Source organism: Haemorhous mexicanus, chromosome 15 (assembly GCF_027477595.1).
Source record: "Haemorhous mexicanus isolate bHaeMex1 chromosome 15, bHaeMex1.pri, whole genome shotgun sequence".
Classification (NCBI taxonomy): domain Eukaryota; kingdom Metazoa; phylum Chordata; class Aves; order Passeriformes; family Fringillidae; genus Haemorhous; species Haemorhous mexicanus.
The window spans coordinates 11,804,186-11,948,364 of NC_082355.1; the positions used below are offsets into that span (position 1 = coordinate 11,804,186).

The window sequence follows — 144,179 nt, forward strand, 5'->3', positions numbered from 1 at the left end:
AATCATGTCACACTGTCATTCTAGAGGTGGGTTGAAACATCTGTGCTTGTAAATAAGAACCTCCATAAACCTGGCATAAATCTGGCTAGAAAATCAAATAGCAAAAAGTTCTGGGAAGTGTGAAAAAAAATTTGAGGAAATGAGTGGCAGCAGATCAAAGATCAAGGAAAGACAATGAAAAATAGCAATATGCATTTTTAGTATCTGGAAAACCAGGAACAAATGAAAATTTTCTCTAATATTCCTTTACTAAAGGGATGCTTACTCATGCTGACTATAAGACAAGTCGCATCTTACCGAGTGACTTAATTTTTCCACACTCTCTGATTATTACTGAATGACACTGATTCCAAGCCAAATCACCCAATTCCTGCAAAAATCTAATTAAGGCATTCACTTGACCTTCTTTTGTGACATTAAACATTTCATGCTGTTCTTTTACAGTAAGCAGTGATGTAAAATGCATCATCAGTCCCTGTGTGAACATTCACAACATCATTTATTCTTGTAGATGTGAGTAAAAGCTACTTAGCACCTATATGAGATAAGCAGACATGCACATGAGAAATACACAGAAACCTTCAAACTAATTATTTCAAACCATTTCACTAATCCTAAACATCTACAAGAAATAATTGTCTGATTATTCTACAAAGTGTTTGTCTTAAAGTAGAAGTGAAGGGACATGGCCAAAGGGACATAGATTGCAAATTAAATGGGAATGGCAGTGGCAGGCCAGGCTTTCTAAAAAACCTCCAAACCTGTTCAGCCAAAGGGATATTCACAGAGGGTATTAACATATATTCATATTTAGTGATTTCACATTCCCTAAAAAAAAAAAAATCCCATATGACCTCAGCATTCAGTAGAATGGTTTCATTAGTCAAATTAGATGAGAACTCAAAAACCAGTTTTCATGAAAGTCTACCAGAACAATTAATCCCTTGAAAAATATTTTTACACCCTAAGAGTTTTTTTTCTTCCTTTAAAAACTATGTTGACAAATTCAATTGCCAAGTTAAGCTAAAATAAAAAAGAAACCATTAATACTTCAATAAATTCTTATGAACAATTGAATGCCATTATTAAAAAAAATGAAAAGACAAATAAACAGTATTTAAACCACACAAAAACTTGAACTTTCCCAGCAATCCCTTTTGTTACAACCTTGGACCAAGCCTACTTGAATAGGGTTGCAAAATGCTGATCTCACTCTTAAACATGAATACAGACTTCTTCAGACACTGAGACAGTTTTGCCAAAGGAATGTTAGGTGCTCTAATGGCAAAACATAATTCTTTATAAATCCAAAAGAGATGAATGGGATCAGATCCAGCTGAGTTGCACCTGCCTCAGCCACTACTATCCTTAGACAGCAGTGATGGATCAGTAGGAATTTGCTGACCCTGTATTATTTTGGATTTTCCTCATCCTAAACTTAACTCTGGCAGCAACACAAAGCTTTAGAAAGTGTAATTCCATGACACTGTGCAACTTGGAGACACAAATCTTACTGCAGAGTCCAGAAAGGACCATATGGATCCAGAGAAAGAAATTAAGAGTGATAGGAAAACCATGGGTAGAAAGCAGCCAAAAAGGAAAACAGGGGGAGTTCTACACATTTTGAAGACAGCCTTGATTAGCATTATATGGGAACCAAGTTTTCAATAACTATGGTCTCCAAATCTACATAATTTACAAAATTCAAAAATTACTTACTCATCAGAAGAGATATTTTCTAAGTTTGCCTTTTTGTCAGATTTTCTTTAAAAATATGGTTTGTGCTGTACAGAAAATTGTTTGAGTTTTCCAAGTATTTAAGTTAGGATAGAGAAAAAGCTCATACACGTCCTTCAAGCACCCAACTTCAGAGCTTGTGGCAGGGAAAAGGCTGGACTCTAAGCATGTCACACTCAAATAAGAGAGACTTAAAAGGGAGTGCAATTATAGGAACAGGAGCAGGAAGGGTGTTGGTTTAAAAGGAAATCTCGCCCATGGTGTTTACATTAAGAGTGACAGTAAAATTACAGATTGACTTCAACATTCATAAGTTTGGGTGGCTTCAGGGTAGTCAGCATAACAGACACAGCCCCAGTGCTAGACTGTTTACAGACATTAGAGTTCAAGGATTTCTTAAATCTACAGCAAACTTGGGGTTTTTTCTGTAATTTTTTTTAAGTAGAAGAAAAAGGATTTACAATATAATACATTTCACCAAACCTGCAAAGGTTGATAAGACTAGAAATCACTATTCTTACAGCCAGAACAAAAGCTATTTCAAACCAAGCATGGAAAATGAATCACCTGTAAAAGTCAGAAGTAAAATTTTGCTTACTGTGTTGAATTGCATCGTAGTTGAGATGGCCACACTCCTTAGAGTATCACCATACAACTTCAGAAGGCTTCAAGCATCTTCCACACAGAGGAACATCAGTTCAGTTCAGAAGACTGCAAATGTTTGTCCTTTCTTGTTCTTCAGCCCAACCTTTTATCCCATCCTGCTGATGCACTGCACCTGTGTGCCCTTTGTTTCCTTTGGTGGGTGCTCAGTGCCCCTGGGCACTCCCTGGCTCATTGCTGTCAGTGCTGCTCACAGCTGTAGCCCATTAGGGATGGGGCTGGGCCAGCCCCACTCCCAGTCACCACAAACTGTGCCGTTAAATCCCTGAAGAAACATCATAAGTCTAATTTACATTGGTTTCTATGATATTTTTCTGTTCCCCTTCTCTTTAGCAAAAATGTTTGGCAATTCTGTTTTCAACCATGGGATAAGGAATTCTCCAATGTGATTTTCCTTTCAAAGCATTCTTTGATTCACTATCTTGATGCTAAAGTTTTGCTGATTTGGTCTTAAGCTTTTTAGTCTCAAGTTTAAAGAGAAAAGAATTTAAAATAATTTCAGAGGAAGTTGTTATCCATTATTACCCAACTGGACATTTCTTCCTGAGCAAAGACTTGCTATAAAAGAGCATCCTGACCTGAACAGCCTCCATCTCCCAAGGGTGAGGGACACTGGGCATTTGGATATACTCTGAATGCCTCCATATCAAGTTAGAAGAGCAAAAGAAGTCACAGTAGATTACAAAAAGAAGAGAAAACAGAATTAAGAGATATTTGATAGAGTATTTGAAATATTTTTTCACATATCTTCAAACCTTTTGCTGCGGTGTCTATTTTATAGACTCTGGTGGTTCACCAAAGTGCCCACACCTGAGCCCACTTTCACTGAGGGCACAATCAACCATCTGCAGATGTGACCTCCTGAAAATACAAACTACTCCTGAGGAGAGAGTCTTTGCCTTTCCCACAAGTATTGCCATAAACCAAACCTCTACAAGTGTTAGTTTTGTTGCAAAGGAGCAGAGGCTGGATTTCAAAGGTGTTTAGGAGTCTGAGCACAAATATACACTTAGTGCACTTTCCAAGGCACTTCCCCTCACACGGTGCACGATCTCCTGAGTCACCAGCAAAGTCAAGGACTGATGTGCAGCTAGCTGCAGACAAGTCATGCTAGTGAAAGGTGCTTTTCAGGAGCTTAGAAGCAAAACCAGCTCATATTTATTTTATATTGACCTTGTAATTCAATGAGAAGGAGGGGGGTGATGCATATGTGGTATTGTTATTGCAGGCCTTTCAATGGACTCAGATGCACAAGAGTCCACTCAAAGAAGAAAGTTATGCCCAATGTATTTGTGTCCAGAATAAGATTTCTCTGTTCCATGTGACTGTCACTGCAATCATAACTAAACTTAACTGGTCCCATAGTATTCATGACTGGAACTGACCCTGTATTGAAATTGTAGAACAATGAAGTATAAATTTTCAAGACAAATTATTTTCTTCTTATAATACTTAATCATTTACCCCTCCTTAAAGTTCTGTATTATTAAAACAAATCCATATCCATAAAAGTATATTTCTTGTTTCTCAGTCTTGTTGAACTTTTGCCTACCTTTGGATAGTTTCTATGCTGTGGCAGGTAAAAATATTTTTCCCCCAAGTCTTTTCATTAAGTTCAATGAATAATTACAGCCAAATTATCCTAGAGGAGCACTTATGCAACTTGTCTTATAAATATGTAGTAGTTAATTAATAATTTTAAGTTTATGGTTATGTATTATGAAAATGATCCAGAAAATACAAGAAAAATTCCAAAGCATAAGCCAGTCACTGAAAAAACCCCAATTCATCAGCAAGTGACCTTTAATATCTAGTGATGATGGCCCCCAAAGGAAGCTAAACTTCACTTTAAAAGTTAAAAAAAATGAATTAAAATGTAAAGAATTGTCTCATTGCATGCATGGCTTTATTCTACCAAGAACAACTTTTGCCAAAGGAATGAATGAATCAGGCAGACACAGGATACAAAATAATCTTTTGGATGTCTATTATTTAATAGCATGGAATGTTCCCTCATCAAGGTCACCTCACTGTTGTGTATCGTTGCTGAAGGGGAACATTAATCAAAATCACTGATGATGAATACTGCATCTTTAGATATTAATAAATGAAGCTAAATGATTGTTAGATTTTCCAGAATTCAATCACAGCTTTAAATTAAATATTGCACTAAATACCCCAAACTGGCAGAGTGCTTTTCTAAGACCAGTACTAGAATACAAATTAAAAAGAATGATACATTAATATATTATTCTGGGCTGATTTTCTTAAACTTATTTTTCTTCATTCATTTGAATAACTTTATTTTAATATTTTCCCCCTTTATATGATAGATCAGCATTATCAGTGTTTCCCACTGATCACATATCTAAAGAAGGGTATGTGCCTGTTAACCTTGGGCACAATACTGTCACAAAGGATGTGATATTGCTATGGAACACCCTACAATTTCCATTTATTCCCCCTGCCCTTAGAAAAATAATTTTAGACCCAGCTCATTTTTCCCTCTTATCTTTTTCTATTAAAGTCAAGGTTGCAGGGTTCTTCTTCTTGTATTGTATTTGTATTTTTCTACCAAGATATCAAATATTCACTGGAGCTCATCAAATTCAACCATTCCACTTTTCATTTGGTTCTCAATTGTGCTAAGTAAGGATTTAATTTTCTAGAGCATAAGCAGGTTTCTCACCCTTGCTGCCACATGTGCAAGGCCAACAAGAGTCCCAGGGACTGGCAACCCCACTGAAGCAAGTAACAGGCTCTAAAATAAATAAACCACCACGGCTGAATATTTAGAGGTTGTCTCTGTTGTCACTAACTGTGTGTAGCATCTCCTTCGTGCTGCTTCCTTCCAGTGTCACTGTTTAAATTCAGAGGAAGGGGCTGGCAGACAGGATGTCAGTTTATTCCTTGAGGAGCCTGATCTCAATTACATTCTCTGCTACGGACTTGCTGGTGACTGAAGGCAACACATAGGCACCAACACCCAGTCTGTTATCTAGGTCCTACTGATTTCAACAGATTAATAGACAACCAGATGATGGTATCTCCATTAATATGGATTTACACTTAAAAATATCCCATTTTTCCTGCGACAGAAAGTACATCCTGTCCAGACACAATTTATTAGAGTTCTGGAGCTCCAGTGAATTTTGCAGATAGTTACTCCCTCAGTTCTCTATTTTTTTCCATGTTCTGTTAGTATTTGGGACCTAGGGTCGAATCTTAATCTCAAGTCCAAAGTAGTGCATAACAAAAGACAGGTTCTGCCTTAACAGGAAGATAGCATGCTCTGAAATGCCTTTACTAGGCTTTAAGAGCTTCAAGTGCCTCAAGTTCTTGGATTTCCTAAGTAACTTCCAGCACATTGCTTTGTTCAGTGAGGGTATTATGCAATGATATAAAAGAGGGTCTATTTCTAATTTCCCTTCCTCCCCAGCTCTAAATAATGGCTCTAAATCAATCAGGTTCACCTTCCTCATTAATGTGACTTATCTCTTATCCCTTGACTATTCAGCCTTCCTTTGTATTTTGTTAGCTGCTTTTTTTTTTTTTTTTTTTAATCCTGATAATACCATTTTGGTATTTTCTTTTTTTTTTCCCCTCTTCCTCCTCTTAATGAGAAAAAGAATTATTATTTACCCAGTGGAATCCTAAAGCAGGCAGCTAATACAAACTATCTGCAATTTAAAGACCATTACCAAAATCTACGTTTGCCTTCCTGGTACATCACCTCCCAAGTTCCAGCAAGAAGATCATGTGAGTGGAGTACAGCTGGGCAAGTGATTCAGGCAACAAGGACACTGCAGAGAGAGAGAAAAACTGTGTAGTGTATGATCAAATTACACTTTCTGCAGGCTGGACTCGCCTCAGAGCATTGCAAAAATAATTCCTATTTCTGTTTCAAACCCTCCAGTTAAAGGAATACAATACCTCAGGGTATTCAGGTAGAATTCTTCACCCATTTATTACTGTAGAGTGGGATTTTTAAGAAAGACCTCGTGAGTGAACCCTGAAGCAATTAAAGTTAAGGAGTTTTGCCAATTCTGTCACAGCTGTACACAAGCTTTCAAAGCATATGCATAGTCCAGGATTTCAAATCTCAGCTATGTAAAATTTCCAAACTGCCGCCTTTTACTACACCTGTTGTGTCAGACCTCTGGCATCTGTAGAATACTGCTGGTCCATACTTAGGAATTAAAACAAACAATTTCAACAAGAGCTGTGAAATTAGGAAAAAAAGGGGGAAGCTGGCAGAAGGGAAAAAGAAGGTCAGTTTTCAGATAAAGCTTTTCTTCGTCCCCTCCAGTCTTCACATGATCACCTGGACACTGTAATTGTCCTTGCAAATAAGAATATTTTCCTTATTGAACTGCAAATGGGATGTTGTCAATACACACTGAATGAGGTGGTGTTGAATTCTGTACCAGCTGGTCCAGCTCAAGTCTCTTCCATACTCTCAGCTAGACATCTCCTAATGACTCAAAACTGAAAAGCCATTGTGCATTTAAGGAATCCTGTGGCGTCATCCAGAAGAAGCTCAAACTGCCCCCACGAATTCCTGCCTGAGGACAGGGCAAAGCAAGGACATCTCTAATTTCTTCATTTCCTCACTCGCTCCATGGGAAGAAAAAGAGTAAGACAGAAAAAACACACGCTGTTCCTAAATAAAAATTTGATAGAAATGAATGAATGTCATTGTCAATAAATTATCTGAGCCCTCAGATAAGTCACTGACCATCTGGCAGCTGGCAGTGTAATAACTCATGAAACTACTTTGGGGAAGCTGTGGATGGAAATATGACATCCTCGATTTCTTTTGCTTTTAACTGACACATAAAGCTGAACATCTCACAAATTCCGTCACAACAAATGTAACAGCTCCTATCTTCTTCACCATCTTAAATTCATTTTTTAAACAGTACTTTTCAGCAATCTACAGTGACATGGTGTAGGTGGGCTAGTGGCTCAGAATAACTTTTCCATACCTTCTGATTTCATGAAGCATTTGGAATAGAAGCCTGTAGGAGGGAAAACCCTCTGCTGATACATTATTTGCAGGTCATGATGTATATGCCCCTATATAATTGCAAGATGACAATGTTAACATTGCTAAAATTAGGTATAACATTTAGAAAAAAAAAATGTATAAGCAGTTTAGCAGTTTCAGCTTTCCAGAATATCATGTGCTTGGCAGTTGATACCAAGAATATAGCAGATAATTTTAAACATAATCTAAAATTGAAATTGAGCTACAAAAAGAACAATCAAGTAACAGACTGCTGCAGACATTTGAACAATAATACTATGTTTTCAGCCAACAGAACAGAATTTTTAATATGTATATGTTTCTCTACTTTTTAAGAGAACTGATGAAATCAGATATTGACTAGTCAGTTCTGAAGACAGACATAATAAAGCACTTAGAATTGATAGAAATTTTCTTTGATGAGTATGACAGTACTTATCATTTTAGAAATTCCTTACATAATTTTTGGACTTTTCCAAAAGCTTGTGTTGAATTACATTACTAAAAATAAAATGAAATAGACTTTAAAGCAAAAAGCAACAGAGGCTGAGTAAGCAACAGAAATATAAACGTATTCTAATTGAAATGTATAAACAGGAGTAAAAATATTCAGACTAATGCATAATTCAGGAATATGTGATGTAAAAGCAAAATCTCACTGATAAATTTAATACATCACTTGCTTTCTTAAATTCATCACATTTTATGTATTTACAGCCTGACATACAATTTTTTCACTTTATACTCAGGCTGGCTGCACTGCTGCAATTTGTGTAAGTCTTTGTCTGGGTAAAGCTGGAATTGCTCCTGGCTGTACTGGTCCAGGACTGCTCCACTCCCAGCCTGCTTGGTCCCTTTGCTCCCCAGCCTGCAGTGTGAGCCCAGCCCCACCGGGAGCACCTCACCCACCTGCCCTGGGGGATGCAGGAGCTGAGGGGTTGGGAACTCTCTGGCCCCCTGCTGCAGGTACTGGGAGTTGGGTCTGCTGTCATGATCACAGCTGCCTTTGTAAATGTTCCTGGAGGATGTGACTGGTGTGTCAGACAGGGAGAAAAGGGGCAACAAATGTCATCAAAGTCAAACTCCTGCTAGGGCAAAAAAGGCCAGAATTTTCCTCCATGTGTTCCAGTGTAAGGGTTCTTAGCAGGAATTTGAATTGGGAATTTGAAATAACTTCTTTTTATAAAACCAGAAAGTCCAGCCTTTCCAGCAAAGCACAAAATAAAACCATACAAAACACTGAATATAGTGCTCAAATAATATAAAATGGACACAGATGAAGCTGTTCTCTGTTCTCTGTTAATAAAATACATGTCTGGTTTCCTTCCTTCCATGATTAGATCTTACCTGTCAAATTAGTAAAGAGAATTTATCATTGTAGCAGCTACAGCTGTTTATTTGCAGAGAGTAAAATTCAACTCTCTTGCATCAGAAGAAAACAAATAAATTTGTGCTTGAAATGTCCTTCATAGTCTGAGTTGCTGCTATTTCTCACACATGCCTGTTAGTAAGAGACCATATATTTTGTGTTTAATTAAAATCAGTAATATAAAGATTTATTAGAGGTGGCATAATATCAATTGCCTCTTATGTTTTCTTAAGATCTTCAATCAGATTGAACAAGAGGGGTAACAAGATAGACTTTTCTTACAATGAATGGCATCGAATTTAGTGTGAGAAGCATCTGAGTCTGAGACTTGAGTGAAAAGAGTAACACTAATGTTTGCTCACATGAGGCTTTTATAATAAATTTTAAAAAATTTAAATACAACCTGATATCACAATGATGGTTGATAACCCCAAAAGGAACAAATACCACCAACTTTCTCAGCATATTCTTCTTCATTTTCTTCTGGTCTGAATTGCAAAAATAATTATTCACAGTTATTGTCAGAATTGCCTCTGTGAGCAAAATATTTCCTCTCCATAAAAATAAACCACAGAGAAATACATACTACAAGTGATGGAAACATCTTCTTAGCAGGTAAAGAAGGAAGCAAAACTCCAGACCAATTTTCTTAGACCTGGCATAGATGTGCCCAGTGCAGGATATTATGACTTGATTTGAAAGCTTCATGGAATAAAGAAAATTACCTGCTTATTGTGAAGAACAGCTCATTTAATCATCAAAATTACTTATAAGTGTCACTTAATAATGCATCCATACTGACAGAGGAAATGGTGATTTGATTATAAGTGGCAAACCTGCACACAGTGACTCCTGTCATGATGTCATGGTGTCATTAACAGGATCCAGCTTGGTTTTGAGCTGAAGGGAGAGCCAATGTGATCCTATGCACAGGAGGAAAACTCAAATGGTTAGCAAAGCTTTCTGTGGCATTTATAAGCCTAATCTGATTTAAATTCCTGCTATTTAATTTATGTCTACTGCAACAGGACTCACAACTGAGAACAGAAGTGGCACAGGTAGTTCACAAGTATATAAAGAACTGGATATTCCTTCTGAAATATTACAATATATTTTGAAAGAACAGAGAAGCACATGATCTTTAACTGTCTTTACAGAGAGGGAAATGAGAGATACAAAGTTGGTGGCAGAAGAGGTAACCCAAGTTATCTCCCTACTTGTTAACCCTCCTCTATCTTTTGATATAAAAGTACACCATCCTTATTTCCATTGATGAATATAATCAACTGGTATTTACCAGATTCTTTCATAGGAGGTGGATGAAATTATATTAATATTTCTAGCTTTATCTGGTTCAGAACGGGGATTAGAAACAAAGAGCCTGATGGAAACACTTCAGATCTGTTCTTCCTTAGTTCTTCCTTGTTTAGAAGAATATTCCACAATCAGTAACATAACACAAAGGAAATGGTGAGCATCTTTCTCTCTGTACCCCACAATGTGCTGGGCAGAAGGATTTTGGAGGTGTCATAGGTTGAGGTCCTTGAGATCCTATTTTTAAAATTTTTTAATACTTTTATTTCCACTTTTTTTGCCCCAAGAAAACAGAAGAGTCTTCCCTGTGCTTTTGGCAATTTGTGAATTGTTGCCTTGCTATTGCTTCAAGTGCTGGATAATTAAAAAAAAAAAAGCAAACATTTGGGTTGTATGAATGTTTGAACTAATTCACATTTCCTTTTCTGTTAGATAGCTGAACTGAAACCATAATTTTTTATGCAGTTTTAATAAAAAACCTGTATACAAAGGAGTTCTCCATTCACTGCTGGAAAAAAAGTGTTGTTTAAAAAAACCATAAGCAGAATGTGAAAGTAGGATGGATGAACAAGGAAATAAAGTACAGTAAATTATTTAACAGATGAATGTTTTATATCAACTCACATGTTCCCTTGTACTCATTGTGAATGTTTCATGTTAATATTGATTTAGATTTGGGTCATAAAATATTCTGATGCCTAAAATCCTAGCAGTAGGTAGGAATATTTTTTCTTGAAGCATATGACTTGTCATGAAAATTTCTGTACCAAATTTCCCTTCCCATTCACAAAAAAGTTTATTTATTGCAAGTTTATTCACATTACAAGTTTATTCACATTACTAATTTTTTTAAATTTGTGATTTAGTGTACTTTGGAATGTTTTGAAATTTTCCATTCTTACCCTCCTGCACAGAATCTGTCATTGGCATTGTAATTGCTAATGGAGTTCATGTGAGAATGGAAAGTAATCATGGGAAAAAATTGTGTTATTGCTAAGTTCCATTATAGTTGTCCAAAATGAAAAATCCTTGTAGTTAATTCACATCTCCCCTGTTTTCATTATTGAAGACAACTATTCAAAACAGTAGAAAAGAAGCTATTTTTAACAAACCTGAATTATTACCAAAAGAAATAAAAATACAAGGGTGAAAATAAAACTGAAATGCATGTAGGAATTCAAGAGCAACTAGAGAAGAAAAATGTAACCATTGTTGTCCCATTGATATCCAACAATAGGCAAAGGCTCAATTAATCAGTCTCACCTTTCTTGCTGCTGTGGCCTGATCCTCAAACTATGGATACAGAGCTGCATATTTGCTGTCACTGTTTTACAAACCCTTTAACCATGACTGAAAAGAGCTGATCTGACACAAGAGAGATTGGTAACTCCAGCAGCTGTATGATGGATTTGCACACAGCAAAAAGTTTTAAAAGTTTCTAGAATCTCAGGGACCAAATATGCACAGTACTGAAATCTTTCATGGCATGCTTTTTACCCAGCTTTATTTCACCAGTTTCTCACAATGCCTATCCAATCAAAGGGAATAAACTTAACTGAAACTAAAGAATAGAGTGTATGGTTCCTACACTAGAAGATATTTCATAATAGAACTTTGAATATTATTTTAATAATATGATATAAATGGTCTATGGCCGTGAGGCACTCTTCTCAAAAAGAAAAATACACCTACAATAACAAAAAAAAAATCAGATGGGGACTCTATGGATTAAATCTGAGCAGTTAAAGCTCTTTTTCTCCTCAGACCCACTGCTGGAGCAATAATATAATGGTAGTTTCTTCACCTTGCCTTAAGGCTTGTTTATTGTATTTTCAAAAGTGTTTTCCTCCCTCTGATAGGATTAACATACATTGCAGGCTCAGCAGAGCCTGAACAAAGCTTATGGAAACATTTAAATCAAAACCAGTTATATTTAACAGATAGTGTTATTTTGTTCAATTGCTGTGGGAAAAATATTGATTATTGACTTCAACTTTTCTCCTCTACCCCTAGCCTAATAGAAATTATTTTGCAAAAAATTAAAATTGGCCTCCCTGTAAATATGTCATTACCACTATTATGGTAGGGGAGGGGAGCACATGTTGATAAAAGAATAGTTGAAAATATATATATTTGTTTTAATTATGATATATTTCTCCTCTTTGTGTCATAAAACAATATCAACAATAAAATAAAATAAATATGGCACACAGCTAATAAATCAGGCCCCATGTGAAAATACATTTAATTCCTACAACAATTTATTTTGGTCAGATTTGTTTATTGATTTATCTAGCATTTGATTAAATTTGATCACTCTGAGACATTACTGATAAAGAAGAGATATTTAAATGCTACTGTAAAGTATTGTCTAACAAAGAGAAGCTTTCCAAAAAGCTGCAAAGAATAAAAAACCTTTGGTTGAGTTTAGGTAGTGAGTGGTGTATTTTGAAAGGTTCCTTTCCTAAGTTCTGTCTTCATATGATGCCTCTGATGCAATATAAGTGCCCTAAAAAATATTTTTCATTTTTTTTCCTTGTATAGCCAAAGCATCTAAAAGAAGAGATGGTTTCTTCAGGCAGCAAGAAATGTTAATGATGAGCCTTATTCACAGCACTCATTGAAATAATGTTATCTTAAGACATTATGTAATTTTATTACCCATTTTCTATTCGAAAATACTTCTTGGAAATATATAATAAGAGCATGATATTAAACGTAATTCAAAACCAAAATGTAAAATGACACAAATAAATAATTTATGCATTCAGTCTCATTGCACAGATGAACAGAGCTGCTCACAGAAGAACTTTGATTCCCACGACATCCTGACTATCATTGCAAATGACAAATTCTTGGAAAGGCAAAGACATCAAAAGGTAAAGGAAAATGACTTTTGATAATGTAGGAGAGCATTATTTTGTTCAAAGCCATGAGTATAATGACACTATCTGACTTTGATATGAAATAAGTACAGTCCTAAAGAGGTTTATGGCTAATTTCTGACCAGCTATTCAGGTGTTATCTAACTGGAAAGATGCAATGTGGCAAAACTAAATGGTTCAGTGAAATGTGTTTAGTACTTGTATTAAAAATTGCTTTAGACAGGAATAGAGAGACAGGATGTCTTAAATTAATAAGTAGGAAAAGTTTCTTAGCTAGTAAATTAGTGAAGAACATCTGACTTCAATACTGAGTTTGCCATCTAAAGATGTAACTTATAATGTGTTTGGGCCTTAAAGGATTTACTTAAATGCTCAACCGTTGGTAGGTATATGCTTATCATAGAATTTTTTTTTAATAATTTTACTCTGTCTTCTGTTCTTAATTATATCTTCTGTGTATTTTGCCAGACTCATAAAAGGATTCAAGAACCTTGAAGGAGCTTTGAGGCACCTGTGAGGGCCTCACAGGTGGAGGCACCAGTGTTTTTGACTCTTGACAGCAGTCATTCTGCTCCTGTGTGACTGGGATGGGGCCTAGATGCTGTCAGCAGGAGATTGCTGACGCTTCTGGTTCTGCCTTTGCTCCCTGTGCCTGTTTGGACCACGCTGACCAGGCTGCCCCTGCTCTTCCTAGCATCACCAGAAGCAGCACCTTGTGTCCTGCTCCCAGTCTCATCCTAGGTAATCACACTGCTAAGTGAGTTTGGAAAGGTGTTTTGACAAATCTCAGATATGGCTGATTTCTTCTCTAACATTAAAATACTCCAGCTTTAACAGTTCATTTCTGTTACGGGTTCAAGGCCTCTTGTACCTAAATAAATTAAAATCCACATTGCATACTTCCAAAGATCAGATCCTAATCTGTTGTCTAAATGCTGAGAACTTAAAAAAATCTTAGGGTTTTGGATTGCCATTTTCTCAGCAATGATGGGATGATTAATCACTCTCCCAGATCATTTTCAGAAACATTGCATCTCTGTGACTCTCCTTTACTTTTAGACATGACCCACATTCTTTAATCCTCTCTCTCTCTCTCTCTCTCTCTATATATATATATATATATATATATCTGTATCAGTGTTCTAATATGTCTTCTACAAATTAACAATCCCTTGAGTAGGTATCCAGGTTCCACATACTCACACACAAACAAAAAAAGCTTTTGTCTCATCACAGCCAGTATGTCAAACAATCTTCCTCTGCAAAAAAAAAAAAAATATGCAAGTGAGTCTACTCTGTTTTTCTTTTCACACAATAAAATAAGAAGTGCTGCCAGCATTCACCTGAAAGCTTCTTGGCAATGTTACAAAAGTTTGGGTGGTAACTGAGCTCCTAAATAAAGAGTCAGGCATTGGAGAAGTCACACTTGAAGCGTGGTAGACAGCCTGAAGCCAGAAACTGCAGACACTCCTTTGAAGACACATTGGGGCGGAGTGTCTCTGAAGAATATTATTGTGCACTTAATCTGCAAATCAGCTGTGCAGATCAGATCACAAAAAAAAATAAATGTTTTCTTTCAAAGAAATGCAAAAGTTTTAAAAAACTACAGAGATACTCATAATTGTTGTAGGTATCCTTACAGCTCCAATTGAACCAATTAATGTGATTAATGTTGAAACTTGTACTATTTAGCAGTGTGGTTTTCAGTTTTCATATTCATACAATACAGAGAGAGTATCAACAGAAAACTTCTACTATTAAAAAGGTTGGTATTTACCTTTTTTAGTTTCCCTCCTACCACTTTATGTAATATAATATCTAAAAATGCTAACTTAGGCCATCTGTTCTTATTCCTATTTCCAGCCCACTCCTTTTTTTTTTTTTTTTTTCTGTTTCATTCCCCTAGTTAAACTGATTTTAGCTGCACTGGAGTGCATCCTGTGACATTTTGCTACAGGGAAAATCCACGTTTATTTCCATACAATTTAATAGACCAAATCAAACAATGACGATGCAAATTCCAAAAATAGCAAGATTTTTGAAAAATAGCGGTGAAAAAAGAGGAAAATAGTGACTTATAAAAACAGAACCAAAATGTTGGCGAGCAGTTGTTATGGATGTTACAACATAGAACAAAAGGAGTATGATTAGGCTCTAGACCATACAAAGGAATATGAGTCACTGCCCAGATCAATAAAGAGAATAGAGAAAATATGATTTAGCTGCACTAAAAAAATTTTGAGAAATGCACTAGAACTCTGTGAAGTTTTACATATTAATAGTTTATTCACTGCCAAAAGGAGAACAGAAGTGACGAGATGTATTTGCATATGTGGATGGCATTGAAAGCAAGAAAGGGAGAATTCTCTCAACATTTTGCTTTCCATGTTGGTGAGAAGGACAAGAAAAAGTGGCAAAACACACGGCATCACCTTGGCTGGCATTACCTTTTGGATCCTGATACCAGGAATGCCCCAGCTGATTAAGCAAATTTCTGCCCATATTTTGAAGCAGTGCAAAAGAACCAGGGCTGGGAATATGATCTGACAGAACCCATCTGAAATTTCAGTTAAACCATCCATAAACAAAATGGAAGAAGTAACTAAGCAAATGTTGTTGTGCACAAATAACTTCGGGCAGTCATTTGCCTGTTTATAAGAGCCTAATTTATTTGTTTTCCCAGGATTTCCTTTCACAGATGCTGCAGAGATTTTTTCCCCTCTTTCTTTCTCCAGGATTGTCACTGCAATGTCCATTAGGGAGGATTATTTTGAGAAAAATTCTCCCCATCTGTCTCTCTTTTAAATTCTGTTAAGTAGTATTTTGCCTCCCTGGGAAAAAAAATGTCCACGTATCTCATTCCTGCTGTTCAGCTGCAGCAGCCTGGAATGAACACCTGGGAAGTGCAACTGAGAGAAGCAGGTTCAAAGAACAGCATTTGGGTAACAGAAGGTAAGGGTGGTCTTGCATCATAGAACATGATGCTCATAAAACCCAAAGAGTGACCTGAGCCCTGTGCCTGCAATCCTTCCACACCCCAACCATGCCCAACCCTGGGGTAGGTGCATCCTTCCCTTCCTGAGCATTTCCAAGCCAAACTCTGTGCAGTGGACTGAGCTCATCTGTTTCAAGATGGCCAGTAGGATTATCAGCTTTAAAACAAGTTCCATGATCAGTACAATAATCAGCTTTAAACCAGTAAAAGTTTCTGAATTTTTGATTTCCATATCTCCTCTGAGGAGGTCTGTGAAATTTCAGTTTTGATTCTAAAGGTGCAAGATTCACCACATCTCTCTGTATTCCCATGACCTGTAACACAGACCCTGGTGAATAACACATAAACAAAGAAATGTTTTGCTCGTGATCATGCAAACTTGTTAACTCAGAGGCATAAAAAGCTGATTCCATTTCTTGTCTCAGGATTGCTATGAAACAATACAAAACTCAGTTAAGTAGTATCTCTTAAAACCCCAAGCAATTTAATCTCCATTTGACTTCTGGCTCAAATGATGGCCTCTGCTACACTTCAGGCAGAAAAGCAGCAGGTTAATCTCTATTTCTGGATTCACCCTGACATTCACTGCTGTTGACATCATCTGACAAAGATCAAAGTGTACAGTCCATTAGTTTCTTGGCTTGTTCTTTGGGAGAAATATGAAAGATTAAATCAATATTTGCTGAATGGAAAAAGATCAAAAGTTTCAGTAAAATAAATCTCGGTTTACAGCTCCTGAGACACTATTCTAAATAAAGAGGAATGTGTAACATCTAACCAATAATTAAAAAGCACTTGAAAGCCTCCTTTGAATGGTCTCTTGCTGTACCAATTCACTTGTGGATTCACTGCTCTGTGAGAAAGGACACTTCATTTTCAAGTGGATAGATTTTTGGATTCTCCTAATTTAATTTCTACCTTGTTCAATGTATCTGACAGTGACAATAGATAGAGGAATAATCAAAATGAAGCTTTATCATAGTATTTGGTTTAATTATTTTTTTCTTAATTTGCTTTGTTATTAAAATACACATTGATATTTAGTTTAGTCCAAGCCCCTGGAATGATAGCACACACATCATTTCAAACTAAATAATGCTGCCTCATCAGGATTATCACATGATCAAGTTTAATAATAGCACAATTGTTTAATAATTCTCATTGCAATGATAATATATAACTTCCCCTGATTATGCATTACAGTGTTTTATATGTTAAAACTTCTTTGAACTTTTTTTAGTTATTTTTGCTTCAAAATGCAGTTTAATTTACTGAAGTGCTAATGGGACTGTATTGAAACATGAGCATAGCACTGTATGGTCTCATTAGCTGTAACAGCCCCTCTGATAATACAGCCTTTAGTGTAAAAGAACCAGGAAACTAAATGAGCACCCCTTGAAAACAAAGGTATTCAAGATTAATTATTTTAAATAAATTTTCCATGAGAAGATGCACAAACAGGTAGCATTCACACCAGGCACAGACAAATAAACTAAAATATACTCCTGGGAAGCTCCCAGTGATGGTACTTTACAGCAATTTTTTAATTTTGATTTTTTATTATAAAAGGAAAATTAACATCGTTTTTATCCCTCTAGTTTAGCTAGAGCCCTTAGATTTTGCATTTTGTTGTTTATAAAATTGGGCACTAAAAGGAACTGGATGCAGCCCCATCAGGTCTGTGGATGACAGCAGCTAGGGCATGGTGTCATGTGCTTGTGAGTAGGGCTGCCACCCAGAGAGGCTGCATTTGGCTGAAGGAATAAAATGAAATTCAGTAAGAATAGCTACAAAATACTGCAATGGGGTTGAATAATCCCTCCCCAAATAGTGCTGGGAAGTGACTGGCAGGGAAACAGGAGTCATGGCAGGGATGAAGGCAAACCTGAGGAGATCATCACTCACCTTTACCTGGCCTTCATCAGACCACATCTGGACCATTGTGTCCTTTTTGGGGGCTTCAAGACAAGAAATTGTATGGTTATTCAACTGATAAACACGAGTGAGCCCCCAGAGGACCATGGAAGGGGATGCACATGGAGCAGCTCCCTGGGGTCAGAAGGCAGTGCTGGAGATAAGGGTCGTTATCAAAGGGGGAGAACAAATGATTCACTGTCAGCACAATTAAAGATTAGAATGAATTGCACAGAGAGGCTGTGAAATCTCTAACCTTGATGCTTTTCTAGGCCTGAACAGCAAGGTCTGGTTTAAATTCAATCAGCACTGACAGCTCTTTTGAGTAGGAGCTGGATGAGGGATATCATGCTGGCCCTTCCTGCCTGTCTGATTCCCTCTGTACATCCCAACCCAGACCTCAGGCTTCAGCCTGGTGATGTTACATTTTTCTGTGACAGGTTTTTAGAGAGATTTTGTGTTCTCTGTCCCAGTTCTGAGAGCTTTATAGTACTGAAAAGAGTCAAATACTAAATTCCTAAAATTTCTCTACTTCCTGCCGCTGTATGGTCTCAGAGCAGTTTCTGAAGCCTTATTTAATCTGAAAAGATAAACTGTGGTAGCCAGTTAGGAGCAGAGAAGTGAGTATAACCCTTCACAGTTTCTTTCAATATGAGCATGACTTATTAAGTGGAATATATGGAACTACACCACTTCAGCACTTTTCCCTTGAATAAAAATAAATTTATATTTTGGGGCAATAGGATTCTTGAAAGCTTAAAACCATAGAGAGACATTGCAGCAGAAATCTGTTAACATAGGGAAAAGCTGGGATCTGGTCTGCAACTGAGATCATCACACAATCCACATTGCAGAGGAGAAGGGATGATTCAGGTGCATTTTTTGTTGTCATGAGTATATGGGCCACGTCATTTAGAGATGCAAAAGAATCCACTCTATATGCAAAAGGGAAAGAAGAATAGAAGACATGTCTCTTGTAGTCCCAGCAGTTTGAAGAGATTTTCAATGCAGTTACTGCTCTGGGTATGTTGTAAGTTATACAAGATCAAATAACATGAAAAGTAACAGGGTTCAGGTTCCTCTTAGGAATATTTTCCTGGAAGTCATTGCTTAGTGGTGAACTTTCATGTCACAAAACTGAACTTAAGAGTAGAGATGGAAAGTGACAATGAACTTTATTTAACATCCTTAGAAATCAGGTTTTTTTACTTCCATTTTCTTTTGATCTTGCAAACAATATACTTTTTTTCCTCATCTAAATCATGAATATTGCATACCTTTATTTTTGTGGCAACAAAAGCTGTCATTGCCCCTATTAAATGAATGAATTTCCATTAGTTCTTTCAGATAACAATATATGTATGAGATAGTCTGTCACAGTGCAGGAAGCTCGGGTCATCTCCATGTGAGAATCAGCAAGCTTCGTTTATTGATTAGAGCATCAGACATTTAAGCACAACATGTAATAAGCTCATGCATATTCTGTAAGCTAAGCAGTCTATTGGTTATTCTTACTTCTTCATTCTTTACAGCTTACATCTCCCTTTTCTCATGCTCTGCTCTCGGCTACATCATCTTGTTATCAGACTACAGCTATACCCAAGGCCACTGCGGCCTTGCAGGTGCAGGGCCCAGATTAGCTGGGCCAGTACTTTTCCAATTCTCAGCTATCCAGAGCATGTCTACGTGACCTTTGTCATGTAACCAATTCCCAACAATAGTCTAATTTTTTTTTGTTTAAAAGCTCAACTGAACAGCTCTTTGTTTAATTTCAGCCCATTATTTAGCTCATACAGAGCACTTACCTATCAGTTATAGAAAGCAACATGAAGGAACCTCATATTTGACCTCAGAAAACTGTTTCAGTGCTCTGGGATCCCACTAGTGGGCATTTTTTTTACTTATCCAAAAATAATTAATCTAAGAAGTTGTGATAAACCTCAATCACCCTACAAAGCAGAAACACCAGCTATTCATGCCTCATTACACCTGCACATATTTGAAGACTTGACATACTTCCTCTCTGACTAAACTGCATTCACCCCCTTTTCTCATGTTTCCTTTGACAACAGTTTTCAAGACTTCTGGCCATTCTTTCTGAATGTTCTGAATTATTTTCCTTTTTTTCAGATCAGCTTTTGTTTTTCAGGTCTAATCCTATTCCCACCATCCTCCTGCCTGTGCCTTGGCATCCTTACTGAATATAGTAAGCATACTATTCATACTACCATCCAGATCATTATTTAACACATTTAGTACTAAAAAGAATAATCCTACTCAGTTCCCAACTGCACTGAAAAGCAAACCTCTAAAAATTACTGAGGAGAAATTTCTAGAACTATATAAAATATCCTGTTTGCCCATGAGAATGTCATAGCATGACATCAGAAGTCCAGAGTAAAAAAATGTATTCCTGGTGGCCCACATGAACTGTTAGCAGCTGTCACTTCCAAAGTGCATTGACATCCACTGCACAGAAAGTGATCTTTCCCAATGCTGCAAGATCAAAGAGCTTACTCTGAACAGAATCATGGCCAAACTATGAGATTTCTTCTTAAGCTTTATGTAAAGCTAAAAAGATTAACCCAGAATAAACCAAACTTATAGCTCAAATGCAGGCATGAAAAATATATGTTGAATACTGTATTGAAAACTCTGCTCTTGTGTATCCTTACATTGCAGAATTAGTATAACGAGTTAGAATTCCTTTTTTATTTCTGTTTTATCTTCTTTCTCAAACAGAGACAATGGGCTGCCTCCTTCTGCATGAAGAAAACATTCTTTATGGTCTTTTGCTTCCATTACTTCCTGTTTCTTGGAGGAAGAATCGAAAGCCATTTGCAATGATTATACAGAATGGACATAACACTCCCTTGGCAGGGCTAGCTGCAAGGCTTTCACAGACCTCAGCACCCTGGATCCATTCCCAGGGAGCCTTTCCTGCTCCACTCAGCCTGTATGGAACCCTCTTTGTGTCCCAATGTGGTCCTACACGAATGGCAGGAAGATTTCCTCACACTTACTTTGGGAGCAGATACTGCTTTGCTGCTGGAAATAGACTTTGAATATTGCAATCATAGGAAATAATGACACACCAAAATAGATCTTGAGATTATGCAAACTGTCTAAAGGAAATATCAAATCTGGCCTGGAAATACAGAGCTTTTGGATCAGTGTTAGTGAACACTAAGCAAAATGCCAGACAAACAACACACATCAAATCAGATTTTCTATACAAAAGGGCTAACAGCTACAGAAAGTCAGTGATGCTGTGTCTGATAGAAGGAGTGGCATCCCTGAGTGTCTGCTACCACACAGGCTTTGGAGGCTGGTGTCTTAAAATATTCACTGCTGAGCAAATTCAGGATTTATATTGCCAAATCTCACCTTTTTTACTTTTAGATCTCACTTTCTTGGTAAGAGAGAAAAACAAAAACAGTAAAAATATCTTTACTGAAAATATAGAGATTACAATTGTGAAAAGTGACATTCTGAGGTTTAAGTTTTCTGTAAAGTAGTGTCCTTTTCCCGCAATAATGAAAAGGAAGGTTGCACCTCCTTGTGCAAAGCCCTGGGCTCAGACAGCAGTTAAATAAACTTTTTAATTGCATTAAGGTCTGTTGAGACTTCCTAAGCATGCATTTCCAACTGCTTCCTTTGGCCTCTTGTCAGGATTTCTAGAGTACTTTTCTGAAAAAAATATATCTATTTGTAGGAAAACTTATAATTCACTTCTTTTTGAAAGAAGTAATCATTCTCTTAAGGTAGCCAAACTATTTTTATCAGGCAGAAACCAAGCATCTGATTTTGATGGTCTTGTTGCATTATACATTGTGAAAAACTAATAAATGAATGAACCATGATTTTCTGGTCTATGAGAATTTTCATTCTTCATATGGGAATAAAAATAATACTGTAGATGTGCACAGTTGAAATAAACAGATTTAGCAGCCTCAAGAGCACTATTTCTTTGTAGTCATAAATAAGAAAAAATTGTATATACAATGACTTAGAACAAAAACATATCATTTACAGAACACATGAACCCTGCCAAATGTGAGTATACACTGATGAAATCACATTTGCAAGCATATTGGTCCATGAAATGTGCTGTTCATAGCTGATTTGAAGAAGACCTGTTTCATTTCATTCCAGTACACATAGAGTCAAGTACTAGAGCACAGTTATGGAAAAGCACCTTTTCAAAATTTCAAATGTGTTTTTCCCTTTGGTATTTAGTGCTGACTGTGCACAGGGTATTTCTACCTTTCTCACTGCTGAATAGACAATATGTACAATTACAAATTACAAATTACATGCAGGTAAATATCCCAAACAAGGTGCAAGTAGGTGGGGTGGTCATGGGTAATAATCGTATTTATGAACAACAGAATTCAACTTGTCCCACTGAAATTGAAAATTATGTAGAAAGGGTTCCCTTGTTCCTTCATGCAGAGATTCTGTCATCACCCCTGAAAGGAGCCCAGCATTGCCACCCTCTCTCATCCCCAGGAGTGAGAGCTGGACAACTCCAGCATTCTCTTTTCCCCTTTGGCTGGTGCTTGAGTACAGGAAGCAGAGTTTGGCTTCCTGGGATGGTTTCAAAGTGGTCTTAAACTTTGAGATTCAGCATAAGGCAAACATGGGGAGAAGCTGCAGTTTGAACACAGGGTTTAGATTTAAGCTCTTAGTGTGAAGTACTGTGCACAAGACTGACACATGTGAATACATACCAATAAATGACTCCTCAAAATCAAAACCCTTGGAAAGCAGAATCCTTCTCCTAGGCATTAACAAAACTGTTCAGAAAAAAACCCATTAATTTATTCCTCAGAAAGTACCTGAGTGTGGTGAATTCTTCCCATAAGAATTTAGTGTGAAGGAACTGGGCCCTCTAGCAAAGGTTGCAGGGTAAGGAAGCTTAATCAGGTCAGGTGCAGGGAGATGGGGAATGCAGTTTGCTCCAAGAGTTTGATGATAACAGAATCTTAGATGTTTGCAGCACAAAACAACATTTGGTAAGTCTGTTCCTGGCAGGAGCTTGTACATCTAAGCACAGTGTGAGAGCTCTTAGCCAACAACTTGTTTTCTTTACTGTTTTAGCACAAGATCAAAGCACGTAAGCAAACAGATATTTTAGGGTTGTGCTTTGGTTGTATTAGGCTACCAGAATTCTTTCTTTTAAGTCAAGTACTTGGAAAGTGATTGCTTTGAACAGAAACCTGGTGATGCAGATTGAATAACATCTATCTGTAAAAATGTTCACTTTGCATTAAATCCTGAAGTAACACTGTATGTGGTAGTATCTTAGGAAACACTTCTCAATTTTAATTGCTAAGCTTTGAAATAATTATTTAAGAATAATTTTCCAAGCAGCATAAGATTTTGGCTTTTTTAAAAAATGCAGTAGGTTGAATACTCTAAGAAGGTGGCTTCAGCTCAAAGGGTTCCTTGAAAGAATTACTATTTTTAACCCATTTAGTCTTTCTTTTCTTTTATTCTGACAGTTTAAGTGAATCATCTTCCAAATAATCCGGACTGAAACAATACTTAAACAATGCTTTTCCAGTTAAATAAGTAAATATACCTTAGAGTCCTACTTCAAAATTCTGTGGCATTCATATTCTATACAATGATGGGCAATATTTCTGACTCCATCCAGTATTTACAGGCAAAAGTAGCAGCAAGATTCAATATTAAGATAGGACTATTTTTTAATACTATAACAAATAGTTATATTTAGGTTACATTTGGAAAAATAGACAGAACTATGGCTGGATACACTGTGCACTCTACTTCTGAGTTCATCTACTTGGTACTGACATGAAATTATGTATTTGTGCAGATGCAATAATTGCATTGGACTTGGCTCCCAAAGCTCTTTGAAAGGTCCAGATTTTCTGTTGATTCAGTCAATAATCTTCTCCAAACTATGATTTTAGTCTAGCACTTATCTAGTGCAGTTTTTGTTCAGCTCACCCCCATACCCCTCCTTCACAAACTCACTGTGTTTTGAGCACATGGATTAAAAGAGAATGAGGTGTCTGGGTGTTCTAAATGAAATCCTCCCATGCACAACCATGAACACACATGTACAGTAATAAATGTATCAAACCATGACCTACCTTTCTCCTAGGAGTGTTTCAAGATTAATTTTTAGGTTTTCCACCAATACACCTATTGATGACCAGAAAATGTTTCAGAAGATGGACCATGAGAAAAAAAGAGAGATTATATAAAATCCTAGATCACTTCAAAGAAATGCCTTATATTGGGTGCTATTTTCGTTTAATACATTTACCCAGGGCTAAAATATGCTAGGAGATTCTTTGAAGAAAGCAAAATGTTATCGATGTTATAAGTACTATTATAAAATCTCTCTATATATTTAGCTATATATTTATAATATAATAAATATTTATATGTCTTTATTATAGATTTATACAAGCTACTTTTAAAAATATATGGATTCATACAGTTCAAAAGTCTTTTATTTACAACTAGGATATTTTATTTTAGAATAAGAATAATTTAAAACAGCAGTTAATGTATTTTTCTAAGCATCAAAACATTACTTGATATGTAATAAATAGTCTCATAAACTATAATAATAGATAATTTAACTACCTAGATGTTTTCCTTATTATGCCTTTAAGAAATCATCCTCAGCATGATCAATATAAACCAGTTACCTCTACCCAAATCATGTGCCATTTGAGAGAGAGTGAAATTAGCACTTTATTTTTGGTGGTTTACTTGGTTTTTGTCTAAAGCAACACAAGGAACAACAAGCTGAAACAGAAAGAATTTCCAGATAGGAACATGTGATAAAAAACAATCTGGCAGGATACTGACATTGACAGAGCCCTTTTTTTTTTACTTTATACATCTTTTGTAACACCTACTTTTGCATTTGCTTTTTTACATGTATCTTTTTCTTCTTCCTTACTGATGTGTGATCTAATATTTGATACATAGAAAATAAATAATTTTAGGGTAAGAAAAAGCCATGTTTTCCTTGGACACAGAGGGAAATGACAGGAGCTGAGAACCCCCTTGTAAACGAACAAGGTGTCTGCCAAATTCACTAAGATACCCTTGTAATATTCTAGTCTGATACAGAATGCATCTTTTTGGAACAATGACTTCTGTGTTTAATTATTCTTCATGAGACAATTTTTTTAAAAACTTGAAGTGATTTGTTGTGAAGATACCACATTTGTGCCCAGGGACAAGTTACTATGTGGGACTGGTTTATCACACTAAAGGTGGCAGGAAAACATTTCACACTAGGCAGGGTCCTCATGTAAATTTGATCCTTTGTGATAATTTATTATGATGGAATCCTAAAATACCAGTGTCTGATAGAGCTTGTGGGTACAGAAAAAAGAACACTGTGCTTCAAAGACAATGTGTGTTCAGAGAGAAAACAGCCTGGTACATTTTTGTTTTCCATGGCAGCTCTATCTGCTACAGATAAACAAAGTTTTTCCTAGCAGAGGTTATCAGCATATTAGAATAATATTGAAATTCTTTAAGCATAAAATGTGGGGTTATATTCCCTTTCTTCAGACTGAGGTTGCAAAGAACTGCAAGGACAAATTTGCATTTAAAATTACTTAGAGCAAAATTGGTATTGCTTGATTATTGGTGGATAAGTTTTATGTATTGGGGTCAAGTATTTTAGCATTGAAGTGATCTTATCTAGGAGCACTCAAAAGCCTGACTTGGCCATTGTGTGGTTCCCTGACTGTAAAAGAGGCCAAAGATCCTAATTCCCACTACCTAAGTCAATGCCTAAATGTCAATTGCAGGCAGCTGAAATAAAAATTAAAGCTGAATTGTCTGGAATGAAAAATTGATCATAATATGGTGCTGGAAGTGTTAATATGAAAAAAAATCCACACAGTCTTCAGAGTATGTTTGTCTATCAAAAGCCACTGATAACCAATTAACAATGTGAATAGAAGGTACAGTTAATAAAGTTCCCACAGGAATAATATTATCAATGCTCTTCTACAATTTTTACATCTCTGATCAATCCAGGAATAGTATTACAGTATTACAGACTTCCCACCTGTGTGATGGAAGCCTGGAAAACTTTCTCAAGCTTTGACATCTGCAGGTTTTTCTTCTATTGCAGACCCCTTGCCCATCCTAGAAAGAGCAACGAGCTGGCCCTCTGGAATGAAAGTGCATAAGAATTTTGTAAGAATCCAGGAGCTCTTTTCAGACAAGAAGACTTTGCTAATGGAACATATTTTCAGAAAAAAAAAGTGCAGAGTAAAGCTACCATGCTTGTGCAGGCCCGGTTGCAGGAGCCAAGACAATAAATAAGTGTTTGCACAGTTCAAATTCTTAGCTGTCAACAATTTTGGTTCCCTCACCAAAAAATAAACAGCATTTACATCCTTCAAAGCAATGTTGTGATAACTGATGAGAGGGATTACAGCAGTAAAATCACAGAAGTGTCATGTTTACAGGTAATGTATTGAACCATAAGCAAATGTTGATATTTGAACATGCATGCATACATACATACATACATATATGTGTATATATATATACATATATATATAAACACTGAGAGGAAGAGTGAGATGGGGAGAGCATTTAAAATATTTTATAGCTTTCTATCCCTGAAGAGGCTGTATTTCACAAATTGGTGGAATAACTTAATTAATAATAAGACCATTGACTGGAAATATTAAGTAACAGGTTTGCAACTTTTTACTTTGTTTGTAAACACTGAATAAAATACAGTGACTGGATTAGATATTGGCTCCAATAATAATCAAACTATACAGGAACAAAAATGCATTTAATTCAACTAATGATATAGATCTATTGATTATTGTCAGAGTTAAATGCATTATGTTTGGAAACAGAAAAAATTAACTCAATGGCTGAAGGCTGGATCTGTGTTTTTAGAGACTCTGAGAAAGCAACTACTGTATCTAATTCTGATGGATAAATTTCATTCTGCACTGGGACATCAGGAACTAACAGATTGTCCAGGGTATTAGAAGGTTTGAGCAAAATCCAAGTGTCAAATTTGGTTCAGACAAGAGTAAATCCAGTGGGAAATTGTGATGCTTTTATTTTATTGGGAACATTTCACTTTCCCATCATTTAAGTTTTCTTTGGGATAATTTTTTATTTATTTGTCCCTCAAGTTTTAAAAAAGTGGGATTGGGATGGAAAAAAAATGTTCCTGGTGATTAGGTTTGCCCAATCTCCCAGTTCATAAATGTCATTGGGCTTGTTATTGTCTACATTTACTTTGATCTAGACAGAAGAAATAGGGGAGCCAAAAAAATGTTACTTTAGATCATAGTCCAAGTACTTATTTTAGACTAAAGCACTTTACTTTAAGAAATAATGAGATTCCCTGAATTATATACTCCACTAGTACTTGCTAAATTGCATTTTTGGACAACAGAATTTGGGATTCTGGTTCCAAAATTTGGCAGCATTCATCTTCCATAGTCCTCTAGTGTTTCCCCTCTGGCCAGGAAGTGTTTCCTGTGTCTGTGGAGCCTCTTTTACTAGGGGGAGGGGAGATAAAAACCTTGCATATTCCCCCTGATCCTATCACACACTAAATCACCTCATTCATACTGACTCCACCAATGCTGCTCTCCCCATTTCCTGAGTTACTTAGCAACAACCATCCCTCCCTTTTCCACTCCCCCATCCAACCTCTCATTTTTTCCCCCTTTGCAATCACGATTTCCACGCTGTTTAGAAAAATGAGGATGCTCAGCAGCATTGGGCGAGCTTTTCCTTCCAACCTCCTTTTTTATGCCTGCCAAATCCTTCTCAGCTCCAAAATGAAAATCCAGGCTGCCTGCATATGTGTAATCAAAGGTTAAAAAGCACCCTGGCTGACACCACGCATGTGTTAATCTGTGCTGCAGCAGAGTGCATCATTTCCACTTTGACCTCAGAGTTAATCTGCATTCAGGCAGAAGCTCCATTGCTTTATTCTTTTTTTTTTTTTCCCCTCTCATTTACTCTTTGTTGCTTTATTGGATTTTCCTGCATGTGTGTCAGCAGCTCCATAAATGTGTACGTGCTCCTTTCCTTGATGTTTTTATTCTGTGAGTGTCTGTGATTTTCGCTTTTTGTTTGGGTTTCATTTTTTTCCTTTTCTCCCAATTATACTATTTCCCTAGATTTGGAAGCTGCTGCCTGCTGCCAGAGCTGACGTTTTCTGATTATATCTGCAAAGGGCTTGTGCAGATCTAATTTCTCTCCCCCTGCATATTAATTCCCGCAGCTGGGCGCAATGTCTCATCCCACTGACGGGACCTGGTAGGGAGGAGGGAGAACTACTACCAAAAAAAAAAAAAAAAAATTAAAGAAGGGGACGGATCCATCTGCAACCGAGAGGAAAGGGGGAAAAAAGCTGGGGGGGGGGGGTGGGGGGGCTGGAATAGAGATGATTCCTCCAAATCCAACAAGCCTGGGGAGCACTGCATTCTTGAATCCTGCATTTTCTCTCAAAATGATGGTGTGGGCACTTCTGTTCTTCTCTCTCATCCAGTGGTAAGATGTGCTTTCTGATTCTGTTTGGGAGGGTGGGGGGAGAGGGAGGGCTGGGGGGGGTGAAGAATCTGCGAATTTGCTGAGCTGTCGTGAGAATGCCAGAGGTTTGGATAGTGGCATTGCATTCATCTATCTCTAGCAGCTGAGATCTTAGAATGTTTTATTTCTCTCACAATTGTTGTCGCTCTGACACGGACAGAGGGAGGGTGAGCGGAGGGTGTGTGTGATGGTGGTACATGCCGGGGTGTTCGTAGAATTTGGTGCCATATTAATGAAGCCTTTTATCTGTGAATTAATCGCTTGCTCCGGTGCATGGAGCTGTGTTTTGCGGGCACAATGTCCGTGCATTCCTGCTTGTTTTCCCGGAGCGGGCAGCCCCATCATGGCTGTGCGGGGCTGCGCGGCGGAGCGGGCAGGGCTGGGTACCAAGGACAGGGATGCGGGTCCCGCACGGCTCCTCCCGGCTCCGCACGGCTTCCCTGGGTCCCTACAGCTTCCCCGGGTCCCTCACAGCCCCCTGGATCCCTCACAGCCCCCCGGGTCCCTCACAGCCCCCGGCCCCACGCATCCCTCCGGTGCGGCGGCCGCGGCTCCGCAGGGGATGCGATAGTTTTGGGGTTCGCACCGGCTCAGTGTTCCCAGCACACCCGACCGGTTGTGCTGGCAGACACGCTGGGCATGCTGCATGTGTGTGCATCATGCACCGAAACGGAAAGGGGTGAAAATCCCACAGCACAGGAAGCAGGAGTTCAGATGTGGATGAGCAGAAAGTGGAGGGCGGGAGAATTGCTGCAGTGCCAAGCTTTGCGCTGGAGCAGACATTCCTGCAAAAATGTGCGGACTGTGCATTTAACAGGTTAGATGAGGAAAAATCTCTGCACGGCAGAGTGTGTGGCCTTCCAAGAGGGAACAGACCCCTCCCCAGAGCTGCACGAGCCATGTTGTCACTAATGCCTTCGAGAAGTTAGTGCCCACTCTCTGCTACTACTAACGCTGCATTCACACAGGCTCCTCAGATTTACCTTCTTTCCCCTTCCTTCCTTTTACATGAACACTACCATACAAAAAAGTGGGGTCTTTCTCTTTGGTTTTTTCTTTTGGTTGGTTTATTTTTCTTTTCTTTTTTTTTTTTTTTTTAATAAAATCAGATTTAAGACCTGCAATGGTAGGGTCTTAATTCTAAGCCAAATAAAAGGCCAAAATGATTGGTTGGGGAAATGAAAAGTTGCTAGGTTTGCAAGTAACTTTTTTCCACACAAAAAGAACTCTGTAAAGAATTCCTGTTAGAAGAAACTAAAAGTGGTTGAAAATTGAGTAGAAAATGAGATAAAACTCGATGAGCTTACCATGAGGATACTTTGGTGTTGGGAGTAAGACAGGTGTGAGATATTTTTGACCCTTATAGAACCAGTTATGGTTACTACCTGAATACAGAAATGGAAAATTCAATTTTTAAAGTATTTTATGATGGGCTTTCATATTATTTTGACATAAAACTTCCACTAAAATAATCCCAGATACTTATTTTAGCACACTTCCTTCTTTTCAACTCATCTTTCAGAAAAGCATTGCCTGAGAGGAATTTTGCCAAAATTATTTCATAAGCTTTAAAAGAAACCCTTCATAATGCAAGTTATAGTTTTAGCTCAACAAAAAGTTCTATATTCATTTCACATCTCTCTGATAGCCAAGATGGTTTCTTTTGACAGCCTTCTGACCTCATAATTTTGAAGAATAAATCATAGACCGAGAAATAATAGCTAGAAGTAAAGGGAAAATTATTCTCAGGGCTTTACAGAAACATTTTGAATGAGTCAATATGCATATATGATTTTAATTCTAACAATCAGGACATTTTCCTCCTCCCATTGTGGAAGAAGCCTTGTTATTAGTTTTGGAAACTCAAGGACCAACGCAGAGTTATAAAAGTTGAACTTAGATACCATTTATTTATAGCCAAGATGAAAGGTTTTCTTTGTTAAAAAGTCATCAAGCACTTCAGAAAGAGGGGATTATTATTGTATTGTGTGTCACTTTTCTTGGGCACTGAAATTTAGAAAGGCCAAGTGAGCACTAACAAAGATGCTCCACATTAAACATCTCAATAAATGTGTTGACATCAATCAGAACACACACAGAAGTTTAAATATTTGCAGAATTTGATCAAGGTAATGATTACCATTACTGTGCACAAATTTGAACCCTGTTAATACAAAAAATTACTATATAGGGAAATTTATTGCTGCAAAAATCATTAGTATTTACAAGGTTGAAGAAAGAAGAGGAAAGTTAAGACACCACTCAGGTATTAATGCAAGCAGCTGAAATTCTAGCATTGGCTCCAGTAAATAATGAATTAAGTCAGAAAAAATGTCATTTTACAACACTGTGGTATTTTATCTTTAGAGAATTTGTATCACTTTTATGAAATGCACAAAGTACATCCTTACAACTGGGCACGCTGAAGTTTTAGGTAGTGCTTTTTCCAGTTGGTTTCTCAACATTCCTAACTGGACTGCAAACTTGCACAAAGTTCCCTCCTCCTCTTACCCCTCAGATCACTGTCACAGCAGTGTGCAGTCCATCACATGGGCTTGGAGCTGTGTTCAGTGAAAATTAGTCAGATCAAGCTCCCAAGCTCTGAAAATTGTATGTAAAAATCCTCGGATCAAGAGACAATTTAAAATTACTTAAGAAAATATATTTGTACACCTGATGGGGTTTAATCAGAACTAATTATTTGATGGTCCTTATCAAACACACAACATGTATTTTGAACATTTCATGTAATAGAAATCACCAGCAATTTTTCAAAATGTTTTAAAACTGTACTCTGCACATTACTTATAGATGAGGTTTATCAGGTTTTTTTTGCAGAACTTTAACAAATTGCCACCAAAAGCTACTTAATACAGTGGAAAATAATGTTCAGATGGGAAATATCAGACTATTTTTCACTTGTTTGTGCCCAAGTAGTTTCATGGCAATATTTTTATGCTGCAACTACATGCCCAAAATTGAAGAGTGTCAAGACTGATCAAAAAAACCCATAAACAAAGCAATCATTTTAGCATCAAAATAGTCTGGTGCCTAAATGAATACATGTAGTTTTATTAGTAAATTAATGAACATGGGTGTAAATAAAATTATTTTGCTCCTGTTAAGTGATGTGATATAATAACAAGAACATCCTTCAGACGGACAGTCACTTGGAATTACTGTAAAACTTGCCAATATCAGTTTGGTGTTAATCCTGCAGCCATAGTTACTCATACATTTCCAATAATTTCTCACAGTGTCTAACACTAACACTAAGCCAGAGGTCCCATTACTGGAATAAGGAGTTGCTCAGCAAGAGGCAATTTCTCACCTCACAAGGATTAGTCCCCTTTAAAGAACTGCCATGATAGAAGATGTGGATCTAAGTCCTGTTTAAATATGACTTTATCCTTATCTATGATACCATGAAAATGAATATTTTATACATCCCAGTGTTTGTATCAGCAGAGCTAAATCTGTGTGGACACAGGACCTGCACTTCTTGAGCATGTCAGGGGGAGCAAGGCCTGCCTGTGAGTTTTTCATGGCCATGCTGCATTCCTGCCTGCTGGGAGCTGCAATGCTGGGACACAAACTTAGAGCAGCTATTATTGTCATAAAAACAGCACCAAAACTACTGACCTAAAGCAGATTTGAAAATTAGGTTAAATTTTTTTATTAACAACTTGATGGGGCAAAAAAAAGACTACAGTCACTGTTTCCCTACTTGAAAAGATATGATTTAGAAACATGGATGGAACCCTTTGACTAACTTCTACTGTAGTGACTAAACCACTTGAACCTGCATGCCAAAACTCATGTATTCCAAAATACTCTAGTGAGTATGGAAAGCAATGTTAGATGTCTTTCAGAAAGTTTGAATCTTTGAAAATCTAAAAAGTTAAAGCCTGTAATAAAAAATGATAGAAAATAATGACAATAAAATATCTTAGGAAATTATTAAGCTCTTTTAATGTAGTATTTCCCATATTATTCATATTATATGTCTTCTTCATGGCCATGCTTTAGGGTTTAAAACATTAATGATTAATGGCAATCTGGAAGATGTATCTTGTTGATTTGGATTGTGTTTGCACTGGTTTCATTTATGCTACATTCAGTCTATTGACATATATCACTAAATTCTGTAACAGCTGCACAAAAATTTAAAAGGGGAAGAGTGAATGGCTGAAGGGAAAAAAAGCAAATGTCTGGTCAAGGAGAACTCTTTCCAAGTCTCAGTCCCAGTACAATTAAACTCCTATACACTTAAGTAATAACCACCACTTTCTTCAAAAGAGAGCTGAAGTGTTAACTGAATGATGAATTATTAAATTATTAGATAAAGCATTAGAAACAGGTGACCAGTAACAGATGCACATACTTATAGGATGGTTGAAGTTTTACAGTACCTCGCAGGCATACATTCCAGTAAGCTCCAAGAGGCAGTTTTAAGGTCACTAGCTGTGCCTGGCACTGTCCTGCAGAGAGAGATGCACTGGCTCATTTGGAGCTGGCTCTGTCCCTTCAGCCTTCCCCTTGTCACAGTGAGTGTCAGCCACTCCAGCTGTAAAATATATTTATTATTATTATTATAATATATATATTCCTACAGAGATAGTCCTACATTCTATTAGGGTGATCATTTGATTACTTATTTTTCTAGCATTCATGGAGATAATTGGAGTGTTCTGGAGTTCTCTCTTGATGCAGTCTGAACTGCAGCTTTGCAGACCATGGCACCTGCAGCCCCACACAGAGAAACCTTTAATGCGGAGGGAGAGGTGGCTTGTGTGAGAGTGGCAGTGAGTTGTGTAAGATTGCAAGTGAAGAACTCAGTGGAAGCTGGAGGGTGGATTAATGTGAATTCAGGCTCAGAAAATCACAGAATCACTGCATCATTAGTTGGAAAGAACCTCTGGAGATCATCCAGTCTAAACCCCCTGCCAAGGCAGGGTCACCTGGAGCAGGTGACACAGGAACGTGTCCAGGTGGGTTTGGGATGTCTTCAGAGAGGGAAACTCCAGGAACTTCCCTGGGCAGCTGTTCCAGGGCTCTGCCACCCTCAACATAAAGAAATTCTTCCTCATGTTGAGGTGGAATTTCTTGTGTTTCTGTTTATGGCCATGGCTCCTTGTCCTATTGCTGGGCACCACTGAAAAGAGTTTGGACACATACATATAAACACAGAGATTAAGGAAAAATTCCAAACACCTGATACAGGATGTCAGAGCTGAAGAGTTTTTCTTTTTCGTGGTTATGCTCCATAGCCTATTTAGTGTTGTACTTTTAAAAGCAGATTTCTATTGCAATGCAAATTTCTTTTAACATGAATGATAAAATATAATTGTCCATTTTCCCAGTTTTGCCTACTAAGAAACCAACATCATATCCAACACCTAATGCTGAAAATCTCAGCAGTTCTGGGAATCTTCTCACATGACAGGCCTCATTTTATCCTCTCAGTAATCCCTGTCCCACTGAAGTCAGTCCATTGCTGAGAAAAGCCAGGGCATATCCGGTATAGATTCTTACAGGTAGTTTTGTGCTTATCTAAGAACTGGGAAATCACCCAAAGTTAAATTATAACTCAGCAAGGATCTTCAAAAAGTGTTTCTTACACTGCATAATGCTTTTGCAGGAAGCTCTCAACCTACATTCCAGCTGATTTACAACACCTCTAAATATTTTTCCCTTCATTTCTTCTTTTTTATTCTATACAGATGATCAGCTAAAACTTCACACTCCACTTCAGACCACAGACTGTAATGTAAATTGATCTTAAATGGCACATAAGTCTTTCCTTGAGCTTCTGGATAAAAAGGAATTTCTCCATTCTAGAAAATGAGCTATTTTCTCTGAATGGAACTTCTGAACAGGCACAAGGGGGCTTTTTGAGAATACAGGAGAAAGAGATGTATTCATTTTCTTTTTAGAAAAGATATGACAGCTGATGATAGAAATGGACATCCAGATAACTTCACTGGAAGGAGATGTAACTTTCTGGGCTCAAAGCAGGAAGCTGTTTACTTAGAACAAGAGAAGTTTCTTATACAATGAATAAAGAGACCTCAGAAAGTACCAGGAAAGAACCATAAATTCCAGAAAAAAAGCCCACCACCATAGTCAGGTATCTATAGTTATTATTGGGTAAGGAAGATCCTTTCTCATGGAACGAGACTAAACTCATTGAGCACCAATGAAATTAGGGACTACAGCTGCCCCTAGAGAAAACACCCAACACACAAAAACCAAGGTGAAGACATATTTTATGTGATGGAAAGATGAGAAAGGAACAGTATAAAGTGTCCACTGTAGATGTACTGATCTTTTTAGACTCAATTTGGTGAGTGACTTTTGATGACTAAACTTAGCATTCACTGCATGTTTCCTTGTGACAATGGATTATGGCCTAAGTTGTCATGGTGCTGTAAGGAGCAGAGTGTGAGTCTGAATTCACCTAGAGTGTATTCTTGTGGAGGTGTAATGTCTTTAAGGGCATTTTATTTAGGTGAGCACCTACCTCAGAAGAGCTCGGGTGCAGTAAGCAGGAGCTTTGCAGTTGAATTGGGTCAGGTTTCCTATTTTAATGTCCAGAAGTAACCTGCTTATTTGATTCTTCTAATTAAGAAATTTAGCTTTGCATTAAGCCAAGAAGTAAAGGAAACAGCAAAACAGAAAATAATATTAATTGCTTTAAAATTTTTCATAAGAAGTGGTTAGAACATAATTTATAACAGAATGTGTAACCATCTCCTTCAATGTGAGAAATTTACAAAAGGACTATACATTTTTCTTTTCATCCATATGAAAAAAGAGTGGTGGAGGGAAATACATATTTTCACAAGTTCTAACACCTGCCAGCTGGCTCAGACAACCTGAGGTAAAAGAGGGGTGATGGTGGTAGGTGGAAGAAAACTCTTGAGAGAATAGTGAGGATATAACTAGTGGGATTCTGGGGTATTTGTACAGTTGCAACAAAAAATTAATATGCTAGTCTTGTCAGACTGAATATTGGGTATTCAGTCTGACACACGGTGATATCCTCTTATTTATATAACAGCAATATTTTTAACACAACTGCTGTCAAAAAAGGAGGCCTTAATGCTGATGCAAACCACCAGTGACTGCATAAGCAGAAGAGGAATGTAACAAATAACTTCTCATGTAAATGACTACCTCAGCTGCATAATGTTTTTTCATGTGATGTCCCAAGCAACACAGAAAAAGTTGACTCCAGCAGCTTTACTTGTTCTCTCTTACATAAAAGACATAGAGGATGCAATGATATCATCCCTGGCTGAAAACTTATAAAAATGTTTTTCTTTTTAATAAGTGGGGTGACACAGAGCCTAAATATTTATATAGATTCAAAGACAAGAAAAATATTTTTTAATCTATTAAACTCAGTGATAGCACTTCATTATAGGAAATAGTGAAGCTGCATGTTTCTGGAAGAGGAGAGATTTTACCAGGGATATTTCTGCCTGATTTCTGATTTTCTTTTGCTCTTATCCTCTGCTATTGACAGCTGCCAGATGCAAAATACATGGCACAAAATACCACTGATCTGACCCAGAGTAATGACTGCATTATGGTTACAGCAAAGTGATAGCAGGCAAGAGAAATTCAGTAAAACATACAAGAATCTTAGTGTAACAGTTTATCACCTCTAAAAAAGAAAATCACTATTGTTTAAAACATTTTCATATCTTGAGGATCAGTTCTATTTTTTCAGATCTAGTGGAAGGACATTTTCACACATATTCAGTAAAGAACAACACAATGTGTAGGCCTAGCTGTGAAATCTGGCCATTGTGTATGAAACTAAATATTAGTCTTAAAGATAGAACTTTCATCTGTTTGCAGACAGCCAGCAAAACATTAAAGAAATATCCTTTTTACCATATCTAAACTAACATACACAGATTATTACCAGAAATAAAAGATCAATATATGTAAAAAAGCTATTTAAAATAAATGAAGGATAATAATGATCTTTTGGAAGGAATGGAATAAGAAGTTATTTACTTTTTATGCTTGCATAAGCTCTTTCTAGATGATGCAGGTAGTCGTGTATGAAATTGTATTTTTTACTGAATGTCATCTTGGACTTTGATGTGAACCCTTGAGATAAAAGGCCACCTTTCTTTCTGAACTATTTATCTTCTTCAACTTTTTCAATGCTTCATATTTTGCTAAAAAATACTTCTGGTTCTATACATTGATGAGAAATACACCTTAAAGGGGATCTCATACATACCTCTAATAATCTTCTGCCAGAATTCCTGCCCCCCAAAAAAGTGGATGATATGAGAAAATGAGTGTTTTCCTTCACTAGTGGCTCAATGTTATATTGTGTAACACAAATAGCATGTTCTGGTCATATGAAGCTTTTGTTAATCCACAACAAGATATCTTCAGATTCAAACAGAACTCTGCCTGCTGCAACAGATTGAGGATTATCCACTAAATTCCACTTTCATTTAATTCCCTTAGATTATTTTCCAAGAGAGAGAAAAAGAGATAGCTTGAGGAAGAATGAGAAAAAAACATTCAGAGAAAATGATCAGATAATGCTAGAAAGCCTTACTAAACTAATCAATGCATTAGTCAATGTGTTATTAAGTGATGCACTTCTGGGACCTACTGAACCACACATATGTTTGCCAGAGGTGGAGAAGGGTGTCACCAAAGCAGAATGAGATGTGCCCATGATAACCAGGCACCAAGATCAGTTATCTCTTGGAAATTTCGTGTAAATCCCACTGAAGGTGGCAGAGTTTGTACTCTGCTTTTCCTCTCCAAAAACTGCTGAAGACACAAGAGACTTCACACTACAAATTAACACTAAAAGGGCTTCAATCAGGTGGACAGTAGTTCCTGAAACAGGCAAGGGAAAACAGTTTATCAAGAAGTCTACAATGATTTCTTCCCTCTGCTACCCTGATCAATTCCCAATGTTTCTACTTTTATAGCCCTAAGAGCCATCCTTCCAAAATTTAAGCTTTTGAACTGACCCTCTGTGCAGAAAAACAATCACCTGATCCCCCAAAAATTAAGAACATAATTCTATATGTAAATCATCAGTTCATTCTTATTTTTGTGAATGGACAATATTTTCAAGACAACTGTGATACCATGGCCCACACAGATAAAACAGGAAAGGCAAACAGGCACACAAATGTCAGTGAATGAAGAACGCCAACAAATAATTGATATATTATTCAAATTACAGTCAGCTTGACCTTCTTAGATGAATTATGATGGCCCTTAGACTTACTTAATTCAAGGAGTAAGGACTTCAGCTTTGAGTCCAGGAAGGCTGTATACTTGCTGTGTATGAATAAGAGGCAGAACTGAACCTGGTTTGGAAGTGAATTATGAAGACCAGAATTATACAACATTTATAATATAATGACAAGAAGCCTGCTATGCTTCAAACAGAAAACAAGTGCAGGGATTGGGAAGATGAGTTATTGTGTTCAAATTAACAAAGATGAGAAATGCACAGGAACAAAGATGAGAAGTACAAACAGCCTGGGTATATGTTTTGGGAGTCAGAGACCAGAGCCATTCCACACTTGAAGAAGAACACAAGAGAGAAAGCTGGTAGTGGTTTCAGAAAGAAGATGGGGTGTGTGACCCATGTAATTATATTTAAACTGCCAGGAACTGTCTTAGTAGCTGAACTTGAGTACTGAAAAGACACCTTTTGGCTTCTCTATATGTAACTTAAATGATACATTCTGCTCCTTGAGCCAGTGAGGGATCAAACATGTTTGAGTATTAAAATTATTTTTGTAATGGAGTAAATATGTCACTATTTTCTGACAAGGTGAGGATTTGGAAGAGGGGAAGGTTACCAGCAGTAAAATACTTGGAGCTCCTTAGAATACAATTACAAATATTACTGCTCTTTTAATGAAGCCAAATAATTAACCACTATCACAGACCATGTTGCATTGAATAAACATATTGGGTATTTGTAACCTCTTTTGGGCAAGAACAATCAACAATATACTAATAATGCCTTTTCTCATTTTATTTCCTAGTTTCTAAAGGAAATGCTAAAAACCCTCACTAAGCTGCTTTAAGGACTTATAGCATGCACTTAAAATTACTTAAAACCTTAATAAGGCTCTAATGTAGCACATGAGATTAAAGTCACGGCAAATCTTTTGGGCCAAATTCCTAAATTCCATGTCCAGCACAGCTAACAAGGCTTTGAAGGCCATATTTAAGTGGTGAAAAACATGAAAATATTCTTCTCTGCACTGGTTATTGTGATCCAGATCCACAGCTCTGCCTCCTTTATGTCAAAAGGTTGTAAATCTAAGGTATTGCTATTTTGTCCAGGTGAGGACAGTTATGTTTCCTCTTACCACATGCCAACAGCACCTCCAGGGACAGTTCATTTCTCTGAAATTAAAATAAGCAATTCCAAGTTACCTGCTATTAATATCTGACCACTTTCAATGACTGTTTTATCCATTTAATGCATTTTAACCACTTAATGGCTAACCACTTTAACTCTGGTATACCTCTTAATAAGGATTATTTCTATAATGAGTTCCAAAATTTACTATTCCGTCATCTAGGCATTATATGTGTGAAAACAACCCATATATAGATTTGATATTAAAAGGAAATGGGAATAATTTTAGCCTTACTGATTTCAAAAAGTAGATTTTATTTTAGGCTTTGAAATAAAATTAATCTTTGGCCTGAAACCAAGAAATTCAGCTCTTACGGTAACTTTGAAAAAGTTTGAGCATGTGAAGGCTTACGGTGAATACTAGAAGGGAAAATTGTGAGCAGCTTTAATTATACAATTTATAAAGGAAGGGAAAAAAAAAAGAGGAAAGGTACTATATCTGTAAAATAAATTCTTTTGTTACCATCCCCAAGGCTCTATCTCTCTTAATCTCTCTATAGTAGATAAGCACAAACATGATTAAATTCAATGCAACGTATATTCAGACTAAATAATGAGAAACATTTGTTATCTGCAATCCTTACCTGCATTTGAAATGTTCTGAGCTCCTCAATCACATAGAAATGAAAGGATTTAATGAAATGCCCAGAAGTTTAATAGTCAAATTACCTCCAATCATAAATAGTGCATATTTTAAATAGGACCTCTCATTTTAGTTAACAAGCAGCAATTCCAAGTGGCAGGTAAACTATGTATTTCTTTAACAAAGATGTCATGTCTGCAATGGCACCTTGGAAACAGGCTGAGGCAGCAAAGCTGGGCTTCAGTTTTGCAAGGTTTTAAGCATTCAAGCCTTTATCGAGGAAAACACTTCCATTTGTGTTTAAATGTTTACCAACATGGTTTTTGCACTAGAATTGGAATACTGAGCAGCTGTCAGTATGGAAAGCATAATCCTGGAAAATCTGACAGATAGAAGCTAAAAATGCAACATTTGCCAGCAAATGTATTCCATTTATGTCCTCCTTCTAAATTATTTATTTGGTAATCTGTCCTGGAAAACTGTAGAGCTTAGAATAGCATCTGTTTTTTATTAAACAAATTATCCTGAGGTGTGTTTGCAAAATTCCCCAGGATCTCACGAGGATAAATTGCATGCAGAGTTTTATTTTAGTGGCTTCCAGTGGAATTTCTTTTTATCAATACTCTGTCAGGTTTTCTGCATAAATCTGTAGCTCATAAAAAGCTGCTGGATCTGTAGCAAGGGAAAAGTGAAGATGGATTTATCCATATGGGAGATATGCGACGATTAGTAAAACATCTTCATCCTTAGCTTCTGCTCATCTCCCATTAATTTTAGGGGTTTACAGGTGCCCATCCTCACCTGATGGTCCCATCAGCATCTGCTCAAGTCATGGTAAGGCTCTTGTTTTTAAGAGTTCCTGATTATGCAGTTTAAGATCCGTGAATGACCAACAAAATTTCTGAAGCCTCATGGTGCCTCCTCTGATCATAGAAAATGGGGTCTGAAACCCTCTGCATTTTGCCAATGAGCCTTTTCTGAATTGCCATGATGCTTTGTGCAGCTACCCTAAATTCCCTTGTGGACCTTGCTTCAATGCTCACAACACGTACAATCTCCATAAATGATCCCACTGGTGCTTACATCTCTTCTGAGGAGACCCCACAGCTGGCCATGGGCTAATCCAAGAGGACCTGGTAATGCCACATGGTAACATCTCCCTATCCCCACTTGGTATTTTAAACTCCTTGCTTGTGTGCCATAGTTGATGCTCTACAGAGCTCGGATGGAGCCAAGGAAACCTGATGAGGAACTGGACATTGTGGCCTGAATACAGGGACACTTAGGTTTTCAACTGAAACAGTCTTGCAGCACATTTAGTGGATCCTTCGACTTAGCCACAGTACAGAGCTGCAGGAGATGAGGAGACAAAGAGAAAAGAAAATCCTCTTATATAATCTCTCAAATTGAAGGAAATATTTTCATCACTATATGTCTTTCTGGACTTTGTAGCATCTTTGAAGATGCTCTGTAGCATCTTCGGCACCCTGTATTATTCCATTGCTAAACTCATTTTGAAACTCTAGCTACATGAGTCTACATCTCTTAGACCTTAACATGGTTTCTTCTCTCCTGAAATTGCAGAAATAAATTGGTAATTGTGCTGGATAAACTTGGCTCCCAATGCAGTGTTTCAAAAGAATGCTTTTGGATTATGTCTATGGTTACGGCCATACTACTACTGACCCTTCTAGCCAGTTATACACATTAATCAAACCCACTCATAGCTTCTACTTGGTTATGGTTCTGGCTCTCTTTTCCAGTTATGAGGCATCCATCTTTGTCTAGCCCTGAATAACATCTACTTATAAAAGAACTTTCTAGTATCTTCCTCTGTAAAATTTTCATTCCTTTTTACAAGGAAAAACTTCTCCGACCATAATCAGAGCAACGACAATTTATAAAGTAAAATTCTATAATGCTGACAAGAGTAAAAAAGGTATGCCAAAATATTTGTGGAGGAAAAAAAGAATTCTGGGAGATACATGTTTTTATGTGTATGGAATAGAAATTGCTCCTACCTTCCTGGTGTTTTGACGAGCCTTAATAGTCACATTCAAATGCAAGGGATGGGAAGATTGGCTTTGCAGTGATCATTATGCCTAGCCCACTCAAACGTCAAAAGCTTCAGAGCTAGGTAGAATTTGCATGTTATGTGCCTTACATTTTACTTACTGGAGATTGATAAAAAAGAAAAAAGATAAGACACTAAGTGAGCCCATACACGGTTTCTTCTCACTAAAATAAAATTACAGATTCACCATCATATTTATTAATTAGGACCTTTAAAACAATTCACAATTTTTTCAGAAAAAGGGTTCCAGCTGAATAGTGAGACTTTTTTTTCTACAGACTACATATCCAAAGTAAGCTTTTTAGAAAATTTTCAGGACCCCAGCATTTCTTTTTGAAATTGTCTCTGGAAAAGCGGGGCATAAATAGGCAAGTAAGATGTAGCAGCTTTGCATCACAATTTATACGATGATTTTTGGAAGCACCATGTGTGAACTGCAGCTGCAGCCCAGCAGCACACCACAGGCACTGCTGTGCCCTGAGCCTGCATGGCCTCGGGACAGAGGCTTGTCAGGGTCTGAACTCCTCTTGACCTGCCCACAGCTCCGTTTTACTTGGTTTAGCTGCCACAGCCATTTATCTAATTGACAAGGCATCTATGGCTAATTTATTTGACTTTTTGTATGGTACAACCAGAGTTTTATTTAGACAATAATAACAAGCCATGACTCCGTGGGGAATGAGTTACTGACATCACTGTGCAGTGCTGAGAAATACAAAGCTCCTACAACAGCAGAGGCATTGAGAAGTGGACTTGGAATGCAGCATGGCAGGATAAAGACACAGGATCATGGACTCATTGAGGCTGGAAAAGGCTCCTAAAATCATTGAGTCCTGTCATTAACCCCACACTGCCATGTTCACCACGAAAGTATGCCCCCAAGCAGCACATCCACATGGCTTGAATACTTCTGGGCTGGTGACTCCAGCACTTCCCTGGCAGTCTGTTTCAATGCCTGACAACCCTTCCAGTGAAGAATTTTTTCCTAACATCCAACCTAAACTTCCCCTGCTGCAACCTGAGGCTGTTTCCCTCTCGTACTATTTTTTGTTACCTGGCAGAGCAGACTGCCCCCCAATTGGCTACAACCTCCTGTCAGGGAGATGTAGGGAGTGATAAGGTCCCCCCTTTTCTCCAGGGTAAACAGGCATGGGGTGAGTTGAGAAACCCTGCCTGGGTGCATTTTAGAGCACAGGTGCTTATAGTCCTTACCCAGAAGCTGGCATGCTTATAAGTCCCACAGGATTAAGGAGACCTTGACATGAAGCCATCCTGATTGTGCCAACCACCAAAGAAAGTCCATCAAAACAAATAAATTCCATGGGGGAATTGAAGAACACTTGTTGGCGATTTTCCTACTCAGATGACATAGAGACATTAGTTTGCCACTTACATTCTTAATGTATCACACATCTACCCTGTTATCAGAACTAAATTCCACATCCACCTCTGCACAGTCTGTTTTATGAGCATGAGTGCAAACAGCGTCTTGCATGATATAAGTTGGTTTATGTGGGAATACATGGGTTACTATTGGTAACCATGCATTAAAAATGAAGCTAAATCAGAAGCATTGTTTAAAAAAGAAACAACAAAAACCAGTTTAATTTTCACCATTTGCTTACTCCTATTTTGTGAATGAGTTAGCTACATCATGATGTAATTACAGACATGTGTATTGAGCAGCTATTTTCTGTTCATTCAGCTCTTTCTTCAGATGCATTTCTAAAAAAATTCCAGTAATGATACTTCCATGATCTGAGAGGAGTAAGAATTATTAATATACTCAAAATAAACCTATACTAGTTTCCCTTTTTTTTTTCCTCCCTAAACACTGAGGACTTATCTGACCCACCTGCTTTACCAACAATATGGCTTTAACGTTGCTGCTAAGCACAATGCAAAGTCATTCCCTAAGGAATGGTTAGGGATTGTTTCCTCCTCCATGGTGAGATGGCTTAGCATCAAACCCAGTCTTCATCAAACACAGACAATAAGGGACATTTATGTGCTTATTAATGTTGTAAAAATGGTTTACACTCACATGCAGAGAAGATATCACTTGGCTTAGCACAGCAAGTAGGACACTCGTCCTTTAGCTGGGGTAAGCATTCCATGTTCCTGGCTCCCAGCCCAACACCAGGAGCACTTCATTATAGAGCTCTTCTGTGTACAGAGAAGGAGAAGATGAGAATGAAAACACTCCCTGATATATTTAATTCTAATAAGGATTTATATTCAGCTTAACATGAATTTGTGTTAAGCCTAACTTGAATTTATAGCTCATGCTAGTAGACCAATTAAAAAAACATAAATATTTTAAATTTGAAAAAAATGCTCAGGATTGCTACTCAATAAGCAAAACTGCTGACATTTCTAGCACCTCACATGTTTGTTTTTAAACATAGACAGATAGTGATGAGGAGATGACTACATCATGAGTGCTTGATTCCAGAAGTGACTTTCTTCTGGGTGAAATTACCACGCAAACAAAATACAGGAAAAAAATTGTGCAAGAATTTTGAAAAAACACAAATATGAGTTCCTCATAGGGTACTACTGAACAAGAAGCTATTTTTTCATTTCTCAAGTCTAATTGAGCAATAGAATTGGGGTTTTTGAGTTACTGTTTTTTAAATAGATGGCTGGAGGGCATCTATGTTTTCCTAATCTTACTCACTGAGAAGAGAATTGAGCTTTGTTAATTTATAGTGAGATTTTTGAGCTATCATTTATAAAAGCAATGCACATTGCTGGAGAAGAGATATCACATGCAATACTAACATGACAATTATATACAACAAAACACAGCCAGAAAAAATGAAGTGAGCTCAAGCTAAAACCAACCTAGTCAAATCACATTTCAGTGTTTATTCCTTCTCTTGAGATTTGTTAGCTATAGTGGCAATCTACAGGAGCTGAGTAGTAGCAACAGGCAAAATTCCTGCTCCAAGTGCCTTAGATTTCACATTCAGAGATGCATAGAATGGTTAAAAAAATTTGAAAAAGGAGAGAAGGGGATGGGACAGGAGAGGAGTGGCAAAAAAATGAAAGTAAAACAAAAAAAAAACCTTCTGAGGTTCACACAATTCCAAGATTAAACCATTTGCACTTAGATATAGCTAGATACTTTCAACTAAAGCAGATCGACTCAAGCTAACCCTACCACTGATGCAGAAAAATAGCTGTAGCTATTTCTCCCTTTTTCTGTTTGTTTCTCATGCTTTTGCTCAGTGCTAACATGAATATCCATAACCACAGTGGAAACAGATACAGAAATGGATTATATAACCTCCAGTAAATAAAATATAAAGAAACATACCCATACAAAATTCTAGCTCAAAAAAAAAAAAAAAAAAGAAAATTTGGAATAATCATCTTAAGTTATGGAAGCTTATCTGAATCATCTGATCACATCTGAGACTCCTCCAGAGCTCTAGTAACTATAAATGCTGCACTTCAGGCTCAGGCTGTTCAAAATGAATGATGTATGCTTGTTTCTATAATTATCTTTCTATTCCTCACTGCCCTAAAGTTTCCTTCATCTCTTTACACTTTGCTATTTTCCCTCAGGGTGTCATACAATTCCTCTCCATACCCACGAGTTTGGTGGGTACTGTGGTGTAATTCAGCTTTGGTTAATAACACAAATCTGTTCATACAGACCTAGAAATATATATCCATTATCAGTTTATTTAACAATATACCTCAATGGTCTGCTGGAGAAACAGATTCTAGGCTGGGTGCTACATTTTAGCTTTTGGTTCTTTGCCAGAGCTGCTAACACTGCTCTCTGTTTCTGGCAATTTTTGTGACAACTGGCTGTGAGCCCATATTGTTGCAACTAGGAATATTTTAAAAGGGACAATAACCCTCATGGTCACTCACGACTTGAATCCAATCAGTTGTGCAATGCAAGAATTGCACAACAATTTTTCAGCACAGTGAACTAGAAAATACTGTAAATACTGCAAACCAGAAGGTTTATTGTTAGCACTCTTGATAAATGCACTCTAAAGGGCTTTTTTAAAAAGTGTTTTCATGAACTGACAGGAATGCAACAACACATAAACCAAGTTAAATTTTTCATTTTAAAACTTTCCATATAAACAGTTGCTGTAGCCAAATTCAGTTGAATCTGAAAATATGAAAAATAGATGTTTTAACAATAGTTACAAATAGATAAAACTAATTACATCTTAAGTGCAGTAGTTAATGTAAGTGTGTGTCTTGGGCAAGAGATGAAAGGACTGGAAGCTAAACCAGTCTGCTATGATGGACACTTTTATAGACACTGATACAAAACCACCACTGCCATGTAATATTTTAGAAATCTGTGAAGAGGTTTAACAACTGGACTGCTTTACTCAAAATGGCTGAGAAGCACCAGTGAGGTTGCTGAGGTTGCTGAATGACTGCAGGAAAGCTTGTGAAATCCACAGCATGATCCATAGGTGCTGTGCTGCCAGGGATCATCTCTTCAGGGGAACAGAGTGTGAAGGCTCACAGGAATCCAGACAGCCTTTAAATCTCAGGGCAGGCACAGTTTACAGAAATGGCTGATTGCTGGCAGTCTGGGGCCTTCATGTTCAGTAAAGATGACTGAAAAGTCATTGCTGGGAGCATTCATTTGTGCTCCTCTAGTAATTTCTGGCTCTTAAAAAAATTTGAGACTTGTGTGCTCAGTCCCATAATCTAAGAGTTTCAGTTGTACCTATTTCTTTATGAGAACTTTAATAATATTTTAATAATTATTTGCATATATGCTTCAGTCTCTCTGTGACTTAGGGACAACAGAAAAATTTAGCTTTGCTTTGTTTTAAATAATAACTCCTTGTCAAGGTTTTATCTACATTACATAATTTGAGTAGTACATAGTGTGATAGCTGCAGCAGAAGCAGTGCCTAGGAAATAAACTATCTTTTACAGGTGACCTACCTAAAATCCACCTCACCCAAACCACTGAATAGAAGTAGAAATTATTTTCTTTCCTCCTGTGAACTTCCTCAGCATCCCTTACCACATGACTACAACAAATGGCCAAAATACAGCTTATAGACCCTTGTAGCCTTTGCTGAAAGCTCTGGGAATTCAGGATATCAGGCTCTTCTGGAGCAGCAGAGCTTCATCCAAAACTGCAGTTGCAGCAGCACCACAAATCTGGGTGTAGGGAGTAGGACTATGAGACAGTTTCTCAGTGACTTCTTGGCCCAGAATTTTCAACTTAATTTTCTGTTATGAAGCTTCTGATAACTGACTGGATCTTCTCCTCTCTAAGAAAAGCATCTGAGTTTCCACCTTTGATGTGGGAAATTATTTGGGAAGAAATTAATCTTTGCTTTACATGATTTGCAGTCCTAATTAAAGCAGAGGTTGGGTATTTGTGATGAACATTTAGTAGTAAAAGAGAAAAAAGTTGCCATTTTTATGGAAAGAACAGAAATCTCAGTCCTGCACATAGCCCTGGGATTTAAACAACACAAATGGACAGAGCAGAAACACAAACAGAACAAGAGAATCCATGGCACAGCTTTGTGAAAACATTTTCTGCTTCAATCAAGATACCTTTACTTAAAATGTGAGTCAGCAAGAGAGAATTTCGACACAGTTAGATTTCCAGAGACACTGTATTTTCTTCCACATCTGCTATCTCCACATTCTAAAACATCACATCTGCACACAGCATCTCTGTACCCACAGTGGGAACCTGGAATGCATCTTGCCTTCCCACTGACCCTCTCAGCACCATAAATAATGTATGACCTGTAGATTAAGGTAATTTTTTATGCACATTAGAGAATGAATTGAACTTGACTCTTCATTAAATTAAACAGTGCCAGTTTAACAGTCAGGTGAAGTGGCAAGCCTTGTTTCAGTTCTTCCCTGAGAGGTAGGAAACATTGGTGTTTTCAATGGAAAACTCAGTTTATGTTCAAGTAGTTTATGAAATCTTGGCTGAAAGCTCTATAGCATACTTAGTACAAAAGATGAAATTGCCCAGATTTTTTGATAAATAAACTTAAATTTTTAATTAGATTTAAGTTATTTAGTCATTAGCTATTCACTACTGCTACAGGTCTTTCACTTTAAGCACTAAGTGGCTACTCTGATTCTGCTTGTAAACAACGATGCAATATTAGCAATTAATTGGGTGAAGTATCACAACAAAATTCTTGGTATAGTTAAAATTAATTTTGCATATTTAGAAAAATTAGAGGAACGAGTCACAGCAAGTACAAACTGCTAAAACTCATTTATAGTCACTGGAACTACAGAGATTTTGATGAGTTAATATATGACCTCATATCTGAAGGCTGAAAGACTGACCAGACATGGAAGGGTTTTTTGCCAGAGCTCCTTTCCCTTCTACTCCTTGTAACAATTTGTGAAAATCACGTTTTCTGGATCAGGAAATAACACCTTATTTCAAAGGGATATCCTTTGAGAGTTACTGATCACTACTTAAACAAGATGTGCCCAATCTGTCCCCCATTTTAGACTGTAAAATTATTGCTGCTGTCTGTGATATTAAATAATGCATGACCTATCTCTACCAACACATGGTAATGTCTTTCCAAGAAGCATTACATATGATTCACATTAGAGTGTCTCTGATATAGAGATGACAGCAGAGATGATCCAAAGTTATAGTGTTGGCTTTATGCCAGTAATTAACTAAAACACAGTAGTTTTGAAATGGGTAACCTATGCTTTATATTAATTTTTGAAATAAAGATTTAGACCAAAAGTCTTGAAAGCATAATAATGTAGGACAGTGATATACCATTAATATAATTATTTGTTAAGTTTTACTAAAGTGAAGATTATTTTTACATAGGCATCAAACTAACTTTCAGAGAAATGAAAACACAAAAGAAAAGAAATAATGCTGAATCTAATTAAAAAAAAAAAAAGATCCCCAAACTATAATGTGGACTTCAGTGGCTTTGGGCTGCTAGGAGAATGGTGTATCAGCATATTAATGACAGATTTAAGTAACGAGTTTGACCATGTCTTCTGAAGAAGGATCAATAAAGAAGATGGAAAAAAATTGTTTTCCTAATTAATCAATGATTTCCCAGCAGAAATACCCTTTTCTACAATTTTAATGCATTTCCAGTATAGAAATAATGCCTTCAGTGCTAAGGGGCCCATAAAGGAGGCTATAACAATGGAAGTGAGCATCCTTTCATTAATCCTTTTTCCCTTGGTTGGTGACCCCCGCTCCACCTGCAGTGGGTACCTTTGCCCACAGGGATTGCACTGGCACAAAAAATGATTAAATGTTGCCCAGAGAGTATTGCAAAGAAATGTATGGATCAAATGCACTGGAAAAGATCTGAAGAATAAATTCCTGAAGACTTTTTGCATCAACATCAGTTTGTGCTAATGTTACTCCTCAACAATGAGCACTCAAAAGAGCTTTATAAATGTTATAAATCAAGCAACAACTTGAATGCAGGATTAGGATTAGTATGTGTTAGTTTTAGGAAGGAAGATAAAAAACATTAGTTTAGCCCCTGACATGGTAAAAAACTCATTTGTAGAATGAGATTTTTATATAATTGTAGAGTGAGATACCATTTTATAGATCTTTGCATATATTTGTAAGAAAATCAGATCTAAATAAATGCATATCAGCACCAGTAATTTCTGCCCTCTTCCTGCTTTGTGAAGACATATTTCAAACAAATATTCCCCTGCATATTAAACACTTGTGGTTACACATATACATATCTATATTTGTAAGTGATTACTATCAGGGTCACCACATGCAGACTCAGCTGGCAGACTGAGAAGGGATTGGACCAGATGACCTCCAAAAGTGCCTTCAACTTTAATTACTCTATGGCTTGAAGTTTCAAGCTTGGGTTCTGACCCTCTTAAGTAATCTCTTTTCCAGCTAGGAAATGTTTGGATTTAGATAAAGCAGTGTTGCAGACATCTTGCAGTGGCATTAATATCACTGGGAATATCTCAAATTGTGAGACTTTGTATCAGTATCAGAAAGAAGAACCTTCAAAAAAATGAAAGTTTAATCTTCAAATAGGTAAATATGTGTTTTTCTTCATCTATATATTACTAGATTTGAAAATTTCTAGCAGTCAGAAAAATAAAAATAGACTTCAATATGCATTTGGGTATAATCTAGGCTTTAAAAAATTTGGGTTAGACACTAAAAGCACTTTCAAAATTTCAGCCATTTAATCAGAAGGACTGATCTGAAAATCTTAAGGAGATGAAAAGGGTTTTGTCATTATAATTTTCATTGTATTAATGCCATTGCATGGCTAAAGCTCTGCTCATTTGGATAGAGAAGCCCCTCTGATTTTTCTTGCTGGAATGAAGGTTTACACAGACAGACAATTCCATGCCCATCCTCATTTCTGATCCTTGTGGAATTCTAATAAAAGCTGGAATTCAGTAGCATTTTTCCCCAGCTTCATTGGCTGTGTTTTCCCTCCTTAGTCTCACACTAATTTCATAAAGTATTTGCTGGTTTTGGAGACGTGGACTGCCAAAATGGCTTGAGTTGAGCAAACTAACAGCTGTTTCTGTCAGACAAATAATTTCCAAGAAGGAACAGAAGATTCAGTTACTGCGGGCTGCTGTTCAATTAGGTTGTTCTAGATCTGAGAAAACTTCTAGCCAAACATACCTCTAATTGTGCACTTTCTAGTGGACCAGACTCTACTACTCAGCTGGTTTGAGTTTTGAAGCTTTCTCATTGCACTGATATTCAGTAACATATTGCCTTTGTGAAAGAATGCATTTATTTTTCTTTTCCATTCAGAAAAACATATTCTTTGGAGAGAATGGTTGTTTAATTGGTTATAAAATAGGAATAGTTTTTTTATAAATAAAATTATTTTTCTTCATTCACTTTGCATAGTTTGAAAACATATAATCCAGCGCCTTCTGTTTGCAAAGACTTTATTTAGAAGTATTTCCTTTTCTCCAGGAGAGAAAATTTGGCTTCAATTATGTTTCTCTGAATTACAATTAGATCTTTGAACTCCAGACAACTGAATAAAAATAAAAAATCTGTCCCAATTTAATTAAATTGGCCTGTTTGTCAGTACCAGCAGAATACTAGGGACCATATTGCCAATTAAAACTTTGCTTTTGATTCCTAATAAAACACTACAAGTTCAGGCTTGTGCAGCCAGAATGAAGAGGCTGCATTGCCAATCGTTGACCTGGGAAGTTCCCAGACCCCCACGGCTGGTGCAGTGTGGGTGAGGTGGTGCCTGGAGGCTGCAGTTGATGCCTGGTACCCAGCACACCTAACAAAGGTGGAGATCAGATTCATTAGCAGCCTCCAAGCTCGACTCACAGCAAGACCAGCTCTCTCTCCATGCTGCACATTGCTAGTTGCTAGAGCCCTGTATAGCCTCAGGCTGCTTCAAATGTCCCTGTGCCTTCAGCACCTCCTGGGAGGCAGCATCCTACACTTGAGAGGCAGAAAGAGCTCCAGCTCTTCCCTGTCAGGCTGTGCCCAGGGGAAGAAAGAACCCAAAGCCTCTTTCCTAGTGAGATTGTATTTGTGCAGGTGGCTTACAGCTCCCACACACCAACACTGGAAAGCCTTTGGGCCACTCTGGGTGGTATAAGCTGGATGCAGCAGGAGAGCACTACAGGGAAGGGCAGGCACAACCTCAGCTGAGCAAAGATTGCTGTTAATAAAATGGTGCTCTCAGGCTCTGGGAGGAATGGTCCCTTCCCTACTGCACCCATGGCCATGGCCAGTTGGGCCTCTTTCAATCTTGTGTGCCATGCAGAAGATCCAGCTCCCATGAGAATCTGCTTCTCTCTTATCTTTCCCACTCCAGATTCTGTCTGCCACTGGAAAATAATTAGTTTTTCTGATTTTCACCCTATCACTCTATCCACTGGCTTAAGACATTTGTAGTATCATGAAGATATTCCATATATAGCCAGCAGTGTTTAAACTTTGTCACAGAAGCAGGAAAGAAGGGCACTGGCATATTATGCAAAAAACCATACAGTTGCCTAGCACTGTTCAGCTCATTACCACCAAGATTCTGAAATGAAAATATCTGATTATGTCATTTTCTAAAGTAGTTTCAATGTTCTCCTCTAGAACTGGAGGCACTGATTTTGGGAAAACAAAACACCCATTAAGACTAGTCTACACATTTCTGACTCTGAACTTGCTTTTTTTACTGTACTAAGCAGGTTGAATTAGATCTGCTGTCGCAGTTCTGAGGAGCAGAAAAAGCCCAGCAGACAGACTTTTTATCCTCTGTGGGTTAGGGTTAGCAAAAGGGAAAAGGAAAACCCTTAGCAAAAATTTGTGCTCAACTTTCCAAATGCACAATAAACTCAAGTTCATCAGAGTGGAGAAAAGCTGCAGGAGAAGTTTATCTGAATAAATATAATTCTTGGTCTTGTCAGAAATGTGTTTCATCAAATCATTCTGTCCAACAGAAGTAAAGCAACAACAATATGCCCATAATAAGTGATATTTTGGTGGAGAGTTGCATAAGCTAAGTGACAGATTTGTTTCAAAACAGGTCCCACCTGAGTCAATGAGTGAAAAAATAGCCATGACAAAGGTGATGAGCACTGATGTACCTTTGAACAGACAATGTGATCTCAACTGTACTAAAAGGAAATGCTGATAAAATGAACTGTAACCTCAAATGTTATTTGGCATCTTTACTGGGAGTCTCATTTTGAAAATGAGAAATTTTTAATATGTTTTTACAGTATTATTAAAATCTTAAATGTGTGTGTGCTGTCTTCCAAAGAAGTTACCTTCAAATTTGTATCTTTCAAGGCTTTTCTTCTCTTCATTTTTGTCTCTTTAATAGTTCCACACAAAAGGGAGATGATGATTATGAAGATTACACTTCAAATAAGACTTGGGTTTTGACTCCCAAAGTCCATGAAAGTGATGTGACTCTTATTTTAAATGGTTTGCTGGAAGGATATGACAACAAATTGAGACCTGATATAGGAGGTATGTTGCTTTTGGTTTTAGATCACTGTCAATTAAGCAGTGAAGAGAAAGAATTTTCATGTCATATTATGCTACTCAGGAAGCAGAATCCGTTCAAAGTAGTTACAAGACTAAAATGCAATGCAGAAAAACATCTGAAGCATGTAAATTAGTCATGATTTGGAAGCTGGCATAAATTAAGATGGCTGAATCTATCCTAAGACATCTAATAAGGGTGTTACAGTTTGCTGAATCAGGCAGCTTGTGATGATTTACCTGTATATGATGTTCAGAATTTAACTTCTGTGGAAAGAAAAAGCAAGTTTTTATCTTTTTTTGTACCTAAGAGATTCTGTCAGGGAATCACAAATAATAAAATGGAAAGAAAGGCCAAAAAGAGGCTAATACAGCTTAATCTTTGTATGATGTGATGGATACAGAGCCTCAAAAGCAGCAGGCTTGCACAGACTGATGCAGCCTAAGCAGGAGGTGACAGAATAGGGCACAGAGGAGGAGGTTCACAAGAGATAACTGCAGTCAAGCAAAGCCAATCTGCCCAGATGATTCCCACAGCCAATGGAGGTAGAGCCAAGCCTGCACTCAGAATGGAAGTCTTATTTGACTCAATCACCTTTTGGAGGGATCTTCCTCTCCACTGATTACTGAGGTAACTGGAAGGAAAAAACCTCCCTGAATTGCTGAAAGTCAGTTTGAGAAGCCCCATGAGAGCACAGAGCAAGCAGACAATACCTCTGCAGAAGAGGAAACAGCAGTAAGAAGATTATAGAAAAAGGCACAGATTTCATGGATGAGGTAGACAGAGGAAAGCAGAGAGCAGCAAGGTTAATGAAGGCAGCTAACAAGTTGATAGTGGCTAATAGTCTAAGGAATTTTTCACAGTGAAGGATAACATGAGTCTTTAACCTTCAGTGTATGTATACAGCAAATTAGCAGAGGAATTTGTCTTCACTTAAACCAAGACTTTAGAAACACAAAAGAAGGAAAGCATTCCTAAAATTATCTGGGATAAAAACAAACATGCTGTAGCCAAGATATATATGAAGAATAAAGCTGAAATGGAGTAATTTCAAAATAAATTAATGTAACAACTATTCTTCATTTCTGCCTTAGAGCCTTAAGTTTCTTGGCTTTGGGCTCACAAAATTGTTACTTATCTACAGCCACCTATGCAGGCCACAGCAGTCATGTTGCATTTGGCATTACAATGTAAAACAAGTGATGCAAGGCATCATAAGATAAATAAGTTTGCTTTTGTTGATAGTGGGTTTTTTTGATGCTCTGCTGTGACCTGAGACAAAATGCAGATCCTCTCAGTCAGGCAAACCTCTCTAGGCTATGAACACTGGTTTCAGTATTTGTTCTCACAGCATAAGGGAATTGGTTTTGATACAATAAATGATACAAGAATTTGTCCAAAGCGTCTCCAACTAATTTCGAACTGAAGACACGGTTGCAAATTTGTATTTATTTTATATGCACATTTAAATGTGAGGCAACCACAGAGGAGAGATGCCATAGTAACATGCTCCTGCTTGACTTTCACATAGTTGATTTTGACCTTCACTGGTTACCGATTCTTGTTGTTTCTCTTGCAGTTAAACCGACAATAATTCACACTGACATGTACGTAAATAGCATTGGCCCTGTGAATGCTATCAATATGGTAGGTAAAGGATTGCCCATTTGCCTTGTTACAAAGTCTCCATCATTTTGACATTACAAAGCTTCCATTAGTTCTTGATGTTGTGTCATACCTCTATTATTTTTAAAATCTCATTTTAATTATGGATGGGAGGACTCAATGAGCTATAAATCTGTACAAGTCAGAAAACTCAGCTATATGCTGTAAATGAAAAAATAATTGTTTTAACCTATCCTCACACTTTTATATGCTCTGCTTTCAAATGCTTTGCAACAGTTTAACTCCAGAAAAACCAATCTTCCAGATTGCTACAAAATTGGGAAATGCATTAATGAGTGATATTACCACTTTTTCCACCACAAGATAATAAGTAAAAGGCCTAGAACTTCTCCAGAGACGTGACCATTTTTCTGAGATCAACCAGGGGGCACAGGCAATTAGTCAGCTCAAGCTTTTCCTGTCCTTGATCCAAGGAAATAATAATTGTTTTCTGACCTGAGCAGATGTGGGGGCACAGAATTAGAAAGGTGCATATGACACTCACTTGCACCTTAGTTTTACCCTCAATAGTAAAATAATAAATTGTTTTAAAACAAAAATCTTTGGTAAAAGATGCTTCAAAACTTCACCAAAAGAGATTGGTTTTATCACTTCTAGAATCACCTTCTATAGTTCCCAGTTTGGTTTTATCAGTTCTAGAATCACCTTCTATAGTTCCCAGTTTGTTCATATGAAATTAAGGAAAGCTGTCAGGAGTTATGTGGAATGCTGAGTGCTATGTTTTCATCAGTATTTCTGGTTAACACAACAGGAATATACAATTGATATATTTTTCGCCCAAACGTGGTATGACAGACGTCTGAAGTTCAACAGCACTATAAAAGTGCTCAGATTAAACAGCAACATGGTTGGGAAGATCTGGATACCAGACACGTTTTTCCGGAATTCCAAGAAGGCTGATGCTCATTGGATAACAACGCCGAATAGGATGCTCAGGATCTGGAATGATGGCAGAGTCTTGTACACTTTGAGGTATTTATACCTGAATTTCATTTTCTCTATGGAAAGCCAAAGAGAATAATCCTGTGAATTCAGGTAATTTGACATTAGCCTGAAGGGAAAAAAAATTGAGTTTTCCTATATATTTATGCAAACAACCCTGAAAAAGGGAAGAACTTAGCAGATATAAATTGTATTAAATTTAGTTATATTTCTTCTCACAGATTGTACTGTCTTGCTCCACAATAGTCACCTTCCTATATTAACATTAACATAAGCATTTTTATAGCAATTAGTCTTCATTTTCAGGTATGTTTTATTGTTTGCCTTTGGTTTAGTCGCTTTTACTTTTTTATTGTGTTAAACTGATGTGAAATATCCTTGAATTAAGCAGATGGTATAAAAGGACCTACTGATGATGTACAACATACATCAAAGGCCTCTTATTCTGAATTGATTACAATTTAATCAGATGAAACTCCACCCTGAAAAGCAATTTATTCCTCAAATATCTTAGGCAAAGAAGATTTTGCCATCCCAGCATTGAATATTTAACTCAAACCTATGGATATGCCCCATTCCACCCAAATTTTCATGGATCTGAACTTGATGTGGTCAACCTGTACAGCTTCCTCAGTCATGTATATAGGTTTTCTTTTAAGACAAAGTACCTTTCAATAATTATGTGTATGCCATCAGTAACAACTGAAATATCATATTCCAAATGATTGTAATATACTCTGAAAATGTGAAAATCCTGTGGGATTGTTTTTATACTTTTTCTTATATGTGATGTAATATTTGGGTTTATGTAAAATATAGACAAACATAGCACTGTTTCAAGAGAATTTATAATTTAAAATGAGATTATACAATCAAAGATGATAGACATAAGCACATGGGATGATAGACATCTGAGCTTTAAGACTACATTTTCTTAAAGTTTTATTTTGCTTTTACTTTCTTGGTAGCCAAAAAAAAGTTTTGAAGAAAAGTACACTCATAATTTTACTGAATAGATGAGAAGCTTTGGTTAAGACAACCTTCTAATGTTGCAACTGTCTGAATTATAAAAGAGTTTTATTTCATAGCTACTTTACATTTATTGCATATTAGAATAATAGGAATTGAAATCCAATGCAAATCAAAGTTAATCTGATAAAGATGAGCCAAGATCAACGTTCCAAATGTTAAATTTGGACTTGGCTACACCACTGTCTGCTTGGGCTTTATTACCTTCCTCTCCAATTTCCTTGTTTTCTCTCACTAGAAAGAGATGTATCTGGTAGAACTTGCAAACAGGTATCTGCTGTGAATGTATATTTAGCTGGGCTGGTGAGTCACAGGAAGCACCAAGGATTCAACCACAATTAACCCAGAAATGAGATGTGGTAGTATCACACAGCTGGGATTCTGTCCTCAAGAGGGATCCAGAAGGGGTGATTGCGTTTTCTCAGTCTCCTCCCCCAGGTTTAAGAACCACCCTGCCCAGCAGGAAATCAACTATCTGTGGTACTGGAGACGATGAAAATGAGAAGAAGGGGAACAGGGAAATTAGATTTCTCCCTAAATCCCTAACACAGAAATGTTGCCTTTGGACTCCATTAACTTGGTGGTCCCAGCACCCCTCTGCATCCCACAGGATGAGACTCAGGGTCATTTGCCCATAGCACCTTTATTCAGGAACCTGGAGACAAACCAGCCCCATCACTGAGACACCCCAGAATCAGCAAAGACCACAAACCTACAGCTTTCCTAGAGACACCTCCTGAAACAAACATTTTACCCCACCCTTTTTCTTTTGCCATCTCTCACCTCACCTCTTCCCTCTCTTCCAAAGTCCAAGTATCCTGCAGCTCATGGCTGGGCTGGGAGTGAGTGAAAAATGGTGGAGTTTTTAGCAGGAACACTACAGGGTACACTTCATTTTACTTGGGATTTCTGAAAGCAATTGCATTTTCCTGAGCTTAGCTATACTACCTGAGTTATCAGGGAGACTCTCCCAATATTCAGTGGAGACAAACACCTTTTAGTACATTTTTCTTCTGATTAAATTTGAATGTCTTATTTTGGAGTGAGAGGAAGTGTATCCTCAGAGTGCCTCTGCACTAGCTGTGAAGGGAGTCTAGATGGCTGTCTTGGATGCAGATGTCTAAATTTGGACTCCCATCCATCATTTCTGAAATAGAATCTTTGTCACATAAAATACATTTTCCTAATGCTTTATGGCATGTTGTGACACAAAGATTTGTCACTGCTCATGAGATGACCTGTATATCTTCCTACCTATGGATTTGTCAGTCATGAGTAATGCTGCCATTTCAGATGCACAGGAACAGAACTTTAATACCTTCTTCCATTACACAGTCCAGAAAGTAGATGATCAGGGTCTATGGAACCAAAAAAGAAATATTGCTTATCAGTAGCCATGATGTCTTCCAATGCTTGGAATATTCCAGTAATTACATAGATAGCAATAGTTTACTATATATAAGTATCTCCTGATCTCTTTCTTCTCAGGCTGACAATTGATGCTGAGTGTCAGCTACAGTTACATAACTTCCCAATGGATGTCCACTCCTGCCCACTGGAATTTTCAAGCTGTAAGTAACATGGTTAAAAATATTCCTTTTTCTGACCCACATAGAACTTATTATAAATTTGTTTTAAGTACTTAGAGTCAGTGAAGGCTATGTTCTTAATTAGACATACCCCACAGATTTTTACTTTTATTTTGATTTTTTTTTTCAGTTCATGCATCATATATGTTCACAAATATCATAAAGGACTGCTATAAAAATTATAAAATTTCTAGACCCTATGTGATTAATTTATGCTTATATCTGACCATAAACCAAGAAATTTTTACTTCTAACATCAAGGTGTCCTGGCTTTCCACTTTCTCTCTGTGCACAGGTGTTTTACTATTGCACTAGTTGGAACCAAAGATTTGACATCTCGTGGTTAGATCAAGGTGTAAATTCCTGGTTCAGCTGCAGATGCATCTGGAGGAGGGGCAAAATTGCATCCTATTAGGTCCACAAAAGTGAAAAACCTATTTTTTAAAAATTTATCTCAAGCACTAGTATAATTTATAATTAATAAAATGTGACATTAAGTAAAACACACTAGTAAGTAACTTGAGAAAAACAAATCTATAATCTACTTGCAATATGCTTCCCCAGTTTTTTCCAGAAACAGCTAGTAGTATTTTTACTCCCCAAAGCACCCTAAAGCCTAGCAGTGACTATGAAACAGAGCTGTGTGTGTTTTCCATTGCACTAAGATGGCTACCCCAGAGAAGAGATCATTTACCAGTGGAAGCGCAGCTCGGTGGAGGTGGGGGACACCCGCTCCTGGAGGCTTTACCAGTTCGCCTTCACAGGACTCCGAAACACAACTGAGGTGGTGAAGACTACTTCAGGTAAGACAACTGAAGGACTTACCTCCAGGCTGTTGGGATTTTATTAACAGAATTAAACCAAGAAAGATATCTCTGGTTAGAACTTAGCATTTACACTGCACTGAACAATTACAGGCTTTGGCATTTCTTAATTCCTCGCAGGAAGAAAAACTAATTGTTGTCTACTGTCCATTCTTGTCCTCCATAAAAAACCTCTGACTGTCAGGAGAAAGCTACTGCTACAAAGGGTGGACAGGTGAGGGAACTTGCACTGCCTCAGTGCAGAAAACAGCAGAACTGAGCCACTAAAGGATGATATGACACTGCACTGAACATTTTACAATCCCCTTCCCACTGCCAGACACAGAAAGTGAGCCTGCACGTAAGTGAAACTCAAAGTCCCAAACTCTTTACTACAGAGGCTGCAAGTTTATTTTGTTCCCTAAAATAAGGCACATTCAACTTTCATTAAAGAGAACAGCCTTACAAATCAGAGTCTCAGATGGCCTTCCTTCATATTTCTATCTCCTTGGAAACAAGCAACAGAATTCAGAATGATAAATGAAGAAGTATTCAGTGTTTAATAAAAATACAATTTTAACCCTACTAACTAAACAGAAAAAAAATATATTTTTCTAGACATATGTACTGTTTTATTTCTTGGTGGAAAGAAAACCAGTGACGATGAGGAGAGATGTAAAGAGGAACTGCATGTTAATATTCTTGTATATGCATGATATCCCTTGTCTTTCATTTCCTACTTTCAAAAAGAACAATGAATTGTAAGCAGGTTGGGGATTTCTCTGTCTGCTTGCAATTTTTACCTTACTTTATAGTTCTGGCAAGTATTTTAATTTAAATTCAGACATCTGTGTTTATTCTGACTTCAGAAATACCCCCACCCATTTTATTTCTACAAGACTGGTATTGCTGTTTTATTCAAAAAGGAAAGTGAGATACGCTCGAGTTGAGAGGAGCCTGCTGTACATTACACAGGAGAACAAGCAAAGAGATGGAGAATTAATTCAAGTTCCAGCTCCTTAATCTCTGGACATTAAGCACCAATGATGTGTTCAGTCTCATGAGCAGGGCAAGACCAGAAGGCAGCGATGTATGCCTCATGGAGTCTGCTGCCACTGTAGCCAAGGAAGGTATTGAGTCAAGTATTGAAGGAAGCAGTAAACTTTTCTCATTTTCTCAGGAAAACAAACAAAGGTGCAAAAGAGGACAGGAGAGCAGCATGTTTGCCAGCCATAGCTGCTAATAACCACCATTACACAGGGCTCTTGAAGCAAAAATATCAGCAGCAATAAAAGCATCTCCCCTCAGACAGCACAAATGGCAGCATTGCACCCAAGTGTGCTTCCAGTCTCATCCTGCCCAAATTAAAAACTATCTATATTTCAGCCCTAATTTGAGTTTCTTCTATTTGCTATTTTCTTTAATTTTCTGCTTGAGCCATTCTCTAATCAACTCTTTTTATTTTTGACCAGAGATAGAAAATAATAAAATCTTGACATGCTACAAGCTTCCTACACCCTGATTGAGAGCACTGGTGACAAAACATTCTCTAATGTTCTGTTAATGTGAACGAGGTGCATACTGGGAAATAAACAGTAAAATGCAAAAGAGAAAATAATTCCTTTTTCATGCAAAGCAAACCTTTCTTTTTTCAGTGTATAGTCATTCAAACTGTTAGTACTCACCTGGAGTACTCCCATAATTTGGCATTAATAGTTTTTAATATGATGACACACACTAGTCTATTTTGCTTGCATTAAAATAATTAGCAGCTAGCATGCACTTTAAAGCAGCAAAACAGTTAATTCTTAAGTTAAAAATCACATGAAAGCAACTCAGCCTGCTGCTGCTGCATTCACAGGCCTGCTGAGTATAAAAATTTGGAAAAATGTCCTGTGTATGTATTTCTTCTGCTGTGCTTACCCTGTGCTTGATTTTCATTGCTCCTCTTGTTTTTGTAACCACAGATATGCAAAACTAGATTTTATTTTGATCTAGCTGTGACATCTAAATAATAGAAGACAGGAAAAAAAAACCCCAATAACGTAGCAGTTGACATGAATCTGCTCTATTTCCTACAAATATTTTCTTAAAGCCAACAGAGCCCAAAGGGTCCTCATGGCTTCCTTAGGTGACTTATTAGCATGCTGGAAACTACATTAAGCCCAGTATTCCTCAGCCATACCCACACTCTACCTATAATTACACCCTTAGCATGAACATATTTTCAAAAATTTCATGAACAGTAAGGGCAAAAAAAAGATTCCAAATTTAATAGCAACCTAGGTGCAGCCAGAGTACCCTAGTTAAAAGTTTGAGTTCCCAGACTGCTAAAATAATCTTGACACTTCATGCAATTACTTTCAGTGCAGAATTTCAGTACAAACTAATGCCAATGCTTTGGTAGAGATAGAATCTGAGATACAGTGGAGGAGGCAATGGAAAAAATAATGAGATGTTGGAAAGAGGGCTACACTATACTCCCACAAACTCTTCCCCAAAATTAAATTTAGGTGAAAAAAAACCCCAGAGAAACCAGAATGAAAGAAGGGGTGTTAGAGAATACAAAATTGAACAGTTAGAGAACAGAAGGATCTTGGGGCTAGTATTAAGGCATTTGAAACTGGAGGAAACCTTCAGTGTCTCTATTTACTTAATTTCAAAACAAATACTTGTTTCCAGCTTTATACCTCCCAGCAACCAACACCTTCTCATCCCTGAGGGCAATGCTTGTTTTGTGACTGGAGAGAGAATCAGGATAGCTGAGATTTGGCCATTACAAACTCCACTACTCTCTTTCTGTCATGTCAAAGCTGAACATTTGAGCTGGGTTATGGGCAGAGAAGGACAAGGCTTGTTTGAGTGTAAGCTTCCTAAGACCTGATGGCTCTTGCTGAAATTAATACATTTATCTGCTGCTCTTCCTTTGCACGCACTGCAGAAATACAAGATTAACTCAAAGGGCCAGATGTCAGAATTCTGTCCCTTAGTTAGCAAATCCCAGCAACAGCTGAAAAAACCCAACTGGAATATTACAAACATCCCTCTATTTCTCTGATCTGAAGTAAGTCACCCTGAATTACCAGCTTGTTTTTCTCCAAACCGAACATTTATATGCAACTTGAATTTTCTTCCAAAGTCACTGATCAAGCAGTAAGAAATGACTTAGCAAATGGAGTCTAATATAAGAGTCCAGTAATAGTGGCGACTCTTAAAAGTTAACTATAAACCTTCTGCTTTATGGACATTTCATTAAACCAACTAAATAGTCTATATACATCATCTGTATTTTTTTCCTTTGCTTTATCACTAAAATCTACCTTGTGTAAACAGCATTGGTTTAGTTTAGATTATTTCTAATAGAGTCCATGTTGACACTTGATGTCATCTGAGTTATATAAACTACTGCACTTGACTTCACACACTTAGAAACTGAGATGGATTTAAGATAATTTGTACTACTGACGTATGTCAACAATCACTGCTCAAAGAGGGCATATCTTATTTAGAAAATACCATTTCTGGTGTGGGACCTTTTTGCTCACAGTGTAAACCTCTATCCAGTGAATGGCAATGAGATTCTTCAATAAAAAAGGGATGAATTGATGGAAAAGTCTTGAGAACAAAAATTCACCAACTTGCAAAATTTGGATGCAGCTGCAAAAACAAAGTAACAAACAAACTAATGAGTAGTTCTTACAAAGAAAGCAACAAGTGATTCAGGGGTATAAGATTTGTTAAATAGAATGCAAACATGGATTATATTGAGAAGGACATGCTGCACTTTGGGAACAGGAAAATAGGACATTTCAAAATTTGTAATTAGTTCCTTTAAGATGGAAAGATTTTAGGAAAGAAATAATCAACTGTACAAATATAAAATCAGCAGTAGTTTTGCAAAAAAAAACCCCAAAAACTGGGGGGCTGTAGTAGTCCACAAAGGACAGAGATTGTGATATTATTGCAAAACCCCGCCCCTGAGATGTGTTACTCAGCATTGTGTGCAAACTTGGAAGAAATATTCACTGTGCTGCTCTGTGAAAAATTTATGTCAAAAAATTGCTGCATTCTTCTTGATTAATAAAAAAGATCATTTTTAAGTGCAATATTTTGAGAAAGACAAGGTAGGGCAGGGGAAAATAACAAGTAAGGAATTTAGAAAATGTGACCTATAGAAATACTTGGAAGTATGGAACTAGACTGGAAGAAAAGATTATTGATGATCAAAGCAGTAAAACAACCAGGCTGTTTTTAAATCATAACAATGACCAATGCTGGTAGAGAGGAAAATAGTAGAAATCCTAAAATCAGAGAGTTTATGAAATCATACCACAGACCAAGAGGGAAAAAAGCAGCTCAAGTCTTGAAATTCTACTAATAGGTTTCCATGAATTTCATAAATTCCTACATAAATTGCACTTCTACTCACTATTCCAGTTGTTTTGAACATATAAAATATTGTACTATGCAAAACAGTTTGTAAATGTGCAATTATTCAGGACAGATGGAGCTTCTGGAATTCCCAGTTCATTTCTATGACTGGGTAGTTCCTTTTTTTAGACCAGATATTGTCTACTGCTTACTTACAGAGCCTGTCCTGAATTTTTAATTAGATACAAAGGCATTAGAAGACTAATAAATAGCAATTCAACAAGCTGCAGAGGAGCCACAAGACTGGTCAGGCAATATTTGTAAACACCTTTTATTTTCTTCCTTTTCTATGTTTTAGAGAGCTAATGGGAGCTATGCAATAGAGACAGTGTATTGCTCAGAATTGATAAATGGGTAATTAAATATTCCCCTTGCTATGCATCTGTTAAACCACATAAGTAAATCTGGGTCTGGTTTCTGTTTTATCTGGAAAATATATTCAGGGCTATTAGTTTGTGGAAGAGGATGTATTTTTAGGCTTTTATATTTTATTTCAAAGTTGTTTCCTAATGAATTGAACTGTTGGCAGATATGCAGTCCCCAGAGGTTTCATAATGCTCAAAAAACCCCAGGAGTCGCCTTCTGTTTCTTCATTAAGGCAAAATATGACGGCTGCAATCAGATTTGTAAATCTGCATTGGGAAATAGTCCTGACATTAAAAATGGGCATAAGTGGATCTCCAGTGCACCTAGAAATCCCTGCCAGCCCCACACACAGCCTCAGGCTCTAGCATGGGTTGACTGTAGCATATGGCATTGCCAGGGAGATCTGTCTGAGAACTCCAAACATTTCCTGTCTGAAGATGCTGGGTATGAATGGTACAAGGTACTACTACCTGCATCCTGCTTTGGCAGAAGTTAAACATGTTTGTATCCACTCTACAGAGGAGCAAAAAATGACATAAGCTGTAAGTCAGAAAACCCAGATGACTATTAAATTGTTCTGTGTGTTCTTACTGTTCTCTTTATGGTATGGAAGGTATTTATCTCAATATCCTTGTTTTTGAAAAAGGTGTATTAAATTATTACCTTAAACATGCTTGCTAGAAGAACACTGTCTCTGTAGGACAGTGAAACACTTAAAACAGAAGGTAGACACAATAAACTGAAAGGTCTATTTTTCTGTTTGATGCCTCAATGGAAATCCTCAATTCTTAAAATAACCCTAAAACACCTTAATAGCTACACCTTCAGATTTTACTTCCATTATGAATAGCCACCTATCCTAGTAAGAGAGTCAACAGGAAGTATTTTTGCTCATAAATTTTTTTTGTGTTGTTTTTTATTCAAACTCTCCCTTATTTCAACTTGCATGAACCACCACATTACTGCACCCAAATATAATCATTTGAAAGAAAACACAGGAGGAGTTGAATTTTGTATAATACCATTAAAAAGGGTTACAGACACTTCTGTACAAGAGTTTGACCTTGCTCTTAGGGAATAAAACCCAGTCTAAGGTAACCACACTTGCATATTCTTTTGGAGAATAATGGATAAGAGATATTTCTAAAATGTGAAAAAATTTTTCCTTAAATAATCCACACACTCCTGCTGGTCCTTCATGCATCAAATCATATTAATTAATGAACATTTACTTAAGTTTAACTGCTGAATAATTGGCTAGCTGAAAATAATGTAAATTCCAGGACTGTGTCTTCAAAGAATAAAACTGAAATACAATTCCCTTCATTCCCTAAGTTTTGTATATTCTACATTTTTTCCAGTTGGCTAGTTGTGTGGCAAATAAGAATTTACATTAAAATGTACATGACTGAATAAACACACTAATTCAGTAAACTGGCAATTTGAATCGTCCCTGTCCTGCAGACTTCCAAGATCTATGTATGCATTTTTTTTAGAACTGGAAAATCAGAACTTATATCATAAGTTATCCTTATATCATCCCTGTAGAGACAGACAGGACTACAGGGACAAACCAAAGGCTTCCCAGGACACCTCCCAGGGCACTAGAGAATGAAGAGCAGACATGAAGGACAGAGGCCTGACCTGGAATGGCTGGGAAGAGCTCAGGGCTGATACATTGGAGTCTCTCCTGTACTGGCTGCTTCAGCCCTTGGCTAAAAATCCACAGTTGCCTTCCCACTTGAGTCATTCAAGCACCTCTGTGTTCATCCTCTGCTCTGCAATTCCTTTGCAAATCACCATGGACCCATCCCTGTGGCAGCACAGCAATAGGAAAACCAGGGACATTTTAACAGCTCAGGCTGAGGCCATGGAATTTAACACAAATGCCATATCCAACAAAAACCCAGTGAAACCAAGCAAATACAGATAACTAATAGCCAGGGTTTGCCTGGTTTCAGCTCTGTGTTCAGTTGTGACCACAAGAGAATAGAAATGATGTTGCCAGTTTCTGATGCAGGTCACTGCCATTACCCTGCTGGCTGCTGTGGGACTCCTGGGAAAGGTCTGGATGGAGAGCAGGGAGATCTGGCCATGGCACAAATGGCACTGCAGGGACATCACCCTTGGAGGTGCTGCAGAAAGCACCCAGACCCAAAAACTCCTCCACTTTGCCATCTCTTCTCACAGTGACAGATTAGATCTTTTTGGTTTAATTGACAGGAAAAAACCAAACACTACTCCTAGGGAATCAATAGGTTTAAAACTCTCAGAGACTGAGAGAATCTGACTTTTCTGTTCAGGTTTGTATCTCTAGAGATTCAGGTATTGAAATCCACCTGCTTCTACCCAATCATAGAAAGAGTTGAAAGGCTCTTTGATTATTACTTTTCATTTACTGAGAGAGGTTAAAGACTTTCTTCCAATTCCAGTGACAATTCAGCCTTTTTTTTCCTCTCAGATTTTCCTAGACTCTCTTACCTCAGCAAAACAAAATCATGACTGTCCCTGAGGAAAAGGGTTGCTGGGGCCTGAAATCCTCCTCATAATAACTCCCCAACTGAACAAAGATTCTTGAGAGTCAAGGTTTTATTCTGAGTCTGTCCTTCATAACGTTTTCCATATCTAAAAGCATGGCCTGCTAAAGCTTAAACTGAGCTTCAGAAAGGTCAGAAAAGGACAAAAAAGAGTTAATATAAAGTAACCAGAGAATAAGGGATAATGTGGGATCTGACAAGCATTTTCACTGAACTTATTGCTGGGTAATTACAAAACACAGATGTTACAAGCAAGATTGGTTCTGCATTAAATATACTTCTGTAGATATGATAAAACACTGCCTTTAAAGAATATTTTTTTATTTAATAGCAAGAAAATAATTAGATCTTGTAGGATATTTGAATTATTAAAAAGAAAGAAAAACTAGAATTGTGAATGTTTCTACTTTTATGATAAAATCAGCAAGTTAACAGGGAGAGTCTATATCTTAAAACACTTCCAGGACATAACCAAGCATAAAAATTCTTGTGCTGCCTCTTATGCCCCTATGAATATATTTTCATAAGTACTGGTGACTCCTTGAGACAAAGCTTATTATCCCAGCTCCCTTATATAATTTCTGCTTGGCAATGAAATCATCCTGCTCCAACCACTGAGTGATTTTTCAGAAACAACACAAGAGAAAATCACTGCAATGCCACTCCTGGAGTTGCAGCTAAACCTAAATATAATGAATTGCAGGCAGAAATCTTTGGTTCAAAAGGATCAGGCCAGGTGACATAGAAGTGAAGAACAATGTATGGTCACAATTACTTTAGAATTAAAATAAGTCTGAGTATTAAGCATTTTTGCAATAGGTAATAAGAATGTTTAAACCACTGATACAAATAAATATTTTTTAGTGCACTGTTCAAACAACTAAAGTTCAAGCAATCCTGTGATAAATCACAAGGATCCTGAGCACTTGATCCTTTCATCTGCAGAGCACTAGATGATCTCTGCAGCCTGCAAACTGATCAGTGTAGAACTGATGGTCAATTTCTGTACTGATGTTTCACTTCCAGACCCTTTTTATTTCAAAAAACATGTTTGTAGTACAATGATTATAAGATAATGTCTAAGGTATTTTCTTCCCTTGGCCTGATTTTGCTATTCACCATCTTCCTCATTCTCAGTGGAGAAAAATTAATTCATTAGGATGTGTGAAGATGAGGACAGCTTAGTGTTCATAATGTGCATAGAGTAGGGATAGTTCATTTGAAATAGGTTTCATTTTGCCTGGGGCACATATATGTCCTAAATAATAAACATATTCCTCTAAGGCTGTTCTTACACAGTTAAATCCCTTCACTTTGCAAGTGCAATTTCTAGTTTCTCAAACCCCTGTCATTACACTGCATTTTTAGTAACCTACTTAGCCAAGATGCTGTTTTGTTGTCACTGTATTTGAATAGATATAATTGAAAAGCTGGTTGGAAATAAGACATACAAGTCTGTGTCACATGTAACAAGAGCCAGGCAGCATCCATGGGAGCTAATAATACTCAAATTCAGCCATATGTTAAAAAAAGACATGGAAAAGGAAACAAAACTAAATTAACATCGCTAACTTTGAAGAGACCTTCACAGTGAGCTTTAATTGTTAATTACTTTTATCAAATAAAATGGGAGAAACAAAAAAGAGAATACACTGGGATGTTAAATGAAAATGTGTGCATGATGTACAAACTACTGAAACTCTCTGCTGCACTTTGTGACTACAAAATATTCTACTTTCATTTTCTGATATGTGTTACCTACAATTCCATATCCCATCTTACAAGGCTGACAACACATTCTCACAGAGGAATATAGTAGCCTAACAATAAGCATGGTCTAATGTTCAAATAGCTGTCATCATCATTGTATATTCTCAAACATTAACTCCCTCATTTTGTATTGTTACAACAAATTCTGAATTGTAAATAGAGTGTGTTTTAACGTTGCCTTTTGAAACAAGGCATAATTGCCCTCATTTCAACGTACATTACAGAAGCTAAAAATATGCCACTTATCTGGAAAAGTGATACAGTCTATTAAGTGAGTTCTTTGCTCCTCTCAAGAAGATTGCATAATTAAGGCTAAAGAGCTGCAGGATAAAATTTATGTAATAATACTTTCTTGTATCATGCCCTATATAGGAGAATTTGAAAATATTTTTCAAGACTTAATGCATAAAGAACCACAACAGCCTTGGGTGTGTCTTAATGCTAGAGACTAGAAATGTTTATGAAAGTGGTCAGTAATTGTTATTTTTTTATTTCTTGTCTATTGTTCCAAAATTTGAGAAAATTATGAAGATTTTGACTACTGCAAATAATGTGTTCTTCTTGTTTCCATTCTCAGTGCACAAGTTAAAAATACCCCCCAACACTTCATTTCCTTTGCCTCCCTCCAAAAGTATTACAGTGAGTTCACACCCTACCAATTCAAGTTGCAAACACCAATAACTATTTGACCTTTCTTAACACTCCTCCTCTACTAAAGCAGAATGCAAAAACACACAGTCAAAGAAAAGGCATTGATTTGATTACCTTCTGCTGCTACCCAGAAATACTTATGCAAAACCAGAAGAAAACAAGTTTGAATGTTTTCAACCATCCTTGTAATTCACCAAAATTTCCTTTCTTATCTTATGGTAGCAAATGTCTGGTCTGAAACAGAGCTGGTGGATTGTGTCCCTTAGGATTACAAAATCCTAAGGTGAAACTGCAGAGTCCTGGAACTGCATTTATTGACTTTGGTCATACAAATGCAAGAGCAATAACCAGGGCACTCATGATAGCATACTGTTAACTCCACTACTGCTAAGGGTTTGAGCTAAGAAAAAATGCTCTTGAGTAATTCTATTATTTGATTTCATCCTAGAAAAAGCAAAAATATTATTGAAAATGAGCAAAATTAATTTTCTTCCCAATGTTATTTTGAAAAACAAGGATTGTCAACACTTCTATGACAATATTTAGAGAAACACTAGCATACTATCAAGTATAGGTATAGGAAAACCTTTGGATATCCTTCCATTCTAAAAGGGAGAAAAAAAATGTATCTTTGTTGACAAGTAAAAAATTTCATCAAAAGAATTTATTATTAGAGAATATCAGAGACTACCTGTGGAAAAAAATCTAACAACACAATATAAAAACAAATTTAAAGGAAAAAGTAGCTTTTTAGAAAAGCACAATGAGAAACATTAATTTTATGACCTTCAATTCATTTACTCTGGAAATGTAAACTTGGGAGATACAAACTCTTTTTTCTTTGAGATAAAATTCCCATGATAGTGGAATTGTATTCCAAAATCAAGGTTTCTTGCTCAAGGTAATACAAATGAACAACAGATCAATTGTTTCATGTTGAGAGCTGCTTGAAGAACTTTGTTTATACCCATATTCATGTTTTCCAACATTCATTTGGCTTTAAAATGTGTTCACATAGAGATGTTGGGATAAAAAAACAAGGAGGAAACTACATCAGTAAAATATGTATTTTTCAAAAACTACCATCAGTCATCTTCTTTTGAAGTTCTAGAAATAATAAAATGTTTCATATTGATCTGGTTGGGAGCTGCTGGGACACAATTTGAAAACACTACTATCATTGGATATATTAAAAACTGAAAGTCATGTTACAAATTAAGCCTCTGAGTTCAGTAGAATGAAAGCGAGTCAGGCAGTGTTTTCAATGCTCTTTTGGTTACTCCTCCTGCACCTGCACTAAGTGCACATGAAGAGCCAAGTGCTTCCTAGGGAACGTGGCCAGCAGAGCTGGGCCAGGAACAGCCCCTGCTGCTGGGCATGGCACCATGGAGGAGCAGAACTGCCTTAGCTGGTGGGGTTCTCTGTTTCCCGAAGAACACTGGGTGGCGTTTCCATACCTACATCTCTTTCAGGAAACTCATGAGCCCCTTCAAAGCAAATATGTTGGGTGTGAGAAGTTAATGTTTGCAATTTTATTGCTTTGCCTTGGGCTTTGAGTATCCTTCTCTCTTTATGGCATCTGAGGTAACATCATGACTGTCCCAGAGAGAGTGAGCAGCCACTGCATCATTTCTGCATCCAACCTCTCACCCCACCCTGAAGTCTGGTAACCTCTGTAGAAAGATCAAAACAAAGTATTTTCTGTAGAAAGAGCAAAACACTTTGAAAGACTCTTTGGAGCCTATCAACCTTTTCTGATGTCTGTCACTTGTTGCAGCCTGACCTCTCTTTTACAAACACAGCACCTGAACTTCTAAAAAAATAACATAGGAGATCCCCCAGAGATCTGGCTTCCAGGGCCATCACATCACATTGCCATGTGCAGGGTGCAGCCCAGCCTACATAGTACAGCTCCATGCACAGCTCCCTCACCACGGTCCTGTGGGACTCCAAATTCATCCTTCCCTGCATGTTTCACAGTGCTTTGGATCCACAATTGCCAGTTTGTTTTTAAAAGCTTTCCAGGATATAACATTTTCAAATGTTAAAAGAAAAAAGTCTTAAAAAGACATTACCCATGGGGTTCACGTTGTTGTAACCTCACTTTTAAGATATTAGGAGGTTGCACTTTCGGGCCTGCAAACATACAATGTGATGGCAGTACACACTGTGACATGGAATAAGGACTCCCAGGGGAACCAGTTTTGTAGTAGCTGTGAACTTTTATCCTGAATTTGTCTGTCTGAGAAACAAATACTTCTTCAAAGGTCTCCTCTTGAAAAGAGAGAGCCATTTAAATACCTTGTAGGATTTAGACTAGGGTGATTACATACACCTAGAAGATCTACCTCTATCTGTGAAGCTGCTAACTAAAGCTTCAAGATGGTTATCTGTAGTCTTTAAAGATTTTTTTCACGTCCTAAGCTTGATCTATTTGACTTCAAATGGCAATACTGGGTATAAATTATTCATGATTCATAGCTGTCTCTTTTGAGGCATGATCTTCAAACCAAGCATCCTCTTTATCTCTGTTCCTCCCTTCAGGCCTGTGGCCTTGCTCTTGGAATTAAGTACAGTTTTAGAACAATATCTCATTGTCTGTCATTTTGCATAGTTTCTCGGTCTTTCTTCCTTAGTTTCTTGAACATCATCTATGTTTTTTTTAAACTCTACATTTATTTACTATTATAATAATAACCTAGCTCCTTCTACTTTAGTGTCTTTATTTCTTCTCTGATTTTAAAAATTCTTTTTCCCCCCTTCTAATAGCTAAAGAGACAGTGGTTTGAAAGGCTTTTTTCTTTCCTTCAACACTTTTAATTTCTATCTGATGCCAATAATATCCTCCTAGAAAGCCAAAGATGTTAAAAACACACCCAAACACATTTGCCATCTCCTTTCTTAGCTTATAAATAACTCTTCTATTAGAGCTAGGTTTTTTCCATTTCATTTCCTCACCAATCACACCTTAGACAATTTTTGCAACACCTACTTTTGCCAGCGGATGTTTCTGCTGCTTCCTCTGATTGTGAGCAAGAATAATTTGCACATTGCTGAAGGTTTGCACCTGGCTTCTACAAGACAAAATACTTAATAAACGAGAAACAACTTGGAATCCGCACACAGAGCTAGCCTTGTCCTCAGGCAAACTGATAGCAGGAGAATAAAACCCATGTTTGCCTCTCAAATACTGGTCCACAACAGTCTCTTCTAGAAGAATGTCTCAAGTAGAAAAAGAAATATATCAATCATTTTTTAATTAAAAAAAAATTGTTCTAAGTAGTTGTAAACGGCAACAATAAGAACATAATACTTTTAATAGTCAGATATGTGAGATCTAGAGCACTTTCTTCTAGGGAATTTGGTAATCTCTTATAAAGCTGTGGTTTTAAAAGATGGTTTTAAGATTTTGTAAGCATCTAAAATCTGTTGACAATAAATGAGTTACTCTCAAACAAGTCAAACTAAACACAGACCCAGATGCATCTAGTGAAAATATTTTTCCTTTCATTCTGAGCTTTTGTATGTAGGATTTGTGGTTTTAAAAGCAGAAGTCACGTGTATATGGCAGTTTTTAATATATTAATATATGTAACACATCACTTATTTCGGTAATACACGTGACTTCATGCAATTAATATATTCCTTTTATTAAGCTCAGTTCAAGGAAAAAAATCTAACTACAGCTCTAAATCCTATGAGGCAGGCACCCTTCTTGAAACATGCCTACTAATGGGAGCCTGCTCCTGTACAGCCTTCCACACGTCCAGCAGGTGAAAAGCACAGCTCACATGGGAGTGAGTGCACAGGGTTTTCCAACAGGACTATTTACATTTTACCACGTATCTTTGTTGGGCTCTTGTGCTCAAAGATGTTTTCTTTTCTTACTGAGCTCTCTAAAGCCCAGGACATTTGTTTGGTAGGTGACTACCCTGCTTTGGGTCTGGTCTGTATAACTTTTGGTCTTTGATGTTTTGCCTTCTCATACTCAAGTAAAATTTAGTCTTGGTAAGTTGAATTGGTTTTCTAGGGGTTTAAAACTAAATATCCACTGATGAAGTATTCTAAAATATTTAATGGAAGCTAAAAATAAATGGAATTGAAACATGTTAAAAAAAAGAAAAAAGAAGTCTGTCTAATGCTGGAAGCTGAGCAATAAAGGCAGATGTATCCCTCCCTCCCAGCACCCCTTGGGCTCTTTGTTTGTGGTACTGTCTTCCCAGTCATCTCCCTGTGCACCCACTGGAAGCGAGATGCTGGTGTTTGAGTGGTGTTTCCTTGTATAAATATTTCTTCTGCTGGGGCGTTCAGACAGAATGAATCTGTTCAATCTGTAGCTCCCCTGCAGAACGTTGCCTCCATGCAGTCATGCCTTCTCTCCTCTGGAGAGGAAGTAGAAGGAAACATCAAATTTTATTGCAGCCCCAGGTTATGTACTACTGTCTCCTGGCCCTGAAAATAACTGGAAGCATCAAAACCAAAGATTAAATGTACTGTATCCTCAAATTCCTCTTCTCCCCAAATGAAAGGCATTCAGAGGAATTCAAGAATGAGCTCTGCCGTGCAAGACAATTCACAAAGATATAAAAGCAAATCTGAGAAGGGATGTTTATGAACTATATTAGTCACTTGCAGTTATTTCAGCACCAGGACTTGCACAAAGTTCATGAAACAGTACTAATCTCAAGGGAGTTCTCCAACATGTCTGTAGGACTGCTGTTATTTAGACCAACATTATTAAATACTTGATTTTTTTTTTCTTCGTGGCACTCACCAAATAAGTCTGTATTTAATTTTTATTAGCAGTTTTTAACCTAGACCTCAAAGTGCCACATTGATTTAATTCCCATTTTTATATCTTGCATTTCTCTTATTACTCCTGGACTTGCCCAGACTCTCTTTTCAGACAAATCCTTTGCAGAGTTGCCTAGAAAGTCCACATATGTAGACCCATGGTCTGCTATCCATCTTGTGCTTTGCCACCCCATAATTCAAAAACAATCACCATTTTGTGCTTTCTTTCTCAGACACGAACTGCTGAAAATTTCAACATGATAAAATTTACAAAGTTTTGACAATCCTTATTCCATGCCATTTCATAATTCTGATAGTGTGTTTGATCTCAAGTACCAGGGATGTGTTGTACTTCATGCTTTGAAGCACAGAAACAGAAGTTCTTTCCAGTTCTCTCTGCAGCAGGCAGGTTTGGATGCTGTCAGAAAGTGGTTATACCATCTGGATACCTCAAAGTGAATGAAATATGTAATATATAATAAGTGTAATATAATGTTTTATTATAATAAAACATATTTCTTAGTTGCTCAAATTGATGATGACATTATATCAAAGCCTGTATTATTATGGCAATAGGTTAAATCATCAAAATTAAGCAAGTCATTATTTTAAACATGCACAGAGCCCTGCTATAGGTGCATAATTTCATTGAAGCAGACAGCTTTTCTTGAGGTATTCAGATAGCAGCCAGACATTCAAAAAAGCCAAGGACACACAGGATGTGTCAGGCACAGCAAAATTCCTGACAGAGTAACACCCCAGCTGGTGCTGCTGTCTGGAAATGGTGACTCTCTACTTTCTCTCTTAACTTGCTATTTCCTGTAATCCTCACATTTTCTAACCTCTGAACTGGATGGACTTTTTATTACAGTGAGTCAAAGAGGTTCTTTAGGACTTGAACAACTCCTGAGCATTCTGAGATGAGACGCTGAGCTCTCATCCTTGGTTGATGCTACCCAGGCAAAGAGGAATGAGAAAAAGAGCAGAAGGCACCATAATTTGAAGATTATTTGCACACTGGAGCATAATGGTTCACTCAGAAGTTGCAAGCTATTGCTGCTGTCACATCTGAATGCTAATCCTGCACACTAAAAGCCCTCCTGTGTTTGCTAATGCCAATGTAATAGCTTATTCACCTTCACAGACAAGAAAAAAAAAAAGTTGCTTTTAATTATGTCACAAACTAGAAAAAAAAACATATCAGGGGCAAACACACACAGTCAGTAATGCTCATTTTTTTTTTTTCTCAGACTTCTGGCACCCACAGATAAAACCTTAGAAACAAACACACCTAAGTTTCCGTTCAATACATTTCCACATACTGACATTTTTCAGCAACAAAAAATTCTCAGGCTAAATCTTGTCTCTGTGATTCCAAAGAGAAGGTGCAGACACAGTAATAGATTTTAATTACTGCCTAGTGTTATTACATTATTTCCTCCTATAATTAGAAACTAATGAGGAACGGAACACATTCTGTCAAATGAACTGAGAAAACAGCATTTCAAGTGGAATGAGTGGCCAAGGACCAAACAAAATCCAGAACTGTTGGGCAGAAAGTCACATCATACATAAAGAAATTTCATTTGCTTGGATGAGTGTAATGATTCATCTCATTTTGCAGAAGTTTCATCTGCTGAGATTGTCATTTCACAAACATAAACTAATTGCAGCTCTCTTCTGCCTGCTCCCACAGGAAATCAAGGTGTTTAATGGCAGACATATTAACACACAGACATGCACCTTACTGCCTCACTTTCTAAAAAGTGCACCAAAAAAAAAAAAAAAAACAACAACCAGATTTTCCATCTCCTGCCCTCCATCCAGCTGTGCAATGCAGTTAGGATTCATCCCTTGGAATGTAAATTGAAAACCAGGCTTGCAGCTATCTGAATCCCAGAGATCATCTTATATAAATGGACTAGTGTGCAAGCTTTGTCAGAATCTTAGTATTGTTTCACCTCATTGCATAATCAAACTATAATCACAGCTTAGAAATGGATATTAAGAATTTCTACTATTAGATTTTTTGGGGAAATCACTCGGTACAGTTGCTGTGCTGTATCAGCAATGACCATGGCTCACCTCATTTTTATGTAATGCCAGCAGTCAGGTGGGGAATGGCACTACTTCCATGTGCAAGTCTATTAAAAGCAAATACCTGCAATGCCATGGCCTATTTTCTTTCTTTGTCCTAAAGTCTAAATATTTACACCATTTTATTTCACTTCACAACATGACTGCTCTATAACACAATTAGTGGTATTCTGCAGCTAAGCCTCAGAGGGAAAGAGATTATTGAGCATTTTTGGAAAGGAAGAGACTCAAATTTTTTCGAGACTCTGGCCCTTATGCAGTCTAAAAATCTGTCAATGAAAGAACAAAAAGCTGTGAAAGACAGAACCAATGAAAAAGGCATTTGGCAAAGAATGAGATAAGGAGAAGGTCTCAAGGTCAGATATCTGGGGAGCAGTGTTCCCTCTGGTTTTACCTTTGCCCAAGACTTTTCATTTCTGGCTGTGGGAACAAATAAATCTCATACATATCAGCATGTAATTAGTACTGAGATCAAATTTCTGTCCTGTCTTTAAGAAAATGAATTCAGTCATGTGCCCAGTGATTAAATAAATACTTCAGCCAAAATTATTTTTGTGCCATATATGTAAAAACATTGCACTGTAAGAGAATATAATTTTTCCATGTGACAAAAGACCAGTTTTAGAAGGACGTTGGTACTGAACTTGACAGACTGATGAACTTTCTGATCTGTTGGGAAATGAAAAAAAAATAAGTCACTTTAGGTTTCACACAAGATTATTATTGGAATAGATTAAATCTGAATTCTCATAGAAAACTGTGTGTTTAGAACAAATCTCATGTTTTCTTTATGCCACTGTAACAGCGTAAGCCATCCCACTGAACTGTATTTGCAGGCTGACTCAGTACCCTTACCAAGACAGTAAATGCCAGCAAAACTCCAAATATAGACCCTGTCAGGGCAAGAAAAGAGATGGGCACAAAAGCCAAATGAAGATTCATCAGGACAAATACTAATACCAATCTAAAGCTATTTATGTGATTTTTCATCCTAGATTAGAGCTGCACTATACAACGTAATCCACAGTCTGACACTTGCTTGATCTGGTAGAGAGCTCTGATTCCTGACTCCCATTCTCTGCTTTTTCTGCCTTTTCTGAGGGCAGGGATCTGCCTCCAGCCACTGCTGAGCAGAACATACACCAGAGCTCTGATACCAACACCTGATTTGACGTGAAAGAGAAAAGGCTTTGTCCATATTCTTTTTTTTCCCCCTTTCATTTTCTCTCCACTTGCAGCAGCTTTTAGATAACCTTGCTGCCCTCCAGTGTGCCAGGAGGGCACATAGTGGGAAGGAAATCAGCTGCTTTGCAGGCAATGCCCCACAAGTTTACCAGTTAGTTTTAGTTATTTTAGACAGAATATCTGTCTAAAAATGGCACCAAGGCTAACTCTTTTATGAAGGATGCATTTTGAATCCTTTTGGTTCCATTTACTATTATTTTCATAGTCTGTACTAATCCAACAACTTTTCAGGAACTAGAGAGATTTAGAAGCTCCTAGAGGAGATGTTCATAGACATGCACCACTGTTTAAATGGTATTTCCAGGTACCATGACTAAACCCAAGAAAACACATCTATTCCATCAAGTCACCATTTACCATTCCTTATACAATAAACCAAGAGCACTAGCTGTGCTTTCTGCCTAATAGAAAAGGAGACTGCTGGCCATGCTGACAGCAAAAGAGAGAGAGAACAAGGATGTATCTATTAGCTATTTATGAGGAAAAGAAGATAAATTCTGCTGCCACCGTTGTTCTTCATTAACAATTGATTCCGTTTATATTCATTACTTGTAGCATAAAGGTGATGCTACTTTGGGGGTGTTTCTATCACACAAGACTTGGTTTGGTCTTTAAAAGTGCTCCTCCAACACCAGACCCACACAAGTCAGTTGTGCCATTTCAGTGTTGGTATAAACACTCAATGGCAAGAATAATTAGAAATTTTTAACATTCGGTTTTCCACTGCCAGACTTGCAAGCTTTTCTCATTTCTATTCTGAGGTGACAGTGCCCTCCTGTGGCACCAGGCTTTGTTTTTGCTTTTTCCCCCTATGTATACTCCATCCAGAAAGATGAAATGGATAGGGCTTCCCATTTAGAAGCATGTCATTTACTTATATAGTTGTTTATTTTGAGAAAAGGGTCCATTTCCATCTCTATTTTCACATGTCCCTTAAAACAAATAATTTAAAAAGTGCTTGCTCCTCTCTGTATGGTTTCTGTGTAAATATGGGGGTTAAAATCCCATTGGGAATCTGGACATTGGGTGCATCTCTGTCTGCAGGAACCAGGTGGTTGGTATTTGCTGCACAAACGAAACTGTGCCTATTACATATCATATAACCTACATCAATCCTAGTTTTTAGTAATTTGATATCTTCTTAAGGAGCAAATGATGGCTAGAAGTTCTGGGAGAGTTTGGACAATGCATTATCTGACTTTTTGGAAGTTTAACAAATTCATGTAGGGGAGAAAAACTTCAAATTTTACAAGGATATAATAAATATTTGGTAGCCTTTGCTGGCAAATATTGATTCCTTACCAATGTTCTCTTACATAATCTGGTTTCTCTAAATATTTAAAAAATTTAAACACAAAAGGCTCTACATTATAAACATTATCAGAATGACTAAAACAGACATTGTTTTTTTTTATACTACTATACATTGACAAAAATATTTAAGGTAACTAAACACTCAAAGAAAATCCTGTTCAGACCCTGGGATGGAAGACTTGTCATTACTCAGGGAGCTCTCCACAATGAAACTCCTGACACCCTGCAGGCAGCACGAGGTGATGAGCTCATGTGCTGTAAACTCTCAGCAGCACAGAGAAATTCTGGAGATTTTAGGTAGTAGAATATATAAAGGAACAAAGTTTGAGAAGAGAGCCACTTCTACCATCCCTCTGTTTCTGCCATTCAGAATGGTGTGTAGCTTTTAAGAAACAGAGAGAAATAAAGTCTTTTAACTCTCAAAAACCTTATTCATATGGACATGTCTATGCACACATTCACTGTTTTCCAAAGCTTTTAAGTTAGCCATGAATGACTTAATAGTGTGAACCCATAACAAGGCCAGCCCGTCACCTAATTGAATTTCTCTGTTCAAAACTCCACATCCTTAACATAAATGAAACACTGAATTTTCCCCTGTCAAAAACCATCTGAGAATGAACTGAACTAACACATACAAGTAACTTGACTGTGTGGCCAATATATGATTTTTGAAGCTCTTCTGCAGTTCTTTCAATAATTTAAATCCAGCAGTATTTTAAACAACAGAAGGAATTTCATAATACTAAGTCTGAGGCAGTCTTAGCTCTAAGTGCTGCTACCTGAACTATAATTAAGACACCAAAATCTTGTGGTGTTATAAAGGTGTTATTTTCTCTTGCATTTGCACTAGCTTCCAAACCACTTCTGAGTACAAATTAGAGGCTTTTTTCCCCAGTACCTTACACTTTGCACAGTCACTTAAACATGCATAAAGAGAGCACTAATGGGTGTAATTCCCCATTCACTTTGCACAGGTATAAAGGACTCTTCAACCAGGGAGCAATGAAGGATCACACCCACTGAGCTGATTAAATCACTTAAGCACAGTGTACATTCCCCCTGGCTGTGCTTCCTGGCACGACTAATTTCTTCTATTGAACCTTTGGGACCTAGGCCAGCACATATGCACAGATGGTGCCTCAAATCAGGAATTCACTTCCCCTGCTGTAGAAGAGAATCCTGGTATTCAAATCACACAACTATATGGTATGAGGAAGACCACAATTTTCCAAAGTTCATACAGACTGTTACTTGCTTTTGTAAATTAGGATGGAACAGGGCTGTTAGAAAGAAAACCTTTTGCAAGGATTTACTAAGGTCACAAGCACAGAATACTGATGCATTAATCTAATTTTCAAATTATCTCTCACTCTGGAAATGACTTAAGGTTCACGTACTTCCTCTGTGTGCCCCAAGAGAAATATTCAATTTCCCATTCAGTGTGGCAGCATGAAGATGCTGTGTCTCAAGTCAGAACACTGCTCTGCATCTCCTGAACTTCCAAACATAATTGGGAGGAATATGCACTTAGTAGAAAATATGATATGAGCATTTATACATGAGGATAAATACGACCTGGATACCATTTTCCTGAGGGAGTGCATTCTGGTTTAAAAATATGTCATTAAATATATGTCATTGTCCTTGCCATGAAGAAACTGATTAACTTGCTATTTGAAGACTATGTCTGTCTACATACAGATACAAACACAGATCACTACAAAGGAATAGGAGAAATGTGTACATTCAGAGAAAGAGAAGAGGGGTATAAATATATGAAGGATCAGTTATGCTCCTCAGTGTAAGAAGATTATTTTCTCCAAGGAAATTGTTGTATTTCTTTAAAAACTGAAAATTATGGAGCTGTTACTTTCTATACACATGTAATAGAAATATACCTCAGAATGGACAAAAGGAATGTAAGGTCTCTGGTGAATGGCTAAATAATCCAAAATCTTCTAATTACAATGCCAAATGTTGAGTGTTTAAGTGTGTTGTCTTACAAAAATACTGTCAGGCTGCACAGTCATTCATTTCTAGAAAACTCCAAAAGTGTATTATTGCTCCAAACAGCAAATCTGGCAGTCTGAGAAGCTTTCTTGCTGCAGCAGACAATATTGGACAAACAAGGGATAGAGCTCAGGGAAAGATGATGAAGTAATAATGAAAAGATTAGAAATTTGCCAAGTGAGGACTAATAAATGACAGTGTGCTGAGGATCAGGTCTAGCCATTTTTTACTAAACTAATGTCTTAGTTTGACAGCTTCATGCAGGCATCACACCAGGAGTGAAGAATCACCTGAGGCACAGAGATAATCTGGAAATAACAGAGTATTTAAGCTGGTCTCAGCTAAAGAGCTGAGAAGTGCACGAATAGAGCCAGAAAATAAACCAAATCTGGATAAAAACAGGGCTGGGGCAAGATTCCATCAAAAAAGGTGTGATTAAAGCAAAGCACTATCAAGTCCATGTTTCACAGGGGACTTAATGCATTTAGCATTTTGGATGTATGAGTTGTGACAACTGAGACTGAGTCCTAAACTTCACATCTTAGGTCTTGCATTATTTTGTATGTTCAGAGTTCTTTTTTTTATTCAAAATCTCAGAAGACCTGCTGCTATATCGTTCCAACATCACTTAAGTAAATTTGGCAGTCCCAGCAAGATCCTTCTCTGGAGCATTGCACCACTCAGTCCTCTTTTCCTTTTCTCATTATTGTCACAGTTTTCCCTGGCTGGCAATTGAGTACACGTGGCTTTTCACTCACTCCCCACCCACCACCCCTCCCCAGTGGGGAGGGGAATCAGAAAAAAATGGTAAGCCTCATGGGCTGACACAGGAACACAATAATTAAAATATTACTATTACTAGAAATATGCAAATAACACTAATTATAATTGTAACAATAAGTGGAGAAAGTGACAGAACCCAAGAGAAGCAGGTGATGCACAATGCAATTGGTCACCACCAAAGACTGATATGCCCAGCCCATCCTTGAGCAGTGACTGGCAGCTCCCAGCCCACTCCCCCAGTTCATGTACTGGGCAAGACATCCCTGGGTGTGGAATATCCCCTTGGCCAGTTTGGGTCAGATGTCCTGGCTATGCACCCTCCCAGCTTTTTCTGCAGCCACTCACCTGCAGAGCATGAGACAGAAAACTCCTGAACTTGGGCTAAGAACTGCTTAGCACCAACAAACATCAGTGTGGCATCATCATTCTCATGCTAAATGAAAACACAGCCCTGTGCCAGCTACTTAGAAGTTAATGCACCCTGTCCCAGACAAAACCAGAACACATTACTTCAAGGCTAGAAGAGATATTAAGTACATTACAGAATTACCAGCTTGCTTGGTCTTGGCAACTCCTAAACTCCATTTGTTTTTCTTTTACCTAAAAAAAAAAAAAAAAAAAAAAAAAAAAAAAAAAAAAAAAGTCACCTTTACATCCCACTTCCCAAAACCCCAAGAAAGCAAGGTAAAATATTTACATTACTCTTTTCTTTTGTAAGGATCTGAAACATTCCATAACACAACAGTGCCTGCAGCATCAGCAGGCTTTCAGATTAGAAAGTAAGATGTAATTTAAAAGAATTTACACATCCTTGAATGATTCTTCATGCTGGTCAGTTCCACACTGCCTGGCAAGTTATAGTTGACACTGAAGTCTTTACATCCCCTGATTTAAGTTCTCCATTAGTAGAAACCTTAAAACTCCTAAAATATATATGTTCTCTTATTTCCTTGAGCTTTCAGTTAAATATTTCCAATTCTATAATGCATGAAAAATAAGGTCTGTCAGAACAATGCTGTGGACTTTTAAATAACAGAAACTGATAGAGTCCCCTACAAATATAATTTTGGAGTAGTATGGTTTTTTTAATGCAAGACTCAGGGAAGGAAGTCTTGGCATAAAGGAAAGTGCAATAATATTTGTGGGGGTCAAAAGTCCTACAACAATTATATCACTTTTGAACTTTTGAAACCTGTAAGCAGAGAGATGTTCTTTCTAAGCATATTTGCTTATGAAGTTGTGTATTTTAAAAAAAACTAGAAGGAAAAGCAAAAAAAAAAAGAAAAGCAGAGGGAATTTTGTTTGATTAGATAGGAAACACTTGCACCTAGAGTGTCTCCAGTTTGTGTAGCAAATGTCCTGGGGACACTGCTAATGCTCTGTGGGAATGAAGTGCCCTCTGAAGTGCACCTTCGACATGACAGAGAATTCAAAGTTCTGTTTCACTGCCAGTGGCTGGACTAAGGCCTTTACAGGCTTGGTTTATGTTTTAAAAGGTGTAACAGATTACACTATGAAGAGCAACAAAAAAATTAAAATAATGCATACAATATTGTAAAAACATAGCTGTAATAGTTTACTGTATAAAGAGCGTTCCTTGGGTTAAGGGAAAAATCCAGACAAGTCTCCATGGACACCAGAGGATCACCACTAAAACCAAACAAAACCCCAGAAGTATTTGGAAATGGTCTATAAAAGAGAAGGACTAAGGATGCTCTCTCTCTACACACACAGATGTATATCTACATGTTACCCACAGCACCCCTGGGCTGGGTTTGCACACACTGTCACCGACATGTTTTATGAAAAATCCTTTCCTTAGGAGTTTTCCTTCTTGAGAAGCTGAGAGGCCTCAGGAACAAACTGTAAACAATTCTTATCTGCTGCTGTGGGATGCAACAGGTGGAATCTGTGATTGGTCTCATCTGGTTGTTTCTAATTAATGGCCAATCACAGTCCATGTGCCCAGACTGTCTCGGTCAGAGACAAACCTTTGTTATTCATTCCTTTTCTATTCTTAGCTTAGCCTTCTGATAAAATCCTTTCTTCTATTCTTTTAGTATAGTTTAAATATATTATATATCATAAAATAATAAACCAAGCCTTCTAAAATATAGAGTCAACTTTCTTGTCTCTTCCCTCATCCTGGGACCCCTGTGAACAATGCCACACACACACAGCTGTTGAACAGTGTGTGAGGGAGGCCTTGCACTATGCCTTGGTCCACCTCTATTTAGCTCTTCTCAGTGCAGGTGCTGAGTTTTGGATTTAACTCTGATACCTATAGGAAAGTTATGGCTTGTGTACTGAAGACTGGTATTTTCTGTTCCTCTGAGTACAAGGCAAAAGGGCTAAACAGCTGCCAAACTCTTGGGCAAAAAGACCTGTGCAAGAATAGGACAAAAAATAAGGAGCAAGTAGTTACCTGGGATCTGGTACCTCACACATCTACTCCAAAAGAGCCCAGAGCAGTTGGAACTTCAGTAGAAAGAAACACGAACAGCAATAAAATATCTAATTCTTAAACTTCAATTCTGGGCCTTTTGTACCTTTTTCTGTTCTAATCTGTATTTGGGTTTATATTTCATCTCTTACTTCTGAAAATTCTTTGTCCCATTAAATTGATATAATAACAGCGAGCATGAAATCCTTCTCTTTAAAAAAGTTTGCATGGAAGTAAAATAGCTACTGCCTAAAGTGACTCTGCCATATCATAGCAGAATAAAATTGAAATAGCAATGCTATTACCAGCATATATGAAGGTGAATGAATAAAAGGATAATTCCAAAAACTGAAAAAATAATCACTCCTTAGGAAGTTAATATGTGATCCAGAGAGATGAAGAATGAGTCATACTGTAATTTTATGGCTTCAGCTTTGCAGTGCTGCTGATGAGTGCTGGTTTTTTGATAGATTGGACTTTTTTTGGTACATGAAGGACATGCACATACAATGTAAAGTTATCTGTGACCTAAGGAAATCATCAGACTGTACTCATTATGCTTGTTTGCTCATATTCAAATACATCACCTAAAAAACTGCATATCTAAAATTTGGGGGCTTTATGTTTTTGGCTTAATTATAACATAATATAATTAAACTAAAGCCAGTCAATCCCAGGAATATGGACATTCAAATTCAAAAAAATAACAGAGAAGCACCAGTTGAAAAATATCTCTGAAGTTTCTTCTGTTCTCAGGTTCAAAGGGATTATTCTGGGAGAAATTGAAATTTTTTGTGCAAGAAAAGAAGGAAATCAATGTTAACTAAAGGTACTGATCTAAGCAGAAATTGCATTAGCCACAGAGACTCTTTGATAACTGGAAAACTGGCTCACTCTGTATTTGTAAATCATATCCTGTTTCCATTAGAGACTTCTCTGGGCTGCATTTCACTGAATTGCAATGAAGTCTTTGTACCCTGGGGTTCTGTAGTTCCTTTGCAATCAAGACTTTTCCCAGGACTGCTGTAATGTGAAGTAAAGATAAGAACTAGGGTTTTTTAGTTTAGAAAAAAAAACACAACCAAAACCAACAATGACAACAACAAAACAAAAAAAAAAAAAACGCAACAAAATCCCCACAAAAACTACCAACCAACCAAAAAAACACCAAGAAAACCTACCCAAAACAACAACAACAAAAAAACTCACCAATAACTGAAGCTTGGCTGTGTTCCTGAGCCCAGATAGAATTTACTTAATCATTTGAGACTGGAAGAAAACCTGGAAAGAAAATCAGAAACTACTGAATAAGAATGATGTATTATGTACACCTGAGTAACTTCTAGCCTAGCTTCTGAGGTCACTTCGGAAATGTGGGTCCAAATCATTTTAGAGAAGAAAACACAACAAAAGTTCAGCAGGCAAATAAAAAAAAACCTAATTACTGACACAGCATAGCCCTGAAGAAGAGTTAAGAACGTGAAAAATTTAGCAAGTACTTCTGAAAGCATGCAACACCTGAGAGTGGGGCTGGAAGCACACTAATGGGGACACAGAGACTGGAGGAAGGCTCAACCCCACACCCTGGGCTGCTGCAAGGGGATCATACAGGCAGGTGTGGTTCTGAGGAATTACTCAGGTAGAATTCCTGCCGTGCAAGGCAGGTTACCCTTGAAATCACACAGAAAAGTTCCCTGAGTGAATCTGCACAACTGCTAATTTTCCTAGTGTTGAAAAACCACTGGTTCCTGAGCTAGAGCTGTGTTGAAGAAGTATGTGTGTATTTGCCATCAGCACAAAGTCACATCACATCAGTCTGGTGAATCAGTTTAACATTTACGAACACACCCCCTAGATGTGGAATAGGAAAGCCCTAGCTCTTACATACAAATTTTATGTTGGATTTTTAACATATAATTCTATTTGTTCTACTTTTGTTTTACAGGAGATTATGTAGTCATGTCTGTCTTCTTTAACCTGAGCAGGAGAATGGGTTATTTCACTATTCAGACCTACATTCCCTGCACACTTATTGTTGTCTTGTCCTGGGTCTCTTTCTGGATTAATAAGGATGCAGTTCCAGCCAGAACATCACTGGGTGAGTTTATCTTTCCTTTTCTTCAAGCATTATCATGTTCAATTGACACCTCTGCAGATCAGCAGTTTGTAAATATGAGAACAGACAACTTCACACAAACTCTCCTCATTTAGAGGAATGCAGTAATTTCCAAGGAATAGCACAGACTGAGCTATATTTGCATGTCTTCCTTTTTACCATGTCAGATTCTGACTATTGTAGATTGTCAACAACCAAAGCTTTTTTTTGATTACAGCAGTATTTTTTACAAACATCAAGAGGATGGGGACACAGCTGGATTAGAGGCAGGGTGCATTAATTTCACTTGTTCTACTTCTGTATCACAGTGACTGGCACCACGAATTAAATAATTGCCTAGAAGGAATCCACCTTTCTGGCTGTGTGTCAAGTGCTAACAAGGGGAGAATGCACCACCATGACCACTTTAGAAACCAACAATCAAGTAAAGACTTCAGGCAAAAAAAAAAATCAACTGAATTTGGTGGTGTCCAAAACTTTATACATGAAAATGTGACATGCAATTAATCAGAATTAGAAATTTCTACACATTTAGCAACTGCTCCACAAATGAACTAAGAGACAAAATTAATCTTGCTTGTGCTGAAACAGTAAGAAAAAAACCAGAAACATTCAGCCAGAGAAACTTTAACACATTTTCCTACATTAAATCCACACAAGTGAGAATTTTTTCAGGTTTTCCCTCAGCATTTTCATTTCTTCACAGAACCACAGCACAGAGCAGTGGAGTGTAAAATAGGGTACACAATTTTCATTCCAGACTCGCTAGAAGGAACATAATAGAGGACCAATGGCTTCTATAAAAGAAAGCTTTAAGCATTTTATTGGTTTTTTTTTCACATCCTCTTTAAAAAGAGGTTATAAAACCTGCTGTAAAGAAGTACAAAATTAATAAATGCATTCCCCTATGTTAAATTTTACCTAGATACACAAAACAGACTTGTCCCTCTGTTGAGAATTTGCACCAGTAAGAAAGTAAAACCAACAGTGCAATTAAACTTGTGGTAGATTTTGACTGTTCTGTTGCATTTTTAACATTTTTTACATCACAGTACATGTAATAATGTTCTGAAAGGGAAGGGATGTTGGGGCATGTCACAGTACCTCTCTTTTGTAGATCTTGCTCTTCCTCTGATTAAGCATTTGGGCGCATAAACCCTAAACTTCAATTTTCAATAAAAACTCCCCAGAAGTAAACTACAAAACCAAAACCTTTAATTAAATTTCTTAAAATTCATCTAACCAAAGTACTCTATAGAGCAGCACTGGCAGTGACAACGAAAAATGTCACATTACCCCTGTACCCTGTTAATCCTCTAAGCTCCCATTGAACTGGCATTTCACTGCCACAATGTGCCACTGAATACCTTTGCTGTGTTTTTGAACTCCAGGCACACTTCAAAACCAATCACAGAGAGATAACTGGCAAAATCAGTTTTCCACTTGAAGTAATGTTATTTCTGTTTTTTTCTATCTATTTACCAGGAATTACAACTGTCCTGACAATGACCACCCTAAGTACAATTGCTCGTAAATCTCTTCCCAAGGTCTCCTATGTGACAGCCATGGATCTTTTTGTGTCAGTCTGCTTTATTTTTGTGTTCTCTGCACTGGTGGAATATGGAACTTTGCATTACTTTGTCAGCAACAGAAAGCCCAGCAAGGATAAAGACAAAAAGAAGAAAAACCCAGTATGTATCTTTTTACCAGCAAGGCCTAAAATTTAATTAGTTTTTCTAAGAGAGCATTTAAATCCCTCTTTATAACAGTCCCTATTTTCCATACTTTTCTATTACCTATATACCCATCCTTTGTAACAATAGGAATGCAAACCTTGACTTTGAGAACCAAAAGCTCATATATTACAGTCTTCTGGATGCCAGATGAACTAATTTCTTAGGATAAAGATTTTTTTAACCAAAGTGTTCTGCAAACCACAACTACCAAAGCCATTATTTATGCTATATATGGATCTCTTTATAAAAAGATCTCAGTTTCTCTGTATTAGTATTAACAATATTCTATGCCATTACCTTTTGTCCACATTATTGACATGACTGCCTTGCAAATCAGGATTACAGTTAAACTTTTATATTCAAACTTTGGTGTTTTGCTTTTTCCAATTTCCCCTTAGCATCTGTTTCCTTTCCATTGTTTCCTTAAATTCATTTTTTGTACGTTTCTTATCTTATTTACCTACTTCTCCGCCTTAGAAAGCGATTTTGCAGTAGTTTATAATGATACTTATGGATTTATGATACCCAATAGTAAAAATAATGTATATAATAACAACTGTAAAAAAATCCTGGGAACACCCTCAGTACAAATTGGGCTTTTGCCCAGACAGTGAAAGAATTTGATACCTATTTTGTCCAGGACAGTTTTCTCCTTGCCTTTGGCAACTGAGCTGATAAATGTGTTGTCTAGAATCTCTAAAACATTTAGCCTAATCATCTACCAAAAAAAAAAAAATAAAACCCAAATGAAAAATCAACAAAAACCCCAAATGCAGAACACCCCCATAAAACAAAAACCCACAAAAAACCCAACAAAAAACCAAAAAAAACTCCCAAAACCCCAAAAAAAAACCTTAAACCAACTAAAAGAAAAAAAAGTGAAAAACATGAAGGAAAAGGGTTTTACCTTAATAAAGAATATTTTCATCTCCACCTAAAAAAGAATAAAGTAATTTCTATTTGCTCTGCTAACATATTCAAGGACTTTTGAAAATATTCTCTTTTAGTTTTAAAATATATCACAAAAATGGATATAGAAAAAAAGAGCAGTTACAGAACCTTTCAGTACATACTATTCCTATAATTTCAAATTTAAAAGCTGCTGAGAGGTAGACTGCAAAACAAAAGTAAAATGATCAAGTGATATGTCCTATGTTAGATGGAAATAAAAGTATCTGTGTCTAAGTGTGTCTTATGCAGTCAGGTAAAGGAGCAAAACTAAATGTACCTCATTAAGGCATTCACTTGAGGAGGAATAACTTGTTCTTTACATTGCCTATCTGTGAGCATCTAGGAAGAAAAAGAACTATAAATTCTTGCCAGAATCCTAATCCCAGAGTCTAAAAAGTGTAAAAGTAGCGTTCAGGGCACAGTCTGCAGGTAAAAAGACTTCTTTCTAAAAAGTGCTTCTATAAACTGTGAATGGCCTCTTTCAAAACTGTTCAGCATAAAAGACTAGAATTCCCTCAGGATATGAAAATCTAACAGGAATTCGATATCTTATGTCTTTGGCCCAGATGTAAAGAAGACAGTGACAAGTTGAAAATGTGGGGGATTTTCTGTTACAGATACTTGTTTCAATTGCTGTAATCCCAATATCTCTATAAATTTAGTTCTTTTTGACTTACTGTGTTTTAGAAACATATTTTTAATTTACATTTTTTTGTCTCTTTCTTTCCTTTCTTTAATTTCAAACAAAACCCTCTGATTCTCTTTTCTGTCTACAAAATGAAAGCTTCTTCGGATGTTTTCCTTCAAGGTATAATGTTTTTTGGAATGGAAATTCACTGCATGCGACTGCTGAATTGAACTAGTAGAGCTTAGATGAGAGTGGTGTTTTGTCTGGTCTTTTAATTAATGAGAAAACTACTCAAGCTACTTCCTAATTAAGTAGAATGGTTGCAAATTCCTAAACAATTTGTAGAGTTGATTCAGCAGCCCAAACACCACAATGGTTCTGAACTTACCTAAGTTCAGGAGTGACCAACATTATTGGATCTCATGAATTAAGAGAGGTTAACATCAAAACATTTCTGCTCCTCTCTCTCAGTTTACCATGGGATCCAATAGCACCAGCTAGTCTAAAACCGGCAATACACCCTTTTGGAACTCAACTCTGACCCTGGATTTATAACCTTTCTGATTTCACTCCTAATTATAAAACCAAATCTGTACTGATGTTGACCTGAAAAAAACGCAATGTCACCATCAATTACTCAAATGCTGTTCATTGTACAAAAAAAAAAAGTCAGAGTTTTGAAAGGGTTTAAGATGCATATAGATTTTAAATGTCGTCACTGGATCAACACACTTAGAAAATTGCCTAATATATCCAGTTGTGTTCCACACTGAAGCCTTAACTCCATTCAGAAATCCAGAGATTTTATTTAAAAAAAAATTTTAAAGGCGGGGGAAAGGGGGAGGGGGGAAAGAAACCACAAAATAAATGACATTGAATTTGCACACTTATGGAATGGAATTGTTATGTTTCTCTAATAACTATCAGCATGAAATTTCAATGCCTACCATCCCAGCATTCACCCAGTGAATGTATTTTAAATGCTTAACTTGCTTAATTCAGTCTAATTATATGTATGTATATATACATGTACAGCTACTATATAAAATCCAGAACATGTTGAACCTTCCAGTTGGTGAACATCAGTAGGTGGTGAGCTGCAAATATTCAGATAATTGGAGAGTCTTATAGAGATTCTCCTGATCTTCAAAAAACCTAGGTTTTGCCTTTTTCCTGTGTATACATTCTTTTTTCTCAACATGAACCACCCCTTTTAAAATCCTGCATTTCCAATTGATTCAGTTCCTTTCATGTGCAGTACACAAATTACCTTCAGATATCAAGCAGCTATATAAACTATAGAACAAAAACTCAAAATGCCATCAATTACATTCCTGGATGTTTCATTTAACCTCTCATGTTTACTCAGTTTAGCTTTGAAGCTGATTTCCCATAGCTGTTTACTTTAGATTGGTTTGTGCTGCTTTCCTCTAAAGGGTATGATGCAACTGCTTTTAATAAGCTCAAGGTAATTTTGCCACTAGAACACCTCAACAATTTCCCATGTACCCCCCCTTAGAACCATCATGCACATGTCGACCATCATTCCCAACTGGTCTGGTGATAATAACAAAGTTTCTCCCTCTACCCTCTTTTTCTTCTTTTGCTACTCCACCGTAGGCACCTACTATTGACATCCGGCCCCGATCAGCGACAATCCAAATGAACAATGCTACACACCTCCAAGAAAGGGATGAGGAGTATGGCTATGAGTGTCTCGATGGCAAGGACTGTGCCAGCTTCTTTTGCTGCTTTGAGGATTGTCGGACGGGAGCGTGGAGGCACGGCAGAATACACATCCGCATTGCCAAAATGGACTCCTACGCCCGCATCTTCTTCCCAACTGCCTTCTGCTTGTTCAACCTGGTCTATTGGGTGTCATATCTGTACCTTTAAAAGCAGTAGGAAATCAGTGATATGAGCCTTACTCACTGAATTTCTTAGAGAGATGGTTTCCTAAATCCACTTGAAGTATTTATGATGCGCTTTATAGTGATCTGAATTCTTTAGTGCCATAATCCCGTCAGTATCCGTCATATCATTTGTCCAAAAATTGCCATCAGGTTATTGTGAATTACATGTCCATTCCACATGCCAAAATAATTTAAAAATAAAATCATGTCAATAGGTAATATACACCTACACCTGCTGGAATAAAGAGAAACAGGCCAGAGATGACAAGGGGAGCATAGCAACATCACTTAAGAGTTGATACTGTGATTCCAAACAGGAGTGAGAGAGAGGAGAATTCCCAGGTAAAGTGCTGTACAGTTTGTTAACATTGGCTATAATTATGCTATAGCTTTATTCTCTGTGGGCTTTTCTTTTTGGAAGAGTCATCTCTCACTTTGAATAGGTATTATTAAGCTAGGAAAATTAACTTCTACTCCCACCAAGATGAAAACAGACCTTTCCCTTTGCCATCCCTTTAAGAGCACATGTACAATGCTGTAAATATTTCAATACCTTATAGTACATAAAGCCTAGTGCATGCATCTTTTGGGGGCCAAAATAAATGAAAAAAGGTACTATAAAGTTTTGTCTTTTATTTTGTGTCTCTGGATGTGCTATTGTAATTGAAATGTGGACAAACCTAATTTTCTTTTTTCTTGAAAAATTGCCCCTCTCCCTCATGCATGGAAGATCCAAGCAGACAGCACTGTCATGCAAGATATTAGAGAAGCCTTAAGGATTCAACTAAATAACATATAGACAAATCTGTTTGGCCAATATAATAGCTCATAATGTGTAATGTATGTGTCCTCTGCAGTTGTAGCCTTCATTTCCCATTGCTAATGTTGCTATATTTCAACTGAATCTCCGGTAATTATACATTGCAAGATCAGCTCCGAATTTAATCCACGTGCTTCTATTGTTCTTTTCCCATGTTGAGATCCACTTTTTTCCTGACTCAAGTGTTTGTGGGGGTCTTTTGTTCTTTAATTCAGTACAGGAAATAGCTTTTATTCTAGATGTTATTTTACATAAGAGCTCTGAGTTAATTTTGAAACATTAGTCCTTCTATTGTATATACACACACAGTTCTCTGCCCATTCATGTCCTTCATCAGCAATAGTTGTTGTCAGTGCTGCTTTCACTCAGTGAGTACCTTTACTAAAACAAACCTTTACCATGGCTAGCGCAGAATTTATAGATAGCCTCGAAAACAAAAGGGAACAGAAGGTGTCTCGGCTACTAAACCACATGTATGCAGTTATGTATGTATTTAAAACCTTCAACCCACCTGGGTGAATCCTGGAAACCACTGGTTTTCAGAACCTGTATGATGTTCAATTATGCAACCTTAAGCACATGTAAATATGACTGAGGGTTTGGTTTTTTTTTTTAATTTGTCAAAGATGCAAAATACCACCACCAGAAAAGTGGGCTTGCAGCTTGAAAAGGGAGACCTATAGCTTATCACTACAGAATTATTATTAATTGAAACAGAGGAAAAGGAAAGTTTTCCAATGTCTGTATAGTTTTGGAAATAAAAATGTATAAAAAAAGGAATATCTCTTGATCATCAATTGCTCCTAGTCCAATGTATTTGAAAACATTTTAATAAAGGAATTGCACACACCTGTGAACTTTTTCCAATAAAACTACAGCACTCAACTCCAGTTTTGCTGTGATGAGTTTGTTAAAAGCATGCTTTGAGAACTAGACTGCTTCACTGGTTGGATTCATCAGCTGCCAAAATATAAGTGATTATAATCCTTATAACCCTCTGCATTGCCTCATTTTGTAGTCAAATGATTCACATATAATTTTAAAGAATGAAGACTAGCTATTTTGAAGGTTAACTTATAATAAAAAAAATAAAATTAAAAATCACTGAATTGGAAGTACTCCAAAGAGAAATAACTTTCCTTTATCTACTTAGAGTCTCCACTATCTGAATGAGTGAATGAGTGTCAATCACCTTTTACATAGGAAGGTGTTTCAGCTGGTACCAGACTGATCTCTAATTTTTTTTTCCCCCAGTAGTCAGTGATTTAAGAACTTTTATTTTCTTTCAATTATTAAGAGTGACTAATGCTATGCATTTAAAATTTCAATTTTTCCCTGCTCCCATATAGGTTTTACAGATAATTACTATGAAACAAAGCAGCCCTTTAATGCCCTCAGTGCAAATGCATTTTGGTTAACATACATAGAATTATTTTTTGTCACGATCTGTGGAATTAATGTGACTCTAAGCACTTTACCCTAGTTCAGCCATCAGGTTAGCTGTGCCTAAGAAAACCTGCAGTACTGATGAATAAGATGCAATAATGAGGAACAAATGGTCCAATCCCTCACTTGTGCAAGTTTGGCTTCTCCTCCCATCAAGGGAGGAGTTAAGAATTGATATATCCCCACCTCAATAATGCAAGCCACACAAACTGCAAAAGCGCACCACATCTGCCCTAAGGAGGTGAATGAACTTTTCTCACCATGTATCATGGCACAAAGTAAAGGAAACAAGACTCTAATCAGTGATTACCCAAACCCTCCATCCTGCCACACTTACTGAGGGGATTTGTCATTTCCTTCTGGGGAAAATGGAGAAAATTCAAAAGAACTGTTCATGAAAAAACACGTAATTCCCAGAAAGAAGCTGACATCAAAGTGCAATCTAAGCATTCCTTGAACAGGGATTATTTACCTATTCAGTACAGAAAAAACCCTTTGCGTTGTAAAGCCAGATTGCCACCACAGTACACAAAACATTGGGTATGATAAGTGAATAAGTGTTATTATTCAGAAGAAAACTGCCCAGAAACCTATCTATAGAGACATGTTCACGTATACACATCAGAGAAAACATTATGCTAATATATACATTATACATACTAACTCTCCCAGTTGTATTCCAGGGAACAAACTCATTCCTGATGCACCAGGCTTGCTGAGATGTTTTCAAGCTCATCACACTGCAAATAAATATTACTGCCCTGGGATGTGTCTGAGGATGTTCAGAGTGCCATTGGAAGTTTTATCAAGTATACTCTAGTGGCACAATTACTTGCTTGCTATTTACATTCCAAGAGGATGTAAGATACTGACTGAGACAAGACACTCTTGTCCCAGGGATTATACCAAAACAGGACACCTTCAAAGCATTTACAAATCTTTATACATTTATAACATTTACAAACCCAGATTATGAACAAAGAGCTGGTATTCAGGGAGATCGCATGACTCAACAACATTTCTCTTATTTTTTATGTTAGCCAGCCTCAAAAAAACATATTTTGCCAAGCAAGTATGGAATAATTTTAGCCTCTGTACAATAAAAAAATGCTAAAGATATACACACACACACACTAAAAAGGGGGAAAAAAATCAAGGAGTCTTTTTTAAAATCTACTCTACCTCATTTTCCCACAGTTACATAAATATATAACATGCTTGGACTGGCCTAATAACCATGTGTCAGTTTCAATGACAGTTATTGCAACAACTATCAGAGATCCAAATATTTAGACCTCCTGCCACCTGTGTCCCCAAAGCCCTTCAGGATTAAAACATGTAGAAAAAGAAAAAAGTGTATTTATAAAATAATTAGGCAAGTGAATAATGTCAGAAAAGGAACAAGAAAGCTCTGTTAACTGCAGAAATTGTAGTGGATAGCATTGTTTTATACAAAACATAAAAGGGTTTGGATTATCTGCCTTACCAACAAATCTGGTATTTGTCGGACCACAGTAGAGATAAGCTGAAAAAAGAATTGGAAGGAAATAAGCAAGGACTTTTCCAGGTTTGCTGAAGAGTTTTTCATGCTTCAGGGAAAAGGCAGGACAAAATGAGAAAAAGAATTTTCAGGAGAATTTGGTAGTTAAGGAAAGAAACTGAGGCTTGGGTATGACCCAGAGGCTGTAGTCAATATTAAGCTGACCTGCTCTATCCAGGCTGCAGCTGACAATTAGACAAGCAAGCAAAAGAGTTTGCACATTAATGGACTAAAGTGCCAGCCCAGGACAACAAGATAAGAAGGCAAATTAGAAGCAAAATGATCCACAGAAAATAATTTTCAAGGCTAAAATAATGAAGGTTGAAGTTCTCTGAACTTTTAATAGAGTACCTTTGGGAGCCAGGCTCCATCTACATGCATGAAGGATCACATTTAGTGTAGCCATAGTACAAAGGTAATGTTATTTGGAAATTATTTTTCATGAAGACTTCATCCTGTAGCTATTAAAGTCTTTTTGTGGGCTTCTGCAGTTGAGGGACTCAACCCTGTTCTTTTAAACTAAGGGAGCATCCAGGGCAGAACCCAGTACTAAGAGTGAAAAAAAGAAGAAAAGTAAAATATGAAGAATCCATCTAAATGAAACCTAATTACAGCCAAGAGGACAAAATAACATTTTAAAAAGAAAGTGTTGTCTTTCAAACAAAATTTCAGTCACTTTGCTGAGAATTTAATTAAATCTTATGAAAAGCTTCACAGATAAATTGGTTTATTACACCCATGAGAGATCTATTGCTCCATTTATAAAAATTAAGACCCAGTGCACTTTCCCCTCCTTATTTAGAAGGATTCTGTAGATTAAAAGACTTACACTTCCTACTTACACACTACTGTGAGGCTTTTTTTTAAAGACAAGATGTACAATGAAAAACATACCTATTCAATATGTAAAAGAAAGCTCATGACCTTTAAAAGATCTTGAATAACAGACATGAACTAAAAGCTTGCTTACAAGTCAGCAAACACACTTGAATAATTCATTCCAGAACGTCAATTTATTTCACAAAAACATATTAAAAAAGGTTGTCTTTCTTATGGGAAAAATACTCAGATCACAGGATGTTAGACTGGGTAAGATATTCTCATTTGAATTCACATAAAATTCATATTGATTATCAAAGTGAGAAAAGGGAAAAAAGAAATAAGAAAATATTAATAAAGCTTTAATTCAGCCAGTATTAAAAACATTGGAAATATTGATATTTCCACCAGAAACATGCTTTTTAATACTGGTATATTGAAACCTATATCTGAGGAGATTTAATCTGCCATCACTCTTTAGAATTTTCAAGCATATGCTATAAACCTGACTATATATTCAGTTATTTTGCTGTGAGAAGCCTAATCCTAATTTACCCATAGAAAAAAAAAGAACAAAACCCAATCCCCCCACAAAAAAGCCACCAACCTTCCCAAAAAAGGCTCCAAATCAAGCCTTCTCAGTTCATTCCTAAAATGAGACACAAGCACAGAGACATCCACACAGCTAATATATTTACAAGATGTCTACAAAAATAGCAAATCCGGCTATAAATGCTTGAAAGTCAGACAGACCTGCTAGAGAAGATTTAGCATAGTTGGATAATTTGCTGTATTAAAGAACAAAAACCTCCAAGTTAATTTACCATGCTTTTACTGAGATTAAAAAAAAAAAAAGTCTCCATGTTTGTATTGACAAAACAATGCATATCCATGAACTCTCAGAAATCATTTCAGTGCTTCCCTTAGGACTAGAAGGGAAAGACTAGACAGATAGTTTTAGCACTTCTACAAACTCACAAACCTATTCCAATTTAAAAAGCTTTTCTGCTTCTCATTCTTGTTCTACTCCTATCACAACTCCTTAATATGCTGCCACAGTGAGATTTCTTATACAAGAGAGAACTTTCCTTGTGCTCTTTCCAATTCCTTTGCCCTCAGCTACATTCACCTGAATTTGATGGCTTCCTGCTGATTTAGCAGTGCTGTATCCTTCTTGCACAAATGCTTCTGTCCCAAAAATCACCACCCCACAGTTTCACCTAAATCAGTGATTCCATTTCAACCCTGAAAAATTATTGCAATTTGAAAACTATTACTTCTAAAGAAGCTATAAGTGGAATAATAAAGTTAATGGACTTGATGTCAGGAAGCAAAGAAGTGGTAGGACAGACCAATTGCTAACTTGAAGCACACCTTTATTTCCCTGGCTTTCGGAAGAGTTGAGTCAGCTCGTGTTAAGGCCCATCCCTCTATGCTGAATTTCCAGAGGGCCAAGACTGGCACAATCTGCAGACCCTGACAACTTCCAGGTGTGGCATAACTCTCACCCAAACTATGCCCTCCCCATATAGGAGCTGTCCTGCTGTCCTCAAACACCTGAGGATACTGCCTACAGCTGCTGAAGATGATTGAGAATTTCTGGAAAGCCAAGACAATGGCCATGCCAATCCAGATGTCATTAATTCTTTCAAACCTCAGGAAACTTTTCCTTACATTTTTTGGCTGGTTTCAGTAGCGTTGCCAGTTTCTAAGGGGTCTTCAGTAGTTCTGTTGGATAATTACACACTGGCCAATCCACCCTCATTGGTCCTTGGGAGATTCTCAGCATCAAAGAGTCACAGTTGGAGACTATATGGGCATGAGAGAAGGTAGTTGACTATTTGTTATGTCTGAATGAAGATAAAACATTTGTTCTTCAGCTTAAATATTTGGCATAGAGAAGAAATAAGTCTAAAAAATGAAAACACTCCACAAAATTAAACAGCAGCACACCCACTTCAGGAATGATCATGCAGTTATAAAAGGGGTTTTTTCCCCCATTTATTTCTACAGATTGTTTTGCAAATATGCCACAGCAAAAATTAAAAATAAAAACACAACCAAAAACTATGAAAACAAACTACAAATAATTTTAAGCCATCTGTAATTGTGATTTGTTAAAATAATTTTACTTCTAAATTTACCGTGGAAACATCCAAAACCGGGCTTGGTTACAAAGGGGAATGAGCACCAGAGAGTGTGACTTAGTTCTGGCTCCCCCCAGGTGCTACAGAGCATTTGCACAGATAGGAACAAAACACCTCATAGATGGTGACCTGGAGAGAATGTCACATGGGAAACGCATTAGCTCAAGCTACAAATCTATCTAAAATCTGTAAAATACAAAGCAAAATTATGTTAAAAAAATCACCTTGCAAACTCTTAGCACACTTGAAGGCATTTGTTTCAAACTTCTCTGCCATAACTGATGAGAACTTCCTATATTTGAAGAGTCACCTCATTCTAGTACATTTGCCTGTGCTTTAATAAAATAACATTTGTAGGTGCTGGAAACCTTTCCTGTCCTTTGGAGCACTCACTTTCAAGAAGAGGTAGGGCAGCTCCTCCTTCCAGCTGTTGTCAACCTCATATCCAGAACTTGCGTGCAAAGAAATCTAAATGCCAAGTACATCTGAAAGTAGGACTGAACAGAACCCAAAAGATGGAGATTTTTTTTTTTTAACCAAAACTATGGCTTCTTTCCAAAACCATCTAAAGGGCCTTCTCACCTGCCCATGAAGGAATCGGGTGTGCTACAGCCCGTGCAAGCTGGCAGGTCCCACCCACTGCCTGGGTTATTACTCAAGTGCTACTGGCACCTCCTCCCCCATCTCTTCTGGTCCTAAACCAGTACACTAACACAAGTGCTGAGCAGCATGAGATAGGATGATGCAAAAAAGGTTTTGATTTAAAAGCTTCAGCATCTATGATAAACAGGAAAATGTATTAGCTATTCAGTGTTATTATTTTGTACTAGTTAAACGTAAAGGGATGTTTCTACATATAATTGTTAAGAGCCATAAGCTTTTTTTGTTCTCTCTACATCACTTCTGATTGTTTCTTTAGGCATTTGTATCAGCATTTCGGACCAAATATTGCCCAAGTGTAAATGATACTTCTCTTCCATAATTGCATAACTTAGAGCTACTGAGAAGTGAACAAAACTGCAGGACGCCTGTCTGATAAAGCAGTAAAGTGGTTGGCTTTGTTCAAAATCTCTGAAATTTGAAAATCATCTGATCCACTTTTTTTATCCTTGGTTGGCAATTTTGTCCTTTACAGGGAATTTAGGATCAAACAGGTAATTTAAGAATAAAATCCATCCCAAATCTGAGATAAGATTTGCTATGGTAATATCTCCTAAGGGATAAGCTGAATACAATCTCATTGCATGAACATGCATTTCAGTCTCCAGAGGATGCTTTTCCTACCTGTACAAAGGGGAAGAGACAATAATGTGAGTTAATGCAGACACACGAGTTTTGATTATGCAAACAGACTGAAGTTCACATCCCATGTACATCTGAGATAATGGCAAAAATTCTTCAGGGGATTTTGCCAAATAAATGCTAAGTACCCTGTTATTGCTCTTTCTACCTTCCCTCCCACTCTCCTGGCATCCAGGCACAGAAGAAATGAGATCTCAGTGCTCTTGAATATGTACATGGCAGAAAGGAAAAGTACAAGGGGAGAAGATGCTCCTTTTCAAAGATGCCCTTATTTAACCCTGTCATCCAAAAAAAAAAAAAAATCCCCTAGAACTAAGAAGTAGTATTTGGGAGGAAGTCTTAAAAAAAATTTCTCTAAATTAACTTTGCAATAAACTTTTCTAAGTAAAGACAAATATTGGCAGCTTATTTTCTGTTCTCTACTTGTCTTTTTAAACATCTTAGAAAAATTCAGGCCATAGTAATTTAGTAAATTAATGTTGGTAGACTAAGAACATCATGACCATTCCTTTAAGAAGCACTTCCAGATCCCTACATCATACTGATTACTAGTACAATAAATAATTTTATCCTATCTGAATAATTTATCACAGTAGCAATAAATGGATTGAGTGATTCTGATGTTGCCTAGAAAATGTATTCAATAAACATTTTGAAGCAGAAAAGGAAAGCACTGCTTTCTCAGGTTTAGTGATAAAAATCTTACTAACTTGAAAAGTTCTGTTTAATTCATATGTAGCAGGCAAAAATATTAATCAGAATCCTAATCAAAGTAATTCATGCCACAGTAGGACACAATGCACTTTATTCTAAATAGCAACAGTTTCTAAAGATGTTCTGCAATTATTGCAAGTTAAGAGGAATGTGATTTTCAAAGAGTTAAAATACAAAAGAAGTACTTAAGAAAAAAATTAAAATAATTACAAAAGAAACGTGAGTGAAAAGAAAGCAGTCAAAAGAACTATATCCCTGAAAATATAAAAAATAATGGAAACCATAAATTAAAAACTCATTAGATACATTTTAAGAATTAACATGCTTAAAGTTTGCACTTTTCCACTAATTTGGAATACATTGTTATTTAAAAACTAGAACCATTGGAGAGTTATGTCACAACTACCAATGAAGACATCCCCACCTGAAAGTCCAGTTACCATCTGTAATTAGTTCTGTAGATCAGCATTTTTAATTCATTTCCTCCTCTTCAGCCCAAGACACCTGTTTTCTTTTAAAAGCCTTCTTTGCAGAAGTTTTTTTTCTAAATTTAAATCTCATGTCAGCTGTCCTTAATATATTTAGACAATCAAAACCGAAGGGAAAAAGCTAGATCACAAAAAAAAGTGATTTGGCAAGTTACCACTTAGTCATCTATGGGAACTTCAGAACTTTTATCTTCACTTTTTCTCCAGGTCTTATACATAGAAAAAGCTGCCATTTCATTGGCCTATGTTGTAAAACACAGGGGAAATGGCCTTTAAACTGACATTGGACAGAGCTGCTTCCTTGGTCCAAGCATGTAAGGAGCCTTCAGTCCCAAACACCCACCTTGTAAGGTGCGGGAAGCAAAGAGGGAGCAAAGAAATCCCTGCTGGAATCTCCCACACAAGCTCTCAACTGCAGAACCATGTTCTAACCTATGTAAGCAAAAACACACCCCAAAACTGCAGAACCATCTCTTGGGTGTGATTTGTCACATTTTGTCATGGATTTTGCTGACTCCACCCAAGTTCACAGAGATGTAGAGATTGCCTCCGAGATCCACAGACTAGCACAAAAAAAGATAAACGTAGGAGACAGGTACAAGATTCTTCACAAGTTAACAAACATTTTCATTGGATTGTTGGACAGGTGTACACAGAATTTTAAAAAGTCATCACTCCACTGATACATCATCTCTTCGTAACACTTTTAAGTTAAACATTAAAGTGCATAAAGAGTCAATAGCATTCATTACTCTGTATCTCCCTCATACCTTTAACATGTTTCCTCTACCACTAAATGGTTAAAGTGCCAGCTGGGGATATCATCTTCACAGGTAATCTTCAGTTTAACCACACTACATATTTTACAGTAAATATTGAAAAGAAGCAAGTGAACCATTTCATGATATTCATAAACATTGCCCAACTATTCTTTGTGAAATATCATTCTGCCTGAAGAGTAGGTGAAGCGTTGCTTTGAATTTTCAATTTGTCTAGCAAACTGCACAAACATATTAAAGAGGGAAGCACTATGAATGCCACCCCTAGACAGAGACAGACCCCTGTGTCTCAAGGGGAGTGTGGTTTGGGTGTTTTTGCAGGCTGAGGGAGGACTTATAAAGATATACTGCATTACTCCTATTTAGAATCTAAAATGTCCCTTTACCTCAAGGTAACAGAACCTATAGAAACCTATAGCAAACATTCAGGCTCTTTCAGCTTATTTATTAACCTTATGATATTAATCACCTCAGTTCATTACCAGCAGCAGGCAAATATGATCTCACATGTCAAAACAGAACACTCAAGGGCAGGGAAAATCCCAAGATTTAGTCTCTCTGTCCCCATGCTGATTGCCTAATCATTGACTAATAATGGTACATAAAATTAAGATTTTCCAGTTTCAAGAAACCAGAATCCTCCTCTAGGTGATCACCTTTCAATTGTACCTCATATTCACTCATGCAGGCAATCTTGGAAGAAATTCCATCTGCTACCATGGAAACCAAGGATGTGGACTCTACACCCATCCCTTGAGTTTAATCCATTTAAGACTGAAATACATATTTGGAGGCAATGAGGAACAGAAAATGTATTTGTGAAAGTGGTCTTTGAAGAAGAATAAAAGGAGGAAATGAACGTAAATCCACTGGATGGTTTCTACATTGCCTAGGATAAATTGACAAAAGTCCCAAGGAGAGAGAGACTGCAGCGATCCTGGACACCTGCACAGAACTTGCCACCTCGAGTGCTCTATAACCTCCATGATCTGCAAGCAAAACCAGAACAAATTGGCTCACACTGACAAGCAATTATTCCTACCAAGAACTTCTCTGATGATACTGCTATTGGGACAAGTGGTAAATGCAAGGGCCATTTGTTCAAGCCTCCTCTCCATTCTTTCCATTTGATTTTCCATTTTTCCATTCTTGCAGTTGATTCTTTTCTTCCTTGACCTATTTGACAGACTCTGGGAAAAGTGAAAAAACATCTAGAGACACAATTTGCCTGTCTCGTAAATATTAAAATTGTGAGTAGTATAGGACATCAGATAGCTCTCAAGGAGCCACTTTAGGTTTCTTAATCTGCAATTAAAAAACAACATCCTAGTTTCACTAATTGGAAATAAAAAATGTTTTGCTTGCCAAACCATCACAAATTCATTTCTTTCATTGGTGTAGACATCTTTGCTTATATAATACTATAGGCCTGAAAGACTGAATATTATATGAGGGGTCACACAGCTGCCCAGTGCACAAAACTCCGTTTAAGATAAAACAAGGCATGTTTCACCTCAGGTGAAAAGGAACCTGATGTCATGACGAGATGGACAGCATAAAAGATGAGATAAACCCACAACAACAAAATATGATCAAAATATATCGTCTTTATGCCAGACAACATGAGTAAAAGGTAATAGCTTCCAAAAAGGGTGTTTTAAAATGTTGATATGCATTTTAAACTCCACTGAAGTGTCCCTTGAAATATCCACTGCTGTCTGTGCAGCACCTAAAAGATGAATATTCATTTTTGCTTGTAGGACAGAGTTAGCAACACACTGAAATATAAACATACACCCAACACTGAAATTTACTGAATGTTTGTACTGTGCAAATTTCAAATTGCTAATAGATGCATTGTTTAATACTTTGAATTTCTCTGATATGTGTTCCTTCTTCCACATCAGATGGGTGTATGGAGACACACTGAACACACTGTTAGTCTGACTTCCCACAGGGATTAGGCACATACACAACTGCATCCCTGAACTGGAGGCCTAAATTTCACATTACAGCAAAGTCTAGAGTTCCACTGAAAAATACAAAACTTTTGATACCATTACATCTAAATAGACAGAGAACTATTATCCTTACAGAGAAAAGAAAAAAAATAATATACAGGCAATGTGAATTCTAAACTGACACCCGTACAAAGTTTATATCAAAAGAGGTAAACTGAACTAGAATCCTTTGAGACCCAATCTATGCCTTAATCACAAATCTGTCCTTTTTGTGCCATAAAATGGAAAATCTCCCCACCTGCCTGTCAGCCAGTGACAGCATTATAAGAGGATTAAAGATGAAAGGTTTACAGAGTTTTTTAAACTGCAGATCTTAGAGATTCTTTGCTTTCTCTCTCATGAAGATTTTATATTTGTTCTCACTTTGTATTTCAGTTTTCCTAATCTAAAATGAAAGTAATTGAGACTGAAATATATGTTTTGCTCTTTATGCACTGAAAACACAGCAAAGCAAGCTGTCAGTGAAAATACAACTGTGAACAACAACAAACTGCTCAGAGCAAAGAGAAGGTGAAAAGGATTCTTGCATAAGAAATAATTAAAAAGAGCAAAACCAGTAGGCAACGAAGCAAGCAAAGCAGCCTATTATGCAAACACAGAAGCATTCATTTTAATTAAAACATGTGAAAAATCTCACTATCCCTCACAACAGATCAGTAAATATTTTCTGCAAATGCTCCTGAATAAATGAGCTGTTTATAACAAATTCTGCAGCCCTTTTAATTTTCCCTGGGACTACTCATAGAATAAAGAATGACACAGTGCAAGTCCTAAAGGTATTCACCATTATGTCAACAGGGCAAGTTCATTTGCCTTTTCTTAAAGACACACAGAACTCTAAAAAATTTTGCAGGAGGGGAGAAGAGGGGTTCTATTGTGGATAAAAGTGCATTAGGACTTCAAGCTCTGAATGTGCAAATCTGGAGAGGAAGTATCTTAATGGCAATGTGATACAGAGCCTTGCACCCCAACTGATGCACCCACAAACTGTGAGCATCTTCCATATCCCTTAGACCCCACCAGAGCTCTGTCACAGTGCATGGAAACCCAAGGGTCCCTGCTGCCAGCAGTACCAGTCCTGCTGATAGTGCAGTTCAGCATTGCATCTCCCCCAGGTCAGAACAGAACCAGAACAGTGTCTCACGAACAGTGGAAAACACATCAGGTTATATCACATGTGCACCAGCCCAAATCGCTGCCCTGTTTTCCTCTCAAAATCACTTTGAAGCCTGGAAGATGCAGCAGAACATTGGCACTTGTGTGCTGTGGCCACATACAAAAGGTGAGCTATTGCAATCCAGCATTTCCTGCCTACAGTGAATTGAATTGATTGGTTCCCAAGCCGTGGGTCTTGTAGGTTGTTTCTTTGCTTGAAAACAAAACTCCAGGGGTGATGAGAGGTGGCAAGACTGACTGGTGTGATTCTACTGCATCCCATGGCTATATTTTCTTAGTAAACCATAGCTGTTGCCTGACATTGCTTGGAACACTCCCTCATGTTTCTTCCACAGGAATTTGGAAAACATGTTTGGCGTCCACCTGCTAGGGGTGACAAACTCCTGTAACCAGGACAAAACCTTGTTAGCCATCACTGTCTCAAGTACTGCTTCCTTTTTTAGGAATACAAAGGATCATCTGAAAAGTGACATTTCTAAAGATCCCAAGATCACACTGGTTTTGTTTTAAATCATTCTCTCTTGTTGCACTTCTGTACCTCCCTGAAGCTTTGACATCAGTTTCTAGGACTTCATGATCAATTCCCAAAGTGTAATTCTTCCCTAGTCCTCCTACCCTAACAGCTGTTCAGTAATTTAAGAACAAAAGGTGTAAAGCTGTGGGGACTCTAAAAAGTTGTGAAATAAAATATTCCCCATGTTTAACATGTAATTTTTAAAGAACAAGGACAACAAATAAACCCATTTTCTAAAAGCCAAGAGGTAATATTTTCCAACTTCTGTAATGAAGTAATTTGCCCAAATCTCAAAATAGAATTTTTTCCTTATGATTCAGGCTGAAATTGTGTAACTTATATTGACAGCCAAATACAACATATAGATCAGTATTGGCTCTGCCTCTGAACTATTTAGACTGGGCTCTTTTATGCAATGTATAACTTCAGACCTCCACTAAGTGTGAATATTAAACATTTTGTATACATATTTTGTCTGTTCTGAAGCACCACAACAGTAAGAAAAATCCCTAAATCTAAAAGTACATTCCTATTTTCCACTGAAGAAAAAATTTGTAATGTTTCATTTTAAAATTGTTGATGTTTTTAAAACTGTTGATGGTTTTCTATTTTCTTTTTTTTTTTTAGTTTCCTTAAGACAGAAAAATAGGACATAATTTTTTTTTTCAAAAGAAAGAGAAGTATCTCAAATTTATTCATGAATTAATTTAGGAAAAGCATCTGATCTCATTTGCGGGCTTTCTGTAATCCATTCTGCTCCTTGAGTCTCCTGATTATTAATTAATTGGGGAAAAATTGAGTATCAGGCTGATTTAGAGTGGAGAAGTTCAAGACATGGATCTACAGAGAACTCATCATTCATAGCTTGATAGCAGCAGCATTGACTTGCACTAAGATCATAAGATTATTCAAGGATTACACTCATCAGTGGGGAAAAGTTTATCCTGGGAAAATCTGTTTTCTAGCTCTCTCTGCAAATTGTGTGCTCCCACTGCAGAGACTTTTCAGGTGTTTATGAATCACCTGGTGGTCTGGGAATAGCCAATTTGGTCTTCTGTGTCGTATTATGAAATTAACATAACAAAACAGTGTCATATTATGAAATTAAACACAATTGAATATAAACCTATTATTATTTTCTTCTCCATTTTCAAGCCAAAAAAAATATTTAAAAGGGTTTTAACCATGTCCTCTCTTTGATTCCTATTACAGTGGTTTTGCTGACACAAGATGCCTCTATAGTATTGCCTCTGCCAGACCAAAGTTGCCTCATGCAGTGGGAATAATTCAAACTCAAAGGCTATTTTTCACTGAAAAATTGAAAAAAACAGGTCTAGCTGAATTGCAGAGTCTGACTCCTGAATGTCTGAAAGCTAATGCAAGGAGATACTTGGTAAGAGCTGCTGCAGGCAGCAGCTTTATTGGAATTTGCAGTGAGACTAAACCAGCACCATCATTAGAAAAGTAGGACTCCAAAGTATACAATTTTAATTAACATTTCACTCCCAATGACTGACCTTCCACACCAGGGTTCATGTAAGCTGCTCCTATAGAAACTGGCATTGCCACCATCTGCTCTGTGCACGAACAGCAAACTTCACAGTTCTCACCTTTGGGGAGCAAGAAGTTCAGACACTTGTAGAAAAGTGGTTTTCAGAAAGCTTTACTCTGGCTGCAATCCAGGAAAATGGCCCTTTGTAATTAACTGTGTATGAATCCATTAGAGAGGGACTGAAAATCACAAGTTCCAGGCTGTCAGTGACCTGGAACAGGCAGGGGAACATTGACAGCTCTGCTGGTCCTGCCTGGCCCTCACACTGCAAACCAGACCACAGCCAGAGAGCTCAGTCACTGCAGGGCTCTTCAGAAGCAAAACTGAAATCCTTTTCGTAACTAAAAGACCAAAACAGCAATTTTCAAGTTACCTAATTTTTGTCTTCAATTTTTTCATAGCTTCTGAGCACCACAGCTTCTACTGCCTTCAGATTTAAAATTCAGGTCGTTAGAAGTGATCAAAACCAGTTTTGGGCCAAGTGCCCAGTACCAGATAGGTATTAAATATTACTGAAGCCAGGCAGAATAAAGGGACCTGCTGGAGAAATTTTGACTTCTAAGCAATGCCAAGAAAACCCAAAAAGTCTCTGGAAAGTTGCTTAAAATACTTTTAAAATGTAATGGATATGGCTGAAAAACAAATGTATTAAAAAAATAGGGTGTGATTTCGTGGGGAAAAGAAGCAACAAGGATATTAAACGAAAAGAGTTCTTAAATGTCAGAAGTTTGGGTTCAAATTGTATTGCCTAAACTAAGTAAAATGCCCTTAAACATCACCACAAACACACAAAACACTACACACTGCTGACAAAAAATGGCTTGTAGATCTAAATGGAAGCTGAAAAAAAAAAATACACTGGACTATCAGAGAGAGTTTTCCTGTTTGCTTCTCCACAGTCAGGACTGCAAAAAACACAGCAAGCCAATTTTCTTACTTGTTTTTCAAATTCTCCAGAGCTAGCACAAGCAAATGAAACAGATTTAAAACCAGGTCATGAAGAGTACTCAATTTCAGAAGCTTGACTTTGAGGAGGGAGGCATCTTTAGATGTCTTCCTCATTGCACTGCTACGGTTGGAGTAGTTTAAATTCAAGCACTGCTTCTTATTTCTGCTTTCATAGACAAAAATGCTTGACATTTCTCAAAAAATTACACTAAATTCAACTCAACCAAACCTCTTTTGGTTCGTGATTATTTTACTAGAGCTGCCTTCTCAAAAAGTACAGTTTGCAGCTCCAGACCTCTTCCTACTTGTTTCCTTGCCCACATATATCTTCTCTGATTTTTAAGTTTTCTAAGGAAACAAATAAGAATATGCTGCTCTTCCAAATCCAGCCCTTTGTCCTTTATTACTTTTCTTGACTCATGAAAAGATTTTATTTTCTTGAAGGTGACAAACAACACAACTCCATATAATTCTCCAATGGTATTTTTTAGAGAGTCATTCAAGGCAGAGATAAATGAAGTGGCGACTGTGTAGGAGGAACGGTTGACAGAAAATATCTGAATAGTTAACTGAAAACCCTTTAAGTGAAGCATTCAGTAAAGTGATACCAGAATTCTAGGAAGAGATGCCCATTCTCAAACATTTTGTTCAACATTATCCTATGGCAAAGTCCTAAGGGACTTTCATTCCCTTCTGTGTTTGCCAGGTTCTTGTTCCTTTGTGTGCCCAGACCTATTTTTCAAACCCCTTGTCAGGGATTTAGGTCCTTTGATGTGCCTGGCTTGTTTTCAGTCCAGACACCTCCTCAGAAAGGCATTTTCCCAGGCTGTGACACTTCATTACCGTAAGGGAAAGCTCTCTGCCAGCGCTCTCACACATCTCCCACCTCGTGCCAAGGTGACCACAGCTGGTTCAGGGTATGGGCAGACAGAGTCAGCTGCAGAGCAGCTGGGTTTGACCTGGAATGACCCACTGACAACACACAGATCAGTAAGAAAGCCTAAGCATCTTTTGTTTCCATTTTCTCATAAATGGAGAATCACTAGCCATTCCACTGAAAGAGGATCTTGTGGAATGCTTTGTCTCTTTTCAAACCATATACAGCTTGATACAATATAGAACCTGCTCAATGAGAGACATTTGAAAACTTTTTCTGAACAAACACATTTTCACAACCTTTTTTGTAAAGTTATAATTTGATATTGATACTTCTACTGACAGATACCAAGCCTCTTTTGAACTTCAGTAGAAATATGCTTCTGTTCACAAACAGAAAAAGCATTTCATTATCTAGATTAAGCACAAAGCAAGCAAAGTAGAAAATGTTCCAGTGTCTTTCCTCTCATTCAGGCTGACCAAAACAAAGACAACAAAGAATAAATCAACATTAGAGTCATAAAAAATTAAAGTTAGGGAAGGTGGCATTCCTTTTCTCCTGCCTCAAAGCAGGTTCAGACCTGCCTAGCTACATAGTCCCACAAATTTTTTATCTAATTTTTCCTAAAGACTGGCAGCAATGCAGCATGTGCATCCATTAATGCAGGGCTGTTTTGAACTAGTTAGTTACTTTCTCCTCCTTTCATTCCCAGGCTGCCTGTGGTTCCCTTTATCAATTGAAATGTTCAGTCCTATCCCTTAGCAGACAACTCGGAATCCATGAATATCATTTGGAGTTGGTATAACAAGTGTTTCATGTTCAAAATATGTATGAGGTGTTAATAAACTAAGTAATGCAATGTATTTTTTTTAATTTCTGATTAGGTGAGTCATATAAATAACCAATACTGCTTCAAGTGAGAGCATTCTCTTTGCTGCAAATTACATTTCAATTGCAAATGTATTTCTGTGGACTTTTGGCCTAGCCCTTTAATCTAACAAGAACACAGTAAGTTTCTTACCTTGAATATTAGAGAAAAGTTAACAGAAAAAAAGAAACAGCATGTAATAATTTAAAAGATGGGAAAACATTTTTGAGTTGGTTTCTCTTTCAAGGTAAGTTTTCAGTTGCTCTTATTCAAGAATACAAAATGGTTAAAATCCAACAGTGTGTTGCTTAATATTTATTTAGCTTACTGACAGGTCTAGGATTGGCTTACTCAGTTCTTCCTTCCCACCCCTGCTCTGCTGCCTTCAGCTTATTGAAAAAAAACCCAAGTTTTGCAGTTGTTCTTCATCTCCAAATATTGGACTACAATGGAGGTTCCTAACCTGGGTATTTGAAGAATTTGAGGAAATTACTTCATGAGGGCCTAGATAAAAATATCTGTCTTTTCTATAAAACAATGTAATGAAATGAAATAAAACAAAATTAGGCATTTACAACATACAACACTGTAACTGGAATAAACCCAAGTAGAAAAAGAAGAAAAAAACCCACTGAAATAGAGAAGCTTCCTGGAAAGTTGCTAACTTTTCTGCTAGTGTAATTATTCCAGTAAGAAAATATTTTTATTTTTTCCTAATTGAAATAATAACAGCAATCCTAATCCCAGATGGATTTGCTTTATTATAACATATAATATGATTTATTCCTCTTCTTCCTGTTATTCACAGCTGCTGGATTTTGAGCTTTTGCTGTAGTGAAAAAGCTTCTCACCAAAACAACTCTGTGTTTTCTTGCCTATGGATGCTCACAGATCTGATTTCTAGCTTAGCTTGCAGAAGCAGCATGGTGTTACTCCTAAATAATAACATTTCTTATTTCTTCCATCTATATATGCCAGTAAAAGATTGCAATCCCTCTCAGAACCCTCTTTAAGATGCAGTCTGGGGGTTTGTTTTTTTGGTTGTTTTCTCAGAAACCTATTTCCACTCGAGCTCCAGCTGTACAGCTGCCCCATAGACTCTTACTGCACATCATTGTGTCCTGTTTATTCTCTTCACTTGACTGCTTTCCTTATGCTCTATAGTTTATGACTCAGCTCAAGTTTTGAAAACTAAGAAGAAATGAGTCTCTGTGTATGCTTGGGAATAATCCTCAGTGCTGTGATATGAAAATTCTGGCTTGGCCACTGTTACTGATACCCAGTACGAAAATAAAGCAGGCAACTTCTTCACTCACCAAATATTTACTCTGATGGGAAGTTGCTAAGTTTCTAATTCCCTTTGTACACAGGAGGGTCCTGGTAGAGCAGCATTAGCATAAACTTTACAAGATCATAAAATTATCAAATAATATTTTATAACAACAATAAAGTATCTGGCATGCCTAGATATTATTATCTTCATAAAATGCATGTTCTCTAAATCTGTTTTACAGTTAAATAGATTCATTCTGGTATTAAGGACTTACAGGAAAAACTGCTGTAAATAATGTCTGCACAATCCAGAACACAAAAAACGTTTAGCTACAAGATACGGAATGCAAAAATTAAGATCAAAAAATATTTTTCTTTAACTTTTTCTGACATTTTGATCAGATCACACCGTAATACTCTGGTGTTTTCATGTACTGTCCCCTATTTAATAAAAACTAGGATAGAAAACTTATGGTGGATTAGTGCTTCTTATATATAAGCAGATTTTGTCCAAATCTACTTAATATTCTGCATTCACTTCACATGAAGACTCCTGGGATATTCTTTGTATGTGTGTTTACTTCTGAGCTGCCTTGCAATGATCTAGCCCATGTAACTCAAGATCCATTACTCAAAATCCTGTATTTTTTTGTGTCATTTGGGAATATTAGAAAAGTATTTATTTAATTTTATTTTTATTATTGTAGTCTATGAAACTTTATCCTTCCTAAGTACCATCACTTCTAGTTTCCGATTTCTACCTGCATTTCATCCTCTCTGCTTTACTGAAAGGTGGAAAAAGTTTTTGCTGAATACTGGGAAAAATCACAGTTCTTTCAACACCAGAAATGTATAATTATTCCTGCTTTAACAGCTAGTACTCTAGTTCTTCAAATATTCTGCTTTTTTCCTTTTTTTTTTTCTCAACTTCATTACTGAGCTGCAGCTTTTATCACATGACAAATCAAGGTTCCTGATCCATAATCAGAACAGCAACTCAGACTGTAATTGTGAATAGAAGCACATTTTTCATATTGCTAACTAGGAACAGACAAATGTTCTGTCTCACAAAGAAGTATTGTACTTGGAAAACAGATCAGTAAAATTCAAATTACAATTGCCTTGCAGTTTATGGATCATAAGCCTTAAATACTACATTTTGTTGAACCTATGTGGTACCAATCCTCCATAAAATAAGAAAATAAGCAAGAAGTCATGTTAGTTAAGAGATATCTACCCTATATTGGCCTGGATCCAATCTTAATTTTTTTTTGAAAACCCTGGTAAAATGTTAACATTGTTAAAACTGTCATGTAGCCCCAACTACTCCAATTTTCATTACTCTCTGTAAATTTCCACACAGTTTGCACATAAGCCAGATAAAGATATCTGCTTTCTTGTGAATAAAAACATAAGACTAAACACCAAAATCCCCTCAAGTCTTTAAGATAACAGACAACCTCCCTCTGAAAGACACTTTTTATAAACAAGAATTTTTCTACTGCTTAGTCCTTGGAGCTGTCTTTGGCCATTTCAGTCAGAAATGAGCAAAGTCTCATGAGGCCCCAGCACCCTGTTGGTTTCAGGTGATGACTTGGGTCTTACTTTACACTAGCAGTGTAAGGGTCTTTCTGAACTGCTGTGCAATAGCATCCTGTGAGAAGATATATCATCTGTTTAGATTTATGCTGCTTATTCAACGTGACTGATTTAATAAAATATTGATCTGTATAACTAGCTGAATATCCAGAGTGGTTTTCTAAATGAAAGGAATCTACTTCCATTGCTTGTAAAAGCAATATCAAGTACAAGTAACAGAAGTCCTTGCTTGTTTTGCTTCAGAGGATGCATAATAGGATACAGTTCTGTTGCCATCCCAGCACCACAACTGAGGCAGAATAAGACACTGAGTAATTACTAGATCTAGAAGAATAACACATGATGTGGTATTTTACTCCCTTACTTGTCCTGTTGGTTTAAAATATTGGAGAAATTAGAGGAGGACCACCACTTTTTCTGTAGGACCTCTATTAAGCGTCATTATTTTTCCATCATAAAAAAATTCTGTCTTTAAATTCATCCTCTTCTATGTTCCAAATGGAAAAAGAAGGTCACTGTGTGCTTACCAGACTGCTAGGTTACACCTGAGAAGTTTGGATTCTATTTTCAGGTGTCTAATTTAAGTACAGTGGGACTCCCTGGAAGTCCAACCAGATTTGGCTGCCAAAATCTGCAGCATGATGACAGACTGAATGTCATCATAGCTCCTCTGGTCACTGCCAGCAGAAGGACACAAAACAGCTCTCAGAATTCCAAGGCAAACCTGCACAGAGCAGCTCCCTGCATAATTCTTACAGTTTCACCCCAGCTAGCAGCCAAGGACCACAGAGCCACTCTTTCACCCTCTCCCCGTGGGACAGGGGAGACAATTGGGAGAGTAGAAGGGAAAAAACTCAGTGGGTGAAGAGGAAGAAAAGCCCTGATGCTGTGCAAGAACTGCTCAGCAGGATCTAAAACACCCCTGTGCTAGCAGCACTGCTTTCAGCACAATTCAAAAACACAGTTAAAATTTACTCCACCCCAGCCAAAGCCAGTACAACAATCCACACTTTCTGATCCAGAAGGGGCAGTGGTGCTGGAAAAACAGTTTCAGCTGACAAAGTAATTTGCCAAAAGAAGCAAAGCAGAGTATCCTACACTTCCCTTAGCTGCTTTCTGAGGGTGCATAATGAAGCCACTGTGGAGATAAGTAGATAATATCTGAAATGTGCCAAATTAATTTTATGGGGTTGGAAAATATCTAATGATTTAACAATATGCAAATTAGTTGCCACTGTCAGATCCCAGTGATGCCCTGAGTTAGAATATCTGGGTGCTTCTTGCTTATAGAAACAGCCTCCTGCAGGTTCTTTTAGAAGCATATGCAAATTCATATTTTGATCAATCAGTCAGATAAGTCATTTGATGTGGGTTTTCTTTAACTGAACTGCTTAGGGCAACTGAACCAGAGGCTGTGGTTGCCTGGGAGGAACCTGGCTGCCAACAAGACTATCAATTGCAAACACATTATAAAACACTCTCAAACAAATCAATGCATGTTTGGCCCTCCTGGTCTTCCCGCTGTCTGTAAAAAGAATAAGAACTTAATCTGTACTCAGACTGATGAGGAAGGAAGTTCTAGAATCTTCAATAGCAGTCTTGTAATAGCTTTACATCTGTATTAACAACACTAAAGTAACTTAAGAGGTAATGTGCACTAACGCTTGTGAGAACATCTGTACACTACCATTTATAATCCATGTGCAAGTCACAGGAATCTAGATAAGCACAATAAACTTCAAATGAGAAAAACTATTACAACATTTGTTGAGTTTCACAGCCATAAATCCTGCTTGGTCAGGACCATGCCTATTTTGCAATACATCTGTCACATGAAAACTCTACTGTGCAGTTAGCAGCCATTTATGTTCCAGATCATGACTTCTGTTAAGAAGTTTTAGAATTTTATTCTAGAAAAATATAAGATAAATATAAATAAGATAAAATACAGTTCCTCCTCTTTTTAAGAGTAAGGGAGCTATTTATATACATGAATAGAGAAACCCTAACAGAACTGCTCTCACTGCCAGATCACATCGACCTTTTCTTTCTCAGCTGCCTTATAGAGTGGTGAAGCTTATTTTTGATATCACAAGCTTTGAGGCTTTGTTTTTCTTTTCATCTTCTATGAAGAAACAGAAGATTCACTCTCTTCTCTAGCACTTACATGAGCACAACTAAAAAAATTATACATATGTCATTTCTCATTTAGCTTCTACATCCATCATTCTCTACCCTGTGATGGTGCAGATGGAATGGAGTTGGTCTAAACCTATGCCTCGTGCAGGGACCATAGACATCACAAACTGGAAATTAACTTTACTGTAAGTCTCACTTGTAAGACTCATCCATGTTATAAGAATGTTAAATTCCAATACTTCACAATCAAATTAAAATTTAAAACAATTCACACCTGAGAAATAAAATGAATCATCTAATTTGAGATATGTAAATATTCCTGGCATACCTTATACTACAACACAAGAAAACTACCTAAAAACTTATTTTAACTTACTTTCTTTAAAAGTGTTTAACTAAGTCTGGAGGCCAGTGCTACAGTCAGCACATTTTGATTTGATTGCAGGACCAAGTTCTCATTTTCTCAGTAATGGAACTGAACTTTGTCACTATAAAAATCTCACTCTGGAGCTTACAGTTTGTCTGCTTAATGGAATATTCTGTGTAGTAAGTTTGTGTCCAAGATGACTATTAAAAGGAAATGTTTTATAAAAGTGTTGAAGGCTTCCTGCCCACTGTGTTTCATCTTGAATTAAAAAAAAATCACTTGTTTAAAACTGATAGATAGTTTAGAATGTTTCATGATGTGCACAGGAGAAAGCAGAGACATGTCACTCACAGATTACGTTGTCCATACAGTACAGTTACTGCTGCTACATTTTCTCATCAATAAAAAGTTTTGATTTTCAAAAGTACTATCAATGTTGTACCTCAGCATTTGACTATTTAGGTGAGTCAGTAGACATTGAAGCCTGTGTTCCTCCTTATTTGCAAGCAGACTTCCTCCTATTCTCTGTCAAGAACTTCCAGATTAAAAGAAAAAAAAAATCTCTCCGCCAAAAAAGGATAGAAAGCATATAAATAAAATTACAGTCAATCTCTTAATTGGGAACACAATTTCACACAGATGTCATTTTGGTACTTGTATATTATTCATTAATTTATAAGGTCAAATTCATCCTCTTTTGGCTGCCCTTTATGTCAAATATCTTACTTCACCACATGTAACAAGCAACCATAAAGGTTACAGACCAGGAAACAAAATTTGACAGGACATGGTGTAGTCTCTCTCAAATCAAACAACTGAGTTTTTTGTAATACTGCAAATGTAAATTGGCAAGTTAATCGTACTACACAGCATTCCTCTAAAAACAGAAAAAAATAAAAGCATAAAACATTATAAAGAGAAAATTGCCAACTGTGGGGTGGAGAGGCTTTCTAAAATAACTTTTACAGTGATGAAATTAACTATGCTGGTTCATCAGTTATGTTCTGCTATTCATCATCATATAAGTATGATCCTAACATACTTCTGGGTTTGTATCACAATTAAGATTGATTACTCAGCCACTGCACCCAGTAATGCCAATGCCAGCTTGGTCAGACCCCACATACAAATGGACACTTGGATTCCAACAGAAAATTTCTCCAACCATTAAGAACGCACAGGGTGTTTTTCATACCCACCTGAACTGTGGTTTTGTGGGGGTTTTCTATTCATTAATAATGAAAAAAAAAAACCCAAAAATTTTAAAAAATCCCACAGGCAAAAATTTTTAGACAAGAATAAAAAGAAATTAAAGACAAATTGTACAAAAAGGTCATAAACACACCCTAGGAATCACCTGAAAGGAAAACTAATTCTGTGAACATACTGGAAGCCAGGAACAGCAGCCTGTATTGTAGGAAGGAATTCTGGGCACCTAATTCCTTTTCATTCAGATATTCAGTATTGGCAGATATGAATATGTGTGGTTCAGGTGCACCTGAAGCCAGGCACACTGGGAGCCAGTGAATGCCCTTTTCTAAATCATTGCATCATAAAACAGCTGAAATATTCGCAAATATCCCCCAGGCATTGAAACCAAATAAAGATTGGAACTTGTGGACATCTTCTAAAGATAAAATCCAGTTGGTCTTCACAAATCAAATAATAATTTTAAAAACCCCTACTCCTAATTGTACTTTCCTGCATAAGCTAACAAAATTTTCCACGTGTTATTGGCTCTTTGAAGAGCCTCCAGTGAAATAAACACACTAGTGTAAAGTTAAGCCAACAGTCCTCCAGCTGAAAATCTGAATTTCTTTGGGAGCAAGGACAGACAAAGGAGTCAAATGGTCTTATGGCAAATCTGTTCAGTAGAGGGAAAATTGTCACAGAATATGAGAGTGCTTCCTTGGAAAACAAACCGTAGGCTCCTGCACAGAGGACTATGTATTCACAAAGCCTTAAGTCAACTTTCTCAAAGTTGTGTAACAAACTGTACAAAAAGGTCATAAATTGCCAACATAGTGAGATTATTAATATCCTGAATTAAACACTTGGTTGAAAAGGTCAAGGTTAGAGTGAAAGAAGAGGAACAAATATGTAATGAAGTTTTGCCTCATAGGAAAGAAATTATGGCTTAGAAATAGGAGCTGTCCTTCCTCTCTTCATTGTTGGAATTCTTCAGAATTAACCAAGACATCAAAAGAACACATTTTTCAATGAGACAGTGAGAAGCAAAGTCAATACTGACTCAAGGCTGTTGCTTGCAGTACATCTCAAGAGTACAAATTGAGCTGCCTGTGATTTAACTTTGTAAACCACTCTACAGTATTTCTAAAGTGAAAAATACAGATCATGGGTATTTATTAAAAGAATATGCTGAAATGCTCTAGGAATGGAAAGAACTCCGGACAATTATTAAAGCCCTTTTTCTCAAGTTCAAACACAAGGACATACCATAAAGTACTTGGTAATATCTCATTATACAATGTGCACTGAATAATAGGTCAGAAGGTATTTAAATTTACCTATTTTAAGGCATTTTTAAGAGGCTAAATTGTTTTTTTTTTTTTTGATGAAAAACTAAGATGTTTTCAAATATATATTGATTGAAATGCTATTACTTAAGACAGTGCATCACAAGGTACAATGAATCTCCAATCAGCAGGTGCTGATATGTGATCTCAGATTACCACTTCAACACTCACCAGAAGATGAGAGACTGCTTTCAGGACCTGATGTTTTTTCAGTGAAAACCACCCATCTATAGACACTGAGCTGTATTTGCCAGTATAGAAGGCAGAAACCAGCCAGAGATAAACAGTACAGCAGTGGAAACTAATACTGGAAGAAGTGTCAGTCAGAAAGCAAAGTAAAGACAGTTACAGTCCTCCCAACCAGTGTTCAGTGTGAGTCCCTTCCAAAGGCACAGGGATCCCAGACCCAAACACCTTTCCTGACAGAGCCATTCCACTGAGTCAAGAATCTGCCCTCATGCTTTTGGACTGGAATAGTTTAATAAAACCACCAGGATCTGCACAGTCCTTACTCTATGCATGATCCTACTTTGGTGTGCATTTTTTAGTTCCGGTCTCTGAGGGATTACAAACATCATGTCTTCCTTTCAGCATGCAAAAAAGTTTCTACCTATATTTGAGTCTACAAAGCAGTGTTCCAGTGCTCCCTCTGACCCTCTCCTCATTTCCATTCTGTAGCTCTTTTTATCAGCACTTGCTACAAACTCAGGACATACTCAGCATATCAATTGCTGGGCTCAAAACCTATGGAAGAGCACACCAATACAGGTTGCATTAGAAGTTTCTTTGACAGTTAGGATAAAAAAAGCAGGGGTTGTTTCTGGTGGCCTAAAATTAAATCTGAATAACTGGCCAGGATCTTTCTGGAAAATGACAAAGTGTGTAGCACATCTTGTACATTCACAAAGGCCTTTGAACAGTAAGAGGTAATGACCTTTTCTTCTAGGTATTGTACCTGGTTTTGAGCTGGCATGAGCAGAGCTAAACATTCAGCCTTCTTACACTTCAAGAGTTTCAGAAAGGAGCCATATACTTTACCAAGTTCTTTAAAAGCACCTTCATTGAATTAAAAAAAGAAAAAAAAAGATATTTTGGCTGGAAAATAATTTTAAGTTCAAATAAAGTAAACCCCTTTTACGTAAAAACCCACGAAATTAATATGGGAAAGAGCAGTGAAACCAACAGTTGCAACAGGGATAAATTTATTTTGTAAGGAAGGTCAAACGAGCATGTACACTGACAGCTACTTTTTCCTGTACACCATTTAACAGTTATTATTTTCTTGCTAAGTTCAAAAGAAAAATTAAGTCATTTGGATGTAGTGGTAAATCCTCAAATTTGACTGATTCTTGTCAGACCAAATCATATACTGAAGCTTTTATATCCTTCATTATTAAAGATTTCCTGCATTATTCTCTCCTATCTTGCCTCCTGCAAGCCTGAGATAATCTTTCAAGCACACTCCTGTTCCAAGAAGTTTACCTGCAGCTCTTCCCAGGGCCCTGCACAGCTGAGGTGTTTTGATCACAGCCTGCTCAGAGACAGCTGAAGGAACAGGAGCTAGATTGTGAATGGTTACAGATCAAGAGCAGTGCACTGCTCCTTGTTCCTCCTGCAGCTGCCAGCAGAATCCCACTGCTCCTGGTGCCACGTGGGCACCTGCTGGCAGCAGCCAACCCTCCAGCTGTGGGGAGAAGCTCTGGGTCTGGCTCTGTCCTGCAGCAGCAGGACATGGGCAGCAGCTGGATGCTGTTTGGGCAGGTGACACTGCTGGAAAAGCCTGGTTCATTCTCTACAGAAAAGCATCTTCCCCCCTCTGGCAGACTGCCACTCCCAACAGCCTCTGCCCTTGTCCAACCTTTCCTGAAATCCTACCCTGAAAGCTAAGCTAAAGGTACACATTTTATGAGTCCACAATCCAGTTTGCAAACTGTGTTCTACCTGCATGATTAAAACTGGAAGGGCCCTGTGATTACATTTTGAGTGTTCACTGCAATCTTTATTGGAATCCTCATTCCCAAAAAATAAGACAATACAAAGTGACTCTCTAGCTCCATAATAGCATGATTTAAAGTATTGTCCTGTATTTTTTGTTAGAAATAGGCCACCATTCCATGACTATGAGACCTACACTTGTCCTAAATTCATAGCAGCTTTTGGAAGAAAGATTTTCTCTGAAAGGAGTTAAATGGACTGGATTTTTTTCCCAATTATTTTCAGTAAATTCCTGCTGTTGCAGCATTAAATAAAATTCTGTATTAATGAATTCTGTCTGTAGGTGGCCAATTGCATTTGGTACTACATTCAAAAATTCACAAGCAAACATGCCACTCCTTTAACCTCTCACCATCTTTTTCTCCTCTAATCAACATATAAGTGACAGCAGCTTCATAATGCCACAATCTAGAGCAATGACTGTTTCTCAGGCTGCTGGAGTTACTACAGCTTTTTCCTTATGCCAAACGTTAAACACAGACTTATTTCTTCTCCCCTTCACTCCCCAAGAAGAGTAGAAATCTCATATTCTGCTAACTCCTCTGGAAGACTGAATTCAGGATTTTGGAAGGCTCTCCAACTCTAAGCAGTAACACTGAACCAGAGCAGCTGAAGAGCTTGCAGTATAGCTGTCTCTTGGCACCAATCATTTATTCCAGCTGAATGGTAACAGCAATCATTTATTCCAACTGACTGCTAACAATCCTTTCTTGAGTCACAGTGCTGTTATCCTGCTACCTATTGCCTGCAGCAAAGGCAATACAGTGTTTCTAAACATAATAATAGCAAAAAACCTTTCTTGTTAAAAAAATTACATGCTTCAAGCTACTTTAAACTTGGACATCTTGAGAGGTCAGGGAATTTAGTGTGTGAAGGGCCATGTACTGCCACTCACATGGGTCTGAGCCTGAGCCAACACCCCTGAGTGCAGCTCAGTGGCCTCTGCCCCTGGCAAAGCCAGGCCTTTACTGCATCACTGGCTGATGGATTATGTTGGCTTCTGACCTGATCATGCCAGTGCCTTTTGCTGCCTCCTCTGGATTTTTAGGAAAGTCTGCTCTCAAGGAGAACACTGCTCTAAGCTGCATCGAGCTCTGGTGTCTTGTTTGTTGAAACTGAGACCCCTGGAAGTTTTCATGGACAGAGCTTGGAGCAACCTGATCTAGTGGAAGGAGTCCCAGCCCACACAGGGGATTTGGAATTAGATGATCCTAAAGGTCCCTTGCAATCCAAACCATTCTAATCTCAAAGCTACATTGTATGCCAACTGTACCAACTCATCAAATTTGATTATTTTTTCCTTTCTTTTACATTTTTTTATTTTTTTAGTCCTTCCCAAAAAATCTGTAGATAGAAACTTCATATTAATTTCTTTTAAGCAATAAGTTGATCAGGACAAGCACAGGAAATTCCCGTGACTAACAATCTCAGAGAATATTATCAGTTTAAATTATGTACTTCATTACCCATTCTTAGTCCCAGGTACTTCTAAAAATTCATGAAATGAATATACTAAATATTTCTTAGTCACCATCACTACCCAGTAGAATACAAATTAGAGCTGCAACTGCAAAAACAGTCAAAAAAACCAATGAAGAAGCAGAGAAATATTTTCACATGAAAAAAGATGGAGAATTGTATAGAGGTGGTTAAGCAGCAGTTTACCCATTTCCAGTTGAGTCATGGGTGCTGTAGGGCAGGTACAATACATATAACAAGACCCCCTATACATTCTGGTAACATTATCAGTGAGCCTTAAGTGACTGATTAATTTATGAGGTGCAAAAAGAGTTTTCTGCCAGAAAACAAGTCATTGTGTTCTGCTCTGCCCCTGACCAAAGCTCAAGCAAAACGCAGCTCATATTTGCTGTACCAATTAATCAATTTCTGCTATTGCCAGCTAAAAAACCTCATTCACATTCTGGACCACCTGAAAGAGAAATACATTTGTTCTTATGTCTTTCAGAAACACAGTATGTTCTACACAGGGTGGTGCATAGCTCATTGCTCTGCTGACCATCCATGAACTTTGATATTTGTCAGCATTCCAGGCACAGCCAGCCATGCCTGGTTCAGGGCTGTTTAGAGAAGATTTGGAATAACATTAAGCAAATAAATGCAGCACTTCATAGTACATTAATGATTGCCATAACCAATAGAGAACGTTAGCACACAGAACAAAGCAATGGGTTTAAAAGGCCCAGAGAGAGAAATTCAACACCAGTTTCCTTTACAAACTGAATGTGCTTTCAAGATATATCCTAAAATGGTTGATAAAGCAAGAGGTTTGACAGGGGGCCAAGTTAAGGCAGCCTTTTTTCAAGTTGCCTGGCTGTGAGCCAGGTAGGGAGCAGCCTGCTTCATGGATGAGTGCCCACATGCAGGGATTTTCCCTATAAATTTTAGTCAATGGTCAATAAAAGGAATAAGATTTTCATAGTCATGGGTTAATGTAAATGGAGGCATCTATTCTGATTATATATAAAATAATTTCATTTTCCTTTCCTTCTTGCTGGTTAAAGTTAAAGAATTTGTTAAGCCACAGCTTGTTTAGCAAAACCAGTTTAAAATCGGTTTTCTGAGAGGGGAAAACAAGAGGATCAATAAGAAAAAAGGATGAGTTAGAAAAAAAGAACTGTATTAGGTTACTGCAAATGCCACCAGTGTTACTATTAGCAAGCATCATTTTAATTGTAACTGGGGGAGAAACACCCAAGCCCCTAAAACTACACAGCTGCCCCTTTTATTTTATTACAAGTTTCCCACTGCTCCTCATTCCCCAATGGTTAATAGACACATTTTTTCATAAATCCATAAAGAAAATTCAGTGCCCTTCACTGGTTACAGTATTTGTATCAGAAAGAGAGGTTGGACTTTCTGTGTAAAGAGGTTTTGACACAAAGAGCTTGTTCACCACCTGTTGTGTTCAGGTTGCAGAAAGGATTTCTACACAACTTGCTTTTAAAGCAGCCAAAAGGAAAACACCTTTGTTATTAAATTCAAGTATCATGGTTAATTCTTCCCTTTCATTTTCTTCAAGCAGAAGTTGTGCAAAACTGAAAACCAGAAAACTGGAATGAACTAAATTTCAGAGTTTAGACTTCAGTCAAAAAACAGGGAGAAAGCCACTGGAAGCACTAAAAGCTCTCAAGAGCAGGTCGTGGCTTTCCTCTATGTCTAAGAGGTTTATTATCAGGAATTCCTTGGCATACAGTTGTGTAATATCTTCATAAAATCAGGCACCCTCCTATATGTTCTTTATTATAAATTGTTAAAAACCATGAGTCATTTCCTCATCAATATTCATTTGTTAAGCACAAATTTACTTCATTATATCTGGTAACTAAGGATCTAAATAGTAAAGGGGTGACAAAGAGATGGTGAGTTGATAAACTAGGTCCTGTCCTCTTCATTTGCATATCACCAGGCTGACAGGCTACATTTCATATACAGTTCTTTTTTTAGGTCCTTATGTTTATTTATAACAAGGTTAATTCAGCATGCATTCAAATTAATAAGCATAATTTTGTCAAGGTCAGTAGGTTTCAGACTGCAGCCTAAATGCTCAACCTCCTGTCATTGTTTTCCCCTATTAAAATCAGAGCTTAAATAGAAGCTCAGTGTATCAGACACTTGAGTCATAACCAATTTCATTCCCCTAAAGGGTGGATCCTCCACTTTTCCTATTGGCTAGCTCTGAGTCATTCTGTACTTTTGTTATCTCTTTTTTTTTATCCCCCTAAAAAAATCACCTTAATGTGAATATTGTTTAGGTGGAGGTTTTTGACTCCAAGAATAGCCACATGAAGCTACACAGACTACTTTTATGTGGACCTTTTTTCTCTTGCTGGAATTTATTGTACTTGTTTTTATGGTTCAAATATAAGCCACTGAGTACTCTGAGCTTCTTCCTACAGCTCACTTGACCAGTGACATCTAACTCACCAACTGCTCTGGCCACTAACACAATAAAGGTTTTGACTAACATAGACAAAATTGGCTCCATTTTTAAATACTGCCCTGGAAAGGGAGGGGAAAATCTGAGAAAACAACAGTAATTTATTTAAAAATAATCTACTTTCCCACCTTAATACAAAGAGTTAGTTGAATACACCTCATAAAATAACAGGCAGTAACCTACCCTGAGGGTATGGTACCATGAAGGCAGGACAGCTCATATTCTTTGTGCAAAGCAGTACAAACTGATAAGGAATTTTTAACCATCATCCCCCCAAAAAATCCCAATGAAGTAACAAAAAAAAAAAAAAAAAAAAAAAATCCTTTTAACTGGTTCCAAGCAACAATCATTACTGTAGCTTTCCTGAAGAACATTGTTCTCAGAAACTTTCTGGAGAAAATTATAATCTACAGTTTGTAAAATTTACTCTCCATTTTATAGAGATACAACTTCTCTTCACCATTCCAAGTATTTTTCTGGTTCTACTCACAGATCCCCATGGAACTAATAAATGTTATCTCCCAAAGCTGAATCTTAATCTGACTCCACCTATTCTGAATGAGAGACACAACATGCCAAATTTTAATAGATTGTTCAGTTGCTCAAATTTATATCCACAAAACATCACAAAGTGTCATGGAAATCTCCCATCTTTGCAAAGTCTCAGTAGGTTCTGTCACAGGCCTCTGGCACTAGTTTTTTTTTTTTTTTTTTCACCCACGTATTTTAGTCCATAAAATGTACTTCGGGTCAAAACTTTAATGAAATTTGTTGAACAGATTTTTTTTTTTCTAGACATCTCCCCAGATCTCCATCTTCTGATTTATTTCAAAGAAAATAATGGAGCATTTGTCTGTGACCTCTCTGAGGCTTCTTGAGAGGTAGAGAGATGTCAAAAACCAGTGATGCCTCCGTGGTGATGTTTACCCACCCACTTGATGACTGCCTACCTCTGCTCCTGTTCAAAACTGAAAACTTCAATTTCTGCTCATGTATGGTTTGTTCCCTTCTGTTTGGGGCACACACACCACACAGGCAGAGACAGAGGGGCAGCTGTCTGGGTGTTATTCAGGCAGTAGCAAACTAAGTGTGGAACCCATAGTAGTGTATTTTGTACCCTGCTATTATAAAATACAGCTACTTGTTCTTAAAATAGGTAAAGCTAGAAGGCACCTGCCCGTAGTGCTACAATGCATCACTGCTATCCAACACCATCAAATGCTCAGACTTTTGTGTGTGCTGTCCTGTGAGCACTGGCAAGAAAAATTCTGGGCCTCTGTCATTTCTGTCTTCTGAGAAACTGTCTGAACTGAATTGTACTGTTGCTGCAGTGAGAGTGAACTCTTGGATCACACATCAGAAAGTTCACACATACTGAAAATAATCCCAGTCACAGCAGTGTGACCACTGCTCATGTCAAGGTTTATCAGGCAGCATTCCTCATGCTTCACTGTTTTTCCTAACATAGGTATTCACAAAAAAATTAATTCAGGTGGGAATTAGCTGGTTGCTTCAAAACATCTTTGATACAGATGATGTGGATGTACATGATATAAAGCATTACTTGCTTCAGAAGCAAAAGACCATGAGCTGCTGACAAAGCCCCTAAAGACTCTTGGTGCTGCCCTCACTCCAAGTGATTTACTCTGTCAACCACTGCTAAATTTATCACCCTTTAAATGGATCACTTCTTTGCCTCTAAAATAGCTGACAAGCTTCATTTTTGATCAGGGCAATACCTAAAGCTTAACTTTGGATCTTAGCAGTGCACATCTTATAGGTTATTTTCCTAGTCATGCAACTGAGTTTTCCAGAATTAATTTTAGGTAAGTTGTGATAGACTTCACCTTGAATCTCATTTTAAAAGCAGTGAATTATTTCTTTAAAAAGCAATAATTAAAAATTTATAGCTTTATAAGTAATTAATTGCAATTACAGCTTAGGATCTAAGACTCCACAAGCAGAAGTCTTAGAAGTCACAGAACATACTAATTTTCATAAGATGATATTGCCACTTATAGTGTGCAAGCTTGATGACAGCTGCCATCACTCCAGTCCTGCCCACGCAGATATGAAAAGGAAGTGCTAGAAATTATGTTTTCTAACTTAAAGTTTCTCTGCCCTTCAGATATTCATATATATCTCTAAAATCTGTCATTTTTCTGAAAGGTCTTGCAATTGATTTTGCTTCTGCCATCTTTATCACAACAAGACAGATTCTAGAGGACAAATTTTTAATAGCTATCTAGGGATCATTTTCAGTGCTCATTTTACAGTCCAGGTCTATTTTCATTTACAGCTGACCAGTTACATTGAAAAAAAGACTGTAGAAAAGAAGTGCTAGTGCCTTTCTTCCTGTGCAGTGTCAGCAAAATACAGCAAGGCCACTCCATTAGAGTGTAACTAAAGATCTTCTAATGACACAGACTTCCCATCCACAACTTCAGTTCCACCAAAAATATATGGGTTTTAGCTTTTCTTATAAAAGGAAAAAATAGAAAATGTAGACTATTTTTGTCAGCAATTAAAACACTAGCTAAACCATGGCAAAGCCTCAAACTTCTCATTTTCAGGTGATGAGCAATCTCCAAAAAATAAAATTTGTACATTTGTAAATAAGACCGAAAATTATGCTACCCAAACTAGAAGCACAGAAATGTGCTCCTAAAAACATAAAGAACATTGTTTAAATGTTTGGCTCCATTTTTTCAGTTCAATCATTTCAGCAAGTTTATTAAAAACTAAAGATTTTTTACTAAAGGAACTAGACTTCATTTTACAATACTAATTGAAACACCATTTAAAAGGTAAAAGGCTATTAGGAGAATTGCCCTGTATTTGATTTGGTATTTAAAAATATTCCACTTTCACATTTCAGTGATTTGTAATTTTTGTTGATGTAGTAGAAGATACAACAGAAAGCTAGAAAAGTTTACTCCTGTCTTTCTTGCTCTTTGATTCCTATTTCCTGGTTCAAGCTCCATTACTTTAGTAAAATCCCACATTTTTGTAAAAACACTGTCTAACTATTTACAATAGCAACTAGACTTGAAATCACATAATCTATCGTTATTTGCCTTACAAAAATAATGGCACAGTGCATGCTGTCTAATATATTTACATAAACCAGACTTTTGAAAGTTTCTCCTCATAAATATAATGTAATTGCTTAGTAATTAAGCTTAAGCTTCCTGATCTCCAGAAGTAATTTCAATATGTCAATAACCAAATGAAAACAATTTTACTATATATGATCATGAAAACTTACATACATAGATGTTGAAACTTTACAAAGAGAAGCCTGAATAAACAAATTTAATTTATCTTCACTAAGTGCTTTTCCTTGAATATAAATTTGGTCTTTATTAAAAACCTGTCATTTCTTATTGGCATGAATGGTACCTTGCTTTTGAATTTAATTTTTCAAATATCTTCCTAATTATTTTTTCATCCACAAGATGATTCAGTTACACCTTATTAGCAGATAATTTTGCACTGGAGTTTGATGGACCTTATAACTTGTATTTATTGCTTGGATTGTCTCTGAGAAGGTGACACTAAGTTTACAATTAGTGCAGTATATTATACAGGCTTGTGATCTACTGAATACTTCTTGGTACTCTGCACTCTGTGTCATCTGATTTCCCTGGCAGCCTTTACCTTCTACCCCTCACAGATTGTCTGTTAGTCCATCAGCCTTTTCCATGCTTTTATTCCTGCTTCCATGACCTCTGCTGGTATCTCCCTCATATTGCAGCACATTTAACCGGATCCACTGGCATCCCATAGGACACAGCAAACACGTATTAGTCTCCTGCTATGAAGTTCTTGTTAAAGGCTCCCCACAGCACATCTTCCATTCAAATTTCCATTCATCAAGTGACAAAACTGATGGCAGCTCTCTATTCTTGGGGATGGTTCTGTATTACCTGATCCCCATCTAACTATTATGGCATTTTAACCATGTAAGATACACATATAATTAACCACAAACCCTTCCATCCACAGCAACCTTGCTCTTACACGAGTGTAAAGATTCTGACTTTGGCTTCCTAGAAGGTTTCTGAGGATGTAGTGATTATATTCTGATCTCTCACTTAGTACCCATCAGACTCACTTAAACACTGATGTGTCATTCAGTCAAAGCCCTGAGCACTGCTGCAGTGGGGAGAGGGTAATCCTTGATGGTCCTTCACCAGTGGTGAAGCAAACCACTGATTAAAAAAAAAAAAAACAAACCTCAGAGAAAAAACAGAATAGACAGACACATGGCAAGAGTCAAAAAATTAAAGATTAAGGTTCTAAGACCTTGCCAGAAAACTTTAAAAAAAGTAAAGGAAACCATTGTGTGATTTCTTGTTTTAAGAAGGACTAAGAAAATCCTATATTCCTTTAGATTGTCTATATGCCAGATCAATCATCTTTTACATAGTCTTAAATAGTGCTACTTATGCAAGAATTTTCTTCTAGGTAACTGACAAGAAAAGCAACTGAGGATATACAAGGAGCTGAATGGCACACAGAGGAAAAAAAGGAATGACCAGGTAGGGACAAGGGAGAAGAGATTCACTGCAGAACAAATAAGATTTCAGGAACATGAGGTTCTGTTCTGTTATGAATGTTCTTTAAATGAGCTACTTCCTTTCTTGTACTTTGTCCCTGTTTCAAGCCTGCTCTTGTGATTTCCAGTTGCTTGGTTTTTAAATAACTCACAAGAATCGTGGAAACAGCATCTTCCATGGGGCTGCACCTCACCCTAAAACACAGTAAAATTTTCTAGGAGAACTAAAGCTTGGACTTCTAAGAAAATAAAAAAAATTATTGCAAGGCTACCAAGTAGCTCAATGCACAAACTGTACTTATTCATTCACATGCCCTATGGATCTCCTAAAAACTCACTTCATGCAGACTGTTGCTAAAATAGAATGAGAGTGATATTGCCTTTTATTATTTAAACTCCATCTTGGTGATAGATCTACCTTGGCACTGGGTGACTCTTCTATCTCAACCTGGGTGACTCCTCAATCTCTTAGATTTGGCAGTATTTGAGGAGATGGGACATAACAATCAGCAGTTTGAGAATCAAGTATACCTGGTTTAAAGGAAGATACTAACAATCATTTACTACAGTTAGAAAAACACAATCTCATTTGAACCAATGGTTTAAATACTTTAAAAGAAGTACATAGAGAATAAGCATATTTTAGTGCTTGGGTTACAGAGACAATTTCCTTTTTTAATATAACTGATAGACACACATGGAAAAATTGCTGTATGACACAAAGGCTTTGGCATGTGTGCCTCCAGTCAGTGGAAGTTTAAAAAGATGTCTGACTTATCATGTAACAAGATAATAGAAGTCACACAAATAGAAGTAACCTACCAATAACCACAGTAAAAGCATAAACATTTTAAGTGTTCAGAAAGGCTGCTTGAAAACAAATCAAAGTTGCTATTCTTGGATTCTGCCTTAAATTAGTCTTTTCTCTTCCTTTAACTCCAACTGCAGAATTTTCTACTCTGCTCTGCCACGTACACACACATACACATCTGCTGTGTGTCTGCTAACATATGGTGTTGTACTAATTAATTGCTAGAAATCAGCCAGGCTCCTATTGCTCATATCAAAGTGAGTACCCTCCAGAATATTTCACAGTAATGATCATTTCACAGATTCATTGCAGTACCCACTGTTTGGTCAGAAAGCATCTTTCCATGAGAGAAATTCTTAATCATGTCATCATTTAAACCTGGGTCTGTTTTAATATTGCAGGCTCATGTTACATGAAAGGAAAATATCAGAATAAGTGCATGCCAATAAATACCTGGGCATGTCAAAAAATATCTCTAGCAGTTTAGGGACCTGGCCCTGCTGATGAAGGCAGAAGAGGGGAAAGCATTGGGACAATTCAAGTCCAATAAACTTTTAACAAACATTTTAAAAGGGATACGGTTTAGTGCTTATGTTCTACTTTTTTCCTACTAAAGAAGCTATTAAAATGCTTATTTTTATCTCTGGTCACAAAAACTATTCCTGCACGTCTTTTAGGTATTGTGCAACATCATATGGCTCTCCCAGGTCTCAGTGTGAAGTAGATTTGGTGGTGACAGTAACTCCCCTCAGCTTTGGTCACCTCCTGCTGGTGGGTTCGTCCTACTGAGAAGCAGTTCCAGAGCTGCTTGCCAAGTGACAAAGCTGGGAGCTCATGTGACAGAGCACAGATTTCATCCCAGTCCAGTGTGAAGTTACAGTACTGGAGGCAGCATGGCCCCCTTCATACTGTCTCTTCCATGGATTTTCCCAATCAAAGCATAGCCATAACAGTAACAGCCTGAAAACTCCAAGAGGGGCAGAAAGCACTTGTGGACTTCATTCCATGGACTCAAAAGTGTAAGTTCTGGTTCCTAATATATTTTTTGAGAACATCCCATATATGACTCCTGCTTATGTGTTTAGGTATTCATGGCATATGAGGAGAACTGAACTTCCTCTGAACTGACCTTACATACTGTGTCTGCCCAAGGAGACTAAGAAAGGGTCCATGCACATGCCCTGGGATCTGCATGCAGCCAACTACTTCATTGTTTTCAGATCTGTTTCAACATGGGCACCAAATAAAACCACAGCTTTATCCAGATTTAATTTAACTTGCTTTTAGGATTCTGCAGCTCTGTCTAATGTGTAGAAGGACTCATTTCACAGAGACCTGTGCGAGACTGAGCAGGCAGCACAGGATGAATCATTCTGTATGCAAACATTTCAAACCATTGACAAAGTAGCCACTGACAAAGAAACGGAAAAACAAATAGGGGTTTTCAGAAGGAAATAAAGAAATACACGGTACTATAATCTGTCAAGCCATTATTTGATCTAATACCACTGACTGGCAAAAAATAAATGAAATTACTCAGAAGCATTTCAAAGGAAAACACAGTTTTAATCAGAAAAGGAAAAAGATTCTTTCTTATTGAGGTTATTTTTCTGGCCACATAATGTATCTATTCCTTGGTCACATAAAGAGTGTTATCCCAGACCTGAAGGGCAAGAAATAGTCAGGACCACAGTAATAACATATTGCAAAATTGAGAGAATGTGTTGGTGTAACCCAACCCAGAAACAACTTGTGCAAATATGACCATGACATTCCATAAAGCAATTATCTATAGATTTTGGAGTCCAGCACTGCATGAAACTTTCTACTCTCAGGGTAAAAACAGAAAGACCTTCCAAGATGAGAATAAATACCAAGATTAAGCCTCTGAAACTGTGTTTAGAAAAGGAAACACAATATGCTTGTAACAAGAAAAAGCTATTAAATTCTACTGTCTGCTCTGCAATGTCTCACTGACATGGTTATAGGATACACTTAAATCATAAAATACCTGGCAGCATCTTTTAATACAAAATATTTTTCATTGTGCAAAACTGTTTTTGTGTCTGTTTTTTTTTATGACAAATTCTAGCTAAATATAAACTTTATCACTTACAATTGAAGGTTTTATTAATAGAAGTATTAACATGACTTTAATCATAGCACCAACATTATAATTATGAATATTTTATGACTAAACAGTTTTCAGAGGAATGAATTGATAACTAAAACTATTAATAAGGGATAGCAGTGAATTGGAGACAAGTGGGAGAACTGCCTTTAGAATTAGAACAGAGTTACTGAACATAATTGATAAGACACAATAGTCTTAAAGAAGCTTTGAGATTTGTATTGTTTTTCTTTTAAATGATGCAAATCCCTTGGCAGCTAAGTAATGGAATACAGAGATAAGAAGTGTGACACAAAGAACTGTCACCATAGGGCTTATGAATTGAATGGAGGTGCTGCTCAGACTGCAGACTGCTTGTGCTTTTCCAAAGATCACATTTCCTTTGAGTCTAACAATCCAAGACAGTACCTTCAGGAGCATGAGGAAGAGAAATACCAGTCTATGAACTAAGGCCTGTTCACTGCAGTAAAACATAGAGTGATTACATAGGGAATAAAAAGTGCCCACAACCAGAAGTTCAAACAAAACAGCAAGTGCCAGTGGACTGCAGTTCTGTCCACACCTGCTGCTTAAAGCCAAAGCCTTGGTGTTGGACAGCTCCTGTTGTAAAACCCTTTTAGGTTAGTCCATGATCCTTATTTATCTTCATATTTCCACACTGGTGTCCTGAATAGCCTGGTTGTTTCTTCTTAGTCTAAGCTGGAGGATTAACACTTACATGTATTTTACCAGAATCTGCAAATTGCTCAACATTTAATAGGATTCATTGATGCTACAGGACTAAATGTGAATTCAAACCTACCAGTTTTAGAAAGAAACTTCTTACACACTGTGTCTAAAGCTGTCTACCACAACTTCATGGCAGCCATTTCTATAAAAATCCTCTTGGATTTAGAAAACCTAGTATTTGTTCCTGATTCCTAGCTCCACCGACAGCCATCCTATGAAAACCTCTATCTAAAATCCTTTCTGGCCTCTGACAAAGAGCACTATCCTAGTATGGAATGGGCAGCTGATCTGATACAGATGAGAGCCAAACCTGGACCTTCACTGGAGGCCTGAACAACGGGTTTTTCCATGCCATGTTCCTTCATACTCTAAAATACCTTTTTCTAAACACCACCAATACTTCACCACCACCAACTCCCATTTAATAATTAGTTTCCTCTCTCTCCTTGCCCTCAGTCTCTCTAAGTGAAGCAAGACAATGAAGCCTGCAAGGTAACAGGAAGCAATATATCAAGCAGATTCAATAAGAAATATGCTGATTCTTCATTCTCTCTCTGTCCAGCTCTCATTCATCTCACATTCACATACTGTACTTTTTATGTACTGTGCAGAATATACTATTTTTAAAAAGAGCTTATTGCTATTTTCTCACTGACAGTATATAATCAACATCTGCTGTAGGACTCAAGGCTACCCTGCAGAAATTAGTGCATTTCTATTTGTATGTGTGGGCACTATTGATTAGAGCTGCATTTTGCTACTTGTATTTGCTCTTCTCATTCTCACGGTCTTGTCTTGGTAAATGGAAAAAAACATTACAAATACTTTATCTATTGTAAAAAGAATTGAACCAAGTGTCTTGGATGTGGGACCTGCAATATATTTTCCATTACATTAAAAATATAGTTTCTCATCAAGAAAAAAGATGCAACACTTATTTGTAACAAAAAAATGTAGCAAATGGTGCCACAAGGTCTCTTACAGTTGCCTAAACTGAGTTTGTTCAATTTACCCCCTAACCCCAGAGCAGTGTATAACAGATTTAAAGTATCTAAATATGTCTGGGGTTGGAATTAATTTTTTTGGGGGTTTTTTTGGTCTTTTTATTAATTTTTTAATTAGGAATTCTAAATTTTTAATAGCAGAATGTGATAATGATAATATAGAACTAGATCCAAAGAGACACATAGTTGTAACTTCTTTTCACAAAAACAGACCTCCGCAAAACAGCTCGAGACAGAAGAAAGGATATTGGCATTGAACAAAAAATTATTACCAAGTCTTTCAGAATTAGCCCACTTTTAAGTGAACTGTGTGTGTTATTCCAAGACAGCAAATTTTTTAAATTTAAACTGCAGTCAACTTATCTCAGTAAGTATAAATTAAGGAAGACAAGCTGGCATAGGGTGAGAATTTAATCATATTTTTTAGCTACTTTCAATTGCCAATAAAAACTCATAGCTGAATTCAAACTTTTAGAAGTTAAGCTTAAAGCTGCTATGTCAAGGAAGTGACCTGAATATGCCATCATGATCTTTCCTCATCCCAGGAGACCAATAAATGTTATGCCGAAACAAGGAAGGAGACTTTTTTCACACAGTAGTTCGCCATAATTAACTTCAGTGGACCCAGGGACACTGAAGGCTTGAACTAAGTTTTCAGAAATGCCATCACAGCAGCAGAAGGGGTCAAAAGTTCTTGGCTAGAAGCTCTGCCTGAAGACTACAGCAGAGCCAAAGGAAAATGTGTCTGTGAATGATCTTTCTAAAGTTGTTTAAAGGGACTTGCACCAATCCACAGAAACACCTTCAATACAGTGAAAGTGCTGTTTGGAATTGTGAGTTTATCCATGGCCACAGTCATGTTTCTGGTTCCAGTAACTGGTCATTCTGTGCAATTCATACTGTTCTACTAATGGAGTTGAGTCTGAAGAGAACTAAACATAGCACATATAATACACCATTAGCATTTTTTATGAGGTAAATCTGAGGGGATGAAAAGGTCAGATTTGCTGAAAGGAAAGCAAACAGAGTGGAGGACCTGGCTCTGAACATTTGTTTTTAATATGGGTCTCCCAATGAAAGAAATTTTTTTTTACCAGTAGCTCCTATGCTTGCATACTTAGGAACAATGATTTATGAAGATTTGCCAGAGGCATATATGACTGCCTAAACAGTTTTTTGTTCCACAGATGAAAGGAGTTTAATTACTATATGCTCCTCAGTTAAGCAAGTGAGAGCAAGAACATCACCTGGCTCTTTCCTTCTTTCTCACATTCACAATCTAGGGGAAGTATTCCACCAGCTTCCTTATACTTTCTGATCTCAGAAGCTGTGATTCTAACCTCGCTGTAGCTGCAAATATTCCTTCCCCACCTGACCCATGCCACCATATTAAGTTGAGTGGTGCAGCAGGTCTCTCATTAGGAGTAGAAATGAGCAAAGACACAGACACTCATTATAAAAATGGGAGAAAGGCTCCAGTTTATTCTTCTTTACAGCTTACCCATCCTGACTCTAACTACACGAGCTCCTACTTTTGGCTTCTCTGACAGACTGACTGCTGGTTATTTCCTACTGGAATATAACTGTATTTCCTTGCTGCCTCTGACCACAGGCTTTTCCGTAACTCAACTATGACTGCAGGCTCTAACTCTCTCAGATCCAGACTTAACCTCACAGCAGATCTACTGCAGCAGCAACTCTCTTCTTTGTGTCTCTGGATGGTTCCTCAGGGCTCCTCTACCTCCTTGAAGTCCTCTTCTTCCAGCTCCTCCTTCTCAAGGTTCCCTCTGACCAGCCAACCCACTCCTTTTATTTATTAGTCACAGCTGTAACCCATCAAGGGCAAGGCTGTTTTTCTTCTTTGGTAATTAGTACAGCTGACTTATCAGGGGCGAGGCCACCTGCAATCCCCTCTTCTACACCTACAGTTCAGTGCAAATCTAGCTCTGCTACTGACGGTCCCAGTTATGTCAATATTTTTCTCATAATGATATGAAATCCCTTAATATAGGGCTTTATCTTCAAGTATCCCTTTGTGTCAACCATCAAAACCTGGATGCAAAGTTTGTACTTCAACAGAATTCTTTTTTTCTTTTGCAAATCCCGTTCTGAGAAAGGAAAACAAGGAGAATTTTCTCACACCATGCTGCATATTCTGGGCAAGAGAACATTGAATAAACCCCTTTAAAACTGTTATTTGGAAAGGAACTAAAATGCTAGGAACCTTACATGTTTGGGGAACTGGTTACATAAACTAATATAAAATCTGAGTTGAATTCACCTTAAGTTTAATTTCATCTGTTTTCAGTCATAGAAGATATTATCCCAAACTACCCACAAACTCAAGGTCAAATTCCATGAGAGCCAGAGCAAAGCAATAAAACTAATCATGTCTCTTCCAGGTGACAGCCTGCCAGAGCTTATTTATTCATATGAGCTTGGTATCTAATGGATTTATGAGCATCAAAGCTGTCTGAGCACAAAGGCATCAGAATAGAACCAGAAGGAAGAGTTGAAGTAGCACGAGAGCTGTGAGCGCCACTTGATGGGGAAGTGTGGGTCTGAAGAGCAAGTGCCCAGCTGGGTGGGGACCAGCTACCAGGGAGACCTTGTTGTGTGCAGGTGTGGGAACTCCACTGAGGTTAAAGTGTCCACTGAGTAGGATCAGGGATATCCAGAACAAGGGTGTTCCTCTGATTATCAGCCTATGGACCCAGGATTAAGCTACTATACAGTGAGTGTTACTGCAGATATCATTTTTGTGTGTCCAGATGTATTTTGATGGTGTGTCCTTGTGTGCAAACCTGTTGCACACAAATGTTGATTCTTGCATCTAGCTGGGCTCAGGCACACCAAAACCTCAGCAGCTAACCTGGGACCAGGTACAGAGTCTGACAAACTCAGCTCTGCCAGGGTGGGAAGGAAGAATCCCTGGGTGATAGGTGCACTGGATTCTCTGGTAGCAAGGATGAAAGCAAACTACTTTAGTCAGAGAAACTGAATTGTTACATGAGATTTTACTGATATGAATCACCCACAACAATTTAAACACATTTCTATAGAGAGCAGTAACCCAACTGGGGTGACCTTATCAGGTGGACATCATACAGAAGTAACACCTTGGGTAAGCAGGTTAAAAGCACTCTCTGGTTTTGAAGCCTCTGGAGATTTTTGCATCTGGGTGCTCAGTGGGCTATAGTGACCTGCAGCTACCCCATAACATCTGCAGGGAAAATCTGAAGGAACATTTCTATGGGTACAGCACTGTTCTCCACATAACTAAGCAAATGACAAAGTTTTCAGTGACTGCTTGGGCAAATGCCACTGGGAAAGGGAAGCAAAGCAAAGATCAAGTCAGCCTAATTGTCCTCACTAAATGAAGAGAAACTGAAAGAGCCCCTCTGATGTCCAAGCCATTATACTTGTTCATCAGTCCTTTTCAGATTTCAAGTTAGCCATGTAAGGTACAGTAGAACAGGAAGTTATATAGCACAGGCAATTAACCTTCAGTAAAGATCTTTACATGGCCCACTTGACAATTCCATCTTCATTTTGCCAAAGGTTAAATATGTAGTTAGAAATTAATATCTCTCTTTTTTTGTTCAGATCTACGCAGAAAAGTCAGATTGACACAACTGAACAGAATATTCTGTGTTCAGCCTATACTGCAAAGATTGTGCTTTACTGGCAAAGTTGTCCAATCATTGTGTCAGGATGAGAAGACAAGTAAAAATAATTCCTCTTAGCACTCACGCTGGTTGAATCCTACAGAATTCATCTAATCTGAATAATACTTGCCCAGTATTCCTGTGAAACCATTTGGACATCCTGGCACAACTGTATGCTTTAGTTCTAAACATTTTGGATTCCCTTTCTCTCATAAAACAAAACACTGCAGATTGCCATCCCCATGCTTTACTGCACACTGAATATTTACTACATGATTGCTTAGAGTCACAGAAATAAAATCCTCATGGACTTCTGTACACACAAGCTAGAGGTTGAAAGAATTGAATCTTTTCCATTACACTGCGCTCATGTTTCCCTCTTCTGAATTTTAGCACCTTCTAAGACCTTTGTTTTCTCTTTCCTCACACCAATTATAGGCCTTAAAAGAAACATCTACTAAGCAAAACCAGAATGAAATGTCAGAGGTCTGATAACCCTGAAATATGGTCTTAGTGTTGTGTATTACAGCTTTTACATAATGAAGCTTCTCCGAACAGAAAAGGCACTTGGAGGCTGTGAGCAAGCAGTTTACAGCAAGATCACTTCTCTATCTTAAGAGATGGTGCCTTCCACATTTTTGAATAAAATATTTTACATGGAAAATTAACAAAAGTTAAGACCTATCAGATAATTACTTTCCTAGAAAAACTTATTTGTGACTATTCTAATAGCTCTGACAACCTGAGTCCAGTATTTAGCGAATGGCTTTGGACAAGGTGGAGTTGTGGGGAGGAGAGAAGAGTGACACAGAAAATGTCATCTCTATTTTCTAAAGGAGAATTGTGATTTTTACATTTAGACAAAAGAGATGTGTCTATTCTTTCATAAGACATATAGGTTACATTAAATCTTTTAATGTAATATGGTGGGGGGCAAAAACCCCCAAAACATTGAAACACTCCCTCTCCTCAGAAAAACCAAATAATGAAATCAATTCTCCCTGAATCAGAGATACCTTTTTACTATGGCTAGACCTATCCTAGCTCAAGGTAAGATCATTAAGGAAAAGAAAAAGCAGGCAGATGAAAATAGTTTCATTTGCTTTCAACTGCCTGCTTTGCTGCAGAAATCTTTATCCAAAAAAGCCAGCATTTTGTTTGGGCCAACATGGAGACAAACCAACATCACATCCTTTGTTCAGTAAGGCCAGAAAAAGGGCAGTGGAGAAGCAGGCTAGGCCACCTGTGCTACTTGCAGTAATGTAGTACAGTGTAGAGCAAAGAGTTAAAATGCAAGTTATCAATATTAAGCCAATTTTCATTTAAAGACAAGGAAAGAGATTGTGGTCATTAAATTTTAATAGCTGAAGATTCACCCTACTCAGTGAGGACTTGATTTCATTGTCAGAGGAGATTCAGAGAGCCAGTAGCTGCAGTGTAATTAAAATCCTGTCATAATCAATTCTGTATCCTCTGTGAGGGGTCATCTCAATTTCCCAAATTCCATGAGATAGTCAACTGCTCTTTGGGAATACTTTTACAGCAAAAACATAAGCATAGTATAAGCTTTCAAGGTCTGGCATGAAAACATCAACAGTATTCACAACAGTTTAAAAAGGTATCCTGTAACAGCATGACAAGTCTTAACTGATGATGTTTATCAAGAATAGGGTATTTTAGCAGGAGCCTGGACTGCAGGAAAGGAGTAGAAGAGGAAAAAGTTTAGCTAGGCAAAATGGGAACGAAGATGAACATCTTGGATTTTGCTGCAGAAGCTCAGAAGTTCGAGATGTTTTAGTTGCAAGCTAAGGACAGTTGTTTCTTATCCTCAAGGTATTATGCACTTGAATTTTATACTTCTTTCAAGCACTAAAATAAAGAGTTTCTAGTTTAACTGCAATGTTATTCTAATGAAAGGAATGCCTGTGGCCCTGTCACTTGTGACCTTTAGCAGCTATCAGATGATAATGACTTCTGCCTGCTTGCCTTGGCTAAATTCACTTTCAGGCCTGTAATAAGAAGTCAGAACTACAATAATGCTTCATTATGCCACATAACATGTGCAATTTTCTTATGCTTTGTGCAGAAAATGGAATTCAAAGTGGAATTTGCCAAAAGAAATATCAAGAACTTAAAAGTCAACAGACATCAGAAAAGGGCACTTGGTTTTTGGCAGTGGATGGAACATGACCTTTGGATTTTATTCACATTTGAAAGCTCTTTTCCCTTTTCTATTTTAATGGCACAAATGAAAAAACATTTAAAGAAAATGACAGTGATACTTTCTCAATTTCATTACTGTTAGCATAATTCCAGAGTCTGGTAAGTTTTATATTCCCACAATGTGTAAGAGTCTGAGGTTGCAAAATCCTCCAAGAAAGGGAGAGACAAACCTCACAGTTCCAACCATAGCAGCCACTTGATATAGATTATTTATTGTACATGACAATATTTGCCTTATAAATACATGTTTCCATGTATCAAAGATACATCTGACCTCACAAGTAAGACTCTTTTCTAAGAACTTCCAGAATTAGAGTCAATGTTTTGAAAACTATCTGAGAAATCTTCTGGTAGGTTCTGTCTAGGATTCTAGAAAGCTTAAAAACTTTCTTAAACAGCAGTTGAAGGCTTCATTTCTTTCCAGCTTTAGGGAGAAAAGAATAACCAAGACAGTACACATAATAATGTCCTACCTACTATAAGGTTATTTTGTTCCCTACTCTTTTGTAGTGTCCAGTGCTGCATAATGCAAAAAAAGAAAGCAAAAGAGGACACCCTTGGAGAGTATCCAACTGAGAGACAATTATACCTTGCAAACATCTTTAAGACAAGGTAGCAATAAGGATGTAGGTCCATTTTCTCCTGCTTTCAGTCAGAAAAAAAAAAAAATAAAAGAAAGAATATAAAGTAACTGAAAAATCTCCACATGTACCCTGTAGACCTCAGATCCTGCTCCAAATGAAATAAGTGTTTAGCAATTCTAATAAATTATTCAACTTATGTTTTCCTTAAAATATATTCCCTGTAGACTTTAATGAATAGATTAAAATTTTTAACTATGACATGATATTTTCTCCTAGTTGTTTTGAGAACTAGGTCAAACTAATTTGATGGGTGCAGAGTGGGGGAAGAAATATTTTACAATCTTTGCTAAAGATTTTGGTCTCATTTATAACATTTACTGTTGTTATCTACCTAAGCAGCAAATAGAATTTGATGTATAGCAGTAAAAAACCTCAGTGCAATACATGATCCCAGAAAACTCTCAGTATAAAAACTGATCTACTAAATTTGTCCAAAATTTTTACTATATTATTTTAAATTAGCTTTCTCTCATCTTTTTTTCCTATCTGCTGAGCACCTTTTTTAAATTTTGTTATACTGAAATGTTCAGTTTCTTCCACCAGAGCAATTTTTATTCCTCATAACTGGCAGCATGAGAGATGCTGGAAAGCTCACAGTGACACATGACATCCTTAAAAGATAAATTACTTTGTATTATAACAATAAATGCTATACTCTCTAAATGGAAATTGACTTTCTGAATATATAACCTTAATAACCTCCTAGATATCACCATGATTTGTAGAAAAGAAATGGGTCTGGTCAGAGGTAATAGACATTCATAAGTAGGGCACTACTAAGTATGATAGAAGTAATGAAAGAGGTTAATATTTAGCAATGGCTTTGTGACCTAGGTAATGACTCCTGGTGTAAAAAATGCAGTAAAATAAAGCAGTGTATCAGCAGAGTCTTTTTGAGACCTTTTTTTGGATTCTGCTCTGGTTTCCAAACATCTCTTTATAGATTATCCACAAAGAAAGAGAAAATTTACATTGCTGGTCTTGCTGCACTAACTCTGAAATACTTCAGTTACAATAATAAATCTGCAATAGTAATTCCTACAAAAATAATAGCTTTTTAACTATCTTGAGAACTCTCTGGTAAAAGGAAGAAAGTAATATTGTCTTGTTATCAAAACTGGACCACAAGTAATACAATGATAGTAATTTTTGTAATTGTTTGTGTTCAAACTGCGATCGGGTTGTTCCATTGAGCCACACTGGATCCCATTCATCTCTTGCTCACTCAATCTTAGCATGCCTCATTTGCCAGTCAAACACACAATTTTCCAAGCTCTGAAAGAAGCCGTGCGAAGCAGAAGACTGAGTACATTAGCATTCTGGGTGTTCAGCTTTCTAATCCAAAGGAAGGGCTGCCTTAGTCCTTTCACATTTTAGTGGCTACTAAAATGTTCTGTCATATGAAACTGAATTTCTTTAAAATATCAGGTTTCCTAATGAAAGCAAGGTACTGAAGAATCATCCAAATTTAATGTATTTTCCTTCCTTAGCCAATGCAGCCAAATAGGCCAGTGCTTTCCCTACCATTAACACATTATGTATCAAATGATAACAGTGGAAACCAGCACATGCTCATTTTGATCCCTTTGACCACACACTTACAAAGATAAGTTATTCTTGATAACACTATGTGCCAAAGCACCATTTTTTTCTTGATTCATTTCACAGATAATGAAAGAGCACCAGCTCTTTTGTTTTAGTGAAAAAACTAGTGAGAAAAATTATGCAACACTAATTCCTTACCATGGCCCTGGACTCAGCAAACAATACAACTAAATGCTTTGAAATCATCAAATGAACCAGTCTGTTAATATCAATATCTTGAAGTTACCTGCATGCATCATGCTTAATTATATCTTGCTACAATAAAACAGTTTTAAAGTCAACCTGTTCCTATATCCCATATGTACATGAACTTTCATACACTCAGATGAGATACAAATGGTATCCAAGTCAACCTTTCCAAGCAAAGATCTATATTTTCATTGTGCAAGTAGTTTTGTTTATGGATTAATCAGATATGAACCCAATATGTGACAGCAGGGAAGCTGTACCAGACAGAACCCAACAGGCAGGACAAATTTAGGGTGTCAGTGAAGCAGTTCCAATCAGTAGGGACCCTAAGAGTGAGTTTGTATTAAATAGAAAGACAGCTAAGAAAAAGGAATGCAAAGGAGACTATTTCATCACAAGCTGGTATCTATTTTGTAGATAACAAGCTCAAGAATGGGGCTTTAGAAATAAGTGGATCCAACCCCAGAAGAGCTGTGTGAAACATCTTTATAGTTAGCTTAATTTGCCAATCAGGTAATGGAAAAGAACTGAGAAAATATCTTAAATAAAAGATACAAGGCTCCATAAAGCTCTAAGTATTTGTTTATTCCTCTGCATCACAGTCTCTAAACACAACTGCTTCAGAAAGTTTTTCACTGGAGTAAAATAAATCCATTTTCACTTTTACTTTAAAGGCTGCCTTGACTTAAATGTTACTCACAGCTGTTAAATTGTAGTAATTCTGTTCTCTAGTGAGCAATCCTATACAGAGGCATCAGATAATCTTCATGGGGTACCAAACATCAACCACAAAACTGAAGATCTTGGACGGTCCCACATGAAATCAATCTGACTTTTAGGTATTGCTAACATAGAGGATGGGTTTGGAACACATGTTACTCCATTGGAAGATTATTTTTGGTCTGTGGCAAGAAATTCACAAGCTGGGCCTGTATCTCTGAAGACCTCTGAAATTTTTCCCAATTTCTCTCAGTTATTTCACTGTGAGATGATTCCATTGTCTCATTCTACACTACTACTGGCCTTACACTGAAATATCCATTGCTTGACACAGCACAGCTTTCTAGGCTGTTTTACCACCAGCCTGTAACAGAAGAAAGACAGAAAAAAGGCCTCATCCACCTTGTAAATAGAGGCAGAACTAAGAGCACATTCCCACATCAATCCCATTAGCCAGAAAAGTTCGATATACCCAGATCCTGCTTCTCCTCTAACATCTAGTTTATAATCTTCCTCAATGAATCTTTGTTAACATCATTAACCTCTTAGTCCAAATTGTCTCTTTATTTTAGTTTGCTTCCTAGGATTTCAGTTCATTTCACAATTCTATCCAGTTAGGTTACTTGCCAAGCAAGGAGTGTTCTTTATTCCATATTTAAATCCCTATTGAATCTGAAGGGTGGTTTTTCATACAGATGTAATAAATCCTTTAACTTAACTGGTTGGTCTGAAACACCCTTTGCTTAACTTTCACACCACACTAGTCACATTTTCATTTCTCATTTTAGTAAATTTAAATACACAAGAGCAAAAAACAAATGAGAATTCTTTGTATTCAACTGACGTCAGCAAAATTCTGTGCATTTTCCATGTGAGCTATTCCCTAATCTCTATCAAACTGTACACAGAGTAAATAGCAGCCAGAAATGTGCATTTTGCACCTAATAAAATACATGAGGATAGAAATGTCTTTGAAAAAAAATCAAGAATCAAAGATAAAAAAGCCACTCTAGAATAAAAATATTCAATGAGAAAAATATTTATATAGTTACCAAGAATATTACAGTAAATTAGTCTAATCCCATTATAAAAGAGCCTTAAGTTTCCTGATGTAATTTTTATGTAAAATAGAGGGGTTTTTAGATAAAATCCAAGTCATCATTTGAAAATATCCAAGAACAAATAATCTACTGTGACAATTCACAAACTTGTCCTTGGATAAGCTTCATTTACTGCATAAAATATTCTTCTTCCTAATCTGAATTGCACAGGACCAGGCTGGAAGAGGCCTCAGGAGGTCTCTACTGCAACCACCTCCTCAAAGCAGGGGCAGAGCTCAGACCAGGTTACTGGGGCTTTATTGTTACCTGACTGCCCTCAGAAGGAAAAACCATCTCCTCTTAACCTGGTCAGAAGTTTATGTTATACACATCACTAGATATGCAAATTCCATTTGTGAAATTCAAATTGGTCAAAAAGAAAATCACTCCACAGGATTTAGCACTTGCACCAGACTGAATGTCCCACTCTGTGGATACAATACGCTGAGTGATCTGGCTTTAGAAAAGCTTTGATGAAAGAAAAAACACAGCACCAGTGGGGAAGACCTTGCTAAAAACCAGGAGATCTTGAAATCTTAAAGCCTTCCTAGAAATGTGCACTGGCACATGTTTTGAGCCATGCAATACTTCCACTACATTTATGCCTTTTATGTTTATATATTATTTTAGAAGCTTTAAATTTCTCTTCTGCACTTGGCCCAGACTCACAGATGAAAACAGACTTTTCTTTCTCCTTGCATTCTCTGTCCAGCCCAGATAAGCAAAGAGTTTGTTTCATTCTTATCCTTTCCTCATGTTATTTTTCCTTATCTAAGAGTAAGCTATTTTCTGCTAAGGAATTTAACACTGAAGATTTCCCTACCTGTTCCTCAGGAGTGTCACAAGTTCCTTATTTGATGATAATTTATGACCCATTAAGAAGCTACTTATAGTTATTTACTAGTACATTACAGAATCATAAGGCATGAAGTTCTGGTCACTGTCAAGGGCCTATATGACAATTTGTAATAACCTGCAGCTTCTTCTGTTTAACAGCAACACAGAGAACATAACCCATTTTGCCTGTAGCCAAGAACTGACCCAGTTGAAGAATAAACTGAAATTCTATTTACTGCAGACTCTTTTCTCACATGAAAGCTCACTAACCAGACAGGCCTACGCTGTTAACAGTGAATCATGTGGAGGGAAAACCCCCAAAATTTATGTCAAGTGGGTTCTGACCATCATTTCCACAAGTTTATTCACTATATGAGTTTTACAGCAGATACTACATGCAGGGAGACCTATAGATCTATGACACATTCACTGGCCCTCTAAACCAAATGAGTTATTTTGTTGGAGGCTCCAAAGGAGGTAAAGGCCTGAGCCATAGGCAGGACAAGAACTCCTCTAAATTCATTCTGTTCTCTGAAAACCCATAAATGAGCAGTGACAGAGTGAGCATCAACACAGCTTGGAACATGAATGGCATGTGGCTTTTGCAATACCCATTTATGAAAGGCCAAAGGTTTTGGTTACAAGGAGTCTCAAGAACACCTTTCCCATTGTATGCAATTTGACTTAGAGCCAGCACTTTATTCCATGAATACAACAGCCTCAGAGAGTCCTTCTTGACCCCTCCCCACTGGGCAGTATGGCTGTGGGGCAGGGATGTTCACTTGAGCTGGGACACCTCTGAGGGTCACTCCTCCAGGCACAGACCTTGTACTAGCAGCACATCTTTGCTGAATGACCAGTGTCACACAACCCTGCAGTACAATTTGTGCCTGGGTAGCTTTGAATCACTTTTCAAAGGACTGTGCTGTACAGTAAGAGAGTGAACTTTCCATCAAACTTTGTTGAGTTGCACCTTTAGAACACTGGATTAAGCCCACTTCTGCTAATACTTTCTGACAGTGCTTCTTTAAGTGATCCAAATCACCAATTCAAAACAAACATGCCATCAGCAAGATCCTGTATCAGGATTCACAGCAGGATTGTGCCATCTTGTAAAGTTTCTTCTGTGCTTAACCACAGTGAGGATGTGCTAACAATTACTGCTCTTCTACTCTACAGAGCTAAATGTGAAATGTTTTTATATTGTACAGCAATAAAACTATGTTTTAAAACCACCTTTGGATGTGATTTGTTCATTATCCAAAATATCTTTGATGAATTCTACTATCCCATTTTCCGGATCAAAGATATTGTGTCAAAGTGAAGCTTGGAGGGAATAAGATGATAAAGTATTGCACAAGAGAGGGGTCTATGATTATAAGAGAATCAGCAACTAATGCAGATGAACTCTAGACTGACATCTAGTTTAAATTTTCGTGTTTACTCATACAAAATATCAAATACTGAAAAAAGCTCAAAGATTCAAATTGCATTAGTTTTGTAAATTAAGGACAAAACATAACCTGTTACCTAACCCCCATACTAAATTGTTCTATGTAATAGCTTAACAAATTAAAGAAGTAATTAGCCATATCAAATCAAATAACAACTGTTAACATATTTAGTTTTCCATCTGGATATGAGAAAT

General features: G+C 37.2%; 1 protein-coding gene across 1 annotated transcript; it reads left to right on the forward strand.

Annotated features, from left to right (window-relative positions):
* The first annotated feature begins 28,350 nt into the window (after positions 1 to 28,350).
* Positions 28,351 to 92,136, forward strand: GABRG2 (gamma-aminobutyric acid type A receptor subunit gamma2). The gene is made up of 9 exons (XM_059860294.1): positions 28,351 to 28,457; positions 52,430 to 52,578; positions 54,174 to 54,241; positions 55,032 to 55,252; positions 57,740 to 57,822; positions 58,506 to 58,643; positions 85,033 to 85,185; positions 86,689 to 86,894; positions 90,139 to 92,136. The coding sequence occupies exons 1-9, from the start codon at positions 28,351 to 28,353 to the stop codon at positions 90,412 to 90,414; spliced, it is 1,401 nt and encodes a 466-aa protein (XP_059716277.1). The 3' UTR covers positions 90,415 to 92,136.
* Positions 92,137 to 144,179: the final 52,043 nt, after the last annotated feature.

Excerpts from the sequence above, each read along its gene's own strand:
- GABRG2 (XM_059860294.1), top strand. The coding sequence starts at position 28,351 with ATGATTCCTCCAAATCCAACAAGCCTGGGGAGCACTGCATTCTTGAAT. Across the intron at positions 58,644-85,032 it reads GGTGGTGAAGACTACTTCAG|GAGATTATGTAGTCATGTCT; the intron begins GTAAGACAACTG and ends TTTGTTTTACAG. Across the intron at positions 86,895-90,138 it reads ACAAAAAGAAGAAAAACCCA|GCACCTACTATTGACATCCG; the intron begins GTATGTATCTTT and ends ACTCCACCGTAG.